We start from the raw sequence: 144,179 nt of genomic DNA, 5'->3' as shown, positions 1-144,179 counted from the left end.
ATTAAAAATTTAATGATAAATAATAGTAGAAAAATCCTTTAAGGCAGTTGATTTTGGTAATTGTGCCCTGCCTCCATTTCTTTGAAGTGCTGATATTGCTCTTGTAATCATAGGTAGTTGGTGTTAGCTACCAAAATAGGATTCCTCAAAGTGTTTAAGATTTCAGTAACTAAAATGACTTCAATACACGTCCTAATGGTCAGCTCTGTGTTACTGTTGATAAATTTATGAGTGGCTAGGTAATACTAATTATATTTCTGAATTAATCATATTCAAATGGAAGTATAAAATGTGTATCACTGCATTTTATTCGTGTTCAAGAATTTGGTGGTTAGGATCAACTTTATATGGTTTACAAACTCCACAAAGATTATTATTGATTATATTTGGGAACGACTAACTATAAATTGAAGTAAGTACGAGTATTATAAAATTACTATCAAAGGCTAGCCAACAAAGAATGAAATAATGATTTATTCCACAGATGTTCACATACATGCATTATACAAAACTAGGAATGATCCCTAACCACAGTTTCCAGTAATAGCGGTAGGTATTTCTAAAGAAACGTAATATAAATAATCTGAGAATTCAAAAAAATAAAATGTATTGAAGACATATTCAAGTTATGACTTTTGACATTTTATTACGAGCACCAGAGTAAACCAAAGCAATCAAATCAACTCCTGGAAACACTGTACGTGCCTTATCGTCTCCATGGTTACAAGTATAACATGCAATTTTATGTTTCATGTCACGTGTTGTGTTGCACAGTTAGTAACATTTAACTAAATAAGATGGAAATGTTTTCTAAAAATTAATGTAAAGTATTATCAGTTGGCTATGATAGTTCCTGGTGAATTGTTAGCTGATGGTATGTAACCGATCGGAAAGACCCAGTTAAATGTAACAGCTGAACACGAAACGTAGTAAAGTTGTATTTCAAACACTGGTGGACTGCTCAATGAGGACCTGACATGGATTTGTACTCAGAGTTTATAGCTGAGACCGCATTTATTTACGTTATAAGAGAATGCCGTGTGTGTTGCCGCATATTTTGTATGTTACAGACAAATATGTTGTTGTTATGGATGTCAGTTGAGCGCATTCCAAAGTTGAAAAGTTTCAGAAAAATTATTTTCGTTCTATTACGTTATAAAAATATTTGAAAACATACCAAAAGAGGCTATTTATAAAACAATATAACTTTTTAATCTTGTTTTTTGCTTAGTAAGCTCCATAAAACAAGTTTAAATAAGGAAAAATATGAGAGTTTGCCGAATAATGTAAGTGCCCAATATTGCTGACCGTGTGGCTGTGGTGGCTGCACCCTCAGCCTCCTGAATACTACGAAAGTTGATACTGATTCATAATATCACTAATTTAATGGTTCCGGAAAGATCCTGCGTTATTTCAAGCACTACTCGCCTCCCCCGTTATTCTGAGAATTGAAAACTAGACTTAATTATCACATGGTGACTCAACGCGGCCACCCCCATTCCCCACTCCCTTGCCGCTCACACACTCTGTACTTGATTACACCCCCGTTTGCGATTTTGACGTTGATTGAACTTATACTCCGGAAAATTAAATATATCAAACTACTAATTGCTGTGATATTTCAATGACGCGTATCCAAGAGCCTCACGCCTGAAACTGTTTGAAAAGTATATAAGCCGACATAGAACACAACCAAAGAGTTGTGGTATAGCCTGACAGACGGACTGACTACTTTTTTACCTTCTGAACCCAAAAATAATACAGCTCTTCCTTGGACTAATAGAAATCTATGTACCAAGTTTCGAATCTCTAGGAAATTTCTGTAAAGAGTTGTTGCATATACAGGAGGACCTTTCGGTCCCAGAATCAAGAGTGCTTTTGTTTGGATCAAAATGAACCTTTGTGCCAAGTTTCGAATATTTGAGACCTTTCATTAAAGAGTCAAATGACAGACTAGCTTATAACGAAAATTTTTAAGAAGGTCTTATGAAATCCTTAATAATACAATCCTATGACAAGAGAAGTTATTTCTACTTATAACTTTGGCAAAAAAAATAAAAAAGAAAACTTTAAGAATTTTTAGTTTTGAGAGCTAAAATCTCTGTATATGCCGATTTTGAAAAAAATACGTTTCCAGTAACTACTTTCTTCGAACGACTATAAGACCCAATCAAACTCAGCTCTCGTCAGCGGCGCCCTGACACAACATGCCGTCCGAGAGCGCTCATCCCGGACAGTGATAATTGGGAATCTCACATTGACTTATTGAAATAGTCACAATAAGGGGGTATAGAACCCTCTCTCTTTTCGTTACAAATATGTTAGTTAATGTTATAGAAATCTCTAGAGATAAGAATAGACTTCAATTTCAATCTGGAATTATTCACTACCTGACTGATTGATATAACTTGATTATATTAACCTTGGGAATTCCATTGTTGTTCCGTTTTAGGAGAGAAAACCGCCATTATTAGCTGTGTGTCAGCAAAGCTTTTTTTCGACAAAATTTCTCTTCTATCTGTTTGTCTATCTGTCGGGGAATGGGCTGTCTAAATGTATTTCTACATGTTTCTGTGCCTTTCTGTCTGCCTGTGCAGTGGATATCTAGTTAACCAACTGAGCCATAGATTTTAAATATGGCATAGAACTTCAGCGAAGCTTTTTACGTGACAAATAGAGTGGCATATCCCTACCTTGTATAAGGTAAGAAACAGGCAATATTTTTGTTAGTTCTCAATGTCCACCAATGTTTTTATTAATTTAATTTTTTGAAATTTGGATTTTTTTATTTGAAAGCTTCAATTTTTATTATACAAAATCAGGCAATCTTTGTCCATAAATAATTACACACTAAAACCGAAACAATAAAACTGTGTTCTGAATTCTGCCTTTAGATCGGTCTCTGTAACTGCTAGTTTGTTACACTCTACAAGGTTTGTGAGAAATTTATTTTGAAATGGCACAAAAATCTTAGACAAGGAGATTAAAGTCCCATGTGGTAATACCATTTCTACAAGTGGGTTTAGAACTAAACCGCAAGCGAATTTATTTGTTCCTTTAATAGTCATTTAAACAAAACAACTCTAATCTTTAAGTCGTTAAGTACCTCTCCAAAATTAAAGACTCAAGAAATTAATACAAAGCATGTAAAGCAACGTCAAAGTAAGTTTTGTATTCAATACCTACCTTAAGATTGGTTTATGTTAACATATTTCAGTGCGCGTCGTCTTGGAATATTGTAGATTTAAAGTATGAAGTTCTCAGCTGTTGTGTTTAAGAAATCCAATTTTGAAACCTTTCAAACTTTCATCTTCAATTAACTTGTCGGAGCTGATAAAACTGAGCGTAAAGAATAGATGTCTCGTCACTTTTCATTACAATATTTTTATATAACATACTGCATATTTTTTATATTTTTGAAAAATTATGTATTTCCATGTACTAAATTGAATAAAGATCAGTTGGGATAAAACGTTTTGATTTTATAATGTTATGTTTTCACTACATTTGGTGTTCCATTGCTTCATCAGCTGTATTGGTGCACGGATTATAAACTGTACAAGATATATGTTTCTGCTCAATAAACGTATAAAACTCTTAGTCAATGCAATATGTATCTGATTCTTTAACACGTTCACTACTGGTCTATACGGAGTGGTCCCGACCAGCCTCACATTACCACTACGCTTTAAGGCGTTCGTTGCATTCAAATGTTAGGAAATGTCCAAGTGACAGTTGTATGTGTATACAAATTATTATACAAAGGCTTGAGATTAAACATAATCATTATTATCAAACAGCTTATTGCTAAATCAAACAAACTAAGAGCTCTGTCTTTTCGTTGACTGCTACCTTACGCATGGGTACATTTTATGTTGTATTGATTGAATCTGTTCCTTAAGTACCATTTTATTCTATGAGGGGGTAACTGGGTAAGTGGATAAGTTCAGTTTAGAGCATGGTTATAAAAACACACACTTACTTCCACTGAGGGGTTATCCCAATTTGGATGATTAGTTTACCAGATCATTAATTGACAAGTTCATTAGATAATATAGCTGAATAGGATGTTTTGTCGCTAAGATAGTTAACTTAATCGGGGAGTTGAAGGAAACTGGTGTTTAAATTTCTCTAGGCGACAACTCACTAGTAAAGTTAAGGTTGTTAAAATATTAGATGCTATATTGTGAAAGACAATAGTCGAAACATTACAGTGAATATTTTACATTGTTAAACTATTCCGGAGACACCAGGTGTTAGAATATAGCGTGAACGTAGCGACAAAGCTAGCTGCTACTGATGTAACATACTACATACAATGTTAATCACCTACAGAAACATAAACCAGATATTATTCCACTAGTAATTCACCGATATAATAAGTCACCAAAAATTAAGTGATGTAGTTCACCAAGAGTCAAGAATGGCTAAGTGATTTAGTTCACCAGGGATTTAGTTCAATACAAAAAGGTGGGGTAGGTGTATGTTTATCACGAAATGCATTTTTCTTAGTAGGCGATGAAACAAAAAAGGCAAATTAGAGGAATAGCAAGTGCATTTTTTAGATAAAAATAAGTAAGAAATGTTATATATAGTCCTATCTAGCTTAGTTTACCGTAAATATTTCTGTGTTTTTAAGGAAAAAAGTTTATACGAATATCAGATTCGCATAGTTGTAATTATTTCAATTTAACTCTACTTTCAAAATTCTCTATATTAATTACAGAAACGGGAGTCTAACTAACCATTATAAAACTAATTTATCATAAGAAGTTGTTATGTTAATCAGTATCAAACTGATTTACTTTTTTTTAGTTTTCAAATAAAAAACGTCGCAATGGGAATTTCTTCTAAAATAAAATTATGCGCTTTATTGAGTCAGGTGATAAAAGAGGAACCCGTCTGAAGAAAAGAACACTTTGACCCGAACTGAAGCTGGAGAGTAAGTAGCTTCTTTGTACACAAAAGATGGCTTAGACCGCTAAGTGATGTCACAGCGTCGAGTCAATGGTACTGGAATTGCGGCCCGAGTACGTAATGCGGTCTCGGAGTTCTTCCACTGCACTTAACAACTTTTCAAAAGTACTATGCAAAATAATTAATTTCTTTTGATCTTCGGTCTCATGAAAATAGTGTTTCATTCCAATTAAACAATATTAAAGTAAAGGGTCCAAGTAATTACACTACTTAAAATCTGTTGATTCTATACGAATATCTAAATTTAAACTAGCCTACTGATAGATTAGATTTTTGGTACAGATGAGTAAAATGTTGCAATTGCTGATTTTTTCAAATTACACTTTTTCCACTAATGGATCTATTCGCTTATAAATTTGTGTAGTATTCTTATATTTTACTTCTTTTTTATTAAAAAGGGTATAATTCAACTCTAAACCAAAATATACAGAGTGTTCACAAATTACTCTATCAAACTTCACCATTTTATTTTTCAGGGATGATGATTAATGATCAGCTGATCGTTATAACTAAGAACTGAAATTATCTACTCAATATTGAAAACTTTTGTAAACTTGCTATAGAATTTATTTTGATGCAGTAAATGTTTTTTGTGAATAAATCTTAATATGTTGTTTGATTTCTTTATATGTTTTAACAAAATACCAATTATACCTGTATAATATTTAATTAGTTAATTTACGTAACTTATTATTGTATATGTTCCTATTATTATTAAGACTAATCACTAATTCAATAAACTACAATCAACTAGTAATAAATGAATTACTAAAACCAATAATCAACAAAAGATTTAAGTCAAGTTAATTGCATTTCCTTAGTAAATTAACTCATTTAAAGCAAACTATATAACAATACAATTGTGTAAACCAATGATTCTATGCTTAATAACCGATATTTGGTTACCATACATAAACAAATAAAACAAAACATAAATTTAATATTGATTCAGCAAAATAACATCTAATGCTCCCAAACAAATGTTATAACAAGTGTACAAAATTGCCAACAGTGAGTAGGTAATTTCAGCTGTTAATTACAATAATCATCTGACAATCAATCAGCAGTTAAACACACATTAATAAGTCTATTAGTGCATGTTACATGAGGAATGGAGCTTAGAAAACCCTTTAATATTCCGTTATTACTTATCGCACCGAAACAAGTTCTGTATCAAAATGTTTATACAAAAATAATCCATATTTCTTTATTCTTGTAAATTTTTAAATGATTTTACAGTTATTACGGTTTGAAAACTGTGCATAGCCACCACTTTTAAATCTACGATATTTTTCTGAAACCTTTTTCAAAACAGGTCTTAATTAGAGGCTAAACATTGTGTAAAGTTTGAACTTAATGCCTTTATTCAGCTTTAAAACAAACTGTTTTCCAAAAAAAACACAGACAGATTTACGGTAAACTAAGCAAGATAGGACTATATATAACATTTCTTGTTTATTTTTATTTGAAAAAAAGCACTTGCTATGCCTCCAATATGCCTTTTTCATAAGAAAATACAATTTTTTACCTAGACTACACAATAAGTTACCTAATAGTATTAAGAACATTTATGCAGTCAACCATTCTTGTAAAGGATATCATAAGACCGTCAATATGCCATAATTAATGTGTCTTACATGGCCTACATTTTCTCATTTTGATTTAATTTGGTATAATTTTTTGTTTTATTTCACGTAGTTATATTTTTATCCTAAAGCATTTATGTATAGCGTATGGTTATCTATATATGTACATTTCCATATTCATTTTCAATATGGTATTGTTTTATGTGTGATTAAAGTCAATTTTATTTTATCTTTTTAAACTACTGAAACCATCACATTGATAAGTCATCATAATTTTATTTTTTTATCAAAGATTTAGATTGTTTGTAATGTTGTTTGTACTTTTGTGTGTAGTATTATATAGGCCAGAATATATTCTGGCTGGTATTTTATTAATCGGTATCATTTTGATGTATAATGAAATAAAAACAATTGACCGGACCTTATGATTGTATTTAAAAGTGTAACAAAAACACACTTGATAATAAACCAAATTATTGATTTATTATAAACTTTTAAGTGTGAAAAATATTATAAATGCTGTATTGTAGAAAAGAGACACAATACACACATTTTAAACACACATATATCAGGTTGCACCAATACTGTTTAACAATTAATAGAAACATGACAGACTGTGATGACTAACTATATTAGCCTACATGTTGTTACAGTAACAATGAGTTATGTTGTAATATGCAGTTCTAATTCCTTGCTTAGGTACTGAATGTTAATGTTAATTTGTCATGTTAATTTTGTCATAGGGTAAGAATGAGTTCATGTTATAGCAGATTATTTAGCATGATACTAAACATGTGAGGCCTACAGGTCCATTGATGTTACCATAACGTGCGATTAATGCTATTGGTATCAGTAGGTGTGACTGTCGAGCTATTCTATTCACATGAACAATATCCATGCCATAATCGTGTAACAAAACTGATGGAAATATGTACACTTGCCAATAAAAAACGGCCATGACAAAAATCTTGATATTCGGTTAAATATTTGCCCCAATCGTTATCAGACTAATTAATTTATTATTTTTCATTCATTCCGATTATCGCTAGTACTCGAAGTTCTTTAGCCGAGCAATTAAATTACAGTTTGTTGTTTGTTGTGATGTAAGGACAAGGAAAATCAACAGATAGCAAGGTCAAGCTCAGATGAACCGGTTCCGCGTACTGATTGGCATGCTCAGCATATCTAGACGGTCATTACAGATGTTATGTTCAACTGTTCCTCTAGTGTTCCTTATCCCAGTAAAAGGTTCCATTCCATGTCAGTCACTGTGTGTAGGTCGGAACATTGGGGGAGAATGAAGTTTGCCATATTGTTTCTTGTCATTTTTAGTTCCAGTGGGAATTCCTCTCCTTCTTCCGGGTAAGTTGAATAATTTAGTAATAATATATAATATTTTAGTTACCAAGGTCATATAAATTATAGACTCATCATGTATTGTATTTCATGTTCCGTACTTCCAATTTAAAACATAAAATCAATTTAACACTTTTTATCTTATTTAAATTGTTTATAACAAGGTGTTTATAGCAATTCATATTTATACGAATTACCAAATGATTAGAGTATCAAAACAAGTCTGCTAGAGGTTAGTTAAATTATTTTATTTAAATATTCGCAACTCAGAATCTGCAAGAGGTCGGCTTTTATTCCACTATGAATAGTCTGTGAGGTCAAGGTTCTGAAATCAACAAATACATAATGAATTATTGTTTTTATAAATAAGGAAAATAACTTAACCTACAACGGATTTTACATGAAATATTGTACCTTATATAACAATTGTTAAGTTCACTAGTTTTATAAAATTACTATTTGAATATACCTAATTTACTATTTTTACATGCAAAAATTCCACAAAAGCAACTTCGTATTTTTTTATTACTCAGCCGTCTTTATAGTCGAGAAAATTAATGATTGTCTTACATAACTAAAACGTTTTGTTACAATATCGTTGCACTGTATTTGTGCACGCGTGTGTTTGTATTTTACATGAATAAAACTGTATCTGTCTATGTAGCGGCTTAATGTACAACATTCAAACTATACATAGTTATTAAGATTTTTAAAGTTGGTTTATGCCATTTATAAATTAGGTATAAAAAATCTACAAAGACTATGTTTAGGACAAAACGTTACAGAAGGTTTTTATTTTCTAAATTGTATCCTATTTGAAACTACTTGCCATATTTAATGGAAGCTTCTCCATAATTATTCATAACTAATAATTATAAAATATATTTATATCATTATACATTATGCAAAACTAATAAAAGATACTAATAACATATTTTGCGAAAGTACTAAATTTAAGAAACAAAAAACTTATTTTTCAAACCCCACCAATTTTTAATAACAGATATTGTATGACTTGAAAACATCTTGGTTTGTGTTAGTAAAACGTTCTTTCATCCATTATTTATTAATATTTTCAACGTTGCAATTTGTTTTTAAATCTGCAAATTATTCCATACACGAATAAAAGAATAAAAGTTCTTTAACAAAATAATAACTCAAAAACAAAATTGTTGTAAATTAATGTTTAATGATTTTGTAAAAATCACCGAAATATAAAGTTAGAGGAGTTACATATGGTATTTACTAAAAAGGAGCCAACATCGGAAAAATTCTTTTTCACAGACGTAATCCAACTTTACCTTCATTCTTGTCTTCTAATGGTAAATAAAGAATATGAAAATAACAATCTTGGAAAACAAATTTTCTTAAATACGAGGGTGGTTTGATAATTCAGTGACTTTTTGAATTTCCCGCGCAGTTACTCTAAAGGCTGCTGTCAGCTGTAATCTATCAGTAGACAATCTTATAATTTTGAGCAATCTACGTTGTGCAGTTAGTGTTTGATAGCCGTTTAAAACAGACAATCTCATGAATTTTCACGAAATGGAAGAAAGTTAATTTCATTTGCTGACTAAGCATTACTTTTTACGTAAGCCATATTCTGCTTTAACTTATCTCGGCTAATGCACAAGTATTCAAAAGGTTCAACTCTTTTAGAAACGGTGTTTCATTCATTTAGAATTCTTTAATGTTTTTGTATTGATTGAAATTTGAGAATGTTTAGCTATTAAATTGTGAGAAACATTCAATATCATTATAGAGTAATGTGCGTGAAAATGATACGAGTAAATAATACTGAAGTTTGTAACTTACTCTAAACAGACTTGGCTAAATCAAATAGACGCGCTTTGAAGACGTCTGTCAGGCCGCGTAGTTTAATATAGATATGTAAATATGACGGTAGTTCACATATATACGAACTTTTACTTTTCAATATCATATTATACAGACCACAGATGGATCAAATTCCGTTATCTATTCACAATACCTAGGCTTTTTCTACAACACTGTAAATACGGAAATAGAAATTCAAACCAAGAAATTGTTTTTTTCTTTTTTTTATTGGACAACAAAATTAAAAGTATTTCTAGTTTACGAATCGTATGACAGTGATATGGCATGAACCGGGCAGCACACTCGATGGCGACAAAAATAAAAAAATCTTTCAAAATATTACCTATTGCATGAATGATCAAAATTATGGAGAGTCTGATCGAATTCCTGGAATATTTACTATAAACTCTTTTAAATGAATATATTTCTATAGTAAAAGGGTAAATTTTTCCGGAGATAACTGAATCTGATTCTATAAATAACACTTGTATACACCATTATCACTTTAAACAAGTTTATAAAGTATACCAGCAACTCGATCAATGCCACAATTTCTACCTGATTGAAACTAAACTCATCAGGATGGTATTTATTTGGCCCTGAATTAATTTATAATCTGTCTCCATTCAATGGAAAATACTAGTATGATGGTCGTTTTTTAATTAGAGAAGAACATCTATTATTTTAACCTAATCTATTAAATCATTGTTTAGTAATGTTATTTTTCATCTATTAAACATTTTTATTTAAGTTCATATTTTGCAAACAACTTCATTAATTTTAATTTTTAATAGACAGAGTGATTCGTTCTCTTCGAGTAAACAAGCTGTGCAATTCTTCTGTTTGTTTCTGTATGCAAATAACGCCTTTTAAGTCACGTTTTAAGCTAATCCTGAAGAAACATTTTTTGTAGGCTTTTTTGCATTGGATATTGTTGTTGCATATTGTGGATGATTTTCCAATAAAAAGTAACTTTAAATATATAAAAAGGATTGACTCGAACTTTGTCTTCACGCATGTTTACACTCGGTCTCCTTATTTCACCCTCCAGCCCCCACGCGGCTTATCAACATTTACAAAAAAAAAACGTTGTTTCGTTATGGTTTCACAATATTCCAATACGTTACAATCCATACTAAATTCTCATCATGTGTTAAACTTGGGGAAATCACTCACTATTTCGAATAGTTTACTTTTACATTTACGGATTTTGTAACGAGTATTCATTGCAAAATGCAACCACATTACATTACCCAACTCAGGCATTAGAGCATCATGTGGTTCACTAAGTTATTGCACATTTGTGAAATAAAACCAAAAGTTGGGCGTAATTATTCTTATTACGGACAAGATGAACTACGCACTGTAATATCCGTGGACAATGCAGTCCGTCAATCAGTCTGGCCAACCACTCAGTTGCGTCTGCAACAGATAACCTGCAACAACCAAGACAAGTTCATGTAGACATATTGTAGATCGAGAGACCTGGCCACGGCAGGCGAGTTGGAAGAGGACGTACCATCGTGTTGTACTACCCGAAGATTAGAGTACGTAGCGGCATAAGTCATCTCGGTACCAGTTTATATTGTTAGGAAGTTTTTTGACATAATATCTAGATTATTAGTGATAACTCATCAAAGCTAGTTAGGTTTAAAAATCAACCACTTGTAAATTTTGCTCTGTACTAGACTCAATTCCAGAATGTAATGTTTTACTCCAGTACAATTAATTTACAAATATTGTATAATCTGCATTACACAGAACTCCAATATAGTCGTAAAAACTATTTGTCTGGAAATGTGCCTTCTTCCGGTTACGACGGACGCTACGATGTTGCCAAGCAATAATAATAATAATAACATACATCATTCAAATCGCATTTATTCATGATTTGTTTGCATTTTTTAAAGTGAATTGTAGCAATTGTAAATTTTACTTCAGTATCACCTAGTAATGGATTTCTTATTCAAACAAACAATAAGTATTACAAATTTTCCCACTTCCATCATTGTTGCTTTGTGCGTGAATAATGAACCGTAATTTTTCAAAATCTGTAAGCCGAAACCCTTCCGTTTGCACGACGATTTGCAATATAACGTGGTAAGCTCATTCTTCTTATGAAAATTAAAAAAAACCTCTTGTAAGTCCGAAAAGTTTGTATGTTTCCAGGAGCAACGGCTGCAACAGTTTCACTAGGTTTTCTTCTAACATGGTGATACCAGAATTTAAAGGGCACCATTAAAGGAGGAATTTAGTTTTATTATATTAGTATCTATAACAACTCATATAGACAGGCCATATAGCAACTGTTTACATTTGAGGGAAAGACAGCATAGAATCTTAACCGATACAACACATTATTAATAAACTTGATAAAAAATCTTCAGCCAAAACTTGAAGAAAACTTAATTCTAGACTAAACTGTAAGATTAAAAATAAATTATTTTAAAATGAAACAAACTGCTGTTTATAACAATTAAAGGCTAATTTTACATAAATATCATGATATAAAAACGCGATAAATAATAATTACATCTAACGTAATCTTGAATTTAAATTACGTTTTATCTACACGTACTCGCATTGTTGTTCTCAGTTAAGAAAGGCGGTTTATTTGCGCAAAAGCATTAATATGGGTAACACGTAACTGAAATGTACTTTTATCTTGTAAGCGTGTTAGGCAATAATCAATATTTTTAATTTTTCCATTCTTTATCATTTTTATTTGAGTAAAAGCATTAAATTTTAGAACATAATCAAGTACAGGCCAAAATTTAAAAGGTTGATTTTAGTAATCACCTCTATTGAAGTAATTGCTCTATTGCTTAAAATATGTTTTTAAATTATGCATAATTTTCCATCAATCATGTAATGAAAAATCTGACAGTGCAAAGCCTCCACTGTCAAATTTTTATTAAGTTATAAATTTAGAAACCTTTGATTTTAATAGACACGATATTCAATTAAATGATAGATGATTCTGACTTTTTATTTTTCAAGAGTGCTTAGCAGGTCAGGTATACAGCACTTACAATTATTTAGAGAAAGACTCCTGACATCTAGATAATATATTGCAAAATTTTGGCGGTTACATTATATCATAAACAATCACGCGCCACATTATTAATATAATATTGCTCTTGTTATATTCAGGTTATTATTATAATAATATAATAGTGTATTCGACTGTTAATGACATCAACTGTGATTTTGTTTAAATGTACTTTAAGAATTCATGTGACCAATTGTAAATGCGATCGGTGGGCAAGTTACCTGAAAGTAAATGCTGTGTTTCAACACGGATTATGTAAGTGTCCTCTAAACATAATTTTGTCCAAACCATTAATAAATCCATCTTGTAATCACACCCGGTCTATGTTGAACAGTAACGTGCATGATGTAAGAGAGGGGGTAATACTTGGATATTGTATTGTGATTCCTAAACAGACGATGTAGAACTATCCAGTATCCACGCAAACATCCTAAATAAACCTCAAATCAGGGGACTATTTAGTTAAAAATAAATATGGCTTAGGCACAACATGTCTAACTGTAATATTATATTATAGAAACATTAATTTGCTCACAGAACAACTCGTACATGGAATGAAACTTAGATGACAGTTCACCCATAAATTGTATTATTAACAATGACTTATAGACTATATATATGCTATATTCTCTAATACACAACATTAAATAGTTCTGATAACTTACTGATTTCATAGAGCTAGTGATATTTAACAGTGTTGACTTTTTATTTTGCAACACATAACAATTCCTTCCTCAAAAAAATTACAAAAGCCTTTGATATTGTTATCATGAGTATACTTACAATGATTGATCCAAAATACCCTATTTCAACATAGCTTACATTTTCACCCTCCATATTTGATCCATTAACTATTTCAAAGGCAAATATAGTGTTGTGACATACAGTTTCAAACAACGCTTGTTTATTGAACACTGTTCCTAATGCTGTAACCTATTTTTGTTCCTGTTTTTCGTCGTTTAATCAGAATTCTTAAAAAAACCCCGCTTTTAATTAAGTTTACTCAGATAATAAACTAAACTAAACAACAGCATGTTGGAGTATAAACATGTTCAGTATTACCACGAATTACACGCTCAATGTTTACCTCATGAAATAAGTAACGTAGTCAAATTATGGTGAATCCAAGATGAAGGCTGAAAATTAATAGTTAGTGTCTTGGTATCAATATTTATAAGTTTACAGCAAAGTGGAGGAGGAATGTTAAATCCTACCTGTGCAGCAGTTCATCGGATAAGTCATAATGCTTGCTTGAACTGCCAAACCTTATTGTTTTACAAAAATTACTCCAGCATTTTCTAATCTCTTGATCCGCATCAACATAAACTCTTTGAACAAATAAGAAACTTAATATTTGTCCTCACTCTACCTCCTCTTCAAAAACTCACAGTGATCACGAATCTGACCTCATTATTAAATGCGTTTTTGTTGATCAGGAAAATTAATTTAAGGTTTTAAGAAATCTTTTAGATGTTTCTTACAGAGATATATGTTCATATAGTTGAAGACAGTTAAGATATTATCATCTAGTAAACTAAATCTGATACAATTATAATTCTTTATAAGTAGTTAAGTTTTATATGTTATATCAGTAAAGTCCATTTAATTTTATTGCTTTGCGTCACGTTTTATCTAAAAGAGATATTCTGCACACCAACATACTAAATACCACTGTCCTGTATCATCCGTGACTCATCTTCATTGATTTGCTCTCGAGAAGCCGATACCGTAGGAACTTTTAATGTAAAATTCCCCTTCACTTTAAGAGTATTCAGTAACTAATTCGATGTTTTATTATTTTCAAATTCTCCTTTCTTTATAATTTTGATTCTGAAATTCTATAAAATCATAGGTTGTAAATAAAGTACACACTTGTAGACAGTTTTCACAAAGTAAGTACCATTTATATCAGTGAAATATTCATTTATAAATTTGCAGTGGAGAGATGGATTCAAAGGGTTGAAGTTGTTAAAAAATCATATTCATACTTAAATATATTTTGTTACAGTACCGTACCAACATCTTATTTAAAAACACAATACATCGGTCACTTTCCATTATCCGTTTCCAAATAAAAAGGTTAAAATTAGAACATGATAGCCAATTGTGCTCAGTGAATTTTGAACTAGAGGTAAATCTCAACATGAGAGCTGAATCTAATATATATACAACCGCATGTGTAACTGACTGACTGACTGACTCACTCACTCACTCACGTATACTAATTCTAACCTACTTCCAGATGAGTTAGAGACTTGAAATTTGGTACACAGATAGCTTTCCACGTGTAACCACCAGGAAAATCCCGAAAAGTGAGAATTTTTCATTTTCAACCCCTCAAAAAAATTCCCAAAAAATCGCGCATTCTTCACCCCTGCAGGCATTTTTTGTAAGCCCGATAGCGGGCGAACCGTTGGAGCTAGCTCGGATCTGACGGAAAATTCATGGTCAGGAATGAAGTGAACTACAAAAAAGGTCTAATGACTTTTTGCTCTATCTTCCATGGTTAAGCGACAAAACGCTCGAACATTTGAAATTCCAGAGATTTTTTCGATAAAAATAATGTTTCAAGCCCGATAGCGGCCGAACCGTTGGTCGTAGCTCAAATCTGATTGACCCACCAAATTAGCAAATTGCGCGATCTACAGAAAAGGTCCAGTAATCTTTTGCCCTATCTCGATTGGTTTGGCCGAAAAACGTGATTATGTACAATTTTGTTGTAACTTTTACGCGAAACTTTTGTTTTTGGGGTCGATAGCGGCGAAACCATTGGTCGGAGGTCAAAATAAGACTAACGTTTTATTTAGGAAATAAGATGACCTACAAAACGTGATTATGTACAATTTTGTTGTAACTTTTACGCGAAACTTTTGTTTTTGGGGTCGATAGCGGCGAAACCATTGGTCGGAGGTCAAAATAAGACTAACGTTTTATTTAGGAAATAAGATGACCTACAAAAAAGGTCCAGTGACTTTTTACTATATTTCCCTTAGTTTGACCGCAAAACGCGATTAAGTGAAAATATTGGACATTTTCGCCTAAAAATTTACATTCCGGGCTTGATAGCGGCTAAACGGTTGGTCGTAACTCAAAACAAATTTTAAACGGGATTTAGGAAATCACGTGATCTACAGAAAAGGTTCAGTGACTTCGGGAGTTGGCTGAGCGTTAGCTAAGCGTCAATAGTAGATAGGGACAGAGGAATATTTATTATGTTCACAGACACAATAGGCCTACCCTCTAAAAAAGGCCCAAGTGTGTCATTAACCCCCGGTAATATTAACCCCCCCCCCGGGGATTTCCTGGTATGACCTGATAACCTCCTGTACATTCAACCCCCTGATGTGTTAACCCCCCTGGTAACATTAAACCCCCCCAGGGAATTTCCTGCCATGACCTCATGTCCGAATTTTACCAGTCACCAAATCTCTTAACCCCCCCCCCCTGGGAAGATCCTGGTATGACCAGATAACCCCCTGGAGACTTATCCCCCGGTAACGTTAACCCCCCCTGGGAATTTGTTCATATGACCAGACAATATCCTGACGAAATTAAACCCCCTCTTGTCTTAACCTCCTTAACATTAATCACCCACCCAGGGAATTTCTCGCCTTGACTAGATAGTCTCCTGGTGATATTAAACCCCCTGTTCGACTTAAAATACTGCCTTGAGGTCGGTTTTTATTATGTTTATACTAAACAATTCAAGATAGCTGACCCGTGCAGACTTTTCTCCCGAGCTCATTTCTGGCTAAACCATAGGTCGTAGATCAGATCTGAGGGCACAATCGAAAGACAAAATTAAATTTCCAACAAGAAAGGTCTAGTCACTTTTTGTCGTATCTCTAACGGTTTAACCGCAAAATGACCTCAAAGTCAAAAGTTTTTACGAATCCGGAAAAAAATCTATGAAAAAGGTCAATTTTTAAATCCCTTGTCATTTACTTAATGTCCGGACTTAACCAGTCACCGAATTCCGCTTATCCCCGAATTTGCAAGCGTTTACTTTGGGGGCCTGGGGGCGTAGCCCCCAGCGAGCCGAAGGCGAGTTAGTGGTATGCATGCACAAACACGCACGCGGTCAAATCTCTTTTATGCATGCTAAATAGGAGTGCCGATGGTCGAGCTGTCTAGGAGTTTGGATTTGAGCTACACATAGTGCAGTTTTGAATCCTATTTGTGGATATAGCACTTCTTACCATCGACTTGTACTTTATCAACTCTCCCCCTTTCTTTTTGATACGATCCTCTCACAGGCCAGAGGTCCATAAGGATGGACAGAACAAGGACGAAAAGAGAATTGGCCTCTCCTTTAAAAAAATAAATATACTTGTTTAATGCGCGAGCTTTACTGGAAATTTCCTACTATTTCTAGAACCTATACAAAATGTCTTTGTGCTTTAAAGTCAATTTTAATACAGGGAGATTTTAACGAAATGAAAAATTATTGTAATGAATGAAATATTTACTTAATATTTAACGTAGAATTGCAGCCACAAAAATATTAATGTATTTGTATCATGCACGTTGAGTCCACAATACGGAATGTTACCGATATATAAGTGAACTATTATCAATACAAGTTCATTCTAGCACAGTATAATTTTCTACAATATAAAAGTGTCCTACTCCAATAAATCTGCATCCTGCCCTGCTTACAATCTCTTTGACGTTTATGTTGTACATTTTAGCGGTTTATTAAGTCTGCATACACGAGTGACGTGAATAATATTACCTTTCAAACATTGCTGCATAAATAAATATATTCTGCAAGTATATTTTTCTCTTTTCTTATGACGAATATGATATAAACAGCTCATATAGTCTCAACTAGCTCTATATTAATCTCATCTGAGTTCACCTTATTCATGTTATTCCTAGCGCGTCGCTTCGGTTCTTACTTAAATATTCTTACATTTTATCACCCCATTTACCTTTGCATGGAATTACGTTATTTTTCCTCACCAGACTAGTCTTTAATTTGATAGTAAGATTCTACGTGCTTCTGTCTAGCAATATGTACTAAGGCATAGATTAACGGTTGACTCACTGGTTGTCGTTCTCACTGACTCATGTTATGTTGAAAAATAAAATTTGGAACGTGAGATTCTAGACGTTTAAACAGTTTTATGTTGGTCTTAGGTACATATGGGATTAAATTTTTAAGAACCCACTTTTTACCAAAAAATTATTACTTCAAGGTCCTTGATATTACTTTTGACTTTACAAGTAACTGATATCCCTTTGGTAAAACACACACACACACATATATATATATATATATATATATATATATATATATATATATATATATACATTAATAAAAGTGACTTATAAGTTTTATTCATTGTAATAAAAACTGGTAAATTTGTACTAATGAAACCAGCTTAAAATGAAATTTTGGTTTTATTTAATTGAACATTTAAAAAAATGCTAAAAAATTAGTGTAACACATTTTGTGGCAAGAACCATGTTAAAATTACATTGTTGAACATCAGTAAATTTTCAATACTAAAAATGCTCTATTTTCTGATAGAATAATTCCCTTGAGATGCGGTTTGTGGCATTCAATTCAGTAAGCTATTACCTTTAAAATTATGTATCACAAGGTATAGGCTTCCATTAAGAATATTCACGATACCCTCGGCAGGACGTCCCCCGTTGGTGTGACATAACAAAACATTGTTCCAAAAAGTAGATGCCCAATCTCTATCACGATTGTAAGAGGTTTCAAATTTATATTTAAATTATTAAAGGATATATTTGGGTGTTTCCAGACATAATATACACCCTGTATATATATATATATATATATATTGTGGCCAACAGACTGACGGAAGTCGAAGGTTGGAAGGTGCTGATATTATCAGTACAAAAATTATCAGTAAATTGTATTAAATTTTGCTTCATTCGCTCCCCAATTTTTGAGACTACACAGTTACAATTGCAGAAGCGGAAATTTTAAGATAAATGGATGAAAAACCTTTGTTCTGTTTATAAATAGCATCCGTTTAAAGGTTTTTAGTTTAATTTATATATATATGTATATATAAAAAAATAATATATATATAACATAAAATATATAATATATAACATTCACCCGGCAAGTGAGAGATCCGGGTTCGACTCCCGGCGGAGTAAGTACTTTTTGTGATTCAATGTTTATTGAAATTAAATAAGGCTATTGCCATTTATACAATTTAATGGCATATATATATATCCAATTATTTTCCTGTATATCACTTACTTTAAATAAAAACTCGCTGCTAACCCATTTAGAATCAGACTAAAAATTTATGTATGAGAATATTTTGGTTGGAGTACAAAAATGTTTGAATGTTAAATTGTTCAAAACATTAAATTAGTTTCCAGGTAATTTCATAACAAATTTAAATATAGTTAATACATTATCTCTGTATGTGTACATAAAGATTATCACTGAAAAACTTGCATTAAAAAAGTCATGAAACCGTAATAATTACAAAACTTACCTTGGCGTTTACCATTGCGTTCTTTGTTACGTAGAGGTGTACCTCAAATCTCGTAATCATTACATATTCTTCACTATAATAAACGCTCCATATTCAAATTTAGTATTGTGTGAGTACATTAGTTCCAATAATTGTACAACAATTAGCTTCAGCCTAAATTCTTATAGTTTACTCGCATAATTAGGAGTAGAATAATTCCTTTGAAATTTAGTTTTTCGTATCATTATATTCATGGCTCCACAAAAGTAAAATTGCCTATTACACTTTATGAAAGAAACACTAGAAAGTATAAGAGAGAGAGAAAGGACAATCAGCAAGCAAAGAGTCTCCTAAATGCTTGTTACAGTGTAGTACATTGTTTATTTCCTCACTTCAATTTATCGACTAATTTCACATCGGTTTCCCGAAATCTTCATTTGTTATTTTACAACTACTATAATTGGTAATCTATTATATTTAATAGCTACGATTACTGTAATAGTAATAAAAGATAAAATTAATATATCACTAATATTATCAATTATCTCACATTTGTATCATCATTAATTTTATTATACTTCTTAAGGGAACATTCTGAATATAAATATGTCTATTATATGTTTCAATACTCATAGTGACATTTTTATTTTTCAGGGAAGAAACTCCAATATGCAAACTGAATACGCAATCCATGAATGAGGATGAGGAGTCATGTGCTTCTCGTGAAACCATTTCCTGGACACATACAAACGACCTTGTTGATCACATGATAAATGACATTCAATTATTAATCAAAAGAGCAGGCGACGACCTAGCCAATCCGAGGGATTATCCTGCTCATTACAGTGCGAAAGACGGGGAGGAATTCGATTTTATCGTGGTAGGCGCAGGATCTGCCGGATCTGTTATGGCCAACAGACTGACGGAAGTCGAAGGTTGGAAGGTGCTGCTGGTAGAGGCTGGTGGAAATCCTACGAAAACCTCTGAAGTCCCTGGATTATTTGGTGCTCTGCAAAACACCGGCATAGATTGGCAATACCGAGCCGGACAAGAAGAAAATCTATTCCATGGTTACATAAACAATAGCAGTTCTTGGCCAAGAGGAAAAGTTTTAGGAGGTTCCAGCACGATCAACTACATGAACTACGTTCGAGGAAATCCCAGGGATTACGATTCGTGGGCAGCTGCTGGAAATGAAGGCTGGAGTTATGAAAACGTCCTTCCTTATTTCAGAAAATCCGAAGATTTACGAGCTCAGGAGGTATTAGCCACCAAAGATGTAGGCAAGTATCATGGAACGGGAGGTCTCCTACAGGTGGAATCTTGGGCCGACGCTAATAATAGTCTATTTGGATTCATGGAGGCTTTCAAGAGAGCAATGGAGGATATGGGGCATCCATTCAACCCAGATTGTAATGGCAAATCTCAATCTGGATTTACAAAACTACAAGCAACTCTGAGAGACGGCAAGCGATGTAGTACAGCTAAGGCTTTTCTATCCTCCGTCAAAGACAGAAATAATCTAAAAGTGACCAAACACTCACTTGTGACCAAAATACTCATCGATAAGGAGTCTTCCACTGCTTACGGAGTAGAATTTATAAATAATGATGGCGAAGTTGTCCAAGTAAGAGCTAAAAAGGAAGTGATACTGTCTGCAGGATCCATCAACTCTCCTCAGTTATTGATGCTCTCTGGAGTAGGACCAAGGCAGCATTTGTCTGATCTAGGTCTGCCTGTTATACAGGATTTGCCCGTTGGCGAGAATCTTCAAGACCACCCTATGATGTTAGGCATTGTACTGACATTCAACTACTCAACTTCAACATTCCCAAAATCACCTGTTGTGAGTATGTTAGACTTCCTGATGAACCGTTCTAGCAATCTAGCCGAAACAGGAAGTATACCCTATGCATGTTTTATAAACACTGTAAAAGGTGTGGACTATCCAGACATAGAAATGTACCAGATACACATAGATAAAAAAGATTCCCAAAGCCTCTTCAGCTTTTTAAATACACTAAACTTAAAACAAAGTGTTGTCGATGAATTTGTTCGCATAAATGAGGAAGCTTACACGGTCATTCTTCTCACAACACTGTTAAGACCGCACAGTAGAGGGAAAATTTCGTTACTGAATTCCGATCCAAAATTATCATCTGGTTATCTTTCGGATAGAAGAGACATTGATACGTTTTTAAGGTTTTACGACTTTATACATAATCTTATTGAGACCGATGCATTAAAAAGTATGAATGTCAAGCTTCATGAAATCAGTCTTCCCACCTGCAAAATACACAAACTTCAATCTCCAGAGTACAGGGAATGTTCCATGAGACATCTTATATCCACGACATATCATCAGAGTGGTACATGCAAGATGGGGCCTTTACAGGATTCTGGGGCGGTCGTAGATCCTACCCTCAAGGTCCGTGGAATAAAGAGTTTGAGGGTTGTGGACGCTTCAATAATGCCAACCATCGTCAGTGGAAACACAAATGCCCCCACCATCATGATTGCTGAAAAAGCTTCAGACATGATCAAAGGTACTTGGCTCCAATAGGTTTTGGTGTATTTTGTATAAAGCTTAAAAAATATTCAACTGACTGTTTGAACTCTATGCATTAATCAGCGCACATTCATTAAAGACGTTCTTAGTATGCTAAAAATGATTTATTATGTATTGTTACTTTTTAAGGTGTTTCATGTTTATTATGTAATACTTAACTATTTTCATCATGCTCTTCTATTGCCTAATACTAATTTACATAGTACTTCCATTTATCAAAAACTTTACTTAATAAATGAACTTTAGCTTTATATATAGTGTACTAAACTTGAAAGAAAACTCACTATGTCGTGTTCATAATATAGTTTCATAGTAATTTTGATGAAAATTTTACAAATGTAATTAATTACAAGAAATGGATTTCAAAAGCTATATTGTTTGAATATTGTATTTCTTGTTCAGGTGTGTATAAAAAGTCTATGATAAAATTATTTTGGATAAGTTGTAATTACTATTATTTATGCCTCCCATTGCGTTCTTCATGAAACAGAATATGTTTACTCTTAATTCTTCAGTTGTAACCTTAATGTTCAATCGCGTTTATATTCCAAGTGTAATATATTATTCTGTCCTTTATATAGCTTATAGCATATGCAGAATTTAAAGCACATTAATAAAGTAAGAAATTATACAGTTATTTAATTTACTCATAAGGTTTATTTTATAAATTGCAACAATCATTACCATACTAACATGATAATAAAGGGTCGCCAGTACGTTCTTGCCGTTGGGCCATCCTTTGTTTAATATACACTTAATAATTAACTACTGTTACGGGTTTGCTTGAATAAAACACTCGGCGAATACTGAATCCCTTTAATATTAATTAATCTTACAAATAAATTTAAATATAATATCTACTTAAAACTAGGCCGGTTTTAAATAAAAGACTTGTTTACAAAATTCACTAACTGTCACTATTTTATTGTATCACAATCCACTACTAGCTAAATGAACTATCTAATTACACTCGAGACTATATTTAACACTGATACAGTCAATAGTTATTAATTAAAATTCACTAACTGTCACTATTTTATTGTATCACAATCCACTACTAGCTAAATGAACTATCTAATTACACTCGAGACTATATTTAACACTGATACAGTCAATAGTTATTAATTAAAATTCACTAACTGTCACTATTTTATTGTACCACAATCCACTACTAGCTAAATGAACTATCTAATTACACTCGAGACTATATTTAACACTGATACAGTCAATAGTTATTAATTAAAATTCACTAACTGTCACTATTTTATTGTATCACAATCCACTACTAGCTAAATGAACTATCTAATTACACTCGAGACTATATTTAACACTGATACAGTCAATAGTTATTAATTAAAATTCACTAACTGTCACTATTTTATTGTATCACAATCCACTACTAGCTAAATGAACTATCTAATTACACTCGAGACTATATTTAACACTGATACAGTCAATAGTTATTAATTAAAATTCACTAACTGTCACTATTTTATTGTATCACAATCCACTACTAGCTAAATGAACTATCTAATTACACTCGAGACTATATTTAACACTGATACAATCAATAGTTATTAATTATAGTTCTGTCACTTCACAAGTTCAGTTCTGGAGCTCAACTCAACTCGCTGCGTCGCTACAGCTGGGTCACTGGCGCGTACAGATCCTACTAGACGAGTGAAGAAGGGTCACAGTGCCTATCCCCCAGACAAGGAGAGGCGGAACGGCCGGATCAAAGGAAACCGACCCAGCTCCCCTTCCAACAAAGTCATTCATCTATTATCCATTTGTATCGGGGGTTGGCACGTTTGCCTGAAACATTCTCCCACACTCTCTAACACTATAATATTGATATGAAGAAACAAAATAGAAGACCTTTAAATACTTTATTACAAGGCAATTAAGCAATTATAATCCTTTTAGACACGATCTAAAGAAGGTTTCCAACTTATTTGCTTTCTATTACAGAAGAACTGTCTATAATAATTAGCCATTGCCATTTTTGACGTCTTATCAAGAATGAAGCCACGCTAGTCTAAAATTTTTACTCTCTTGAAAAGTGATCAGTAAAAATTACGTAGTTCATATGTCCATCTTTCGACCAAACTCCATTACTTAATCCTGAAAATTTGTATTTCACCATCCATCACTTTTCATTTATGACTTCACATACGTACAACGTACCCAGTTGGCTTCAATGTTTGAATTTCTATATTCAAATTCATACATTTTGTTTTAAAATATTTACTTTTGATATTTTGATACGAAATGTTACTCTTATCAAACATCCAGTAGGTTCTGAAATTGCAACTTAATCTTTTGCAAACATGTTACATATAACTGGCTTGTGAATATTCTATCCAGTTTATATTGCACTTTCATGTCTCTATCATAAAAATAGAGAAACACAAATACAGTTCCTTTTTACGTATTTTGACTAAAACATTTATATTTATAACTATCAGAGTTAAGCAGAATGTAGTATGTATTTTAAATCCCCTTTTCAGTAGACAGGCTTTGGATGAGTGCGAAACCTTTGTAACTATTTAGGTACTATACAATTTTCAATAATATACTTCTATATTACTTTAATACTTAAGTAATGTGCTATACATTCAGGCAACATTTATACGCACACCATTTTCCAAGTTAAGTTCATTAACTGAATGCAAAATAAAATACTCTTTAAATAGTATTTTGGTCATCAAAAATTCTTGAAATGATTACACTTCTCAACATTCTTCAATAACCTTTAGTGCGAGGAATTAATAAAAAATTAAAGTTTGATAATATAGATCAAACATAAAAAAGAGTCTACTTTATGATAACCAACTTAAATTGAAGGATTTCTTGTTTTCCAATACTTAGAAATTTAAATTAAAAAATAACACTTCTGCAATGTATATTTGAAACTGTTTAATCATATATTTTTTATAAACATGTATGGTTTTTGTATAATTTAAATCAATGGTTTCTTTTCAAAATAATATGCTTCAACTATTCACATTATTATTTTAATAAAATTATGCAGTTAGTAATACAAATATCACTCTTCAAAAACATTTTTTTCCACAACTGCTATAGATTTATTCGTTTCTTTAAACATAAAGTCTTCTCTCCAATGAAACTGTTTTAAATCCCAAAATATATTTATTTGATTTCAAAAGTTTAAATTACATCAGATTATTTTGCAAACCATAACGGACTGAATAAAGTTAAATGAATATAATTTTCTATTTAAGATAGCAATATCCCTTGCAGAATCAGTTTATACTTACTCTTTTCCCAGGTTTTCGACATAATAAAAAATCCTGTCTCAAGACGTTTTACCCTTCCACCACGTGTATCCTTTCAACAACTAATAATTATTTTTCGTGATGTCACTGACTGACCGCGGAACTTCTGCGGTCATACAATTCTCCACCCCCCCCCCCCCAAACATGGAATGCCTTGCATTCATTGCCTTCCCTGGTAGCAACGTACAGGTAATTAGACAGAACATGTTTTACCTAGGATTTCTGCTTCCCCTGCCATCAACTAACTCTCTCAGTGAAGCGTATAAACAATGGCGTTGCATACAAAAGTACTTACTACTTAATCAAAACCTTCAATATATTATGCATTCAAAAAGGTTACTTACCGAGCCTGCAAAAGGCTATATGCCTTCAATTCCTCCACAATTGACCGAGAAGGAATTTCCGGCTTAGTCTCCACCTAGGTAGTTATCTGCTGGTGTGCGTGTATCATGTAATGCTGTTGTGCGTCTGTGTTGAATAGTGATGTTTTTGTGCTGTTCCTGCCTATCATCTATGTTTAAATTTGTATGCCGTTATGTTGTCAAGCACAACTGTGACATGTACATCGCCGTTTTTGTTCAATGGCTTAGAGTTTTTGAAACCTGAAGAAGAGAACAGATTCTCATAAAGTAATGTTACAATATTTGGTAAAACTTAAGTATGATTAAAATTCTGTTGTGTTTCTGTATATCTATCCATCACCATGATGGATGAATTTGCTGCTTAATTGACGAGCTTTTAATAAAGAAATTTGGAATGCCATATGGTGTATATTACAGCCATTTACTTCTTTGGGTCTGAAATATACCAATAGATTCAATTCCAAAATCTAACAAAGAAAATTGATTCGATATGCTGAACACATTCTCTGTTAAAACTACCAATATCTTGAAATGACATCATACATAAAACCGTTTTAATGCATTCAATATTTGATTGAAATATACCTGAAAACAAGCTCATTAGAATCAATTGTTGTTACTTTTTGCAATTTCATGTGCGTGCATTGCGAACTGCTGCATCTGTGGCGTAAGTAATTGTCATTTTCATGATAGAGTACATGATAGATATTTTCAAATATAAAGTAAAAGTTTAGGAAGATGGTGTTAAAAACGAAATGGATCGAGTAACCTAATTCAAAATCGAGTGTCCAAATTCAAAAACGCTGTCATGCTAATTAAAAATTGAATAATAGAGAGTCGTGCAAAGGGGAGTTGATTGTGCTGATTGTGCCCTGCCTATATATCTCTGTTGTGCTGGTGTTGGTCTTACAATCACAGGTTACATATCCATGGTTACAAGTACAACATGCATTTTTATGTTTCTTGCTACGTTTTTTGTTACATGGTTGTTAATGTTTACTACATAGAATAAATTGGAAATTCGATATAAAAAGTAATGTAATATATTAACAGTTGACCATGGTAGTCCTTAGTAAAGTGTCAGCTGATGGTATGTTAGCGATTGGAAAGATCCAGCTAAATGTAACAACTGGACACGGTACGCAATAAGGTTGTATTTCAAATTAGAGTGCTCAATTAGAACCTGACACGGATTTGTACTCAGAGTTTATAGCTGATACCGCATTTATTTACGTTATAAAAGGATGCCGTGTGTGTTGCCGCATATGTTGTATGTCACAAACAAGTACCTATGTCGTTTCCATGGATGTCGGTTTAGCGCACTCCAACATTGACACAGTAACTGTACTGAATGTGTCTTGCATACTAACTGGTAACCAACAAGAGTTGACATGGCAAACCAGCTATTGGTATGCCCAGGATTTCCTAATGGGCTTCGGTCAGACAAATCAAAACCTAATAAATGCTATGTTAATCTTGGTTGTTGATGTTTCTTAATTCTTGTTATAACGTGTTTTGTGATTGTCTGTCCTAAGTTCTTAAAATAACTAGTGAGGGAATGTTTGACCTGCCTTAAAATAACTTTAAATGCAACTTAAACTGTGGGGGTTTTATAAAAAATTCAAACTTTATTAACTTTATTTGGCCACCAAATTTGATTAACATTAGAGACTTCCAGTTTGCGCCATTCTTATTGTTTTTACTATAGCTTTATAATGAAGTATCACTTGCTTGGAGTTCTTATTTAAAAATTTGGACTAACCCCCAATATATCCCATTTTGGGAGGAGGGAGTCAAACATTTTCATACGTCAAAAAACTCCTCCATTGATCATGTAAACATCCACCATAGTAAACCACTCCATCGCTATTCATATGAAATTTATTAGGGGAGGAGGGTGGGGGGGACTTTTAAGACACTCTATAATATAATAACTTCCTGCTGCACTATGGCGATAGAATTCTGTTTGAAAAGAAACCTAAGGTAAAGATGAAAGCACTTGAATATTTGAAAAGTATGCCAGTTGAATAAACCTAAAGTATTGTTAATTGTTATCTTGATAAAAATTGTTTTTGTGATATGTACTTGTCTATTTATTTTTTCTTGTTATGCTTGTGTTTGTTATATTTTGTATATTTTATATTTGTTATGCTTTTTATATTTGTTATGCTTTGTATATTTGTTATATTTTGTATATTTGTTATATTTTGTATATTTTATATTTATATATTTTATATATTTGTTATAGTTGTATGAAACAAGTAATTATATAAAGGATATAAACTGCTTAGCCTGTACCGCTTGTGCCTCATAGTGGTAAACAATCATAGTATATGGTATTGTAGTATTGAGCTTGATGTTAGCTTTTAAAATGTAAAAAAAACTAAAAAACCAACTGCACTCCCGCAAGCGCATGTTGCGCATTGGGAGAATATTGTTTATTCGTATTATATGAAAAAGTTTTTGAATAAAATGTTTTTGAACTTGAACTTGAACTTGTACTTGAACTCTGTCTGAGCCGACAACGGAGTACCGAAGGACCCCACAGAACGTAACGAATGAGTTGTCACAACAGACGGACTCACTGTTTTTTTACCTTCTAAACCCAAAAGTAATATAGTTCTTTCTTACCAGACTGACCTTTTGACCCCAGAATCAAAATTGTATTTCTTTGAATCAATATTAACTTGTGTACCAAGTTTCAAATGTCTGGGACCTTTCTGTCAAGGTTTACGACACAGACGACAGACTAACTAAACAATTTTAAGAAGGTCCTGTGGAATCCTTAATTACACAATCTCATGACATGGATAGAATTCTACTTGTAACTTTGGCATGAAATTAAATCGGATAATTTCTTAATTTTTAGTTTTAAGAACTAAAATCTCTGTATGCATGGTGTAACAAAAACGTTGGGCTATGCATTTTCAGGTTCTGTATGTGGTTGTAAGCTAAAAATGAAGAGGTTTTTTCATCTCCACTTTGTTTAGTACCTATATGCTATCTTAAAAGATTTGTATTTCGGCTATTTAGCAATATGATTTAAATATATTAGTCATGTACACAATTTATAAAAATCACTCTGGAATCACTTTGCAGTGTGTTTTAAAAGATTATGTAGTGAAATTTCATAAACTGCCTATATGGTGAACATAGCGTGTTTCACAGATGTACGCCACGTCAGAGATGTGCACTAATATAAAATTAAAGTCGTCTCTAAAGCCCCTGAAAAGGGATTCGATCCACTGACGTTTCATCTTTCAAAAACAACAACATAACATTTAGGGTGTGTTAAAACACACTCTATGCAATTTTACATAATTATATGTGTTCACTAAGAAACTTGTTCACTTTCCACTGACCTCCAATGTTCAGCACTGCTACGAGGGATGCTCGCGGTGTCATATAAAAATTATTTTCCAATGAAACCCGCCCATGTTATATCACGGGGGAAAATGTACGAAGCCGCGGGTACAAGCTGCGTTGCCAAATAGTGATCTTACACATAACCATAACAAGTGTTTGTAAGCAATATAGGCTAGACCAATTTAAACATATTCCATTTGAAGTAAACTCTCTACAGGCTACCTGTGATTGAAAACCGCTGACTTAGAATGTGTTCATTTGAGAGAAACACTTCAAAGGGAGGTATGTTGTTTGCAGAAAGCCAATTTAACGTACATCTAAAGCCAGCAGGAGAGTATTACTCTCTGTAAACAATTCGGGAATGCATAAATAGACATCAGGCTCGTATTCTGTTCCTGCAACTAGAGTAGTGTGTGTCGATCTCTTACAGTGACGTAATAGCTTTTCATCTCTGGGGACTTAACCGTGCGAATCGGGCAGCAGGAATCATCACCCACAGTGCAGAAAGATCAAGGTTCTCTTCCGAAAGATTTTCAAAATATAAAGTAGTAATATAGTGTACTGATAGATTAATAATTCCCACCTATGCTAAAATAACAATTCCACTTTAGAGACATTTAACACGTATTTTTATTAATTTTATTCTCTATAACAATGCATTACAGTATAATAAATTAGAATTGCCCATATGTGTAGGCCAAAACATCCAAACATAAGAGAGAGTTAAAATAAACCTAGGCGGAGTCACGATATGATCATAATATTAAATTTATAATGATTCAATAAAAGAGGGCATCCCTAATTCCTGATTTGCCACTATTTTGTTTTCGCTTTCGCTATGACAACCGCCATTTACCATTAAAACCCTCTGACCAGTTTAAGTGGTTATTTAGAGCCGCCTCATTGTTGTGACGTGTTTTCTTTAGTCCAGTATGTAACAATTTGTGTTAGTTTTAATGAATAATTTAGATATAGTAATTATTTAGTCGTCACGCAACACTTGTATCATTTGTAATTTGTATATTACGTTACGTGTCCACCTGAAGAAAACATTAGATCTCGAAACATAACGCTAATGGTTTTTTTCACTTTTCTGCAAATGGCAAATTTCATTTATTTTGCCTTTACGAACCCTTCATCGTCAAAAACGAAATTCAAACGAAAAGACTTCTAAAATTTAAGATTTTAAAATACTTTACTGTGAATGGATTCATAACTTTGATCAAAATGTTTGTAACGTACATTTGATTGTTTAAAACCATTTAATTTAATTATGAATATTGTAAAATATTAAAACAACTCATCAAACAATATTTTTTTATAATAATTAATTTTAATAGAAGCATTTTAAAAATGTATTGCATATTCCATTTAACCTTTATATCGTTCACCATTACTGGAAAATCGGATTGATAGACAGATAGACCAAACGGAGACAAAAGACCCGTGGAGATACAATATAATCCACTGTTCTTTGTTTACTATTATTCTTTCATTCGACGTGGCGCTCGGTCCCGACAGCTACGTCCACTAGTTCGATTGACAGATTGTTGTTTGTTGTGGTCTATTTCTCTGAACAACGAAAGTAAACAGGTTCAAGGCTCAGCTCAGAAGAACCAGTTCTGTCTACTGATCAACATCATTAGGAGTCCTCGACATTCAAGTTCAACTATTATAGTATCTTTATCACCAATAAAGACGATTCCTGACGGGGTTGAGTCAAGTGATTCAAGACATCGGTGGAGGATGAAGTTTACAAATGTTCTTCTTGTAATTGTTTGTTGCAATGGGAAACTCTCCACTTCGTTCGGGTAAGTTCAATAATAATATAAATGTTTACTATATTAAATACTAAGTTTATATTTAAATGTAGGCCTATTAAGTTCTCTTTCGATTACGTTTGACTTGCCATTGAAAAAAATAAATCAACTTAAATTTAACAATGTAGGCTTCATATTTTATGAAGTATTATTTCCTGGATCAAAACTTATTGGTATTACAGCACAAATAAGCTTTCTAAACTAATACTGGTCGTTTATCTGAGTTTTAAATTAAGTTTAAGAAGTAAATAGGTACCTAAACTCTCATAACGGAATAAGGAGAGGCTTTTTGGATTTTCTACCTGTAAAAATTTTTTAGTAGTTTGCAATATGCAGAAATAAGGGTGAACTCGACAATTCCCGTATTTTAGAAGATACAGATCCAGGCTAAACTTGGCACAGCGGCAGTACTTGCGCATAGTTTGGATGAGTTCCTTAGCCAACCTTTCTTCTGTCTAAGCCAGAAAGAAAATTTTAATTTTGTATCAGTCTGACAAATAACTTAACTCAAAATGTTCCCATATCAAACATAGTAATTGTTACAACGCCAACATATACTTTAGTACAATAAAGTTAAGAAGTTGCATAAATTGGCGTTTTGAATATACCTACATAACAATTTTTCATTCTAAAATCCAATGTCAAAAAGAGATAGAATTTTTGTGCTTCCAAACTTGTTAAAATTCTCAAATAATGTAAGAGTAATTTTTAAGTTTTATCTAATCGTGTTTAATGAAATCTTGTGAAACTATTCATTAATTTGGAATTTAATTTGTAACATATTTTAAATAAATGTTACTTTTATAAATTATGTTTATACTAGCAGTTACCCGCGGCTTCGCACGCAATTTTCAGTTGAAAAATTGGACAATATATCTATGTATTCTTTTTATATTACATAATAAACAGTCTAGAGATAATCGATAGTCACTCAAAGCTATTCCAATCTCTTGATCCAATTAAGATTTAAGTTTAAAGAACAGAGGTTTGGGATCCTGAAGTCGTAAAGTGAAACAGTTTTTATAAGATTAGCATTTCCCTCCCACATTCCATGATAATTTATTGAAGTTCTTCGATGGCTTCAGTAACAATAAGAATTAGCCTTTTTATCCCAATGACGAAAGTGTATCGTACAACTAAAAAGTTGCTGCGGTCAATATGGGTCTGTTCTGGCCGTTTAAATTCACCCCCGGTGTTTTGGCATAATAAGTCGCCCTCCATTATCTTTTTTATTTTCATTAGCAATGTAAACAGATGTTTCAGAAAGTTTGTCGAATTATAGCTGTCAACAGCTGTTTAGTGCCAGTTTAATTTGAATTAAGAAACGTTATTATATATCGCTCTTATCATAACATGTAAACAAACTAATTTTTCAATTTGAATTCGACTTTATTTGGTGAAATGAATGCGTTATGGTTGGTAAAAATCACTCTAAATGTTAATTCAGACCAAAAGCTATACCTGTTCCAAATTTCAGCACAATCCGTATAGCAGTTTCAGCGTGATTCGAGGACAAACCTCCAAACATCCAAATATCCAAACATTCAAACTTTCGCATTTATAATATTAGTGGGAAGTGGGATTCTGTATACATTTTTATAATATAAATAATATCTTATCAAAGACAAAGTTAGATCTCAAAAGGGTGACCGAGCTCTACGAGCTTTCGGATCCGAGAAAAGTCAAAGACAAAGTCGGATTTGCAAAATTCGGTACTTTGGCAAGGTAATGTTATTGTTTACTTTTTACCATTCACATAAATATCTCTGTAAATCTATAGCAGTTCAAGATTGTTCATATGTTACCATGGATTACGTTACAGTTGTCGATCGTTCTTACTAGTATTCTGCATCGGGTGTGTTATAAAACAGGGACCACGGCCATGGATGCCTGCGGTTTAGGAGCACGACCTGTATTGCAGCTGGTTTCTACGCAAAACGAACCAGAAGACACCAAAGAGAATTAGGCACTCTGAACTCCTCATTTTTATGTTATAAAAATAGAATGGTAAAATTTAAATTTTTGCCTCGAAGTTAGAATCCACGAGTAATCCATGTATTTTTGTATTTTTGTTGTTTTCTGTTTTACTGTACATGATAAATGAAAACAAAAAGTGAATCTATTGTTAAATGCACTAAACATGTCATCCAGACAATTTTGTAATCATCCAGGAAATCCCAGGATTCGAGCGTTAATGCATGTTCAATTCATCAATATTTTTGGTCGCACAACTGGTTTCTATTGGGAATCCGGTGCCCTATCTCCACCCTGTGGGCAATCCCTGACGAGAACCTTCTGCGTGAAATGGTCCGAGATGGCCGCATTTAAAACCGAGACAGAGACATCCGAGGTATTGATGATCACGTTATCGATAGGTGTTTTTTAAAGCAGTTGCCCTAGTAGGCGAGTTCACTGACCAGTTAAGTCTAAAAGAATTTAGAATGTCCCGTAGCCACTGGGTTAGGGGTTGGTGTGGTCCAGTACATTTATATTAAAGTCGCCTTTTAAATTCAGTTTATAATTGGTTAAAAATGAAAATTTAAAATTAAATCTAAACGCTGAACAAAGGAGTTACGCAACCAGTGTGTGAGCGATACAGTCCAATAATGTTTATTATTTCAACAGGTTTGTTATTTATTTTTACGTTAAGGAATCATCCACTGTATTCAACTATTGCCTTAACTATTACTTAAATATTACTTGTCCGTATAGAATAGTGAAAGAGCGATCTCATAGAAAGAGTAAGACCTCGATTACTCCGGATATTCTCTACTTATGAGAAAGGCTCAAATCTTCTCATTCAGTTTATTTAAAATCTAATAGCGATGAGTTCAATTTATATAGATCATTTAAACAAAATTATCCCAATAAAATAAGTCGTTAAACACGGGTTATTGAAAATAAGTAGAGAAAGCAGAAAACTCTTCAAAAGTGCGTGGGAAGTAATGAAATCGTTACACCACAAACTACTAAAAAAAATTAAATTCAAAATTAAAAATTTACTTTAAATTTACAGACGGTCCCTTTCAATTAGCTAGCGAATTCAATTACTTTCTCTTGACAGTGGCTGTACCAAGTTCATCTTTCAGAAGTGACAATCGTGTCGGAAAATGACTAGTGAGACAGGTCTCTTCCATGCTTTTGTCTCCTTTGAGGGAGGTGGTGGTAGCAGTTGTCTTCCCGTCGTCTTCGTCAAGCCGAAGAACTCCAGGGACATCAACGGAATGTCAGTCTAGCTGATAAAGCGTTGCTTCAAACACATCATGACACCACTTACTAAACTGATAACTATTTCCTTCGCCTAAGGCGTTTTCTCTTCAGCTTTGAAGACAACAAGAGTAGTCCCGATCTTAAAAAAGGACAATCCTTGCATCGCAAGTAATTATTGTCCTGTTTCCATTCTTCCGGATATGAAGAAAATTTCGAAAAGGTTTTCATTAGAAGGCTTGAAGATTTTCTTGAACGGTTTGAAGTTCTTAACCCCGAACAGTTTGGATTCAGGAAAAACAAATCGACTATTGATGATGTCATAAACCTCATTGATTGTCGATGGTGGCTTGGAGAGGCGAGAACAAGTGTTCAGCAAGGCCTTTCAAAGGATTTGACTTTGTGTATCATGTGATACTGTTGCATCAGTTATGTGGTGTCCGAGGTCAGCCGCATAAATGGATTGCGTCATACTTCAGTGGCAGAGATCCGTGTATACAGATAGCGAACGCCCTGTCTGCAAAGTAAAGATGCCCTATTGTGTCACCCAGGGTTCAATTTTGGGGCTCTACATTATTAACCTCAAAAGATTGAATTTAACAGTAAAAAATGAAGAGGTGGTTCAATATGCGGACAATATGACTCTCGGCAACAGATCAAAAACGAAACAAGATCTTAAGATCAAAGCCTTTATTGAACTAAACGAATACATCGAGCACTTTTCAAAGATAAACCTGAAACCTACTGTGGCAAAACTAACGCAATCAAATTTAGTCTCCGTCAACAAGAAGACGAATACCGACCAAATGTGGTGGAAGATGATCCTAGATGAAGCCGAATCCACCATGTTTGTGGGGATGTATATGGACCGGGGACTGACCTGGAGCGATCACATCAACAGAGTTTACTCAAAGGTTGCCTCAACCATTTATGTCTTACGCAATTTATCAAAGTTCTGCTCGTTATTAAAAACAGCCTAGTACATAGTAGATCTACATCTGGCCTACAGTTTGAGACTATTGTGCAGGTGATCTAAATGCAAATTTGATAGAGTATTTAGAGCAAAAAAGAAATCTATTAGAATAATTTAGAAATTAAAACCCTGAGAGCCGTGTAAAATTTCCTTCGGGGAGCTTCAATTGTTGACCTTACCCCGCCTCTATATTCTCGATGTCACCCTACTGCCGATTCAAATGTGAACTGGTTCAGGGTGCGGACGTCCACCAGTACGAGACCAGAGACAAAGGACAATTTCAGAACTGAACAGCATTGAACGAGTATGTTCGAACAACTACCGTCTCAAACTGGTGTCAAGATAATCAATAAACTCACTGGAGTTTCAAACGAATCAATGAACCCAACAATTCAAATCTCGATTAAGATACTTTCTGTTGTCAAAGGCATTTTACTTTGTTGATGAGTTTACAATGGGGCGATGGGATGAAAATTAGTATTTTATTATTATTTTATTTCTCCTTTTATGGTATCCTAAACATGCAAAATACGAATAACTTGGTTCACACTTTAATGTGTGGAATTTTGCCTATGATAACTTAAGATTTTTATTTAAGTTTAGTTTTATTTATTGACCGTGCTCAACAGCATAGGGCAGTGGATTTCGAACGCTTGCCGTCACAGGCTGGAGTCAGATTTCTCAATGAACTCCCTGAAGGTTTCATACAGTCGGATAGTTCAAGCCAGTTTACAGCTCTTCTGAATCACCTACTGGTATCAAATGCATTTTATTATGTCGAAGAGTTCATGGCTGGTGGCTGGGAGAATCAAAATTTAAATAAAAATTATTAAGTCTCATGTTGCATAAATGTAGGGGTGAATGAACAAGAAATGTATGTTTGTATGTATATTCTAAGTATGAATGTATATAGTTAGGGATGTTATATAAAACTGACTTTTGCAATGCAATGTTTTATTGTCATAATGCAATAAAATAACTGTTATTATTACGTGTTCTAAAGTATCCACAAATGATCACGATTCTCTTTGGAGGAATCTGATGAAAATGTGTATGTTTCAGTTTTTGAAATCTCTTTTAAATTGTTCTGAAGAGGGCTTGAATTTAGGATCGAACTGTTTGATTAGTCTCCTGTACGAAATGGTTAGAGATGGCCGATTTGAGAACAGAAACCGAGACGCCCGGAAAGTTTGTGATAGCGTTCTCGAAACCGCTGGATTTATGACATCAATGTTGATTTATCCCCCCAAGTGTGACGCCAAAATGACGTCACAGACATCGGGGGTTTAGTTTCAGAGGAGATGCAATGACGCTACCCTGGGTGATACACCACGCATTGCTATTGTGGCCTATTCTATCGAAAGTGTTAAAAATCACAAAAAACACAAATATTTTTTGCTGACTGACACATGTTCAGCATACAAGTTATGACATGTAAGCAACAACATATTATCCTTTGAGAAATCATTTATTTCAAAAATATTTGATCAAATATTGCAGATCACTAACTATAATCACTTATCTGCTGAACGATATTAGTAAACGGAGGTATAAGATTGATATAGGCTATTGTATGAAGCTTCATTTCTAAACAGGCAACACTAAGTTTGATAATGTTGCGTGTCATGCTATGGGAGTTGGCGTTATTTTTACGTTAGTCTTTAGATGTCTACGAGGAAATCGCAGAATAAATAAATCTGTAAACTAACTGAGTACAATCGCTTGATATTTTAACATGTGACATAGTAAAGCACGTTGTCGAACACTCATGAGTTCTATCAATACTAGACATGACTCAGTGCAGACTTATATTATTCACTGCTACAAAACCCAACTTAATGAAGAAATATGTGAATGCTTTACGTGGTTAGATATCTCAAATTATATTTCATCTGTAGGATTTCAATTTATATCAAACTCATTTCTATATAGGAAAGAATGAGTTCTAACTTGGTTCATATTCAACCATGGAGTTTAGCTGTCCGTCATTGAAGACAATTAGAATGACAGTCAATTTTTTTCTTTTTTTTAATACGTAACCTAACACATAATTAAGACTAGGTTAAAATAAACAAATCATACCATAGCGTTGTTTCTGTTTCTGTACCAAGTCATTGTAGATCTCGAAAGGTAGTGTTACTGATTTTTTTTGTTTCACTGAATGATAGCAAATGTCCGGAAATAATCCTTTTTATGGCTTATCTTCCTTTTAGATCTGGAAATTTTCTAACCAAATTTTACTTCGCACACACCCAATTGGTGAAGGCAATTTACTCCACTTAACATTAGTTATTTTGTCTATCATCGTTTCTTTTTCTCCGACTAAGAAATACATTTTCAGGTGCACGAGTGTCTTTTACTGGTTGCCGCAGATGAAGTTTATACTCTAGAAAAGGGAGGTCAGAAAAAGAAAGGGGCATCAGAAACATCATACATAATATATATATATATATATATATATATATATATATATATATATATATATATATATATCTGAAAGACCTTCAAATAATTGTCTCTCTAGTACACTCTTAATTTACCTTCTTCCATTCTGTGATCTAAGAAAACAATTATTTCGGTTTTTCCTTAAAAATCCAACCGGAAACCAATGAATAAGTATAAACAAAAAGGTAACGTGGGGGGGAGGCAAAAAAATTCCGCAACAGCTTCTAGTTAAGAAACTCAAAGACATCGATGTGAGCAAAGCAACCTCCAATGTAATCTAAAAAGATAAGAGTATACACAAACTCACAGTTTTCTAGCTCATAATATTGTGAGGTATTTAAGTGAAGAAGACCCCACCATGGTAATTAAGGGTTAAGTGGATGATAGGGCCATATTATTCTAATGTTGCTTACAATAAAGTCATTTTTCATTAAATTAGTCTTATTTGAAACGTTTGTTAAGGCATTATCCTTAGTACAATAAGATTTCATATAATTAATGTGATGATATGAGTATTGATATTTTTATTTTTTATTTTAGGGGGGAGCCTTCAATTTCCAGCCTGACCAAGTACTCCAAGGATGAGGATTCATACCATAAGGATCTTCCACCTACAAGGTCTAAAACTGACCACCACTCAGAATGTGCTCCCCGTCATGAAACAACTACTTACCCGCTACATTCAAATGACCTTGTTGATCACATGATACATGACATTCGATCATTAATCAAACGGGCAGGAGACGACCTAGCCAACCCGAGGGAATATCCTGCTCATTACAGCGCGAAAGACGGAGAGGAATTCGATTTTATCGTAGTAGGCGCGGGATCTGCCGGGTCTGTCGTGGCCAACAGACTGGCGGAAGTTGAAGGTTGGAAGGTGCTGCTGGTAGAGGCTGGTGGAAATCCTACAAAAACCTCTGAAGTTCCTGGATTATTTGGTGCTCTGCAAAACACCGGCATAGATTGGCAATACCGAGCCGGACAAGAAGAAAATCTTTTCTATGGTTACATAAACAACAGTTGTTCTTGGACAAGTGGAAAAGTTTTAGGTGGTTCCAGCACGATCAACTACATGAACTATGTTCGAGGAAATCCCAGGGATTACGATTCGTGGGCATCTGCTGGAAACGAAGGCTGGAGTTATGAAAACGTCCTGCCTTACTTCAGAAAATCCGAAGATTTACGAGCTCCGGAAGTATTAGTCACCGAAGATGTAGACAAGTATCATGGAACGGGAGGTTTCCTACAGGTAGAATCATGGATCGACGCTGATAATAGTCTACATGGATTCATGGAGGTTTTCAAGAAAGCAATGGAGGATATGGAGCATCCATTCAACCCAGATTGTAACGGCAAATCTCAATCAGGATTTACAAAACTACAAGCAACTCTGAGAGACGGCAAGCGATGTAGTACAGCTAAGGCTTTTCTATCCTCCACCAAAGACAGAAATAATCTAAAAGTGACCAAATACTCACTTGTGACCAAAATACTCATCGATAAGGAGTCTTCCACTGCTTACGGAGTAGAATTTATAAATAATGAAGGCGAAGTTATCCAAGTAAGAGCTAAAAAGGAAGTGATACTGTCCGCAGGATCCATCCACTCTCCTCAGTTATTGATGCTCTCTGGAGTAGGACCAAGGCAGCATTTGTCTGATCTAGGTCTGCCTGTTATACAGGATTTGCCCGTCGGTAAGAATCTTCAAGATCATCCTTTGATGTTAGGTCTTGTACTGACATTCAACTACTCAACTTCAACATTTCTAAAATCGCCTGTTGTGAGTATGCTAGACTTCCTTATGAACCGTTCAAGCACTTTAGCAGGAGTTGGGAGTATACCTTATGCAAGTTTTATAAACACTGTAAAAAGCGTGGACTATCCTGACATAGAAATGTACCAGATACACGTAGAGAAAAACGACTCTGAAAGTCTTTTAAACTTTCTAAATACACTGAGCTTGAAAGAAAATATTATTGAGGAGTTTGTTCAAATAAATGAGCAAGACTACACGGTCATTCTTCTAGCATCGCTGTTAAGACCATACAGTAGAGGGAAAATGTTGTTAAAGAATTCTGATCCCAAACAATATCCAAAATTATTATCTGGTTATCTCTCTGATAGACGGGATATCAATACGTTTTTGAGGTTTTACGATTTTATAAATAATCTAATTGAAACCGATGCATTAAAAAGTATGGATGTCAAGCTTCATGAACTCAGTCTTCCAAGCTGCAAAATTCACCAACTTCAATCTCCAGAATACAGGGAATGCTCCATGAGACATCTTGTATCTACGGCTTATCATCAGAGCGGTACATGCAAGATGGGGCCTGTACAGGATTCTGGGACAGTTGTGGATCCTACTCTCAAGGTCCGTGCGATAAAGAGGTTGAGGGTCGTTGACGCTTCAGTAATGCCAACCATCGTCAGTGGAAACACAAATGCCCCCACCATCATGATTGCCGAAAAAGCTTCAGATTTTATCAAACAAACTTGGCTTCACTGAAGTGTGAGAGTAATAAATATGAAAAAAATTGTCAATATAATTAGACGATATACTTTATCAAAACCACAATGTGCTAGTTATAACGCACATATATAGCTTATCCATTTTATGCAATTGTTTGGAATGTTGATTTATTATGTCAAAACAATTCATTAAAAGTCTATGTAGCAGCTGAGAAATATTATCTTATAAAGCAATAAATAGATATAGAACTATACTTCTAGATGTGATTACCTATCCTTCAATTTAAACCCATTCTTCAACGCATCGACATTTGGCTATATTCACCTTGTCTGTCTTAAAATGGATGGGTCAACACTACGGATTGATACAAATAGTACTATCCACTATTGCTGTAACACGTAAAGAAGGCAAATGTTCCTAATTCTGTTGTATATTCAATTTTTAAAATACTATCGTGATTTACGTATACAAAAACATATCTAATTGTCATATCTTACATATATCAGTAGTAGGGCATAGATCTCCTCTTTGCACTGTGGTTGGTCAATCGTTGCTCCTACCCCGTGACACGGGGAGTTAAACCCCAGAAACGTAAGGCTATACACAGGACTGTAATATGTTGACACAGACTACTCTAGTTGCGGGAACTGAACAGAAGTCTGATATGCAATACTGGATTCACGAATTGTTCACAAAGAGTAATAACTCTCCAGTTCCGTGACACGGGGGTTAAACTCCAGAAACGTAAGGCTATACACAGGACTGTAATATGTTGACACAGACTACTCTAGTTGCGGGAACTGAACAGAAGTCTGATATGCAATACTGGATTCACGAATTGTTCACAAAGAGTAATAACTCTCCAGTTCCGTGACACGGGGGTTAAACCCCAGAAACGTAAGGCTATACACAGGACTGTAATATGTTGACACAGACTACTCTAGTTGCGGGAACTGAACAGAAGTCTGATATGCAATACTGGATTCACGAATTGTTCACAAAGAGTAATAACTCTCCAGTTCCGTGACACGGGGGTTAAACCCCAGAAACGTAAGGCTATACACAGGACTGTAATATGTTGACACAGACTACTCTAGTTGCGGGAACTGAACAGAAGTCTGATATGCAATACTGGATTCACGAATTGTTCACAAAGAGTAATAACTCTCCAGTTCCGTGACACGGGGAGTTAAACCCCAGAAACGTAAGGCTATACACAGGACTGTAATATGTTGACACAGACTACTCTAGTTGCGGGAACTGAACAGAAGTCTGATATGCAATACTGGATTCACGAATTGTTCACAAAGAGTAATAACTCTCCAGTTCCGTGACACGGGGGTTAAACCCCAGAAACGTAAGGCTATACACAGGACTGTAATATGTTGACACAGACTACTCTAGTTGCGGGAACTGAACAAGAGTATATACTCAACAGATTTAATATTAGTAGTAAAAATCTACCATCATCACCGACCTGTCAACAGTAGCACCAGTGTATGGATCATTATCATAGTATATTAATAGCATAAGAAAAGAGTTCGATATTTATGAAAATGTTGCTCTGCAGATGAAATACAAAAAAGAGCGACGACAGCTCCAACCTGTGATACTGAATAAGGTGAAATAAAACTTCTATGCATAGAAAACTTTGAAATAAACACCTTTTTATGTAATATTAGGCACCCCATCTAATGAAATGGAAAAGAGAAAAGCTGTATATGATAAGCTGAGCTCGATTTTTAAATTTCTCATCTTTAGCGAAAACAATCGGACAAAGGGACACTAACTGACCACTGTAAAAGATTGTGCAGTTTTTATAACAAAGATCTCCCTTCACCAAACGTTTTAAGTATACAATATATATTTTGTTTCTCAAAAGAATTGAATAAGCAAAAAGTATTTTCAAGTATCTTACATATCTACGGAGTTCAAGACGCATGCCCCTACGTTGACATAACGTTGAAACTTTTTTTTACGATCCCTGCATCAAACTGTTCAGCAGAGAGATCATTTTCGGATAAAAACATACACGAGATCGACGATGACTGAAGCACGTTAAAGAGATGTATTTGATTTAATCATCGAGTCTGAGATAACCAAGAAATTGGTCCGATGATTTTATCAATTCATTCTCAGTCTCTAAATCAAGAAGAAATTTCATTTAATCACTGTAGTAAATGATACTTAGTTCTGTTTTAGTTTTCCTGGATAAACATGTACAATTTACTTTACAGCTTGTATAGTTACTACTTAAATATGTTACTTGGTTTATTATTGTAAACTGTTTTTATTTCTTTCAAACGAATCATATTACAATGTTGGAAAATTAAATACATTACTATCATTTATAAATGATAACAAAGATAACAAGATTAAATTTGTTTCAACTCCTAATGTTGTTTATACCTACTGTGTGTTTAATACAACTTTGGCTATGAAACAAACGGGAGGCGGCAGATAGCCGCTAGCCTCTGGGTGCCAAAACTTAAAATACGCCACTGTTCACGACCCGGAAGCTTGAACCGTCGAAATGTAAAGCTGTACACATGACTGTAATGTATTAATACAAATTACTCTAGTTGCGGGAACTGAACAGAAGCCTGGTATCCAATACTGGATTCACGAATTGTTCAGAGAGAGTAATAACTCTCCTGCTCGCTCTAGATGTACGTTAAATTGGCTCTCTGCAAATAAGCCATCTCCCTTTGAGGTGTTTCTCTCAAATGAACACATTTTAAGGTTCTAAGACTGTGGTTTCCAATTCCCAGTAGTCTGTATAGAATTCTTCATAATATGGCATGTTATTGAGTAAATTGTGCCACAGACCATTTTTACACAGGTAAATATTAATATTATTATCACGTTGGCTTTCTGAAAATAATTCGTCTAACAGTTCAGAACCAATAAATTACGCATTTTCTCGCTATATAACTCGAGCGTCTCATGTCATTCATTTTTAAATGTCATTCTGAGTATTCCTCGTATACGTACTTATCACGTACCTGCTTGTCAAATATCCCAACTACCGGAACAATTTCCGGATTATTTCATGATCATAAGATCACAGTGGTCTATCCATGATTGCATGGAATTTGGTTGACTAGATCCTAAAATTGTATTCGTTGCTTTTGAAACATTTCAGAACAGTGACTTCCAGCCATATCTTAGTACACATCTCTTAAATATCAAGTTATTTGTTTTAGTATTTTATTAAATTCTATTATTTTAAGCATTTGAAAGGCTACAATCTGAAATCAGAAAGTGCAATCATTAGAAAGTATCCAGTATTATTTATGGATTAATATAATTTGTTTTTACATTCTTTATCCCTCTCTACAGAACACAATGATCAAATCAATGTAATATCAACTCAGTATACTTTGTAATATTATACCAGTAAAGTTACTACTACACAATATTCAGCACTAAATATTTGTTTGAAAAAATAATAATTTTTCTAAACCCCACAATTATTATTTTTATACATTCTGAGAACATTACCAATTAATGTCGTAATTTGCATAATTGAACTGCGTTTAAAAGTTAAAGTTGTTTATGAATGTTTTATGAAAACTGAAGCATCCCACTTACTTGAACAAAAATTTCCTCTTGGTTTTTCAATACTCTTTAAATGGTATACTACTACTCTTGGGTACAAGACTATGCCATATATACATGTATGTGTATATATATATGTATGTTTGTTTATATATAATATATATATAAAACAATATCGGACTTCTTCTTGGTATAAATTTCCTTTAATATATATTATACACCCGAAGTGACTATATATATATATATATATATATATATATATATATATATATATATATATATATATATCGGAACTCCCCTGTCGCTTGTAAGCGCCGTACCGTACTCTTTGGTGAGACCCTTATTCACTATGTCATTAGGAACTCGCGGTAGGTTTTACCCGACAGAACGGCGTCAGCATATCGAACTCACCTTCACTGTCTTCCAACATACCGCACTCTGGCGTCATTACAACAGTCATAACGACCTCTGACGGAATTATATGCGGAACACCGTACTCTTTGAAGAGATCCGCTCAACCCGACAGAACAGCCTCCACGGATTATACTCATATTTACCATTTACCGACAACCTGTACTTTTTTTAATTTACAACGTATATATAAAATCTGTATTTTGTTTACAGAGAATCGGTTTTTTGTGTGCGACCTGGTGTTACGTATATTGTCTTTGTGAGTGTGAATTGAGTTTAATGTTGTAACTGAGGACTGTTTTTAGTTGCTTTCCTTTAGTTTCAGCGTTTAAATCTTACAGTAATTATCAGTTCTGTGAAAAATGAGTAACTACGATACAAGACGAAATGCTGATTCCAGAGAACTACCACTATGTCTAAAGACGACCAAAACACAGGTAAGCTTGACCATATGTACTCGTACATTTCCTATGATATATATTCCATCATTATGAAGATGGCTAAATATTAGGTAATAGCTGTTAGTTCGTGCAGTCATCGCTCCATCGTAATATATACGATAAGAAAATGTTTATATAATCAAACTGAAACACGAAAATCCAACAGTTCGAGGTCTTTACAGATCGGGATACCGATCCGGACGGTTGATAGCCTCGTAGTCACGCCGGAAACAAACAACATACCATTGACAGAAGTGGGAACGAGGTGTGGAGGGGTTGTCACGAACACGACGACAACTCAAATTTGTCAGTAAACGTCGGTGACTCGATAGGTAATATTGTTTCAACTCGGGTTACCGACGTGCCGCGATTAAGTTTTTTTATCGGGGTCTTTTATATATAACAGGGAACCGTATCACTACTGCCAAGTTAATCTCCAGTCCCCTCAACCGGAAGATATCGTCCACTCTTCACGGAATTGGCCTACAGTTGTGCGAGTTGGGCGCGAAAATATACTCAATCGAGTGTTCACCCTTAACAACGGAGTTGTCAAGATACACAGTGGTCTCTCATCGAGCAGTCTTTCAAGTAGAACCAACACGTGGTCGATCGAGATGTCGCGTCAAGTTGTGTCTTCTACTCGGGAGAATAAACGGATAAGGATAGATGGAAATCCGAAAATGGAGGAGAACGGCTTAAGGTCTTCCGCATCACATTCGAGTCGGGCAGCCTTTTTACAGTGTCGGGTGTGAAAAAACTCATCAGTGTGGGATTTGACCTAAACCGTATAATCGATCAGGAAACAGGATTGAGCATCTTACACTACGCGGTGAAATCAAGCGATTTCCAATTTATTAAATTTCTACTGAGTGTTAACGCGGATCCAAACAATCCAGACAAAAACGGACGGACGCCTTTGCATTATACCGTCTTCAATAACCTACCCACCTATGTGAAACTTCTGGCTAAGAACGGTGCCGACCCGAACCGCGAGTGCAACGAACATCTTACACCAACAGCACTCGCCATCATCGAAGACAATTCAGAGATGCTGACACTCCTAATATCTCTCGGAGCCGACCCTGACCGTATCGTAGAGTTGGATGGCGAGCAGGTGACGCTTCTGCAGCTCGCAGTGAGTTTGTACAATTTTAAAATCGTACGGCTGTTGTTGGAGAATGGTGCGGATCCAGACAAAAGTGCCCCCGCGACGGGAGAAACAGCGTTACACGTCGCCGCACGCGCCCGTCCACTCGAGAGAAGAAAGCTGATAGCTCTGCAATCCACGTTGTACACATTGATTGCGCGCGGCGCCTCACTTGAGACGACACGAAACGATGGTTTTACCCCATTACAGGTGGCCATATTGTATAGGAGATATGACGCGGCAAGGATTTTAATCATCGGCGGATCAAGACTGAACAGTACAATCGAACGAGGTGAATTTCGGGGGCGTACGTCATTTCATTTAGCTGCAAGTTCGCTGGACGTCGATTTAATCGATCTCTGTTTGAAGTATGGAGCCGACGTGAACGTGTGTGACAGCCACGGGATAGACCCTCCGGCCAGTACTTTGATGGCCGCGATATACGATTTTAAAGATAAAGGAGTGGACAATTCCAAAGTCGTGGTAGAAATTTTAAAAATGTTCACGAGGTGCAACTTTCCAGTCAATGTTATACAGGATTTTTGGGAGTGTGTTAAAATATTTACATTAAAAAAAATCTAGAGTTGTCTTTAAAATGTTGGATTCTGCACTAAAGACACAAAATGACTTTTTAATCAAATTGATGCACCGGGATGTAAGGGGTATTGAGAAGATCGTCGCAGCGGGTGCCGAAGTAAGGTGTTGCAGCCTAGGAACGCCGTTTCCTCTCCATTATATCGCCTCGAAAGGGGACGCGAGGATAGTGAGAATACTTCTGAGCGGAGGCGTACAGACAAACCGCTTGGATAAAAGCGGAGAGACCGCCCTGCACAAAGTGGCGAGTATGGGTTACGTCGACTGCTGTCGTCTGTTGCTGGAGTATGGGGCGATATACAACTACAAAAGTCGTCACAAGTGTCGTAGGACGCCCGCACAGTTGGCGAAGTTCGTTGGGCACACGGGGGTGACATCGTTGTTGTCCACCATTGACAGATATTTCAAGCGACTGCAGATTGGTAAATTTAAACAGCCAAACCCCGACGACGAACTGTTTACTGCCGTTATGAACTGTCGTTCCAGTGGAGGGACCACCCTGCTAGGAAGCGCCGTCCACCTCGCATTGAAAAGAGAAGCCGAAATTTTGATGGGTCTAAGGTTAGGACTGAGTGATGGTGATTCATAATCTTTTGTGAAATAAAGCTAATTTTTCAACATTGTTGTACATATCTTCAGACATCCTCCTATCCCTGTCCTTTGACAACGTGTTGACAAACCTCCCTCGTATTGTTCCTAATGGTAGGAAAATAAGGTTCTATCGTCATGTTTGATGTATAGAGGAGAAAACGTGATACCCGAGAAGGTATTATCCATTTGCTTTTGCCCGAAAAATGAACGGTCGTATCTACAGCCTTGATGTTTATATCTAATAGCAACAGATAACTTGTGACCTTGTTATAAATAGACAGTAGGGAAAAGAACTTGTTGATATTGACTCTATCATGACATTGTAACCCTAGACATGATCTAAACACCAACAGTCTTCTGGTGAAATAAATTACAAATCAATACAATGTAAATCGTTTATTATTCATATATATTTATGAAAACAGGTACTGGTTTTGTGAACAGCCGCTGCAGATACGATATACGTGGTTCCATTTCTCACAGTACAGTCGCCAGAAATATGCACCGAAATTTTCGTCTCCTCTGACAACGCGACGAACGGTGTTGTAAGGTAGCCAAGCGATGATCTCGTACTGAACTCCCAGTGGCAGGTGTGCGACGGCTTCCAGAACAGATACGCGAATGGGATTCGGAGGAAACGCAAAAGGATCGTCCGTGTCCATCTACTGACTGTTGTGATCTTCTCTGCAGTGTATCAGTTACGGATTTAAATCATCCCGTCTCACGCGACGGTCTACGAGATCACTCGTACCGAGTGTCGCGATCCCGGTGTTCGTGTCACTCCTTACACTGTCACCGGCCGGAGAGGTCGAGACGGAGTCGGGCGGCGAATTGAATCGTAAATGACACTCGACGTTGGATTTGGCCTCGTGTTTAGCTACCGTCTCGAACGTGTACCCCTCCAGGCTGGTGGACACCTTACCAACAGTGTCGATGATGCCCGTGTAAATAGTCGCAGTGCCTATTTCCTTTGCACTGTTGACGGCGTAGCCACGCCTGGCGTTGAGGTTCTCAAAACCTCTGTCGATGAGCGTCGTGACACATTTGTCGAACAGCATCAGTAGGACATGACAGAGCAGGTCGTTGTTGCGTTCTATCGTCTGTACGGCGCGTCGTTCCAAAGCAGCATCGCACGCGGTGCTCCGCTCACCCATCGAATCGATTTTGTCTCTACGCTTTTTTTCAATTACCGTGGATATCGCTACCTTGGTGTTGTCCCGTTTACGTTTTTTCGGTTCCCTGGCGAGACAACAGTTGAGACCGGCAGAGGACGTGGGACGTCGCAGACAGTCGAAATTAACATTGTAACGACGATGCAATTGTGCTGGCGTCAAGTACAAAACGTACGCGACATAGTTGTGTAGAGCGTCCAAATCGGTCACTAGAATTAACATCGCGTTCGCGCCATCTCCGGCCCTTTCCTTCAGTGGTTGTTGAAACAGCGTGTTGTCGTGTAGCGAGGTGAAAGTGGGTGAGGCGCCCGAGTCGTGTCGGGACGTGAACGAGGGTCTCGTCCCACCGAGCACCCGGCGTTAGGCGAGTCGAGCCACAAAGTCGAAGAGCTGTTGGTCAGTGTACTGAGCGCGGTTTACGTGAGTTTCCGGTGTATTTAGATCGGCATAATCACCACAAACGTCGAAATTGTTTTCCGCGTAGACTTTTTCGGCGAGTGATATGACCGCCTCGTCTTTGGGTGAAGCGTTTGTGAAAAAAAACGCCTGCAAAAAGTCAAAGTGCATACAAAAAAGGTCGGGACTCTCCAGATTCAAAACTTTGGCGATGAAAGGTCGGTTCGTGCGTAACATGGATTGTGTCGAAAAATATCGCGTAAGACACGCGGACACAGCTCGTACCAACGCCTTGGCGATGTCCAGTGGTGAGCCGTTCACGAGACCAGCCACGTACGCGTCATACGCCGAATACGCGATTTGCATCCGTTCCAGAAAGAGGTCTTCCGAAGATACGTCTTTGACGCTCACGAGTACACCGTCGAACACGCGGAACCCGCGTTGGGCATCCTGTTCTTTCACCACGTTCCAACGTATGAGTTCCCGGTCGGTCGCCGTTCGCTGGTTGTAACCGCCGAAAACGTTGCTGAACAACGACGGAACCGGGGTGGCCGGCCCCAAATCTCCAACCACACCTAGCGTCGGGGACGTCATAATAGGTCCTGGGTGTATGCGCTGTCCCGATCCGTCGTTCTCGCGACGAGCGAACCCACCTCGAAACCGACAGTTGCCCGCAATACCGTGACTAGGAACAGTCCCACCATTCTCGACTCGGTGGCGGTTTCTGTATGAGCCGAACAGCGTATTAGAAAGTATGGATGCCATCAAAAGGTAAATTGTTGGTCAAGACTTAGTGTAACGTAGCGTAATTTTTGCCGCGTTACATCCAACAGACACGATAGTTATTAATCTCGAGTTTACTACACGACCGTCAACATTTACTCTCTCCCTCTCTCTGTGTGTGTGTGTGTGTGTGTGTGTGTGTGTGTGTGTGTGTGTGTGTGTGTGTGTGTGTGTGTGTGTGTTGAGTGGGTGAGTGTGAAATTTTATCAGTCGGCGGATACCACGCCGTGAGAAATAAACACTAAGTACGAGATGAGAAACTACAGGTAAAGGGTCTCGCGTACCACGGAGTCACGAAGTAATGCTGGAATAGCGGGGGGCAACACGGGATATCGATCTCAACTACACGGACAAACCGTTCGTGTACGACGTTCATACCGGTATACGGTCACCACGAAACGGGTTCAAAGGATGTGGTGACCGCTACACGGTCGACGACTCGTGGAGTGACGAAAGGGATATTGAAAAGTACGCGCTCACACCGGAAGAAGTTTTACGTCTCAGATTGTGTTTCGACCGCATCAACAGAAAATCTAAAAGAGAGAATGTTCTTACCAACCGGTCACCGGCGATGAGGTACTGGCAACGGAAGAGGGAGAGACTGCGTTCGCTGTTCAACGCCAAATATTTTCGTCTGAAACAGTTGGCGATACGCACGAACTACCGTTACAACATGCGCAACTATATCATAACGCCGCCGATCACACAGTGTACCCACCAATACGACACCATGTTGAGACGTCTGTGCCGTTTGGACGGGCTATCGCCACAAGAGTTGCAAGAAAAACGCATGTTCATACACCACCACGACCGGCGATCGCGGCGCGGAGAGACGGCGGATAGATCGCGTCAGAAACCGTCCCATGTTAACAACGACTCACTCCAGAAGCTGTGGAAATCGCTGATGGAAACCGAACTGGTGAATAAAAGCATCAAAGACCAGACCCAGGGCGGAAAGAGCTTTCTCAAACAACTCGTGATTCCCGGATAGGTTCTACCGGATCCCACGTTACGACCCGACGAGATAGGGATTCCCAATCACGTGATGGAGAGCCTCTTCGAGTCGGCGGACATGAACAAAGTGGCGGCCGTCGTGAAACGAGACCCGGTGTTCTCCTCGGACGCCATCACCACGTTCACACGCGTCGTTCGTAACCAGTATTCGTGCATAACTCTACCGTCTGAAATAATCACTAACAAAGCGTTGGATTTCGACGGTGACAATGTATCGATAATGTTAGTGCACAGTGGTCGCTGTTTCGTGGAAACACTGATGCGACTGTCGGCTTAGATCGCCATGTACTGTTATTTCTACGCGATTGACGTTCAGCCAGACCAACGGATTTCGAATCGCGGGATTTCTTCATCACTTGCGAGAAAGGTCCACGGCGTGGGGAGAGACCGACGCGGTAGAGGAGTACTTGGGTCGAACTTTCACCCGCTACAACTGAACGAGACACTGTTGTCTTTGGCACAACAGAACGGTCCGTTCGTAGCCTACGGCTTCTTGATGAACGTGAGGTCACTGTCGTTCACCGGTTACAACGCGGGTCGTATCTATCCGATTGGTCCCGACCCGCGTCCTATGGCGTTGCACATCGCAGAGTCCGGCAGTAAGGGTACGAAAGAGGCGGTGGAACGCGTGTTCGCTATGACGGCGACGAAGGAGTCGGACGACGACCTGATCATGCGGGTGAACAACACCGTGTACGATCTCGGCCACCTGATAAATTACATGCAACGGGAGTGGATAATGTCCGACCTCACGGCCCGAACCATACTGGAAGGTGTACACGAGAACAAAGCCGCGTTAAGGCTGTCCGCTGTGCAACGCGAATACGGATCGCACTCAAACGGAGATCGTAAAACAATCGACGGCTACTACAACCGTTGGGACGATGCCATCGAAAAAGTGTTGTATGGCTGAAAGAATTGTTTCAGATCACATAACTGTTTATTTCAATTTATACAATAAAACTTACAAACAGGTAGTGACAATTATTATTATTTTACACAGTTTAACGACTATCCCTCGATGCAACACCGTACTTTTCTAGATCCTTCAGAAGGATTTGTTTTATAGGTAGGAATATAGGTTTTCGGTTTGCATCCATCAGTTGATGGCAAGTAGTCGCCAAAGCGTACTCGATGTGACTCAACTCTTCGACCTTCTGGAAGGATACGACGACCGCTTTCGTCATGTCGTTAGAATCCACGAACGCGCTCAGGTGGTACCAAAAGAGGTACAATAGATCACTGTATACTTTCACGTAGATCTTGTTAGCCACTCCCGGCGGTACCAAACCACGCTTGTTCACGCCCGGGTCGATGAGCGGTATGAAGACGATTTTGTCCTTCTGCAAGTGCATCAACGCGTTCTCATCACTGAGCCTGAAGCGTCCGTCACAGAAGAGGAAGACGCGCGTTACGTTCACGTCCCTGTAGACCGTTCTGTATTTCTGCAGATACCCGTATTGGTGTGTTTCTCCGTTGTTCGCCATGTCCGCGGTGTTTCCGACGGTTCTGTCGAAATATCTTCGCGTGCACAGGTCGTAGCAGCCTACCAGTTGACCAATTTTAAGAGCGGACTGTGTCTGCATAGTAGAATAGAGTGTAAAGGACTCAAACGATGATCGTCGGATGTAGCACGGATGGACCTTGTGGTAACACCGCTGTTTCCAAGGCTGAAGTGGCGGAGGCGAAAAGGCTCTTCGCACTACAACTACCCGCGGCTACTTCGGGCCTTTCTATAGTGCAGGAGCTGGCGGTGGCGGCGGCATCTAAAACGGTGGCGGCGTCCACGTCAGCCGGTCGTGATCCGATATCGACGGTACACTGCGATCGACCCTCGACGATGTCGAGACGAGTCGTGAACTCTCACCTGGATTATTTTCGAAAATTCGCGCCGTTCAGCGAAGGTAATTTTTCCAAAGAGACAATGTACGGATTCCTGTTTTTTGCCGTCGTGGAGAACCGTGTGAGACTGTCATACGCCAAACGAGTGTTACGCAGTCTGTTGTCGTACGCACGGCGCCACTTAGCGGAGAACGGTGGATCCGATCGACTGAAGGTGGTGATAGAAAAGCCGGAGGGGCGATCCACGGTAATAGACATTAAACTGACCCCGGAGAGTGTGGCGTTTTTCAAAGAAAACCCCCGTGGAACCGTCGTGAGATCGAAAGTCTTCTACCACCTGATGAATTCCGTCGGTGAGCAGACAAAGAACGAGCGTTTGAAAAACGCGGTCTGCGAAGCGCGAATGCCCAGGGAACTTGTGTTCAGCGAACAACAAAACGCGACTCTACTCTCGTTCGTTTTCAACACGTTGTGTGTGATCTATGAAAAATATTCGGTACGAGGCAATTGTTTTCGAAACACCGTTTACAGTGACGGGCTGAGCGACGCGATCGATACGCTCGTCTCGCGTGACACGGCTTTTAACATCCCGCGTCGACCTGTGTTCGAGTTCTGTGTCGCGTTTCTGCTCGGATTTCTGACGGGTGCGCGCGTTAAATCCACCATCGCGCGACTGACCGTCGCAGAGATCGACCGCTTGATTCGCGGAGGTACGTTAGAAAAGTTCACTAAAGCCTCCTTCGCACGCGTATTCGTGCCCGAGTCTCTGGTTTACTCCAGCAAAGGCGGTGTTGACGCGCGTCGTGAAATCGGTGTGGATCCTCGTGAGCCGAGTTCGGTGGCACGACTACTGTATCATGTAACCGTACTGAGACGCAATCCGCTATTCTACCCAACCGGTCACGCACGTCGACTAGCAAGGGAATGTGCGATCTGTCGGAGACTTCATGCGTGTCGAGGACCAACCGTTCTTCCTCAGCAACGGGCGTCAGCTCGACTACGCGTTCGAGAGGATATTCACGAAACTCTTTTCACAATGCCGACCGAAAGGCGTTTTCTGGCACTCGCAGCGGCGGCGGTGTTTAGGGTCCCTGAACGAGAAGTATGGGACGGTGACCGCCAGTAAATCGGTCGGGCACGCTGACGTGGCGACTACGATGTATATATAAACAAGAGTATGCATCGTGACGACACGAACCGACGTGCCGGTGAGGCGGTTCACGTGGAGATAGTGCGACTGATGACGCAAAAGTAAAGTAGGACAAGGTCGTTGGTCCGATAGGGTTCGTGGGAATAAAAACAACAAGTAGAAACACAAGTTTATTCGAGACATAAATTTACAAAACAGTGTAGTAGCTGTAACTAACAACCGTAAAACAACGTTTCGATTATGAACTTGCAAGTAAGGACACTCATGACGACCGCAGACGTAGCGGATACGGCCAACAGCGGCATGTAAAACAGGTGAAGTACCCAACGGTTGTCAAAGCTGGAACGTGCGTTTGAGTTTTTAAAACTCGGTGGTTGGGTGGGCTGTTCGGTCCGTACGATCCTCAGGGATTCTTCCTGGAAGTTCTTCAAGGCTTCGTCGATTCCGCTCATTCAAGTTGTAATGTTGAATTTAATGAAACGGAATTGTCCATTTTCGTTATGTCGCTCCAACGAGTACGAGAAGTCGGTCAAATTCTCGTGTAGCATCTTCAGTGTCTTGTGACGAACAAGTACCAGATTCTGGCGTACGTCCGGCATCATCGGCACGGTGTCCACCGTGACGTTGCATCGCACCGGTTCACAACCGTTGCAAATATTCAGCGCTATTACCGTGGACACTATCCATAACAACAACGCGTCACAAACTATCCACTACATCAACAACCGTTACCGTAAAAAGGCGCATCCTGGCGATCGGCGTCGTGCGACCACACATCCACGTCTGGTGACAACATTACCTGGATATCAACCAGTTTCTTTATAAAAACATTCTCACAGATCGGTAAACCGATCGAAAATATTAAATAATATTCCTCTTTGTGTAACCGAAGTCAAGCTCACGAGTGTTCGGGTTACCGAATCGTGGTTGGAGGGGTGGGGGTGAATCAACAGTTTCGATTTCCTATATAATGAGAGTTTCGGTTGGTGGTCGTACAGTTCTGTTCCGTTATTCTCAGCGTCCGTACATATTTTGATTTTTTTTTCAACTAAGTGGCAAGAAGATGCAATACTCGGAACTTGGGGAGGGATGTCTTGCGTGCAAATTGTGTGGTGTCGTCGTGTATAAAGTGAATTGGAAACGTCACACTAAGTCCAGACGCCACTGCCAGATATCATACTTGTGTAATAGACGAGTGCCGCCACAACCAATCGGCGGTGGTTTAGTAACAGCCATCAAGGATAAAAACACGGAATCCCAGGACCGGATACCCGAGAAAATAATAGTAGAGTTTCAATTTTTTTAAGTTCTACCTCCTAATATGAACACATTTACAGATTTTTGTACTTATAGTAAAGATAACGATCGTTTAAAAAAATGGCGTCTGTTGCTGAACAGAGCGGAAATTATCAAAATGTTATTCTTCGTTTTTAGCTTATAATCACACATAGAATCTGAAAATGCACAACCGGCCCAACTTTATTGTAACACTCTGTATGTCAAATTTGATAGTTTTATTTCTGTTCTTTAGACAATACCATAGTTCGCCGAGTCATCATATCCGAAGCGAGGATTGGAGAAGGATGTGGCCCATCGATTACGTTGCAGTCCGCCATTCTTGAAGTGTCGGCGATTAGTGACTATTTTTCAAACTTTCGCCTGTTATATAATATATAATATTTTAACGTATCTAGCGTTTCATTCCTTCCCCACACATATTGAGTTACAATCATTGGTGGTTGAATATATCGTCTGTTGCGTGTACGATCGATAACATTCGTAAATATACAACCTTAGAGGAGGGTTTTTATGTTCTGTTAATTAGTTTACACGATATCACGAACCGGCCCAGACCGGCGTTCCGACTTTAGGTTTCATAACTGGTAACAAAACAGACATTTTTAATCTTGCCTCACGAACAACTATACACCCTTCATTAACGTAGGTAGCAAGAAGTAAACAATAAACTATACACCTCTTCATTAACGTAGGTAGCAAGAAGTAAACAATAATCAGCCATTTTGCTAAAAAAGTCTTAACACGAGTGTAGCAGTGATGGCACGACGGACCGAATAAATTCGAGTAAAAAAAAACTAATTACCGTGCGTAGCAGACTTGTCAATTTTACGTTTGTATGTAGAGTTTCTTTTTTTCGCTAATATTACAATATTAGAATTGTAAGGAGTACAATTCTCTGGTCTGTGAAATATAATTTATATGAACACTTACAACACAATTAATTAGACAAAACTACTTAAATACTTATTGAGAGAATTTACGATTTAATAACTATAATAATTTATGATAACAATAAATATATTCTGAATTGTAAGCAACCATAGTCTTAATCTTTTGAGAAAAACATTTATATTACTCAAATCTTTTATGTTGTTTGGCAATTTGTTGAATAATGTAGGTGCTATAAAATTAAATAATGATTTTGTAAAATACGTGTTTGTTGGCTTCGGTACGAACACATTTTTATTACTACGCAGTCTGTTAATATACTCATAATATTTTCCCTACAGTTTCTACTTCTTAAGAAAAAAATGTTGATTACCTTATATATATATATATACATCTTAAAGGAAGTCCTTTTAAGGAACAAAAAACTGGGAATGAATGTTCAAATCGATGATTTAATAACTATAACACTTATCATAACTATAATAATTATAATACAAGGCAATATACAGTAAGTAAAGCAAAGTACAGTGGAGTAAAGTAGGAGGGAAAACTAAAACTACTAATTACAAATATAAAAAAATAAATATATTCTGAATTGTAAGCAACCCGATGATTTAATAACTATAACACAATAATTATAATACAAGGCAATATAACAAAGTACAGTGGAGTTATAAAACAATAAATATATTCTGAATTGTAAACAACCATAGTCTTAATCTTTTGAGATAAACATTTATATTACTCAAATCTTTTATGTTGTTTGGTAATTTGTTAAATAATGTAGGTGCTATAAACACCAAATGATTTTGTAAAATACGTGTTTGTTGGCTTCGGTACGAACACATTTTTATTACTACGCAATATGTTAATATACTCATAATATTTCCATACGGTTTCTACTTCAAAAGAAAAAATGTTGATTACCTTATATACATAAATATATCTTAAAGGAAGAACCTTTAAGGAACAAAAAATTGGGAAGGAATGTTCAAATCGATTACTTTTAGTTATTATTCCCATAAACTTTTTCTGTGCTGTAATTATAGGTTTTAAGTTTCAGACATACGTGCCCCCCCCCCCCACAATACCATTCCGTATTCTAACCTACTATGAAGTCTTCTGCCAAATCCGCGGAGAAACTTTCGTCATAAGCCAGCAGGAGGCGGTTCGGCTACGTTCTCCGGACGCGATCGAATCATCGTTGCCAGTGGGTAGTTCCAACAGATGTTGGGGTTTTTCGACTCGGTGCTGGCCAACGCGTACGACGCGGCCATTATTCCGTTAACCTGAAACACTTCATCCGTGGTTATGCCGAAGCACATCCAAGCGAAGAGCTCGCTCGCCTTCAGGGCCCGCGCGAAAAACTCCTGGTGCTCCCTCATAAAACGCGCCATCTCCTTTCTGTACGCGTGGCCGAATTTCATTGCTAGTCCAAAGTTCACCTCGGCCCCTCTCTTAGCTTCTTTAAACAGGGTTTCCGTAACGAGGTGGACTCCTCTACGTCCGTCCACACTCAAGTTTTAAAATTCCATCCAACTATTGTCTGTTTTACTGAGTATTGGTTGAGTAAATCTTGTAAATATTATCTGGATACTTTTGCAGGATATGAGGTTGCAGCGTTTTATGGCCGAGAACACGCATCTAGGGGTGGTTCTTGCATACTGGTGAAGCAAGGTGTGCAGTATAGCTTTGAATCTCGACTTTGTGACCTTAGTGTACCTTTCAGTTTTGAATGTTGTGCTGTCACAATTAAGCTTGCTTTTTCTGATAGGATTGTGGTGGCTGCAGTGTACCGATCTCCTAGTTCCAGCATTGATTCTTTCATTGATGCGTTTGAATCGCTTGTTGATGGTCATGCTCGGGGTTTTAACAATCTCATAGTGTGTGGCGACTTCAATGTTGATTTTCTGAGGGACTCAAGGGATCTGGTAGTCGTAACCGAAGGATTTAACTCTTGACCGGAGAACAGGTAACAGTAGTGGTCGAAACACGGGTAATTGGGCGGGAGAGGTGGTTGTTGTTGTTGTTGGTTTTGTCCGCCGAGAGGCTAGGGTGCCACGTGGACTATGAGTCCCACCGCCTCGATGCGGTCCCTCCTTTTTACGTTCCGCAAGGTTTGAATCGCACATATGGTTTTTGTGCATACCTCCTTGCCTTGCAAATGTTTAGGAACGAAATCCCCCAGGACGAACGGCGCCGGTGAGCGCCTCTTCGATGTGGAGACCGATGATATTTCGGAGACGAGTGAGGCGGCTCTGGAGGCGGACTCCGGCATCTTGTGGCGCATGGACTCGAAGAGTTCGTTGTTGAGACCCTTGGTTACCGCGTGTCTTTTCGGCGGGTGCTGTGGGCGGGTCGGCGGGTGCTGTGGGTGGGTCGGCGGGTGCTGTGGGCGGGTCGGCGGGTGCTGTAGGGCAGGTCGGCGGGTGCTGTGGGCGGGTCGGCGTAGGGTTGCCACGCTTCTCGGGAGACTCTCGGGGACGCGTCGCTGTAGGAGACCGACAGGGGGGCTGTGACCGGCTCTTACTTCTTGAACGCCGCTCCTTAGTCTTCTTCCATCCGTCGCTACCACTCCTCTTGGGCGACGACGATCGTACGGAAGACGACGAGGAAGACCTCGAAGATGCCCGCTTTCTCCTCTTCCCGTCGGACCCCTTACGATTGTTGTCACGGGTGTCGGTAGGGGCGACCGGCGACTGGACCTCTTCTCCTCCGTCAGAGTGCTCGTTTCCCGTGACGGCCGTGGGTGGTGTCTGTCGTTTTTCGAGATTTTTTCACCGCAACCGGCATACGCTTTCCACCATGCACCCGTGGCGGTCCATGGGATTGGCGAACACGTGGGTGGAAGACGACGGTTGTTGTTGGTAGTGGTCTTCCATATTACTCAGTTGCGGGACGTACTCTTCCTGCAAGAGACAACAAGTCATTTTACATGGTAAACAGTCTACATGTTGTTTGGATTATTTTGTCTACAACGAAATCGACTTTACCATTTCGCAGTTTAATAAATCTATTTCCTACTGAAATACGACCCATTTGTATCGTATAACCATGTTCCTTCGGATTGATAGAACTTAATTAAGGGGGGGGGGTTCATGAAGAAATTAAAAATCTTTTGTTAACCCCGTGGGTAGTAGGATGGGTTTCATTGTATAATGTAAAAGCTTGATTTTCCTTCTTTAAATCCATCCTACAGATCACAGAGGGGAACCAAATAAACAAAACAAACAAAAAGAATCATAACTCTATGTGTTGTAGAAGCTGAGCTGTGTAATTTCCAAGGTAAAAAAATACAACTTTCGGGAATCGAGAAAAAAAAACCAAAACAGTGTACTTTATCAGTGTACCCGTTGTTTCTCACCAGCTAACTTAGCCTTTGATTTAGCTTTAGTTTTTAATGATTTACAAACATAGATCGTAAAGAAATGCTGACAAAGTGTTGTCTACTGCTACTTTCACATATAAAACAGAAAAATCAATCCTAAACTATGAACTTCAAATATATTATTTTAAAGTTTTAAAAATCGTAGGACCTTATATCTGATATTTTTATGTTCAAAACTGAATATAGAACCAAAATATACAAAAAGGCAAATAAAAAATAATCTTTTACCGATTTGGCGTGAACTCCCGCTTTAATAAAGTGATGAGCGAATTTTGTTCAGCGTTTAAAAATCTAAATAAGAATTTACTTGGAATCAGCTACTAAAAATTCGATTAGCGTTTCCGTATTGTAAATGTTGAAAATAAAGTATTACCAAGTTTCTGGGAGTGTAAAATACACTCGAACGAATTTCTCACATTAAAATTGAAGATTGAAACAGCTTTTCAATACTTTAAATGTAGAAAATCAATATTATTGACAATCAACTGGGAGTGACCACTCGGATTATTCATTCAATGTAAAAGTCTTGTTTTCCAAAAATAACGAAACCTAAACATATGAATAATCAAATATCTTCATTTAAAGATTGAACTTAAGTTTTTGTTTACTGAATATGGTATATGTATTTTAACAAAGCGGATTGAATGATATTATGATTAGAAAACAGAAAAATGTATATGATGGCCCCCTTACCGGTCGTTCCAAGTGACTGACGGGGTCCTGTTGTAGAAATCCTCCGGTGAAGTATTCTTGTGGAAGATCGATCGTGTTGGCAACGTACAGGTGCGGATATATCGAAGAATCTTGTTCGTTCATTATTTAAACACGCTGAAAATCTATTCCACAAATCCTCTTTTTTCCTAATAAATTGAATTCACCTTCCTCGTCAGTTTTATTCTTGTCGGAAGTCTGAAAAATAAAAGAGTTGTAACTGGGCATAAATCTAATTTTCAAGGTCTGGTGAATATTTTGGACCAGCCAATAGATATATAGAAACATACAGACATAAAACATTCTCGTAAACATTTTCTTTTAAGAAATTCCGCAAGACGAAAGGCCCGGTGTATAGTAAAAATTGTCTAAGTTCAGTTGCTTTCCACCGCTTCCAGTAATTTAATTCTCTAGGTTTTCTTGCGAATTCTATGGGTACAGAGTTTTTTTAAAGATTTTAAGGGGGGGATTCACCACTGAAAATAAGGAAAAAATATGAAATTTTCAAAAAAAGTTTTTTTGTCATATTTTGTCATTTGGAACCTACTGAACAAAAAAATAGTATCCTAAGACCTATATAAGACCTATATTTTAACCCTAAGTATGAAAAAATAACGTTTTTTGCAAGCGCGTCAATGTCCAAAATGTCACATTTTTACTAGATACCTTATTTTTTACTAAAACATCATAATTTCTTTTATATATTTTCATTATAAATATGTAAACCAGATATTTAAATCTAGTTTAATACGCATATCAATCATTGTACTGTTTTATTTTCATTACTCTATGCTAAAGAAGAAGAAGAAGTAGTAATAGAATAAAAACAAAACAATTTGTGTTCTGTCATCTGTCATTCTACTGTTGAGTTTCAGGCTGTTTGTTTTGAGTGAATTTTAGTTCATTTTTATGCCATGAAATATGGGAAGAGTCAAGAATACAAAACAAAATGTTGCTAGAAGAAATAAGGACAATATTGCAAAGCGGTATGAGGTGCAACCTGCAACCTACGTCACCGACCGAACTCTGTTTTATTTTACAATTTATATATATATATTTGTATTTTATTGAACACTGACATAATAATATGACCTAATATTGATGTATAATACAACCTTTTGACCTAATATATTGTGTAAATTTATTTCAGAACAATAAACTAAAAAATATACGTGATATATTAGTGTTGAACCTACGTTTACTTTCATTGCAGTTTTCCAAAAGTTTGAATTTCCATAAATTTTCAGACAAAAATCGATATATCTTGGGAACTAATTGAGATAGAAAGTTCATATTTTTACCACATATTAAGTAGATCTTTTTCTAAATATTTAGGTAGAATTAGATTTGTAGGTATATATGATGAATAGAAACATAATTTTATATACATGCATGTTTTTTTTAAGTCTAAAGTTTACTAAATTATTTTATTAAAACGAATAATGCTACCATGATAAATCTACCTGAATATTTAGATTAGATCCATATCTTCAAAATTAGACCATGAGTAGCGCAATATGTTGGATAGTTTCTTAGATATATCAATTTTAAATATGGTCTGAAAAACGCGAAAAAACCCCCGTTTTTATTCGCCGTAGGCTGTATGTGACAACTATTTGGCCGTTTTATATTTTTGTATTTTTTGTTAGCCTACTACACACTAGAAAAAAATGGTTAAGCTATTTTTATTGTGTATTTTAAAAAAAGTATGTTTTCAGTGGTGAATCCCCTTAATATGGTAGAAATTACTCGAACATGAAATCCCGGCACCCTGACAGATAATGGCTCAGACAGCCATAATCCTAATAATTTTTTGATTACACCTAGACATACTAGGTGCATTTTGTACTGGGTTAAAATTTGGAATTTCTGTCAAAATTGAAGTACCAACACGGAAGTCTTCATCCTTTTGAGACATAAAATCCTCATCACTCCTGAGAATAATTTCTTTTGAAAAGGAAAACAAGTTCTTCGTTCCACATAGTCACCTTCGATTGTACATTTAGTACAACTACTGTTACCCGTATGCCCTTTTATATGCAGAACAAATCAAATCAAAATATGTTAATTCCAAAAGATATATGATTAAATTTACAAATTACAGAAGGTTTAACTGGGGAATATTCCCCCCAAAGACTATAGGTCTGTACTGAAATAATCGAAAAAAAATCATTTTTACCATTTAAAATAACTTTAATTTAGACTTTCCGTCAGAATACATAATGCAGCCAATGTTCCTAGGCACTTATCAAATTATTTAAATATAAGGAGAACGCAACAGCCTCTCAGCAGTCTCCCAGCCAATGCGGTATAACCGCCGACTCACCCTTCGTTTGGAAACAGCCACACTGCCACTCTCTCTCTTTCTTTAATTCCTCGGGGAAGTTTCTAGAGATAATTTGAGCAAGATAAAATGAGTTAACAAGTTCCGAACTATGACTTAGCCTAGGGGTGTCTCGTTGTGTAGTTATGTCGTATATCAGACAAAATTTCGGTCTTGTTAATTTTGATTATAATAATACAGTTTTTTAATATATAACTGCCTAACATTTAACACTGGACATTCGGCATACAGAGCTTCGGTATGATTACGGTACAAACTATAGGCATAGATTTTGTTTTACTAATATTGACAGTTAAAGAATTGTGATCAAACCAATCTTTTACGCCTGCTGACCTCGGATGCGTTCGAATAAGCTTCATCCCAAGTGCAGCCATAACAAACCACGGCCGTGTCATCAGCAAACAAAATTATTTTACCTTTTGGTTCAAGTTTAGAGATATTATTAATATAATATATTAAAAATAAGAGTGGCTCTAGTGTACTCCCCTGTACAACTCCATAAGGTACCTCGATAAAATCACTAATACATATTCCCTTAATGGAAACCATTTGTCGTCTATTTTGAAAATAACTCTTAAACCACTCTAATGATTTATTTTTTACGCCAACCATGTCTAACTTGAAAATTAGCTTAGATCTCTCAACTGAGTCAAAAGCTTTAGCTAAGTCTAAAAAGGTGACCAGAATACGTCTCTTTTCAGTGATTTGGCTTGAGATAGATTTTGTTATATCAAATAGCGCATTTGAAGTGTTTTCATCTAATCAATAATAATAATAATACTTTATTTTCCACCATTTACAAACAAATACAAAACAATATATATTCTTTGGAATTACACTGACCAAAAACCAGTAGCTGGTCAGCGTAACAAAAACAAAACAATTTACAAAAATAGAATAAAATAGCCCTTTCCTAATAAAAACAATATTTCAACCAACAAACTGCTCTCCACGACGTCTACATGTGATTCAAACGTCCAGAGGCATATAATGAGAAACAGTACACATTTATACACACATACACATAGTATACATAAATATACAATACAATTATACAAACTTGCCATTCACTAACCTATATTCACAATAAATCTGATATATTAATTAAAAGTTTGGCTAATACCAATTACAAGGAAAATGACAAAAAGTTGTAATAATGGTAAAATAAAATAAATTCAGAATTTAGTATACTATTTCAAAACATTTGTTAAATCACCAAGTAAGATTAAGATGTATCAAAAGCCAAGCTTTCAGCATTTTAGAAAAACAGTTCAAGATATTGCATGATTTTATTTCGCTTTGAATCTGATTAAAAAGCTTCGGACCTATATAATGAATGGATTTCCTAAAAGATTCTTTGTTTACTTTCGGTATTCTGAAATTTCTGTTATCTATACTCCTAGTCCTGTGCAACAAATCATTTGTTCCAACATTTCCACCGCGCAAATAAAAAATTCGTAATACTTTATACACATACAAATGTTCTACCGGCAAGATTTTTAAACTGATCATACGGTGGGAAAGCACTTTCTCTTCTATTTTTGTTCAATATTATACGAATCAAGTAGTTTTGTGTTGTTTTTAATTTATTGATTAAATACTTGTATGTAACTCCCCAGCGATGTACAGCATACTGCAATCTTGATTGTATTGGGGCAAAGTATAATGTTCGCATCAAGTTCGTATCACAAAAATTTCTGAGAAAATAAAAAATTATAATCGTAGATCTTAATTTGCTATGCAAATCCGTGATATGATTCTCTCAAATTAATTTATTATCCATGGTAACGCCGAGATATTTAAAAATGTTTACTTTCTCTACACATTGACAGTTACACAGATCTGGGGTACAATTTGTTCTGTGGTATTTTAATTGTAATGGGAAATAAAAATCTCTAAATCCAAAATTCATATATTTGGTTTTTGTAACGTTAACCCGCATATCATTTTTAAAGCACCAATTTTTTAAGAGATTTAGGTCACAACTTATCTGATCGTATAATACTGCAACCTCCGCTTAAGAATATGACAAAGCAACACCATCCGCAAAAGCATTTACTTTACCGAAAAATTTACTTTCTAATAAATCATTTATAAAGACCAAAAATAGCGTTGCTGACAAAACCGATCCTTGGGGTACTCCCGACTTCACTGTTAGAGGGGAGCTTAGACAGTCTTTAATACGTAGCCTACTAGCTGTATTCTGTTTACCAGAAAACTTTCAAACCAGTTTAACGCCACACCTCTAACTCCCACCTTTTCTGGTTTTTTTAATAATATAGTATGGTTAACTAAGTCAAAAGCTTTTCTAAAATCAATAAATAATACTGTTGTTTTCTGATTTTCATTAACACTACTGTAAATACGATCTGTTATATTAGTAATGGCTTCTTCGGTGGATTTACTTGTCCTAAAACCGTACCGGCTCTCGTTAAAAAGTTCATATTTCCAAGATAATTAGTAAGCCTTTTTTATCATTAGTTTTTCAAAAATTTTTAGAAAACACGGATAATCAACTTGTAGGTCTGAGACTGTCTAGATTTATAGAACCTTTGTTTTTATATATTGGAACAACTTAATCTCAATTTTCTGGAAAAAACGCCGGAATTAAAACTAAAATTAATTATATGAGTCAGAATTGGAGCAATATTAACAGAAATCTTCTTAATCAGTGTAACAGTAAAAGAGTCAAACCCGGACGATCTTTTGTTTTTTAGGTGTAAGATGGTATCAATTACTTCACTTTCTGTGACCGGCAATATAAAAAATGAATGAACACTAGCTAATGCCGAAGAGGTGGGTCGACAGTTGTTACCGTCATGCGGGCGCACCTGGCATTGACCTCGGTCCACCACCTAGACACCACACTGCACAGCGATAAGATATATCTCTTGAGCAACAATACTCGGTTCCTCAATTATCTCACCGTCGTCCAGCTCAATCTTACCCACACCTTTCTTAGTACTGGTACCCGTAATGCTATTAATAACTTTCTATTGCTGTGTAGGATCATCGTTACAGTTCCCGATTTTGTTAGCGTAATATTGGTGTTTGGCTTGGTCAATCTCATTCCTCAAATTGTCACCAAATTGTTAATAATAGTCTTTAAAATTGTTATCATATGGTTTTCTCTTATACTTCCTATAGAGCATTTTTCTTTTGTCAATTTTCCTTAAAATTATATTTGTTATCCAAGGGCTAATTAACCTGGCTTTCTCGTATTTTGATGTAATATCGACTTTTTTCTTACAGCTACTTACAATGCATAACAAAATATTATGGAATTTTTCATACCATTCATTGACGTTAGTACATGTAAAACAATCCATCCAAAGTTAATTTTTAACATATTTTTCACCATTTTGGTGTCTACAAAGTACTTGTCTTCTATCTCACTAGCTCTCTTACTAAGTACATCTGACCTAATGTCAGCTTCAAAACTTAGATCTAATACACAATGATCCGTCAGATAAATATCAAAAATAGAGCTTTTGAAATACATAGTTTTAAGATTCCTAATAAAAATATGATCAATACAGCTATCGGATACCAATCTTGTAGGCGCGTTTATAAGTGAGACAAAACCATTACTAACCATTGTATTCTTATATGCAAGGGACTTCACCGAGTCTTTTAAAATATCTAGATTGATGTCACCAATATATATAGTATTACATTTTATTTCTAAACCCATACTGAGTTCCTGGATTAATATTCTGCTGGTCGAAATAGTTAGTCGGTTTTAAACACTTCTCCATGACTTTGGAAAGAGAGATTAGAAAGGGAGATATGTCTATAATCAGTAAATGTGTGTTTTTTTACCCGGATTTAAATATAGGTACCACCTTTGCAATTTTGAAAGCGTTTGGAAATATTCCAGTTCGAATGCTAAGGTTTATAATGTGTAAAAGAGGTTGAGATAAGCAATAAATGTAACCTTTAATCATTTTAGTTCGAATTAAGTCCCACCCAGGTGCGGATCCACCTTTCATTGCAGTTATTACACTAATAAGTTCTTGCTGAGTGACAGGCCGCGGCTCAAATACAGCACCCACGGCGTGGGCCACTGACGGCCGAAAACCCTTTAGAAAAGGAGGGCAATTTTCAAGCGTTGCTCGGGTACAGATCAAACTAACGGTCGGGAAATGCACCAGAAAAACTCTACTGATTAGAAGTTCGGCTACTTTGGATTTCACTGATTGAGGTATTTATGAATGAGTTATAATGACGATTTTTGTATCATTACACTATAGACGAGTATATTATCGGCCTATTTATCGGAAAAATAAAAAAATCACTTTCGGTCGGAAATAAAATACACCTGAAAAACTCTAATGATTAGAACTTCAACTACTTCGGACTTCGGTTAACTGCGTTTACACCGGAAATTGCCAACCAAAAATTGCCAACTCCGATTGCCAACGCTAGTTGCCGATGGAAGTTTGCAATTTGTATCTGCAACCATGAACACAGTTTGCTCAATAACTGTAACTTGCAACCAAAAAGTTACTTTTATAAAGTAATAGAATGACAGTATATAGAATGTCGAGTGCGGAAGAGGTTGTACTTGCTGCGGCAGCGTGTGTTGTTCTATGTAAATTGAGAAGACGGATAAGACTTGGGTTCGACTTTCATTGCAGGCAAGAGCAAGAGCGATCTATTGAGTGACTTAAATAGGGATGATACAGATCCTTTGACGGGAGAATTAAGATGCAGTATAAAAAAACTGTTTAAGAATGTCGAGCAACGATTTTGAATGTTTAATTGTTGGTATTGGACACATAATTAGAAAAAAGGATACTAACTACAGGAAAACAATTCCAGTGCGTGAAAGGTAAGCTATAACTTTGCGATTTTTGGCAACTGGCGACTCTTATACAAGCATCGGTTATTTGTTTAAAGTTTCAAAAAGTGCGATATCTCTCTTTGTGCCAGATGTTTGTGAGGCTTTGATATGTTTCCTGAAGTATAACATACAGGTGAGTAAATGTTAAATACCTATCGACCACGTGGAGCCGATAGGTGGCAGGGGTAGCGGGGTTTGTTGCAGACTCAAGTCGCCGCTCAATTTGGCACTGCAACTCGTATTGCCGACCGAGGTTGGCAACCGCTTTTGATCTTTACCGATTTCAGTCGGAAAAACCAAATTTTGGTTGCCAACTCGTAAAATCGGTCTGCAACTACAGTTGGCAATGCGAGTTGCAGTTGTTTTAAGGCGTTCGACTAAAAATTGCCGATAAAAGTCTGTAATCATTGGTTGCCAACTCCGGTGTAAACGCGGCTTTATTGAGGTATACGTGATATTTTTTATTGAGTTAGGACGACGATTTTTGTTATCATTAAACTGTACTCGGCTACCTATATACTTATGAAAAAAATCACTTCCGGTCGGTAAATACCGAAGAAAAGCTATCTATAGATTCAAGTTTTGACGATTTTGGATTTCACAGGTTGAGTGGTTGAGATAAAAGTGGTACTTAGAATTATGTTAGGACGTTGACTTTATATATTAATTCAACGCCGACTAATACATATATAATTATCGAGAAAAGAACAATAAAACACTTCCGGTCGGAAAATACCGAGGAAAAGCTCTACTGATTGAGATTTTGACGATTTTGGATTTCACTGGTTGATATAAAAGTGGTAGCCTACTTATAATTATGTTAGGACATTGATTTTAGGTATTAATTCAACGCCGACTAATACTTATATAATTATCGAGAGAAAAAAAACAAAAATAATCACTTCCTATCGGAATATACTAAGGAAAATGAAATAATACCTAAGTCAGTGAAATCCAAAGTAGTCGGAACTTCTTATCTGTAGAGTTTTTCCAATGTATTATCCGACCGGAAGTGATTTTTTTTCAAATTTTTCTTTGATAATGATATAGGTATTAGTCGGCGTTCAATTGATACCTAAAATCAACGTCCTAAAATATTTCTAAGTACCACTTTTACCCCAACCACTCAACCAGTGAAATCCAAAATCGTCAAAATCTCAATCAGTAGAGCTTTTTTCTTTGTATTATCCGAACGGAAGTGATTTGTTTCAATTTTTTCTTTGATAATTATATAGGTATTAGTCGGCGTTCAATTGATACCTAAAATCAACGTCCTAACATATTTCTAAGTACCACTTTTACCCCAACCACTCAACCAGTGAAATCCAACATCGTCAAAATCTCAATCAGTAGAGCTTTTCCTCGGTATTTGCCGACCGAAAGCGTTTTATTGTTTTTTTTTCTCGATAATTATATATGTATTAGTTGGCGTTGAATTAATATCTAAAATCAACGTCCTAACATAATTCTAAGTACAGTACCACTTTTACCCAACCACTCAACCATTGAAATCCAAAATCGACCGGAAGTGATTTTTTCTCGATAATTATATAAGTACAGTGTACAGTTTCATGATAACAAAAATCGTCGTCCTAACTCAATCGAAAACACCACGTTTACCTCAATCACTGAAGTCCAAATTAGTTGAAGTTCTAATCGGTAGAGTTTTTCAAGTGTATTTTCCGACTGAAAGTAATTGTTTATATTTTTTTCGATAATTATATACACGTCTACAGTTTGATGAAACCTAAAATCAACGTCGTAACTTAATTCTAAGCAGTCATTATACGTCCCCAAGACGAATTTGAACAAACCGCGCCCTATATAAATGCCGTGATTATACTACACTATCCAAAAGGCCGAGCCCAAAAGTATCATTTGATACTTTATGGTTTAAACGAAAGGACAATTATATTTTTAACATCGGTCACTTTAATCAATTAAATCAATCAATTTAATGTTTGTAGACAAGAGTAATGATAACCTTTCCCCTTTTCTCCTGCTCCATGCTTTATTTTTTTATATATCTTAAACTTTCGGGGGGTCCGGGCCCCCTGGACCCCCCCCCCTTCACTACGCCACTAACCAGAGCCTTGTGAAATGGTTGGTGGCAGTGACGGCGAGTCAGACAATGTCCTTCACCAAGTAACTGTGCAACAAACAATACCGCGCCGCCGGTGGCCAGGTGTCTCTTCCCTGGTCTCGTACATTCAACTTCATTGAACCAATATATAGTAAAATAATTAATATATATATATATAATAATATATATTAATATAATTATATATATATATATAATTACAGTTAATTACAATGACAGAACGTGTGTAAGTTGAGGTACTGCGTATTTTTACCGAGCGCGACCGGCAGAGCGAATTAATTGGTTAGAAGATAATTAGCTATTTAATAATTTTTAAGGTATACTAATAACTTTTAACATAGACATGCAAAAATATCGATTGATTTATACCGTTTGGGATATGAAAAATCTCATATAACTGTTTTTCAACGAAAATATATACTTTCAAATGCAAGTGAAAATATAATACTGGTATGTAGTTTGTAGCAAAAAACCTTAAATTCATTAACTTGTAAAACTTATACAAGCATTAGAAATTAAATGGACAATAAACATACTAATAGTATCAAAATATGGCAGTCACGATTACCGTATATTAAATTAAGTAACGTCTCTAATTTTGTTAATAATGTAACGTAAATAAAAAATAAATATTGTGGCGAATTAGGTACAAGTTATTGTATTTTTCCTTTTAGTTTATATTAGCATGATTAAGAGTAGAAGATTACAGATTTTGTATTTACATGAATCAACCTATGCATAATATGATTAAAAGTAATGTATGAAAAACCTACGATAATTAATTGCACTCGAATAAACGTAAATATTTAACTTAGTTTATTCAGAAGCTGAAATTATATATATATATATAACAATAATACAGTAATATTTCAACCAAATATCCTAACCATTGTTGTCCAGAATATTAGGAGTACACTATGAAACAAATAAACCGAATTACTATGTTATCAAGATATGTGTTACACGAAAATATATCAAGAAACACGTCTACACAAAAAAGGAAAACACTGGCAAAATAATCCGTTAAACGAGGTGGTCTCCTGCGTTTCTACGTCCGTCCACACTCAAGTTTTAAAATTCCATCCAACTATTGTCTGTTTTACTGAGTATTGGTTGAGTAAATCTTGTAAAAATTATCTGGATACTTTTGCAGGATATGAGGTTGCAGCGTTTTATGGCCGAGAACACGCATCTAGGGGTGGTTCTTGCATACTGGTGAATCAAGGTAATAATAATAATAATAATAATAATGTTTTATTGCTTGAACATATTACATGTTATGCAATCGTCAAATAACTGAATTAAGCTAAAAATTTTTCACTCATACTTGCATCAAAATCCCTTTCTAACATTACAGTTTTGACGTTCACTCTCTCCCAGTTCATTCGAATTGTTCCACCCTTTCCCCAGTCAGTAAGCCAATTGTTATGTCTCCCAGTTGTGTGCCATGAACTCGTCCGTACTGTAAAATGCGTAAGTGGTCAGTGTTGTTTTTAGACGAGTCTTAAATGCCTTCACATTGGGGGCACGTTTAATCGAGCTTGGCAATTTGTTGACCAATCGAACTCCTGCCTGAGAAGGCAGTCGTTCATGAGCTACCGTTCTATGTCTCACAGATCGGTAGTCGTCCCTGCCTCTCGTTGCATAAGGGTGTATGTCACTACCTCTTATTGGTCCTCCGCATTTGGACTTGAAAAAAATGCAGGTTTCCAATATGTAGAGGCAAGGAAATGTCAGCAGTTTTCAGGTTTTTATGAAAGCTGGTCTGCACGACTCTCCTCCGTTTCAGTTTTGCAATTGTTGGACTGCTTTTTTTTGAAGGATGAAAATTCTGGAAAAGTTTGCGTTTGTGCAACCTCCCCACAAAGCCACTCCCGTAGGAGAGGTGCGGGTAGATTAGTCCGTAATATGCCGTCATCAGTACCTGGGTTGGGCAGTATTCGGACAGTTTCCGCAAGACATAAATGCCTGAGGATAGCTTTGAACAAACATGATCTACATGAGGAATCCCAAGTTCAAACCTCGATCTAGGTGTATTCCTAGGAATTTCATAGCGTAGACTTCAGTGATTTCAGTTTCATCCAACATGACTGTTGGGACTATAATCTGAATCTGTTTGTCCGCAAACTGAATTTGATGAAAGATGATTTCGATGGGTTTGTTTTCAGATTGAGCTCGTTGAAGTGTTGAACTAAATTGTTTAGCTCAATGAAAGACATTTTTTCGAGCGCCTCTTGTGATTCTGAGTTGAGATAGAGAGTCGTGTCATCTGCGTATTGGACGAGCCGCCCTTGTTGCACAGATGAGCCAAACCTCATTGACCGTAGATCAAAAAGAGAAAAGGGCTGAGTATTGAGCCTTGAGGAACTCCATAGTTCAGCCCCAGCTCCTCCGATCTAACGCCTGGAAATGCCTACGAATTGTGTTCGATTACTAAGATACGATTCCAAGCCACTTGAGTGACCTTCCTCGTATCCCGTAATACTCCAGTTTATGAGTGAGGATTTGGTGGTCGACACAGTCAAAAGCTTTTGATAAGTCAAGGAGAATATACTCAAAGTTATTCCCTCGACCTTCAATTCCCTCTACCCACAGCATCGACTAAAACGGGCGACTGCGTCTACTGTCGATTTACCGCTTTCGGAATCCAAAATTGGTTTGCAGATAGCAGGTGGTGCTTATCCAGAAAATTTAGACATCGGGAAAGAAAAAAGCTTCTCTCAAAGATTTTGCTGAAAAAAAACCGGCAGCATTGAGATTGGGCGGTAATTTTGAATAGAGAAAGGGTCGCCCTTCTTGAAGATTGGCCTGCCTTTGGCCTTTTTGAGAGAGGAGGGAAAGGTTCCAGCGTGAAAAGAGAGGTTAATGAGGATGTTCAAGTGGCCCCAATAAATGCTTTTAGAACACTGTTGTAGGAGCCACGTTGACACGTGATTCGAGTCATTTGACCGTTTTGTTGGAAGATCTCTTATCACTCTGGCAATCTCCTCCTCTGATAATACCGGGACCAGTGCCCATTGAAGCCACCGGGCTCGGTACTAAGGGGGGAGCAGGATGACTATGTGGTGGACGAAGTCCTTGGTCAGCTCCAACCCGAGGAAAAGAATTTGTTAAACTCATCAGCTATCCTTGAAGGGTCGTTGATGAGTTTATTTTTTATGTGCAGTTCAATTGGTTTGTCAGTCAGTGGTTTTTTATTGTTAATGATGGCCCATGCGGTTTTTTTGAAACGTTTTTTGACGTGAGCAATGCTTTGTTTACATCGTAAGCTTTTGCAGCCTTGATGACTTTTTTATAAATCCGTTTGTAATTTTGAAAAAATGTTTTGAATTTCCTCGTTGGTTGTGTGCTTGTTAGTTTCTGAGAAAAAGAGGAGTCTTTCTCTAGAAACCAGGATACCTTTGTAATCCATGTGCACTTCCTTTTTTTGCGTTTTTGTTGGGTATTCCTTAGGGGACAGCTCACGTCTAAATTGAAATTGAAGGTGTTTTCAAATGTTTGGTATTGCAGCTCAAGGGAGTCTTCAAAATTAGAAAGCTCCAACTCTCTTTTTTCAAAAGAAAGTTGAGTAAAGCTATGTTTGCGGGCCTTATGTCTCTAGTTGTTTTCTTTTCGACTGGATTCCTTGTAGCTTCATGACCATTGACGATGACCTGTTGGGCCATAGTGGTCTGAAATGGCTGTGTCAACCACCAATACATCAATGTCTGTCATGTTTGTGACGACATTGTCGATCGCAGTCTCCGAATCGGCCGTCACTCTTGTTGGAGAGGTGACTGACCACTTTACGCCAAACGACCTCAGTATATCGGCGAATCTCCTCGTCATTGGGGCTATCAACATCCAAAACATCAATATTGAAGTCCCCCACGACGATGAAGCCGCGATTTTTCTCTGTCAAGTCAGAGAGAGTTTCTTCGAAATTCAGAAAAAAAGATGCTTCGTTTCCGCTGGGAGACCTATATAAGCCAATCAGATCAAAATTTGAGTTTTTTTTGTTTGTACTTTCACCCCCCGTGAGTTCAAAGTCTTTGTCTGTAGGTTTGGCAAGGGTGAGGGGGGGTAAAGGAGATTTCGTTTTTTAGAAAAAACTGCTACACCCTCCTCCTTTGGAGGAGTTGCGGCAATAAAAATTTGCCAATTCATAATTTTGAATTTTGAAATTTTCAATGTTGCTGTTGTTTAAAACCGTGCTCGGTTACAACTAGCAAATCAGGATTGAGCTCCTCACACATGAGGAGGAGCTCATCTCCTTTATTTGTAGCAATTTGTGCGTTTTGGTGAAAAATTTTTGAAATGGTTTGAGATTTGTGTTTTTATTGTTTTTTGCTTGTCAGTCAAATTTTGTATGGGTACTTGGAGTGGAGTCCCTACTAAAAAAGATTGAGAAATATGTACTACTGGTGCCGGTGGAGACGCTGGCAGGGCCGTTGTAGAAGGAAGTGGCTGCGGAGGTGGAGTAGGCGGCGTCGCAGGTGCCGGTGGAGACGCTGGCAGGGCCGTTGTAGAAGGAAGTGGCTGCGGAGGTGGGAGTAGGCGGCGTCGCAGGTGCTGCTGACGCCGACAGCTGGGCCCTTACTGCTTCTGAATAGCTGTCGTGTTGCAGCATGACCGGCACCCTCGCAGGCGATCCACAGGACCCATCAGCAGCCGCCATGGAACGAGTGATGGCAAGCGCCAGGCGTAGGCGGTGAGGTCACCCCGCCGTCAGCAAATTGGTGCAGGCATTGAAGGAGGTGTCTAGCCAGCAGCCGCCTGCCAGGCATTCGCAAGTGCATCCCGTGGCGTGTGAACATGCGTCTGGGTATTTTGTTAAAATCTAATACTTTAACCCCGGCATGACGAGCAGCTATTTCTTCAATATGCCTGTTTCACATTATCTGTATCGCGATGCACTGGATGCCAAGCAGGAAGGTCGTGCCGATGAGGGACAGTCGACACCACTACCCGAGAACGCCCCCATTCTGTCTTGTAAAACCCCGCTCCAGATGGCGGAAGATGTTTTGATCGTTGACCGTTGGCAATGTCGTTTGTACCGGCGATGAGGACGGTGAAGTCATCTGAAGAAGGCCTGGAAGACGCGACGTCAAGGAGTCCGGCCCCTGGCTTGCACACGCCGGTCACTTTAGGGCCCCCGCCGATGAGGTCCCGAACCATGCCCCGCCAGGTGTCTGCCATGGCTGTCGCCCACAATCAGCATTGACGAGAATGTAATTTCACTTGGCACCTGCTCGATAGACTTTGGTTCTACATTGAGTGGGGCGTGGTCCTTCTTTTTCTTTGTTTGCCAGTGTCCAGTTCCAGTGTTTACTTTTTTCTTTTTTCTTCTTTTTGTTTTTATTTTGTGTAGATTGTCTCTTCTCCAGTTTTGTTTGTTTTCCGTTCATTATTGTCCGAGTCAAGAGGTAGGAATTTATTTTGCAAGTCCATTGGCAGGCTCCTCTTTTTAACATAAGTCGACCACGGGACCACTGTTCTTGCACATGCATAGTTTGCATTCCGATCTGAGGCATTCCAACTCCGCTTCCAAAACCTGGATGGTCGTTTTTGAGGCTGTCAATTAGCTCTCTATCTTCTGCGCTTCGTTCGTAGTTGGTTGATACAGGATCACAATGTACAGAGCAATCTTTTAGTGTTGCTGGTGTTTCCTGAGATGTCTCCGTGTTTCCAATGACTGTTTTGACACTCTCCGAAGTGTTGGTCGAGAAGATCTCTCACTGGTATATTGGAGAAGACGGGCATCATTTTTTGATTGTGTGGTCTGAAAAACTAAGGTCTTCTATTCGCTTCTTGAGTTGTGCAATTCTCAGCTTCCAGGTCTTCTGTTTGTCGTTGGTTGCTCGGAAGTGTGGGCATCAGATGTGAGAGGCGTAGGCGTTGAAGCCGATAGAGCAGGTGCGGGAGATACGGATGGGCGAGGCGGCGACGCACAAGCTGTTGTACAAGGGCTCACGACCTCCTTAGCAGGAGTTGTGATAGCGTCGAGTGTCTTTCTTTGCTGTTCTGGAGAAGGGAAGGACCGCATTGTTACAGGGTGTGGACCACTGTGCGTGCTTTTTACTATGGATATAGATGATTTATTGGCATCTGTTTTAATTGATGCCCCATATTACGTCCCCATTTTTAAATTGAGTAGGCTTCTCTATACTTGTGATTTTTAAAATGTAATAAACGGTTTTTTCCGTTTTTCGTCAATTCAATATTAAAGTCCATTTGGATCTTGTCCGTGTAATAAAATTATATTATATATATTTAAGGTTAAGTTTTCGATTACAGCTAAAGTCAGCTGAAATCAGTAATATTATTAGCGCCCTCACTAGCAGCAATGCAGTGTGCAGTGCAGTAGCGATTGGTAAGTGCATCCACGGATTGAAGGCGTAGATGAAAACGTTGTTATCAACTGGCCACCGGCTAGCTCTTAGTGGGAATGATCAGGTGAGTTGGGAATATTAGATTCGCAATGTTGGCAAAAATGGTCGCTTGTGCGCATGCGCGAATCTGGTTGTCGTTGAACGTGACCTTGTTGTTTGCCGTTATCAAGAGGCCTATTTTTAGAAAGTGAATCACAAGAGTCTTCAATATTCAAACAACTCACTCACGTGCTGCAGCGGTTATGTTATCACGGAAACCGGAAGCACTCAGCCTGTTGCCCGCACTATATAAAGATTCGCTTAGACTGTTGTTTACATTTTAAAATAAAGAATTTTACGGAGAACATTAATTGTACTATCAATCTTAACTAGGCCAGGCCTACCAATCTCGTATAGCTGCAGTATAGCTTTGAATCTCGACTTTGTGACCTTAGTGTACCTTTCAGTTTTGAATGTTGTGCTGTCACAATTAAGCTTGCTTTTTCTGATAGGATTGTGGTGGCTGCAGTGTACCGATCTCCTAGTTCCAGCATTGATTCTTTCATTGATGCGTTTGAATCGCTTGTTGATGGTCATGCTCGGGGTTTTAACAGTCTCATAGTGTGTGGCGACTTCAATGTTGATTTTCTGAGGGACTCAAGGGATCTGGTAGTTGTAACCGAAGGATTTTTCTTCACCGGAGAACAGGTAACAGTAGTGGTCGAAACACGGGTAATTGGGCGGGAGAGGTGGTTGTTGTTGTTCTTGGTTTTGTCCGCCGAGAGGCTAGGGTGCCACGTGGACTATGAGTCTCACCGCCTCGATGCGGTCCCTCCTTTTTACGTTCCGCAAGGTTTGAATCGCACATATGGTTTTTGTGCATACCTCCTTGCCTTGCAAATGTTTAGGAACGAAATCCCCCAGGACGAACGGCGCCGGTGAGCGCCTCTTCGATGTGGAGACCGATGATATTTCGGAGACGAGTGAGGCGGCTCTGGAGGCGGACTCCGGCATCTTGTGGCGCATGGACTCGAAGAGATCGTTGTTGAGACCCTTGGTTACCGCGTGTCTTTTCTGCGGGTGCTGTGGGCGGGTCGGCGGGTGCTGTGGGCGGGTCGGCGTAGGGTTGCCACGCTTCTCGGGAGACTCTCGGGGACGCGTCGCTGTAGGAGACCGACTGGGGGGGCTGTGACCGGCGCTTACTTCTTGAACGCCGCTCCTTAGTCTTCTTCCGTCCGTCGCTACCACTCCTCAGGGGCGACGACGATCGTTCGGAAGACGACGAGGAAGACCTCGAAGATGCCCGCTTTCTCCTCTTCCCGACGGACCCCTTACGATTGTTGTCACGGGTGTCGGTAGGGGCGACCGGCGACTGGACCTCTTCTCCTCCGTCAGAGTGCTCGTTTCCCGTGACGGCCGTGGGTGGTCTGTCGTTTTTCGAGATTTTTTTCCACCGCAACCGGCATACGCTTTCCACCATGCACCCGTGGCGGTCCATGGGATTGGCGAACACGTGGGTGGAAGACGACGGTTGTTGTTGGTAGTGGTCTTCCATATTACTCAGTTGCGGGACGTACTCTTCCTGCAAGAGACAACAAGTCATTTTACACGGTAAACAGTCTACATGTTGTTTGGATTATTTTGTCTACAACGAAATCGACTTTACCATTTCGCAGTTTAATAAATCTATTTCCTACTGAAATACGACCCATTTGTATCGTATAACCATGTTCCTTCGGATTGATAGAACTTAATTAAGGGGGGGGTTTCATGAAGAAATTAAAAATCTTTTGTTAACCCCGTGGGTAGTAGGATGGGTTTCATTGTATAATGTAAAAGCTTGATTTTCCTTCTTTAAATCCATCCTACAGATCACAGAGGGGAACCAAATAAACAAAACAAACAAAAAGAATCATAACTCTATGTGTTGTAGAAGCTGAGCTGTGTAATTTCCAAGGTAAAAAAATACAACTTTCGGGAATCGAAAAAAAAAAACCAAAACAGTGTACTTTATCAGTGTACCCGTTGTTTCTCACCAGCTAACTTAGCCTTTGATTTAGCTTTAGTTTTTAATGATTTACAAACATAGATCGTAAAGAAATGCTGACAAAGTGTTGTCTACTGCTACTTTCACATATAAAACAGAAAAATCAATCCTAAACTATGAACTTCAAATATATTATTTTAAAGTTTTAAAAATCGTAGGACCTTATATCTGATATTTTTATGTTCAAAACTGAATATAGAACCAAAATATACAAAAAGGCAAATAAAAAATAATCTTTTACCGATTTGGCGTGAACTCCCGCTTTAATAAAGTGATGAGCGAATTTTGTTCAGCGTTTAAAAATCTAAATAAGAATTTACTTGGAATCAGCTACTAAAAATTCGATTAGCGTTTCCGTATTGTAAATGTTGAAAATAAAGTATTACCAAGTTTCTGGGAGTGTAAAATACACTCGAACGAATTTCTCACATTAAAATTGAAGATTGAAACAGCTTTTCAATACTTTAAATGTAGAAAATCAATATTATTGACAATCAACTGGGAGTGACCACTCGGATTATTCATTCAATGTAAAAGTCTTGTTTTCCAAAAATAACGAAACCTAAACATATGAATAATCAAATATCTTCCTTTAAAGATTGAACTTCAGTTTTTGTTTACTGAATATGGTATATGTATTTTAACAAAGCGGATTGAATGATATTATGATTAGAAAACAGAAAAATGGATATGATGGCCCCCTTACCGGTCGTTCCAAGTGACTGACGGGGTCCTGTTGTAGAAATCCTCCGGTGAAGTATTCTTGTGGAAGATCGATCGTGTTGGCAACGTACAGGTGCGGATATATCGAAGAATCTTGTTCGTTCATTATTTAAACACGCTGAAAATCTATTCCACAAATCCTCTTTTTTCCTAATAAATTGAATTCACCTTCCTCGTCAGTTTTATTCTTGTCGGAAGTCTGAAAAATAAAAGAGTTGTAACTGGGCATAAATCTAATTTTCAAGGTCTGGTGAATATTTTGGACCAGCCAATAGATATATATAGAAACATACAGACATAAAACATTCTCGTAAACATTTTCTTTTAAGAAATTCCGCAAGACGAAAGGCCCGGTGTATAGTAAAAATTGTCTAAGTTCAGTTGCTTTCCACCGCTTCCAGTAATTTAATTCTCTAGGTTTTCTTGCGAATTCTATGGGTACAGAGTTTTTTTTAAAGATTTTAATATGGTAGAAATTACTCGTACATGAAATCCCGGCACCCTGACAGATAATGGCTCAGACAGCCATAATCCTAATAATTTTTTGATTACACCTAGACATACTAGGTGCATTTTGTACTGGGTTAAAATTTGGAATTTCTGTCAAAATTGAAGTACCAACACGGAAGTCTTCATCCTTTTGAGACATAAAATCCTCATCACTCCTGAGAATAATTTCTTTTGAAAAGGAAAACAAGTTCTTCGTTCCACATAGTCACCTTCGATTGTACATTTAGTACAACTACTGTTACCCGTATGCCCTTTTATATGCAGAACAAATCAAATCAAAATATGTTAATTCCAAAAGATATATGATTAAATTTACAAATTACAGAAGGTTTAACTGGGGAATATTCCCCCCAAAGACTATAGGTCTGTACTGAAATAATCGAATAAAAATCATTTTTACCATTTAAAATAACTTTAATTTAGACTTTCCGTCAGAATACATAATGCAGCCAATGTTCCTAGGCACTTATCAAATTATTTAAATATAAGGAGAACGCAACAGCCTCTCAGCAGTCTCCCAGCCAATGCGGTATAACCGCCGACTCACCCTTCGTTTGGAAACAGCCACACTGCCACTCTCTCTCTTTCTTTAATTCCTCGGGGAAGTTTCTAGAGATAATTTGAGCAAGATAAAATGAGTTAACAAGTTCCGAACTATGACTTAGCCTAGGGGTGTCTCGTTGTGTAGCTATGTCGTATATCAGACAAAATTTCGGTCTTGTTAATTTTGATTATAATAATACAGTTTTTTAATATATAACTGCCTAACATTTAACACTGGACATTCGGCATACAGAGCTTCGGTATGATTACGGTACAAACTATAGGCATAGATTTTGTTTTACTAATATTGACAGTTAAAGAATTGTGATCAAACCAATCTTTTACGCCTGCTGACCTCGGATTCGTTCGAATAAGCTTCATCCCAAGTGCAGCCATAACAAACCACGGCCGTGTCATCAGCAAACAAAATTATTTTACCTTTTGGTTCAAGTTTAGAGATATTATTAATATAATATATTAAAAATAAGAGTGGCTCTAGTGTACTCCCCTGTACAACTCCATAAGGTACCTCGATAAAATCACTAATACATATTCCCTTAATGGAAACCATTTGTCGTCTATTTTGAAAATAACTCTTAAACCACTCTAATGATTTATTTTTTACGCCAACCATGTCTAACTTGAAAATTAGCTTAGATCTCTCAACTGAGTCAAAAGCTTTAGCTAAGTCTAAAAAGGTGACCAGAATACGTCTCTTTTCAGTGATTTGGCTTGAGATAGATTTTTTTATATCAAATAGCGCATTTGAAGTGTTTTTATCTAATCAATAATAATAATAATAATACTTTATTTTCCACTATTTACAAACAAATACAAAACAATATATATTCTTTGGAATTACACTGACCAAAATCCAGTAGCTGGTCAGCGTAACAAAAACAAAACAATTTACAAAAATAGAATAAAATAGCCCTTTCCTAATAAAAACAATATTCCAACCAACAAGCTGCTCTCCACGACGTCTACATCTGATTCAAACGTCCAGAGGCATATAATGAGAAACAGTACACATTTATACACACATACACATAGTATACATAAATATACAATACAATAATTATACAAACTTGCCATTCACTAACCTATATTCACAATAAATCTGATATATTAATTAAAAGTTTGGCTAATACCAATTACAAGGAAAATGACAAAAAGTTGTAATAATGGTAAAATAAAATAAATTCAGAATTTAGTATACTATTTCAAAACATTTGTTAAATCACCAAGTAAGATTAAGATGTATCAAAAGCCAAGCTTTCAGCATTTTAGAAAAACAGTTCAAGATATTGCATGATTTTATTTCGCTTTGAATCTGATTAAAAAGCTTCGGACCTATATACTGAATGGATTTCCTAAAAGATTCTTTGTTTACTTTCGGTATTCTGAAATTTCTGTTATCTATACTCCTAGTCCTGTGCAACAAATCATTTGTTCCAACATTTCCACCGCGCAAATAAAAAAATCGTAATACTTTATATACATACAAATGTTCTACCGGCAAGATTTTTAACTGATCATACGGTGGGAAAGCACTTTCTCTTCTATTTTTGTTCAATATTATACGAATCAAGTAGTTTTGTGTTGTTTTTAATTTATTGATTAAATACTTGTATGTAACTCCCCAGCGATGTACAGCATACTGCAATCTTGATTGTATTGGGGCAAAGTATAATGTTCGCATCAAGTTCGTATCACAAAAATTTCTGAGAAAATAAAAAATTATAATCGTAGATCTTAATTTGCTATGCAAATCCGTGATATGATTCTCTCAAATTAATTTATTATCCATGGTAACGCCGAGATATTTAAAAATGTTTACTTTCTCTACACATTGACAGTTACACAGATCTGGGGTACAATTTGTTCTGTGGTATTTTAATTGTAATGGGAAATAAAAATCTCTAAATCCAAAATTCATATATTTGGTTTTTGTAACGTTAACCCGCATATCATTTTTAAAGCACCAATTTTTTAAGAGATTTAGGTCACAACTTATCTGATCGTATAATACTGCAACCTCCGCTTAAGAATATGACAAAGCAACACCATCCGCAAAAGCATTTACTTTACCGAAAAATTTACTTTCTAATAAATCATTTATAAAGACCAAAAATAGCGTTGCTGACAAAACCGATCCTTGGGGTACTCCCGACTTCACTGTTAGAGGGGAGCTTAGACAGTCTTTAATACGTAGCCTACTAGCTGTATTCTGTTTACCAGAAAACTTTCAAACCAGTTTAACGCCACACCTCTAACTCCCACCTTTTCTGGTTTTTTTAATAATATAGTATGGTTAACTAAGTCAAAAGCTTTTCTAAAATCAATAAATAATACTGTTGTTTTCTGATTTTCATTAACACTACTGTAAATACGATCTGTTATATTAGTAATGGCTTCTTCGGTGGATTTACTTGTCCTAAAACCGTACCGGCTCTCGTTAAAAAGTTCATATTTCCAAGATAATTAGTAAGCCTTTTTTATCATTAGTTTTTCAAAAATTTTTAGAAAACACGGATAATCAACTTGTAGGTCTGAGACTGTCTAGTTTTATAGAACCTTTGTTTTTATATATTGGAACAACTTAATCTCAATTTTCTGGAAAAAACGCCGGAATTAAAACTAAAATTAATTATATGAGTCAGAATTGGAGCAATATTAACAGAAATCTTCTTAATCAGTGTAACAGTAAAAGAGTCATACCCGGACGATCTTTTGTTTTTTAGGTGTAAGATGGTATCAATTACTTCACTTTCTGTGACCGGCAATATAAAAAATGAATGAACACTAGCTAATGCCGAAGAGGCGGTTCGACAGTTGTTACCGTCATGCGGGCGCACCTGGCATTGACCTCGGTCCACCACCTGGACACCACACTGCACAGCGATAAGATATATCTCTTGAGCAACAATACTCGGTTCCTCAATTATCTCACCGTCGTCCAGCTCAATCTTACCCACACCTTTCTTAGTACTGGTACCCGTAATGCTATTAATAACTTTCTATTGCTGTGTAGGATCACCGTTACAGTTCCCGATTTTGTTAGCGTAATATTGGTGTTTGGCTTGGTCAATCTCATTCCTCAAATTGTCACAAAATTGTTAATAATAGTCTTTAAAATTGTTATCATATGGTTTTCTCTTATACTTCCTATAGAGCATTTTTCTTTTGTCAATTTTCCTTACAATTATATTTGTTATCCAAGGGCTAATTAACCTGGCTTTCTCGTATTTTGATGTAGTATCGACTTTTTTCTTACAGCTACTTACAATGCATAACAAAATATTATGGAATTTTTCATAGCATTCATTGACGTTAGTACATGTAAAACAATCCATCCAAAGTTAATTTTTAACATATTTTTCACCATTTCGGTGTCTACAAAGTACTTGTCTTCTATCTCACTAGCTCTCTTACTAAGTACATCTGACCTAATGTCAGCTTCAAAACTTAGATCTAATACACAATGATCCGTCAGATAAATATCAAAAATAGAGCTTTTGAAATACATAGTTTTACGATTCCTAATAAAAATATGATCAATACAGCTATCGGATACCAATCTTGTAGGCGCGTTTATAAGTGAGACAAAACCATTACTAACCATTGTATTCTTATATGCAAGGGACTTCACCAGAGTCTTTTAAAATATCTAGATTGATGTCACCAATATATATAGTATTACATTTTATTTCTAAACCCATACTGAGTTCCTGGATTAATATTCTGCTGGTCGAAATAGTTAGTCGGTTTTAAACACTTCTCTATGACTTTGGAAAGTGAGATTAGAAGGGAGATATGTCTATAATCAGTAAATGTGTGTTTTTTTTACCCGGATTTAAATATAGGTACCACCTTTGCAATTTTGAAAGAGTTTGGAAATATTCCAATTCGAATGCTAAGGTTTATAATGTGTAAAAGAGGTTGAGATAAGCAATAAATGTAACCTTTAATCATTTTAGTTCGAATTAAGTCCCACCCAGGTGCGGATCCACCTTTCATTGCAGTTATTACACTAATAAGTTCTTGCTGAGTGACAGGCCGCGGCTCAAATACAGCACCCACGGCGTGGGCCACTGACGGCCGAAAACCCTTTAGAAAAGGAGGGCAATTTTCGAGCGTTGCTCGGGTACAGATCAAACTAACGGTCGGGAAATGCACCAGAAAAACTCTACTGATTAGAAGTTCGGCTACTTTGGATTTCACTGATTGAGGTATTTATGAATGAGTTATAATGACGATTTTTGTATCATTACACTATAGACGAGTATATTATCGGCCTATTTATCGGAAAAATAAAAAATCACTTTCGGTCGGAAATAAAATACACCTGAAAAACTCTAATGATTAGAACTTCAACTACTTCGGACTTCGGTTAACCGCGTTTACACCGGAATTGCCAACCAAAAATTGCCAACTCCGATTGCCAACGCTAGTTGCCGATGGAAGTTTGCAATTTGTATCTGCAACCATGAACACAGTTTGCTCAATAACTGTAACTTGCAACCAAAAAGTTACTTTTAATATCAGTTTTTGACAGTATATAGAATTGTCGAGTGCGGAAGAGGTATGATACTTGCTGCGGCAGCGTGTGTTTGTGCCTAATGTAAATTGAGAAGACGGATAAGACTTGGGTTCGACTTTCATTGCAGGCAAGAGCAAGAGCGGATCTATTGAGTGACTTAAATAGGGGATGAATTACAGATCCTTTGACGGGAGAATTAAGAGGATAATTAAATACAGTTTTTGACAGTATATAGAATGTCGAGTGCGGAAGAGGTTGTACTTGCTGCGGCAGCGTGTGTTGTGCTATGTAAATTGAGAAGACGGATAAGACTTGGGTTCGACTTTCATTGCAGGCAAGAGCAAGAGCGATCTATTGAGTGACTTAAATAGGGATGATACAGATCCTTTGACGGGAGAATTAAGATGCGATGGCAGTATAAAAAACTGTTTAAGAATGTCGAGCAACGATTTTGAATTTTTAATTGTTGGTATTGGACACATAATTAGAAAAAAGGATACTAACTACAGGAAAACAATTCCAGTGCGTGAAAGGTAAGCTATAACTTTGCGATTTTTGGCAACTGGCGACTCTTATACAAGCATCGGTTATTTGTTTAAAGTTTCAAAAAGTGCGATATCTCTCTTTGTACCAGATGTTTGTGAGGCTTTGATATGTTTCCTGAAGTATAGCATACAGGTGAGTAAATGTTAAATACCTATCGACCACGTGGAGCCGATAGGTGGCAGGGGTAGCGGGGTTTGTTGCAGACTCAAGTCGCCGCTCAATTTGGCATTGCAACTCGTATTGCCGACCGAGGTTGGCAACCGCTTTTGATCTTTACCGATTTCAGTCGGAAAACCAAATTTTGGTTGCCAACTCGTAAAATCGGTCTGCAACTACAGTTGGCAATGCGAGTTGCAGTTGTTTTAAGGCGTTCGACTAAAAATTGCCGATAAAAGTCTGTAATCATTGGTTGCCAACTCCGGTGTAAACGCGGCTTTATTGAGGTATACGTGATATTTTTATTGAGTTAGGACGACGATTTTTGTTATCATTAAAGTGTACTCGGCTACCTATATAGTTATGAAAAAAAAATCACTTCCGGTCGGTAAATACCAAAGAAAAGCTATCTATAGATTCAAGTTTTGACGATTTTGGATTTCACAGGTTGAGTGGTTGAGATAAAAGTGGTACTTAGAATTATGTTAGGACGTTGACTTTATATATTAATTCAACGCCGACTAATACATATATAATTATCGAGAAAAGAACAATAAAACACTTCCGGTCGGAAAATACCGAGGAAAAGCTCTACTGATTGAGATTTTGACGATTTTGGATTGCACTGGTTGATATAAAAGTGGTAGCCTACTTATAATTATGTTAGGACATTGATTTTAGGTATTAATTCAACGCCGACTAATACTTATATAATTATCGAGAGAAAAAAACAAAAATAATCACTTCCTATCGGAATATACTAAGGAAAATGAAATAATACCTCAGTCAGTGACATCCAAAGTAGTCGGAACTTCTTATCTGTAGAGTTTTTTCCAGTGTATTATCCGACCGGAAGTGATTTTTTTCAATTTTTTCTTTGATAATGATATAGGTATTAGTCGGCGTTCAATTGATACCTAAAATCAACGTCCTAAAATAATTCTAAGTACCACTTTTACCCCAACCATTCAACCAGTGAAATCCAAAATCGTCAAAATCTCAATCAGTAGAGCTTTTCCTCTGTATTATCCGACCGGAAGTGATTTTTTTCAATTTTTTCTTTGATAATGATATAGGTATTAGTCGGCGTTCAATTGATACCTAAAATCAACGTCCTAACATAATTCTAAGTACCACTTTTACCCCAACCACTCAACCACTGAAATCCAACATCGTCAAAATCTCACTCAGTAGAGCTTTTCCTCGGTATTTGCCGACCGGAAGCGTTTTATTGTTTTTTTTTTTTTTTTCGATAATTATACATGTATTAGTCGGCGTTGAATTAGTATATAAAATCAACGTCCTAACATAATTCTAAGTACCACTTTTACCTCAACCACTCAACCACTGAAATCCAACATCGTCAAAATCTCACTCAGTAGAGCTTTTCCTCGGTATTTGCCGACCGAAAGCGTTTTATTTTTTTTTTCGATAATTATACATGTATTAGTCGGCGTTGAATTAGTATATAAAATCAACGTCCTAACATAATTCTAAGTACCACTTTTACCTCAACCACTCAACCACTGAAATCCAACATCGTCAAAATCTCAATCAGTAGAGCTTTTCCTCGGTATTTGCCGACCGAAAGCGTTTTATTGTTTTTTTTTCGATAATTATATATGTATTAGTCGGCGTTGAATTAATATCTAAAATCAACGTCCTAACATAATTCTAAGTACAGTACCACTTTTACCCAACCACTCAACCATTGAAATCCAAAATCGACAGGAAGTGATTTTTTCTCGATAATTATATAAGTACAGTGTACAGTTTCATGATAACAAAAAATCGTCGTCCTAACTCAATCGAAAACACCACGTTTACCTCAATCACTGAAGTCCAAATTAGTTGAAGTTCTAATCGGTAGAGTTTTTCAAGTGTATTTTCCGACTGAAAGTAATTGTTTATATTTTTTTCGATAATTATATACACGTCTACAGTTTGATGAAACCTAAAATCAACGTCGTAACTTAATTCTAAGCAGTCATTATACGTCCCCAAGACGAATTTGAACAAACCGCGCCCTATATAAATGCCGTGATTATACTACACTATCCGAAAGGCCGAGCCCAAAAGTATCATTTGATACTTTATGATTTAAACGAAAGGACAATTATATTTTTAACAACGGTCACTTTAATCAATTAAATCAATCAATTTAATGTTTGTAGACAAGAGTAATGATAACCTTTCCCCTTTTCTCCTGCTCCATGCTTTATTTTTTTATATATCTTAAAATTTCGGGGGGTCCGGGCCCCCTGGACCCCCCCCCTTCGCTACGCCACTAACCAGAGCCTTGTGAAATGGTTGGTGGCAGTGACGGCGAGTCAGACAATGACCTTCACCAAGTAACTGTGCAACAAACAATCCCGCGCCGCCGGTGCCCAGGTGTCTCTTCGGGGACGCTGCTTTAGCACCCCCTGGAATAAGCATCCCCTCGGGCTCTGACGTCACGGCAGGGGGGTGCTAATTCAGCGCACGGACACGGACCAGGCACTGAATTAGCACCCCCCGACTACAAGGGGGTGCTAAATCAGCGCATGAACATGGTCGAGGCCCTGAATTAACACCCCCCTGTTCCAAGGGGGTGCTTATTCAGCGCATGGACATGGCTCAGTCACTGAATTAGCACCCCCTAGCATTTAACCAGCAAAAAGGATATTTATCTTTTACATATTCAATTTAATCATAAATATAATAGTTGTTATCTGGATTTTTGTGACGCTGCCACTTATAAGCTACTATCTTCGATTGTTTTGCAATTTTCGATAAACGATTAAATAATATAATAATCAAATATGGCTACTTTCTCTTCAAAATTACCATAGACTTAATATTACATAATAATGCTCCGACTAACAAGGCTAATAGACCTTAGTACTCCTCCCTCTCACACTCATTGCCATATTTGTGTAATAACTAGCAGTTGCCCGCGGCTTCGCACGCAATTTCCTGTTGAAAAACAGTACACTATATTCACGTATTCTTATTCTATCACATTTTGAACACTCCTGATATAATTGATAGTCGTTCCTTCGTGAGCCTCTTGGGCGCATTATGAAGGTATGTACCATATTATTTCCTTCATCTCTCTTTCGTGGTTTTGCTAGGTGTTGATCAGTTATTCAGTACAATTAATTTATATGGATGAATCTCGATGAACTAATTAGGTTATAAAGAATCAAATTCGGTCTGTTAAAATTAATTTTCTGTCTAAGATATATCCCGTATTATTGTGAAGTTTGCCTTGTGCCCCGATCAAGAAAATGTATCAACGAAAACCAATTTCGATCATAAAGCGTGCTGTTTCAGCTCTTTTCATTTACCTTCGATCTAACCGAATTCGATTACCCTACGTGCAAAAATTCACGGCTTTGTGCGTAGAGGTGGTTTTTAAAACAGCGTTTAATAGTATTTTCATTGCATTAGATAGTTTATTGATCATTGGTGCAATTTAAATTTAAAATTAGGCAAAAACTTCTTCTATGCGATCTATACTATACTATACTTATACTACTGATTAAGCATTTTACAATAATAATTTTCAAAAAATGTTAATGTAAACAAATATTTCTGTGTCTTTGATGAACTTCAGCTGAAAGTGTTAACAGGTGAAAGTATCAGTTCACTTTGTATTACGTGTCGTAGTGCAATCTGCCGGATCCAATATAAAACACTCTAACAACAAAACAACAATTCATAAATAAAAAATTAATTAAATAAACTATTTAAATCGGACCAAATCATAATTCTAAACCATTAAAAGTATGCCTATGTTACTTCCAGGAACGTGTAGAATCACTGTACAAAATTTCACGATGTTTCGTGCATTGGTTCCAGAGTTATAACGGAACATACAAACAAACATTCGCATTTCTTTATATAGATTTTCACTCGTGACTTTGCTTCCTTATTTTTTTCTAAAATCACCTATTAAAATAATTAATTAAATCATATCCTTCATTTATTCTATTTCAGTTTATTATTTCAGTTAATACGTTTGTAAATTAAATTAACGCACTGCTAAATATATATTTAATAAAACACAAAATTCTCTACGCACAGATCATTAAAGCCCATGTAGGCTCTTTTCCCTTTACGTTTTTTAATTACGAGTAGACAGTAATTAGAGACAAATTTAAACTAATGATAAATGCTGCTCTTGTTTTAATTTTAATTAACTGTCCTAATTTAGATGTATAGATTCATTCTTTTGAGATATAAGATTTGTATTATTGTATGCTAAATTCTTTCATATCAACTATAAGAATACTATAAAAATTACCATAATTTGTTTTCCTCTCGAATATAAGATATTTACAGCTGTATATACAGTTATACATTTTTGTGAAAGTAAAAGCTATTTTTGAGTCGATTTTTAGAATATTACGGAAGGTAAAATATAATTATGGTTTTTATACACAATTACTCTAGTATCTATGCTGTGTCATTTTTATTGTACAGGTATTGAGTACTGGGCGTCCATACCAATGGAAGATCTACTCATAGTCTAGTTAAGGGTATTCACTGAGCATTAACAGTTCAAGCTTAATCCAATCGTGAAAACTCAATGAAACATGTTTATAGATATAATTAAAACTATGTAATTTGTATATGAATCCATAATTAAACTATATATTTCATTTAATAGCTTCATGGAAATGGAGTCTTATTTTTTTAGTTTAATTAACTCAAATTAAAAAAACTAATACAATTTTGTAAACAATTTAGGCTCGTATTTTAGGCAAAATAGTTCACTGTCACACAGTATAAAACTTTTCTTTGTGGCATTTTTGTTTCATATGTAATTTTAATTAAATTTCATTACATTAATTACATTTTACTGGAATGAAACAGATGAAGCATGATAATTACAGTTTTTGACTTGTCATTTATTACAGAAATAATTTTTCAGTACCTGCCCTTAAATAATTACTCGTAACCATCTGCAGTAAGAAACTAGATTGTAACTTTTTATCTTATGCACTATTAGGCGTACCGTGAATCATCTGCACAATGGATCAGCTCCATAGACTTAACACTACAAAAAAATCCGTAGAATGGTATTCACAAAAATATCTCAAGGTTACGCCCATAAGTATTACTATTGCTTACGTGTAAAATATCCCCTATAGAATCATGCCTAACTATTGTTCATAATTAAGGGAATATATAGGAACATCAAATACACAATATCCCTTCTGGATGAGTCGGAAGAAGGGTATATTTCACATGAGGCTACAAATTGAATATACATTATTAGTTTATGAACTTAACACTGTGATAAAAAACTTATGGATGAGGCATTGGTAGCTAAGGATGAAGTATATTAATCCGCAAAGGTTTCTTCCTAACTAGTTAATGTAAAAAGAATGTTTGGTCGACTTTTTCACTGGTACTTTTTCTAACGGTATCGATGATAATTAGTGTCATATTACGAGAATGAATAATCGAATTCATATTGGGACTTTCATATTAAGTGATATAAACTGTTACATGTAAAATATTCTCACATATATGTTTTGTACCTCCTTTTATGAGTAATCCTATTTTCAAATGTGGATCATAAGTCTGTTATTACCTACAGTACTATAGGAAAGGAGGGATCGTGATTTGTAATTACTTTAGAACATCAGTTCAAAAAATCATGGAATGTCGCATTGAAATTAAAATTGGAATATTTTCCAATGACCATAATTTATTTCATCAGCAGTATGCCATTTTTTTAAAGACATGAAGGAGATGTATGGCGTACCAGTTATTCTACAAAAATTCCGTACGAAGGGGCGGGTATCAGTTAGTAAACATATAAAAACTTGAAACTCCTTATTCGTGCCTTAACATCGTTGCTCGTTATATATCGGCCGTCTACCAAATATGAAATATACAGAGTAAAATCAACCTGCAAATATCGATTGTATGACTGTATGTCCATAATTTTGACGAAGCTGACGAAACCTGTCCGTCCACTACCGACCCCACTGATCAGAACGGATGTGGCCGTATCGAGTGGTCGAGTAATAATATCGATGTTATTCTCAGTTGTTATTCCTATATAATTACATAACTTATTATGTATAGTGAATTTGTTTGATGAAATTTCGTAAAACATATAAGAAGAAATCAAACAATGTTTGAGTGTACAGGCCCAAGGTGTGGCATGTTATACTCTCTAGGTAACGAATACTTTTACACGAGTAAAGAGAAAAGATAAACTAGAACACGGTAATGATGTATGGACAAAAACTTAAAATAATCGCGTTTTTGTATGCAGTTAAAGAATCTTTAACTATTGTGTGTTACATTAGTCACACGTGCACTTCTAACCCCATGTATCTGGAACTGTCAAACTTAAGGATGAACATTCTTACAATATTGTAAAATGAAGAGTGAAATCTCAGTGAACTCTTTAATAAAGCGTCTATAAAAAGGTAAAATTTAAAATTACACTGCACATTATCTGTACTTTTATTTTAAGGGTATTTATATCGGAAAGCCTAATGAATGTTGTTACACTCTAATTTTCAATTCGTTGTAATTTTTATAACTGATTAATTGTAAACTAGGTAGTTAACAGATGTATAGAAGCATAAATATTACTTCATTAATAATAAAAGAATAGTATACATATTTACATAATATTTCATTTTGTATACAGTAAACTTTTATGTTTTTTAATGTTTTATTTTCCGGGTAGAACAAAATCTTCAAACCTCGGTTAAAGCAAACTTAACAATTGCAACAAATAGCAATCTTTACTGGTGCATTTAAGCATATACGTTTACCACCGTAATCAATAGCATATCTACAAACTCCGTATAAATTTACAAGCCAGAAGTAGGTCTGAGGTCTTCCATTTAAAAAACAAAATATTAAATAGAAATATAAAGACATTTTTAATTTTTGGTCTAGGTAACCAACATGTATAGAGTGTTTATTTTTATGTCGTAATCAAAATAAACTTATATTAAGAAATAATTAAGGATATTATGACCACAGTTCAGCAATATAAATCACCTGATTAGAGCAGCTAAAATCAAAACAGCTGATTGTTGCAGCCCACATTCAGTGCTGTCAGATAATAAAAGCGGATATTGTTTGGTAATTGGTTTTAAAAAACAGTAATAATTGGAAACAAACTATCTCCCTTATTTCACAACCAATTTTTAAAACTTTGTATCGTTGGATTTTTAATTAAATTGTGTAACCTTTTTTACCATATATCGCTTTTAAGATATTTACGCTTAAAGATTTTTTAGAAATCACTATTTTGAAAACAAAGCTTCTAAGAAATTAAAATTTTTTATGTAATTATTACTTAAGGTTATAAAGGTATATACAAAATTTTAACCTAAACAATCCATCAAATATAAATAGTAAAGTAAAAAAGACAAAACAAAACAAAATTGTGGTTATTTTAGTAATTATTGAGTTTTAGAAAGGTGAATATAATTGTTTTTGCCTTTGGTCCATGAGTAATGTCTGAAAATATTGGTAGAGGTTGTGGAACACTCTGTTTAATACTTTTATATACAGAGTGTCCTGTAATTCTTAGGACATGTCTATATAACGCAACTGCTCAGGTCATGGCAAACGCATTTCAGAATATGGAAATAGATCTTTGGTACTTAGTTTCCTATCCGTCAGTCTGTGTGTTTTTTATAGACAAATTCGCTCTAATATCTTAAAACGAAGAAACAAATCCTACCTAATTTGGATAAAATATTTGTGGTAATAAGGCCAGGTATAAAAAATATTCATTAATAGTTTCGAAATAGAGGCCATTATATCTGATTAACTTTGAATGTCTTAAAATCTAGCAGGTATACAAAAATAAATCTGATCGTGGATTGTATCACAAATCTAATTACTCAAATACTATTTCAAACTAAAAGTAAATCTAATTCAAACTGAAAATAAACTCATTAAGCGCATCTTTACTGTAAAAAAAGCATGGTCCGTGAAAATAAATTAACATCAGCTTTAGAGTATCTTATCCCTATTTTTTATTTTTGTCATTTATTATGCAAAACAATTTAAATACATGTTTCAGGCCTATCTAAGGATAGAATAGAATCATATATTTGATGTTTAATGAATTTATTTAAATATATGTTGTTTTAGGACATATTTATTGACGAAAATTTAGTCAAGCGACAATCAGATGTATTTCCAATAAAACCGCATACCTTTGATTTTGTCATCTATAAAAGCATTATTGTCTGAATATTACTGTATGAATTTTCTTGTTGTTTATTATTCTTTATATATAACAGATAACCTAGTCACTTTATTTAGATTTTTAACCCTTAAAAGCGCCAAACAGTTTCAGCTAAACTCTGGATTAGCGCTCATTTATTATAAAAAATTAAAATTAGATTTTCTCAACGCTAATTTTAATTTCTTTTTTTAGGTAACAAAATAAAACAGAAACTGCAAAAAAAATATCTTTTATCATATTTATTGCCCAAAATACACATGATTTACTATGTAGCGTTCCAGCTCCATTATAAATTTTACCCAATGCTTACTGTTTCCTTTTATTATTATGTATATCTATGATGACATTGCGTGCTTATATGTACTAGAATAGAACTAGAAAATAAGTATATTACATATTTAATACAAAGTTATAATAAAAAATTAAATTTACATGCCAAAAATTTGAAAACCAAATATTTTCCAAATTCTTAGTCCTCTAACGGGTGTTATTTTTATAATAATTACAAAATGGTTTTCAGATGTTTATAGAAGTAAATAAAATATTGTAACACTTATTGGAGTAAAAACAAGCCTAAATAAAAAAAATAAACATAAATGTAGAATTTCGGAACAAGAGCTAAAATACGTAATTATAAATATAAGGAGTAAAAATATTTCTACGAGGAAAAAAGATTTTTATCGCCATTCAAGTAACTGTTTATTTCAAAAGTTTATAAATATATAACTTTCATAAAAAGATGATCATATAACACATAAAACTACACAGTAGTTTACCGATCAACTATTCGCACTGCTTCAACAGGATATGAAGAAGAACACAAGAGCTGCCCGGCGCGCGGCGAGGCAGTGACGTACGCATAAATGCGCTTGCGGCGTTGAGCAATACTACCAAACTGCCAGCTGTTCAACAAAAACCGGTTCAGTATCGATCGTTAAACACAAAGATTGTCACGTGATGTGGCACAGCCCCGCTACACTACTGTAACATACACCCCTCACAGTCTAGCGGACAAACTCTGAACTAACAGTGCAAAATAGTAAAAACAAGTATATTGCGCGTCTACGCGCTTACGGCGTTCAGAGCAAAGTCGATCCTCGCGCGCATATGCGCTTACGGCGCTTTAAGGGTTAACATATATTGTGAATAAATTTAAGCTTTATGATAAATACAACAGTTTATTATTGTTAATTAGACGTTTGTTTTTGTCCTTCATTGTTCATAAAGGCGTTCATTGTTGATAAATTTGCAATATCTCTAGTAGTTTTTTAATTTATTAGAAAAAAAGTTGCTTGGCAACAGATATTAATGTATTTCCTGTACTTTAAATGAAGGGACTAAGATATGAGCACAATTGGCATATAAGATATTCTAGAGCTGCCGTTTATTCGATTTTCGTATTGTGACCTACTCGTTGAGAACCTCAATATCGACAGTGTTTTGTTACAGTAAATCTGTGCATATGATATTTTATATATTTGGTCATTATATTTGTGATAGAACCCTCTAAAATTCATTTTCTTGCAATATTTTAGAATAATTGCATATTTTAAGAAGGTGAAAGGTAAAAGGTAAAATATTTTTATAGCCACTATTTAGAAAGTATAAAAGATAACATCATAATATATTTTTAGCCGCCATAAAATTTTGACCAAGACTTGTAGGATTAAATTTATTAGGTTTTCCTTTTAGATTTTCCAAGATATTCCATTTTTAACTACAACAAAAAAGCGTACACTAACCGACAGAGGGGAAATTAAGCAATGTAGATCCATAATACTCAGTATATAAATGTATGTTTTGACATAAGCAATAACGCTTTTGAAAATACGGTAGTATATTTATTGCTACGTGTTTTAACATTGTTCTCAACGCTTTAAAAAAAATTATAGTTGAACTAACTGATATGGATATAACTAAATGATATTAATTCCTGTAGATATAAAATAATATTTGAATTGTTTGTCAAGTGTGTTTGAATTATACTATTCAGTTTAAATAGTATAATTTAGTTTATGATGCGTCCTTAAAAATAATTGGCTCTTAGCCGTCGCAAAATTACAAATTCACGGTTCTAAATTTTCCCGCTTTTGATTGGTATTCGAAAAATTAAAATAAATAAATAATTGTTTTTAAAGTAGTTAATAGGTTGATATAATCTCTGACCATGTATATTTATTACACATGCCGGATTTACGCAATATCAGTTCCTCTGCGTTGTTCGTGCCATGATTTCAAATTAATTTTACTTTAAAATAAACCTGTATTTGAATGCCTAGAACCTAGTTTTTTACGTAAGTATATTTGATGCATAGTATTTTTACAATTGGTAATGAACTGTTTGTTTTTGACATATTAAGTAAACCACAGCAATGCAGTAAATATACTCATTGCAATATATTTAAATTATTATTATATATATATATATATATATAATTATATATATAATTATATATATATAATTTTATTTTATTGAAAAATAAATCGCAATATGGTTAAACGTTTATTATTCTATTCCGTTGGGGTAATTATTCATCTCATCAATACGGCGCTGATTTAGCAGCCCCCAGATTCAAGGGGGTGCTAAATCAGCACATGAGCACGGTCAAGGCGCTGAATTAGTACCCCCCTATTCGAAGGGGGTGCTAAATCAGCACATGAACACGGTCAAGGCGCTGAATTAGGACCCTCGTATTCGAAGGGGGTGCTTATTCAGGGCCTGGACGCGGTCACTGCGCTGATTTAGCACCCCCTTTCGTGACGTCAAAATGACGTCAGTAGCGAGGGGGTGCTATGTCCAGGGGGTGCTAATTCAGGCGCACCGTCTCTTCCCTGGTCTCGTACATTCAACTTCATTGAACCAATATATAGTAAAATAATTTATATATATATATATATATATATATATATATATATATATATATAATTATAATTAATTACAATGACAGAACGTGTGTAAGTTGAGGCACTGCGTATTTTTACCGAGCGCGACCGGCAGAGCGAATTAATTGGTTAGAAGATAATTAGCTATTTAATAATTTATAAGGTATACTAATAACTTTTAACATAGACATGCAAAAATATCGATTGATTTATACCGTTTGGGATATGAAAAATCTCATATAACTGTTTTTCAACGAAAATATATACATTCAAATGCAAGTGAAAATATAATACTGTATGTAGTTTGTAGCAAAAAACCTTAAATTCATTAACTTGTAAAACTTATACAAGCATTAGAAATTAAATGGACAATAAACATACTAATAGTATCAAAATATGGCAGTCACGATTACCGTATATTAAATTAAGTAACGTCTCTAATTTTGTTAATAATGTAACGTAAATCAAAAATAAATATTGTGGCGAATTAGGTACAAGTTATTGTATTTTTCCTTTTAGTTTATATTAGCATGATTAAGAGTAGAAGATTACAGATTTTGTACTTACATGAATCAACCTATGCATAATATGATTAAAAGTAATGTATGAAAAACCTACGATAATTAATTGCACTCGAATAAACGTAAATATTTAACTTAGTTTATTCAGAAGCTGAAATTATATATATATATAACAATAATACAGTAATATTTCAACCAAATATCCTAACCATTGTTGTCCAGAATATTAGGAGTACACTATGAAACAAATAAACCGAATTACTATGTTATCAAGATATGTGTTACACGAAAATATATCAAGAAACACGTACACAAAAAAGGAAAACAATGGCAAAATAGCATTTTACAAATAAAATAAAGCTATACTTCAGATCTAACTTAAGAAGTGTAACAGTTGATTTGTATTATTGTATGTTTTATCAAACATTTACAACTTAACCAAAGGTGTTTGTGTTTACCCTGTAGTTTTTTGACAAAATAAATGTATTAAATATTTTACCTAACATTTTAAACTTTGTAACAAACTTAAAACAAGTAATAGTGTTTAATAATTTTAACAACTTTAATTTTAATGCATTACAATCATTCAACCAAGGTTTTCATTTTTTATATGATCTGGATTTAATTATTTTGTTCTACTAGAAACAATGAAATTATAAGCTTATAGTTATTACATAGTAGCTAGACTATAAGAGTGAATTACAATAAAAGAACTAGTGTAAGTTGCGTGTGCAGCGTAGTTAGGTAGAACGCGAGAAAAATACTTGGCACTTTTCAATATACCCACCCGATAAATACCTGGCACTCAAATGGTTAAATAAAAAACATTATTATAAAAATACAACTTGGTGTAACTAACACTTAAATAATTGGGTGTATATGTCCTTAAATGTATAAATAAATAACATCCTGTTCGTGTTGAATCCAGTTTCTGTGTATATTTAGTTATTGTGGGTAAATAAGGCCCTGTTGATGAGCTTTGTTCTCACCCGGGCCTTAAAATTGTATGACAAGGTAATAAACTCTATAAACTATTAACTAAACAAAGAATGGTTTTAAATGTAGTAAGTACCACAGTTTAAGCATACTGTTCATATTTCATAACGTTTTAACAAGAATTAACTGTGAAAAACCAAACTTATATGATAATTTATCTATAAAGTGAACCAAAATTAAACCTAATACACTCACGTTTGTAATCAGCGGAACAGATCCAACGTGCAACGCAGGCTCTGGTTTCTGGGAGATCGTGTGTTAGTGGTTGGTGGTCGACAAAGCGTCTGCCGTCCCCACCACTGAAAATCCGGTTCTAACTGCTTTCTCTGCTCAAGGTCAGGGACCGCCTCGTTCCTCACGGCCTCTATACAAGGAACCACCAGAGAGTGCAGTTGGCGGCGACCAATAGAATGGACAGGCCTGCGCGACGTTGCCACACAACTGCCACTGCCGCCCGGCACGGCTGGCGCATTGTGGCTGATAAACCGCTGCGCTGTCACAACTAACACTAATACTGAACATTTAAAACTTATCAATATAATTGAAAAACAATATTTAAAATGCGTTGACAGTTTGCTATATTATATTTAAATTACTTGTATAGTTTATTAGTGTTATTACTAACTAACTATCGATTAAAACAAACAAATCGTCCCGTCAGTTAGTCAGAGTAAAGTACTTGCTTATTTCCATACGATACAACAATCTTTTCAGTGATTTTAAACGATTACTAAACACACACAAAATTAATATACATGTTGCTTATATCGGACACTGCTTGACGTGTTGCTTGATAAAAGTAATTAAAAAATTATAACAATATAATCAATTTTAAAATTATCGAAGAATTATATTTTTAAATTATGAAATAATCAAATTTTCTACTAAATAACTTTTAGGGCCTACTATTTTAAAATGAAATACGTTAAAAAGCATGATTGACTTAATAATATTCTTACCTTTGCACTTGTATATTATTTATTCGCTCTCAGGCGGCAATATCGTAGCCAAAACCTCGGAGTCTTCTTCATTTTCACTTTCTACCTCACTGCTACTTGTGTCAGAATTGTCTGCTAAGTTTATAATTATTTGCTCTACAACACTTGTGCGGATACATTCCTTTTCAAAATCAGCTTGCTGCAAGGCTTCTGCGTGCTGAACTCTTGATTGCCAGTCTTCTTTAGTCACTTTGTCCAGAGCATCATGAACAAGTTTCTCAACGTCGGTTATTTTAAATGTCTTATTATTACGTGCTACCTCTCCCTTCACTTGAGCCCATACCATTTCAATGGGATTGTATTGGCAGTGATAAGGAGGGAGCCTGACAACTGTATATCCCATTTCATTGGCTAATACGTCGAGTTCATAAGTTCTTTTGTTGGGTTTTATATGGGAGAACCCTCATTATAAGTTCTGGTTTCGTTTCTTTCATACAGTATTGTATGTTTTTTCGAGACAGCCAATTTTGAATCTCTTCCTTTCTCCACGAAGAGAAGGGAACATTATAACATTATTGTGAACGAACACCATTTTATAGTGCCGTGGAAATCAAGTAATGTGTTATGAGTTGTTGTCCCGTCCTTGAGTAACGAGTATTGCGATGCAGTTAATTCACTGCACCACGGTGAACTTTCGAGTCGAGCAGAAATGTCAAGAACACTGACTGCACCGCGGTGCACTTTCGAGTCGAGCAGAAATGTCAAGAACACTGACTGCACCGCGATGCACAGAAATGACTGCACCGCGATGCACTTTCGAGTCGAGCAGAAATGTCAAGAACACTGACTGCGAGTCGAGCAGAAATGTCAAGAACACTGACTGCACGAGCAGAAATGTCAAGAACACTGACTGCACCGCGGTGCACTTCGAGTCGAGCAGAAATGTCAAGAACACTGACTGCATCGAGTCGAGCAGAAATGTCAAGAACACTGACTGCACCGCGGTGCACTTTCGAGTCGAGCAGAAATGTCAAGAACACTGACTGCACCGCGGTGCACTTTCGAGTCGAGCAGAAATGTCAAGAACACTGACTGCACCGCGGTGCACTTTCGAGTCGAGCAGAAATGTCAAGAACACTGACTGCACCGCGGTGCACTTTCGAGTCGAGCAGAAATGTCAAGAACACTGACTGCACCGCGATGCACTTTCGAGTCGAGCAGAAATGTCAAGAACACTGACTGCACCGCGATGCACTTTCGAGTCGAGCAGAAATGTCAAGAACACTGACTGCACCGCGGTGCACTTTCGAGTCGAGCAGAAATGTCAAGAACACTGACTGCACCGCGGTGCACTTTCGAGTCGAGCAGAAATGTCAAGAACACTGACTGCACCGCGGTGCACTTTCGAGTCGAGCAGAAATGTCAAGAACACTGACTGCACCGCGATGCACTTTCGAGTCGAGCAGAAATGTCAAGAACACTGACTGCACCGCGATGCACTTTCGCGAGCTGTCATCGTGCACTTTCGAGTCGAGCAGAAATGTCAAGAACACTGACTGCAATGCACTTTCGAGTCAGCTGTCACTGACTGCACCGCGATGCACTTTCGAGTCGAGCAGAAATGTCAAGAACACTGACTGCACCGCGGTGCACTTTCGAGTCGAGCAGAAATGTCAAGAACACTGACTGCACCGCGGTGCACTTTCGAGTCGAGCAGAAATGTCAAGAACACTGACTGCACCGCGGTGCACTTTCGAGTCGAGCAGAAATGTCAAGAACACTGACTGCACCGCGGTGCACTTTCGAGTCGAGCAGAAATGTCAAGAACACTGACTGCACCGCGATGCACTTTCGAGTCGAGCAGAAATGTCAAGAACACTGACTGCACCGCGATGCACTTTCGAGTCGAGCAGAAATGTCAAGAACACTGACTGCACCGCGATGCAATCTTTTACGACAATGTAGGTTGGATTAGCCTTTCTCAACCAGTTGGTATATAAGGGGCGAGACCGTGGGATGATTTCAGTTATACTTAACCATTTCAGTTGTACCACAATACTTAACCGCTGCTCAAATGTTGTACTCTGTTCAATAACTTACATTCCACTCCTATCCGAGGCCAGGAAACTTACACTTAATTATCGAAATGACATTATTCATGTCAAAATTATTCATACTTATCGAAAGCGATTGAAACATCGTAAACTAATTTTGAAATTAAAAAATTCATTTATTCAATAATGTTTCACTTGATGAAAACTGTTAAATCAACTTATTCCTGTACTATTCTAGCTATAGTGTACAATATTAGGAATATCATAAATCACATAACTATTTTTAAATTTAAGTAGAGTACATTTAAAATTGTATTAAAAATATCTTTTCATGCATGTTTGATCACATGATTTTGTACGTGTACATGTATTTCTAGCTATAGTGTACAATATTAGGAATATCATAAATCACATAACTATTTTTAAATTTAAGTAGAGTACATTTAAAATTGTATTAAAAATATCTTTTCATGCATGTTTGATCACATGATTTTGTACGTGTACATGTATTTCTAGCTATAGTGTACAATATTAGGAATATCATAAATCACATAACTATTTTTAAATTTAAGTAGAGTACATTTAAAATTGTATTAAAAATATCTTTTCATGCATGTTTGATCACATGATTTTGTACGTGTACATGTATTTTGTCTATATCTATATAATGAAACTGTAGTATTTTAGGGTGAATGTAAAGTGATCTATAATAATATGTGAATATATAATATCATACACATTCGTTCAGCAGTAATCTCGAGTATTACGAAGTCGGTTGAAAAAAGACTGGTTGTGATAATCGTTTATTTGACTATAATCTGATATCATAGAGAATCTAACATTAGATCTTCTGTCCGTGCTAAAACCTGCCGTGGTATGACGATTAAAGAGCCAGCCACTATCACAACTTTCTATACCACAGCAACAATAAAAATTATACATAAAGTTAGTGTAATTAATACATTTATTAGTTGGGAAGGTAATGGGAGTATTTTTTCTATCCATGTATAATGCACATTACAAGACACTGTTAATTAGTTTACAAGATCATACATACTAAATGACTAACTGAAATTAAAATATTAGTAATATGGCAACATGAAGTTATCTCAGTATCTTATCCGGCGAGGCTGTGTTTAGTTGGATAGGGGGTGGGGGGGTTTGTTTTGGTATTTATTTATACGAAACAATATCAAAGACTGACGGTTTGTTATTGGTATCTTTACAGGTTGTTGCGGTTCGGCACTGTCCTCCTCTTCGGTGTTGGCGACTGATTGTTATTATTATATATCTCACTGTCGTTGTTTTACACTTGTGTGAGTTCATTTACAAACCCCATGTTTTCGAAATGTAGTTAGAAATCCGTTGCGGTTGAACTGGAACTTCCGAAGAACAGTTTTTCTAGCCTGTTCGAGAGCACGGAGTGTGTTTTGAGTGTGTAATTTTGAACCTGTTGTATTTATTGAAATGTTAGTTCAAATGATAAAGTTTATTCGAAGTGCACATATGAATAAAGTTGTAAAAGGGCAACAACTGGACTTAAAACTAATAATTTCTAGGGAACCATTTGATTTCTAAGTTTTTTTTTTTAATTGACGGTGAAATAAAAATCTATAAGGAAACAAATTTTGTAAGCATGTGTTTTTCACGTAGATGTCATTTTTGTGTGTTTACATATCTTCAAAGATTCCTGAGGAAACTTTTACGCCTGTTAATAAATTGGACTTGGGTTTCGGAGAGAACGAAATGAAGGAAATTATGAACCATTCCTTAAATACGTTTACAAAAATATGGTATAAACAATACTTACATATCATACATAGTCTAGGAGGCTGAGTACACTTCCTGCGGCTCCAGTCTCGGATATCCAACGCCATGGTGCGTCGTACAACAGTGAAACTATCGATCATTACGTCATAAATAGACTGGTACGTTTGCAACTGCTAGATCTCTTACATAGGCAGTCAGAGGTCATGATAAAATATGCATGTGCGTTTTTTGGGACGAACTCATAAGCGAAAGTATACTGAGTGATCAATCCTATATCCGATTCTGTAAACAAAAGAGTCCGTTGTATCGGTCGTTGGGACAAGGAAAGAGTTCGGTATGCTATGAATTGTTTTTCCCGAGATCGTTTTAATCGGATTCCGTAAACAGGAGAGTCTGTTGTTCCGAGTTCGATGTGCTATGAGTTGTTTATGCTGGAGGTCGATTTGTCGGGTCTATATAAATATATATATATATATATATATATATATATATATATATATATATATATATATATATATATATATATTGTATATGTATATATAAAGTGTATAAAGCTCTATACAGGCAGGACAGCTAGGCTTCATTGTTGCTTAAAGGCTTATTTCATACTGTAATAAAGACCATTCCATTACTTGGTTGGTAAATCTTATGACCAACACTGTGAAAAACACATTATGTACTTTATATATTAATTGAATTATAAGTTTTATAAATAATTGTTTCAGTGCCTGTTCTTAATATTCCAAGGTATGCTTTTTTATTTTTGTGATCTCAGTAACAAGTCCATTTATATGGTACACGCTTCACGCACTGTTTATTAATAAACCCTTTTGAAGGACAAACGTGTTCTATTAAGAGACAGCTTCGAACTCTGAACGCTTGATTCGGCAAAGGAACCAACGGAATCGACAGAAGATGTCAATTTGCACTCACCTTGTTATTTCGTTGTTTACTTTGCCGTTTCATCTGGCCTCCTCCAGTATTTTCCTTTTACATATTCATTGGCTGTCTCTCGCAATCACGTTTCCATTCCGGTGCGTCGCGTCGCACAACCAAAGTCAAATCATAATTAAATTGTGAACTCCAACTGTGAGCATTTTACAGCAATGTTGCATTTCACTCACAGATCTCTGTTAGGTTTTTTTCTCCCAATGTAGTATACAAAAGTTAAAATATATTCTATTATAGTCATGTTTAATTGTATCTGATTACTTATTTATTAAATTCATATTACATTTGTTAGAGCTTTTTTAATACTCTTTGAATTCATGCGACTGTCAAATTGCTATGTGTTTCATTTCTAGTCCTTTTTACTGGACAATTAAATTATATTATACTAATCAATGTGCTTTTAATAACAATAGGTAATGTATAACCAGGCATCTTTGCAAACAAATCATTTCTACAAACAATATTGTCATCACTTGAATGTGTTTTCTGTTTACTTTTTGGCAGGCTTCACTCTAACGTATGCAGCGAAGTCGTTACAAAAAGGTAGTACTCAATTTGTGCATGTCACTTTTCATCGCTCTTCAACTGATCATCGTACAGTGTTCTTACTAGCGTCATAAACACCACACTCAGCATGCTCTGCTACATAACGCTAATAATATAAAGGCATTGAGTGTAACGTTTGCAACCGTTGATTTCAAGTGCCGGTTGTATCGGAATATCGACTGCTGAGTAAAAGCGGTGTTTTGTGGATCAGTCCAAGAAATGGTAATGTAACTGGGTTGGCTCAAAAAAGCTAATATAAAATCTAGAAAAAGAATCTGTTATTGAGAAGACACTCTAGAAATTTATACTTTGGCCAAACTGTATGGCCTTAAAAGCTTGTCTGATAACATTACTACTCTAGGAAATGATCAGATGTATTTAAGTTCTTCGCACCCTCAGCATAAACCTTACACAAATTCTAATACTTTGCTACAAATTGGGTACAAATTATTGTGAAAACATCTCCTCGAAATTTCACAGGTATCAAGCTAACGACATGCACCAGCAGAATTGAATATTCTATATGATTCCTATTTCTGAAGGGTTAAATTACCGGTAAAAGTAGTGCGAAAATTTCAGCCCGAAATTCCACTGGTTGCAGGCCAGTGACATGCATCTGGAAACGGATTGCTTATTTCTATGTCAAATTTCACCATTAAACTCCTATTTAGACTCCGAGAACATTTTTCTATATCTTACCTTAAAGTATGGCTTAAATTGCTGAATGCTGATGCTTACAGACCTCTTGACCAGCCAGTTGTAGTGTTCTCAGAAACTGTGTCAAGTTTTAAAGAGCACATGTTCCACCAAGTCCCATTGTTGGGCGACTTCGACCTGGCTGGGATCGAGTGGAACTGTGCTCCGACACCTGCAACCTGCACTCCAGATACATTCCTTATAAGTATACCCGAGATGATTCAGCTCCAATCCAACTAAAATTCTAATCAGAGTAAGGAAATACTAGATCTTCTCTTTTATATCACAATAAACTGATTTAAGATGTGTCGACCCAAAGCTTTTGGAAAAGTATCCATCACCCATCTTGTTTATTTGTAATAGCTTTACTTCTACAGTCTAGTTCACAACAATTATTGCACTTACACAAGTGCAATTGTATATATATATACGAGATGAGCTGTCCAGAGTTGACTTTGAGGATCTAACTTTTAATGAAGGTGGTAGGTAATGCCGCTTTTAGCTTACTTAACAATAAGTAAAATTGCTGAGGAAAGTTCCCCATACTAAGGTCACGCTCCTCCATGTTTGGTATTTGATTTTCTTCCTCAACTCAGAATAGAAAAGAAAATCCTACATTGCCTTTCTAAGTAGTCCTTGGTATACTATATTTTAGATTTTCTGCGAATCGTTCTAAATGCAAGTAGCTCTCCGACTATTTTTCAGGCAGTATACTCGTATAAGATACACAGAGACGTATCTGTACCAGGAGGACTAATAATTACAGCTTCAGTAGCGGCGAGTTAAACTTATTTACACACTGTCATAACAAATTATAGCTTCCCTCATGTACGAGATAAACGGAGACATAGTTTTATGTGCCAGAGGGATCTATACATTGTCATAACAAGTGATAGCTTCTCTCATGCATGGTAGACATAAACGGAGACGTAGTTTTATGTGCCAGAGGGACCGGTAAGTGAGTCAAGTCACAGGTTCGGTAGTGGCGAGCTAAACTGATTTACCCATTGCCATGACAACCACTAGCTTCTCTCTGGCGCCTCGTCCACATTACAATTGAGTTGACATAGATTTTATTTCCTTGATTTCTTTTGATGTTTTGCCTTTAACATAACGTACATTTCATCATTTATTTATTGTAACTTAACCTTCATGAAGATGGCATAATATTATTTCCTTGGTACTTTATTAGTTTTAAAATTAAATATTTATTTACAACCTGTGTAAAACAATGCTGATAACATGTGGCGTAAAGTGTGTAGGTAGATTACGTAAGAGTATAGTATTTAGAAGAGTTTCGTTTGCCACATTTCATGACCTTACGAATGTATTAATACTCGGTCCAGCTTCACTGTGTTTATTATTTGCGGCTTTTTATTAAAGACATATAATTAAGGGAACAATTGCACTTTCAAATTGAAAGGTGTTTACTGAACAAATAGTCACTGTATATTTCAATATAAACTTGATTGGATAATTTTCAATTGTTTTAATATTCTTAAGGTGGTCATTATGATGGGTATATCAATTTGGTTATGGTTAGTCACTAACAAAAGAAAGACAACTCACTCCCTTTAGTCCGTACAGTTATTACGTCTCTGTCCATCTGTAAAATGTCTGAGAGAAGCTAGCGTTTATCATGATGTGTGTAAATCAGTTTAGCTCAGCACTACCGAACCTAGAACTTGGCTCTCTTGCTTGCCGGTCTATCTGGTATATACAACGACGTCTTTGCCCATCCCTACTTAATTGAGAAAAGCTAGCGGTTGTCATGGTAGTGGTAAATCAGTTTAGCTCACTACTACTGAACTTGGAACTTGGCTCTCTTACTTACCGGTCTATCTGGTACATACGTCTTTACCCATCCCTACTTAATTGAGAAAAGCTAGCGGTTGTCATGGTAGTGGTAAATCAGTTTAGCTCACTACTACTGAACTTGGAACTTGGCTCTCTTACTTACCGGTCTATCTGGTACATACGTCTTTGTCCATCCCATCCCTACTTAATTGAGAGAAGCTAGCGGTTGTCGCGGTAGTTTATCTCGCTATTGCCAAACCTAATAAGTATAAAATTTATTTATACTTAAATTAATTAATTTAATTATTTAAATTAATTAATTTAATTATTTAAATTAATTAATTTAATTGTTTAAATTAATTTTTATTGTATTTTCATAACAATAGCCTATTTTACAAAAGGGAGAGAAGGAGTGTGTGAGGGAGAAACGGAGGAACGTTGGTGAGGGGAGTGGCAATGTATTATAGTTATTAAAAATATAGAGTTAGTTATCGTATTGCCATGTAAATATTGTCTAAATTACTTTATTTCGAAAATGTATTCTTTGTACTACAAAATATTAATATGTCGATTGTATTTATTTTTACAATATAATACTAGACGTCAGGAGTATGCAAGACCACATAAGTATTCGCTGAAGTTGCATTCAAAGTATGCATTTGAATGCAATCATTTCATTCTCGTGGTATCCTTCAGACTGACAAACAGGCAGTGAATCATATAGAAAATAATAAATCTTCATAGCCCCCAACAGGCATACGAAGAGAAATTGGGCTAGCCTACTGAGTAATGGATGTCAATGACGCTCAGACAAACCCTATGGATATGCACCACCATCAAACCCCATGGTGTAGGAAAAAGGCATGCTCTTGCACACATAGGCTGAGTTGCTAATGGCAAGGTGCCATCAACCAATTAGCATAGCTGAATATTACACTACACAAAAATATCCAGGTCCATGCAGCACAGTTTAATATAATTTTTAACGATTCAGTTCTTCCGTTTTAGTTATAATGTGTTATTTTTCACCGACTTCAAATAGGAGGAGGTTATAAAATTCAACCTGTTTCTATGTTCTTTTTTTATGTATCCATACATTTTTCTGAAACTACTGAACGATTTTTATGAATGCTATTTACACGAAAGAGGGCTGGCCCATAGTGATCCAACATAACTTTTTAAGGATTGTACAAGTATCTGACCAACAAATTACTTCGGGAGAGTATTACATATAAAACCATATGGAGAAGCCAGAGAAAACAAATCGTGAAGATGCTGTTTTCTTACAATTATTACAAACTACTTCAGAAATGCCAGGAAACATCACTTTTGGCATATTTGGCTTCAGAATGACATTCCTATTAAGGAAAACATAAAATATCCGTTTTAGAGCAATGAGACAGTGTTGAACGTGAAGGATCGAATTTTCCAAATCACTAGAAGTTACCTCAGAGTTACTGTGGGAAGTATTATAACCTACATCAGGTTCCCAGAAATCACTCCTGTAGGAGTCTTTTGAAACACGGCGTAGAGCAACAAGATGGAATGAGATGCAGAGTGTGGTTTTCTTCTAATGACCATGAATTACCTCAAAAAGGTACATGACTTCATATGTACCATCTATATTTTCCCATGGACCAACGGGACCTATAAACTAGAGGCAGCCAGTGGTCTATCTCTTTTCGTTTACCATCTGTCTGTTTATATGTATTTATTAGTTTATATTTTCAAAAACCATTAGAGATAACGGAAAGAGATAGACTATTGGTTGAATTTAGTTTTTAGCTCACATCGGTTTATGGACAGTATCCATAAGTTTGTGTACAGAGTTTTGTTAAATCCTGTATTTATATAATACTTAATTCAACCCAAACTATTTGGAAAATTTTGATGAAGCATATTTTTATAATATTGTATGATAGTTTCCTTCCTTTCCAGGTACTTCAAATATAGGTAGAATAGGTGTTTTCATATCAAAGCTTCATAAAGAACTTATACTTGAAATAAAACAAATTTGTATTTTTGTCTTCAAAAATCAATGCTGTTAACTAAATTATACTGACTATAATTACTGACTTATTGGCTGAGTGTGAGCAAAGCTTATCACACATGAAGGCGGGAAAAGTTTATGTTCTGCCTGTCTATCAATATGACTATCTATCCGTCCGTACTATATATTGAGAATGACCTGATCTGTTGATTTGAAACTAACTGCATGATCTGGAAATTTTGCATGGAGCATCATTTCAATATAGGCAATCTGGAATTTGATGATGGAGTATGTCACTCATGTGATTTGACTGAGCATTAGTGAACACTTTTACATTGGTCTTTTAGGTTTACCCTTGTCTCCTTATATCATAATCATAATTTACAGAAAAATCTTTTTTGGGGATAAGTACTCATGTAAAACAAGTAGAAATATAGAGTAGTCAGGACTCACACCAAAAAATTGTTCAGAAAAAGTTAACCATATTTCGTAATAATATACAACACCTACAATCACGAATAGATAGCTTACAGATCATTCTGGACAAGTTAACACCACATGTAATTGTCCTGTGTGATCACAAAATGAAAAGCTCTGAAATTTCAAGATTATCAAAATATCAGCTCAAATGTAAAATTGTTAAAATATACTCACTCAGTAGAAACATGTTTAAGGGATAAAGAATTGGAAGGCCGTGTTATTAATTTAAAATCTGAAGGAAATAATTATTTACTAGATGGTATTTATCGTTCACCAAATACAAATGTGAACACATTTTTTAAAAAAATTGCTAAAATATTAGAAATATTAGGGAAAAACTTTAAAAACTTTGGTTACAATAGGTGACATACATATTAATGCATAAGAAAACTCTAAGGAAACAAAATGCTTAATTGATACTTTAAAAGCCAGCCTATTGTTTGAGATACTTAGTCATGTTTCCTACCCATATAACCCAGACAACTTTATAACCTAGACAACTAGTTCCGCTCTGGACAATGTCATTACTAATTTAAATCCCAAAAATATCAAGTCAGCAGGTATAAATGCACAAATATCCAATCATGAAGGATTATTAACTGACGTTGAACTTAACAATTTAAGTAATGTTACTAAACAGCTAAAGGCTAAAGAATGTAGAAAATTTACTACAACTATTTTAAATATGTTTAAAAATACATTAAGAAAGGGAACATGGCTGGATATCTACAATGCAGAAGTTGGAAGGAAGTATGAAGTTTTTCACAGTAAATTTGTGTATTACTTTCAACTTTGTTTCCCTAAAGTTAAAATAAAAGAGAGAAATGGTAATACTAAATGGATTTCAGACAATCTGAAACACCAGAAACACTCAATTATACAGTTAGTGAACTGTGAAGAGAAAAGAAAGATAAAAGTTGTATCAAAATCTTAGAAATATAAAGAAAGCCTTTAATAAAAATGTAGAATATGGAAAAAATTATAATTTGAAACTGTAATTAATGGTTCTAATAGTGTGTGTAAATCAATATGGAATATAATTAATTCAGAAATATCTAATATATCTAAACACAGACATCAAATTGAGTTGAACATCAATGGTGAAATGGTGACAGATCCAAATTCCATAACTGAACTATTTAACAACTTTTTTATAGACACAGTTGAAAATCAAATTGTTCCTTTATTGAACGAGCCTTGCAATTTTTCCGATGCTACTGAACTGTATAAACCGCACAATATCACAGCACAAATTTCAATTCTAGACTACTCAGTGACAAAGAACTAAAAAGAATTATTATGTCTTTTTTTAAACAAGTTGTCATCTGGAATATGACAATGTTCCTATAACAATCATAAAATATGCTTGGGATGAATAAGTTAAACCAATAAAATATTTTATAGACTAATTTTTTATATTAAGTATATTTCCAGACAAATTAAAATTTACAAAATCTATTCCCATACACATAAAAGGAAAGTGTTAGGTTAGCACGATCTAAACAATAATCGACCATTGGCTTATTATTGAATATATCGAAAATGAAAAAGCCATGTACAACCAATTAATACAGCGTTTAGAAAATAACTATATAATAGACAAAAATCAACATGGTTTCCGCCCAAACAGATCAGTTATAAGTGCCGTGTCTCAGTTTACTGAATCCATTATTAATGCTATTGACAATAAAGAAAATGCAGATTTAACACGTGCTTTTGATAGTGTTAACCATAACAAACTCTTAGAAACAGCCTAATTTAGGACCCAATTGAGACCAGTAAATGTTTTTAAATCCTTCCTATCAAACAGATGTATACTGTATACTGAATGTAATGAACTTGTTTTGTAACAGACATGTTGTAAACATCTCCACATTTTCTTCGTCATGCAGGATTTCCAGCTTTTAAATGATGTGGTAGCCTCTTGAGCATCTTTACTTTGTAGTTGTCGCTAAAAACTGGTCACAGTTCTCTAAAGCTCCTTCTTAACACTGTTAAAGATAGGTACTCAGTATTTAGTTTCATCTCACACAGAATTGCCTGTACTCTTAATATTCAAATAATATCCTCTTGGTTGTACACAGATTATTTTATGGTAATTCTATACAAACTTTCATCCAAGTGAATATGTAATAGGTATATTCTGCTATAATTGTAGAACTGAAAATAATTGTGTTTTCTATTTACCACCAATATCTTAAAAAAAGCTCTTGTTGAGGTTATCATTTGTGTGTAGATTTTCTGGAAAGACATTAGTACCATTTGCAGACAGGACATTTACTATGCTCAAAAGCTGGGAAACTCATTAATATAAATTGCAGAGTGAGAAGGACAAACAACAGAACTTTTTATAGCACTCCACTGGAGGAGGTTAGAACTCTGATTGTCGTCCTTGTGTATTTTTAGTTTATCAGCTAGTTGTGAAATGATAGAGAGTAACTCTTTACCCTTAAAACAACCGTGCTCCAAGATCTGACTGATACAATACCAAAAGCTTTAATTAAATCTAGTAACCTTGTAAACTGAATCTACAAACCTGAACTGTAATCTCTCCTTGTATTGTAATCTAGTAAACTTTTATGTTTGTAAATTAAGTAACCTCTTTAAAATAACTTCACGGTTGAACTGATCAAATCCAAATTTAACATCAGACAACAAATAATATATGTATAATACAAACCATTTTAATCACCATTTTGAAATACACTGTGTGAACTTAAGACATAAGACATAGACATAATTTATGTACTTTTCCCCTGCCAATCAAAGTGGATTTCTTTTTTCTCTAATCTCTAAAATTTAAGTGCTAGTCTTCCTCTTAGTCTCTTATTACTGTATTCCAGTTTTTTTAACCATGTTTATAAGACAAAACACTTGTGCTTGTGTTCATGCGTGTTCAAAACCAAACGTATCAAAACTGTATTTTTGAAAACAATACTACAGTTCAAAATATTAGTTATGTAATTCACCACCAACTTATTCTTTTTAATTTTTCCAAATTTAAACAAAATATGATTCTTTAGATCTTAATTTATTGATCGAATAAGACTTACAATTTGAGTGCTAACCCCGAATCACATTCCTCCTTACAGGATGTTGGCCGTGTTTAGTGATTTTATAAACCATAAATAAAAAACTATTAAAGTTATACAAATAATTTGTCATACCATTTACCTTCTATTCTTCTTTCTTTTGATTTAAAAGTTGTTGAATTATACATATAATCTTTTATTCTTAGTACGTTTTACAAAAAAAATTGTTTACACATTTTATTCAAAACAGACTAAATTACACATTTACATTCATTTTACAAAGTTTAGTCTGAATATAGCAAATATCCATCGATGATTATGTACAAATATGGAACACTATCTAGGTTTTTTAGTATAGAACACTTTAAAACGGGTTTATGCGTAGTCAAATGCTTTCTCAATAAACTTAGTCAATACATTGTGCGTATCCTAACAGTGAATTAGGACCAGTAAAACTACAGGATCCAAGTACTTTCTGAGGTTTGTTTTTTTGTAAACCCATAAGATCCACATTAACTGGTAAAATATAAGATATTTTACAATTTATATAATTTGGATTTTCAGATTGAACAGGACAAATTTATTACACTTTTGTGTTTCCACATTTGCAGCTGAACTACTTGGGTGTAGTAATACCTCTCTTTCAATGCGTGGCAAGAGACTACTGGCGAGGATGATCGTGGGCGGCCTCGTACTCTCGGGTTTCTGCCGGTACAAGACTTGAGACGCGCTCACCACCACCACTCCTAGTGACTGCCCCAGCAGTAACCGTCTCACCCCCCATCTTGCCGACGTCTGCTGCTACCCACGGTGAATTAAGTTTTACCCCTCGGCGATCATCTGGTCTCCAGCTACTCACGTACGCGGAGGTGGTCAGAGTACCTTCTACACCGGGACGTCCGGGCCAGCCTGCGCCTCCACAAACACAACTGCATGATGCAAACATTAATAGCATTTCACATCAAACTGTTTTTTTAGGGACTCCACTTGCCAACAACAGACTAAATTGACAGACACCTCTCCATCACAACAAACAACCACTTCAAAATTTCTCAATCAAAACAATTCAGTCCGACTGCTTCACCAAAACGCCCAATCAGCGAGAAACAAACTGGAGGAACTGCAACTCATTTGTGAGGACGAAAAAACAGATATCCTAGTTGTGACCGAAAACGGTTTCAACGACAGGAACATTGCCCTCTGCAAAATTCCAAATTTCACTTTGGCCAACGCATTCTGTAGACAACTCTCCAAAGGAGGGGGTGTCGCCATTTTTATGAAGGAAAATTTTAAGTTCAACCTTTTTCCAGTCAAGGAAACAATTGAAAAAGATTTTGAGGCAGTTGGAGTCAAAATTTACACCAAAAAGTCAAAATTAATCGTCGTTGGCGTTTATAGGTCTCCCAACGGGAACGAAGATGTTTTCATGTCAAAATTTGAAGCTTTGCTGACGGAAATGACTACCCAGCAACTGAACTTCGTTCTGATGGGTGATTTTAACATCGATGCGATGAACCAAACTCATCCGTCGACTAAACGCTTTGTCGATATGCTACAATGCTTTGGCTTGGAGTTGCTGGTCAAAACTCCAACGAGAGTGACGCCAGCAACACAATCTGCTATCGACAATGTCATTTCAAATCTCCCAAATGTCGAAGTGTCCGTGATCAACACAGCAATCGCGGATCATTATGGCCAAGAGGCTATAATTACAGGACAACAAATCGAGAGGGAGCCCAAAATTAATAAAACAATAAGAGACATAAGGCCTAGCAACATTGCTCTCCTAAACGCCTCTCTTTTTAAAGAACAATGGCACTTTCTAAATTCAAGCCAAACAGTAGAACAGCAGTTCCAGGCATTCAATAATTGCCTAAATTTTCATCTAAATCTATGCTGTCCTACAAAAACAATTAAAATATGCCAAAAAAAGACAAGAAATACTTGGATCACGAAAGGAATATTGGTTTCAAGAGATAAACTTAAATTCCTTTCCGAAATTTATAGATCAGATTCAAATGAAAATTTCAAAATCTATTACCGAAACTACAAAAGAATTTACCGAAAAGTGATCCAAGCCGCGAAATCATATGATGTCTCAAAAAAAATTCTTTCTTCTAAAAATGTTTCTAAAACTGTTTGGGACATTATTAACAATAAAAATAAAGCTCACAAACAGATCAAAATTAAAATTGGAGATACCTTGGTGCAGGATGAAGCTGGGATCGCCCATGAGTTCAATAGATTTTTTGCGTCTGTTGCTTGTGGGCAAGGTCCTCGACCGTCAGCGCCCCAGGTTAATCACGCGCGAAGACGTAGTCCAGTAGAATCAATGATACTGGCACCTGTACGTGAGGAAGAGTTGGAAAAAATTATTCAGCAGCTCCCGGCCAAAAAAATCAACCGATCTAAATTTATTGTCCATGTGGATCTTGAAAAAATGTGCCAAGCATATTGTGAGCCCTCTGACTCAATTGGTAAATCTGTCTTTTCAAACAGGAGTTTTCCCCTCCCTCCTGAAAAATGCTAAAGTACACCCCATTTTCAAAAAAGATGACCCATGCTCCCTTAACAATTATCGGCCTGTCTCTATTTTGCCAACTGTGAGCAAGATTTTCGAAAAACTATTTTTGACAAGAATGCTTTGTTTTCTTAGCAAACACAACCAGCTCTCTGAAGACCAATTTGGCTTCAGAAAGGGAAAATCGACGGTAGACGCTGTGGTGAGTCTGGTCGAAATGGTTGTAGAGGGGTTAGAGCGTCGGAATCCCACCATAAGTGTGTTTCTCGACTTATCCAAAGCATTCGACTGTGTTGACCATAATACACTTCTTGACAAACTTGAATCTCATGGCATTCGAGGTGTGCCCCTGCTGTGGACTAAATCATTTCTAAGCCATAGAACACAGACTGTCCAAATTACAAATCACCTTTCAAGTCCATTGAATTTGAGATATGGAGTTCCCCAAGGCTCCATCCTCAGTCCAATCCTTTTTCTGGTCTATGTCAATGACATCGAGTCATCACTTCTGTACGGGAATGTCGTACAGTATGCTGATGACACGACTCTCTGTTTTAACGATAAATCAAAAGAAGTTTTGGAACAAAAAGCTTTTGTTGACCTTAACAATTGCGTCCAACACTTTCATAGCCTCAATCTCACAACAAATTCCACAAAATCTAATTTTCTGAATTTCGCCCTGCGACCAATGGACGTTGGGTGTGGGCCTTCCGTCATGCTGGGAGATTCCACATTAGAAGAAGTTTACTCCTCCAAATTCCTTGGTATATACCTTGATCGAGGTTTGACATGGAATGTTCACATTGATTCAGTTTGTTCAAAATTAGCATCTGGCGTTTATGTTTTAAGATCTTTAGCCAAATACTGCCCAAGTCAGGTTCTGATGGCGGCGTATTACGGCCTGATTTACCCACATCTTTCCTACGGAGTGATTTTGTGGGGAGCTTGTTCAAACAATCAAATTTTGAGAGTTTTCAGGCTTCAAAAGAAAGCGATTAGAGCAATCGCCAACATAAACTTCAGAGAGTCGTGTAGACCAGCTTTCAAAAAATTGCAGCTGTTGACTTTGCCATGTCTCTATATCTTGGAGGCAGTTTTATTCTGTAAGTCAAAATGTGCCCTGACTAGGGGCCGTGACGTGCATGAATATGAAACGAGAGGCAGAGACAACTACCGTACTGGGCGACACAGAACGGTGGTTTATGAACACCTGCCCTTGCAGGCAGGTGTCCGTTTCATCAACAGTTTGCCGGATTCCATGAAAAACGTACAAACGCCCAAGGCGTTAAAAACTCGTCTGAAGCGCTTTTTAGCGTCTAAAGCATTCTATAGCGTCGACGAGTTTTTGAATTATAGTTGGGAGACCTCCAATCTAGAAGACTGACACTGGCGTTGGCAGTGGAGAGAATTGGCGAGTAAGTGGTATGGATGAATGTAACGATTGTATGTCTGAATGTGGTATTGTGAACGAATGTAAAAATTATAGATTTATTCGGTATGACTTTTGCCACATAATTGTAATATTATCAACGGCAATAAAAGACTTGACTTTGACTTTGACTTTGACCTTACATGGAACAACACAGGTAATGATACTGTGAAAGTGTTAATAGTAAATCCAAGGAAAAATAAACATTGAGATAAAATTCAAAACAATAAATTTATTTCACGTTTCCAATAATGGGAGCAAACAGCTTCCTCTTAGACTCAATTTTCTGCCACGTGCGTTTCCAATGCTCTTCTCCTTTAGACCTGTAGTCCTCCAGTCGCACTTTTGTCATTACACCGCGGCCACAGGAAGTCGTGGTCAGTTCTGAGTATCCTCCTGCCAGGTCCTTCACAATCATCGTTCGGCTCTTAAAGTCTGCAACCTCCCAGATGTCGTCAAAACTTCTTGATCCGAAAATTGATTTTGCCATGTACGAATAACGCCCCTACAACATTTCAACTTTAACTTAAAACGTTATATTCCACTATAAGATAACAATTTGTTGAAAACTATTATTTGGTTACAGATATTTATTTACCAATAAGATGATATATATAATAAGCACAAAGAATCGTTGGTTACTATCATTTCTCTTTATTACAATAAATTATAGTTTTACATTCATTAAAAATCATTAGATTGGCTCATTTAGTTGTGAGATAAATTGAACATATTTTATCTTTATCACAGAGAAAAACCATCTATGCAGTCTTAAGTTGCGTGATAAAAACAACGTAATATTTATGTGTTGTACAAAATATATTGGACAGTTACACTTATAAAAACATTTAGTGTAAAAAATAAATAGAATTTTAGTCTGGAGTAACATTTCATTTTGTTTATTGGGCCAATCCTGATTATTTTTAATTGATTTTTCAATATAGTGGCAAGGCACGCTCAGTATTTTTACAACTTAGAACTTGTTAATCTGAAACTACTGAAAGACTCACCATCAATAACTTTATTTTACTACTTCTAAACTTTACTTTTCTATTAACCTCATAGGTTAGCTTTGATACATTAGTAGTATAACATGCAATTAATTATACTCAAAGATTATATCAAAAGTTATACATTGATAACAGTGTCTAGGAAAAATAAATTGCTTCCCACATCGACTCAGCAACCTAAAGTGAACAGACAACTAGAATGCTCTCTACTGGTTAAGAAAAATTGCAGTGCAATCGAAAATTTCTAATTATACGTAAAATATGTGTTCTTTCAAATCAATGGACCCTAGAAGGTAGTTTTCAAGTTAAGACTGCCGATTTTGTATCAACTAGTAACAATCCCTGGCTTCTAGCCCTATTAATTCAAATCTTTCTTTAAAGTTTGTTTCTTTACAATGAAATGTTGTGGAGATGACATGATTTTCCCAGTATCTATTTATTGTGTAATCCACTAAACAGCTTTTTTACATTACTTATCAAGATCTGCAATCTGATCTCTTCATCAAGAGGATACATAACTTAACAGAACTAGGTTACCATTGTGACTCACACAAGTAAGGTGACAATTAACTAGGTGTTGCTCTGATCATAACAAACATAGTACATTGTCAATTCATAAGCACACTATTCTTAAAGCATTAACTTTAATAAAACTAACAGTAATTATTATACACTAAAAATACAGGTATCAATAAATCTGCTCTGAATGACAACCAGTGTTGTGTGGAAATTATACCTACTATCAATAATTTTACCTACTGGAAATAATTTTACTATCAATTCAAATTACAAATTCATGTATTTTCATAGTTAAAAGCTCTAATAAAACAAAAATATTGATTTAAGTATGATAAGTCTCCAATGGTACTTCCACTCAACACTAATTGCATGACAAAAATCTATAATTCAAGATAGATATGATTAATTCTGGGACAGGTGTGACAGTCAGGCCTTCAAGCTGAATAGACACTTAAGCAGTATTACAATAGTTATAATTTATATGTGTGCACTCAATTATTTGCAACTTAATATCTTTTTTAATGTAAACATGTAAATATGAATATAATAGAAATCTTTACCTATTGGTTACATACAACCATACGTTTTTAAATTTAATAATTTACAATACAGATGGAAATCAATTCAGAGGAATTTCCAGAGGGAACTCCATCTTAGATTAGAAGATTAGATTCGTAGATTATGGAAAGTAAATTTTCAATTTTTTTCATGTAATCATCATAACATAGTAGATATAGTAAGAACATAAGAAATGGTTATATAAATTTAATTTTTTTAAACCCTATTTTTATACATTTTGTTCATAATTTATTTAGTATTGTGCAGGAGAGTATGTTCTTACTATATCTACTAAAATTTAGTTAACATTTTACATTCATCCTGTATCTTTATTCATATTTTTTTACAAATTTTATCCATCCCTATCCGGTATTCTAACTCTACAGTATATGACATGATGGGTTTGGATCCTCTCCTCCAAACATAAAACCTGGATAATCAAGTTGTATTGTTGGCATGTTGTAATAGAATGCCAAGCTAAAAGAAATTTACAGTAGTACTTGCCATCAGTTTCTGGATCAGTTTGAGCCGACTCTTTTCTCCAACATACTCCGATTTACAATATGCCTTTGTGATGAATGAACCAAATGATGTAGAGAGCAGGTCTGCCAACTGTTTAGGTTCATATGACAATAACGAGTTCACCACCTGAAATGAACATAAAAAAGTTCAATGATGACAAGTTTCAAAGCAATAATTTTTCTCAACATCTTGCCTTGGAAACTTTCTAGTAATATGTTTTTGTCTTATTCAACATTATTAATTAGAAATTATGGGTATTGATGAAATAACAGGAGACGGTGTATACTACAATAATCTTTTCATCCTGATTGTTTGAGTGCCAGTCAGTACCTGACAACAACTCAGATTCCTCACTGTAGCTGTCATCTGTTCAGAAAGATCAATTTCATTGTCATGGTGTTATTGAGGCATTTCAGGTTATGATTTTCAAGTCAGTTTATCTCAATAGGAGTGCATTGAATGTCTCAAAATCACCTTTGGTTCAGAAACACCATTCTATGCTATTGTTTTTAAGAAGTATTTGGAATTTCAATGGGCCATAATTCACTTCAAGATGACGTATGTTCAGGAAGACCGCAGTCAGTTGTCATTCAAGAAAACCTTGATCAGGTGCTCACTATGATCCAAGAGGATAGACACCGCACTTATTAATGCTTAAAGCTTCCCTGGGGATTGGATCCGCAGCAGTGCGAAAAATATAGTATGACATTTAAAATTAGAAACTTTGTTTCTCAATGGGAACGTTACAATATGACAAATGAGCAAAAAGAAAGTCACTCTATCTGAAATTTTCAAACTAAACTACTATATTGGATATTTTGGTAAAGTGTGGTGTTGCTACAAGCTAAAATGAGACGCGAGAACTGGCAACAAATGTACACACTCGTGGCGTGTTTTGGAGTTACACTGAAATCGCTCACTCTGTGTGTAAGCACCGATGCCCAACCATTATTTGCAATTCCATAATTCCAACAGGCAAGCAGTCGCGATAGAGAGCGATATGCTTTGTGACTCTTGTGAAACCTGTAGTGTATTGAATCACATTATGGAGCAGTTCACACAAGCGAGCTGGCCGATCACAGCCAACCGCAACCAACCACCAATCACTACAGGATCGCAGCCAATAGCGGCAACGTAGTAGATATGTGGGAGCAATGGAACGATTCAGAGGGGCTGCCAGTCAATCACCTGGAGTAAGCTGGAATAAAGCACGAAATTTATATATATTTCAGTAATATTTTTTTCACAACACAATAACACTTTATCATGCGAAATTTGTGCCGAAATTTAGGTGTAATTTTGACAATTTTTTTTCCTTTCTGAGGGAAAAGGTCAGTTTGACCCCGTGCTTAGTCCTAAAAGGACCTTTGCGCCTCCCTTACTTTAATTTTGTGTCCTCAAAGTCCAAGGCTTTTTCAAAAACCAATCAAATTTGAGGGCTTCTGTTCTCTGATATCCTTGGGGCTGAGGAGATATGCTCCCAGGTATCATTTCCGAGTTTATAAGATGGCAGGACAATCTAATCAAATGTGCTCTGCTGATTCATCCTCTTCTCCACAGAGTCTACACTTGTTAGTCTGGCTAAGGCCTACCTTCATAAGAAGGCTTCCTTAGAGGGCCATGTCCTGTCAACATCCCTAATATTAGTCTTATAACCTCCTTATTCTGATCTAAGAGAGCTGTCCACCCTTTAACGTAGAGATAAACAATTTGGATAGTCTTAATCCTGAAGCTCTACTCCAATTATCGTGTCTTATCCTCTTTAATTTTGACATGCGCCTCTTAGCAAAATAACCAAATCATTATAAAATGCACTTTTCTTGCCACGCAAAACTCTAGCACTGGTGAGAAAATCTACTTATTAAGTACAATAACTGTAAAATAAATAACGATAATAAATTGTCAAGTAAACAATTATTTATAAATATGGGTATATTTTTCTAAGATAGATTCTTCTAATTATAATTTAAAAATACAAAGAAATAAAAATAAATCAAAGTAAATAATCAAAATAAATATGAAATATTACTTATGGACTGCGACAACTGGTAACCAGTGTGAACCGTTCATTGCTCCCTCAAACACAATCACATCATCGGGACTACAATACGCAGCGATCGGCCAGCTCGTGCTCACTCATAAACTACTCCATTTATTCTGGTACACAAGAAAATCACACCAAGACCGATCATCACCAGTTACCGCGAGTAGGCTTGCTTAATTTTCACTCACATGTGAACTGGACCATTTGACATGTTGATTTATTTAATCGCAAGTTGTAGAGATTTTCGTGGTTTGACAATAAAATTCACGACTTATTTAAGGTTTTTTCACAGTGAACAAAATTCACAGCTTATTCACGGTTTCACGGTCGGGTGGGGACCCTGGCACCCTTTTATAGAATACAAAATACTAGCATGTAGGTAGTACAAAACATACCTTAGTGGGTTTTTGGAATCCGAGTATAGACTGGATAATAAGAGAACCATGTTTGGAGTCTCTCAGGGAAGATTGGTGAGGAAGTGGTGTCATAGCCATGATAGCAGGCACAAGCTGCTCACAATCATCTTCTACACAAAGTGCTTTCTTTAGAGCCTGCAACAATAGAAACATAGGTTTAATATATGCTACTGAAGACTTGTGAGGAAATGGTGTTATGGCCATGATAGCATGCATAAGCTGCTCACCATTATCCATTTTCAATCTCGGAAACACAAGTTTAAGGAATTAAATGGCTGAAAATAATTCTGTCAATATTATCCTGATTTCAAAGAACCATTCCTGTTCACTTCCACCATCTTCATTCAAACATTTTCAGCATCAATGTATATAACGCAGTTATTACTTGATCGCTTAATTACGTGCTTTTCAAGAATGTAATTTTTTTACTTATTCGACTGATTAAAAATGTCTATGCATATGTTGAGTGTTAAGTGGTAGCTCAGAAAATCTTACCTGAAAGAACTTTGATTGACCTTTCTTTAGTCTCTCACAAGCCTGACACAAGCTGACCAGAACCCCATGGTTACCAGACTGAAGGAGGTTTTGCATTGGAATTAGAGCATTCAGAATCTCCTCTAGCTGTAGAACAAATAAATAGCTTATATTAATCAAAATAAATGTTATAAAAATTAATATAACTAATAAAAATATTTATGATATAATGATGAAAAACTACATACACAATTTAACTAAACATATCACAATATAAACAAACAATAGTGCTTGATCACTCAAAATGATTTGTACATGCAATCTTACATAACTGGTGCTGTAAAAATAATAAAGTACATGTTGGGCTAGTCACGCATCATACAGGGTACATGTGTTAAGCATTTCCTTATAATTGGTTTCACATGTTTACTTTCTTTGTGGTTTTGCAATATGGCAGTGCCAGATTTACATTACGCCGACAAGGCCTCGGCCTAGGGCCATGCACTGGGAGGGGCACACGGGGTGTCACATACATATATGCTATTCGAATTCTTCTGCTGCAAAGCGACCGTTCGATTCTACTGCTTATTCTACCAATAGAGTGGTTCTCTCACCACTCTCTTTATGATTGACTCATGACTCACCAATTTTTAATTGCCAGTGAAAATTCTATTGTCACATAGAAGTGTAACACCATTTACCTGGGAATTGGGATATGCAGATTTGAATCCCAACAAGAACCTGATATTTTTCATTGTTAAATAACTTTCTATAATTTATTTTTGATTCAATCTAAAATCTGGGATTATCGATATGTCATTCCATACGAATTAAAATATTCTGCTAAGACTAACAGGGTTGTATGTCATGCTTTTGGTGGTATAAGGTAGTAAACAAATTTTGGCTTTTTAAAATTTCATCTGATTGATTGTATTGTACATCATCTGATCAAAAGTTACAAACGGAATTTGTTACTTCTGTGTCAAATAAAATGTGATTTTGAGCTATAAGGCTATAATTAACACACACAACGGACATGTAAAACCCTATTATTGTCATTGAATGAATTATAATGCATTGTGTTTGTAACTCAAACGGTTCTATGTAGGGCACTAGACAATAGGCTTTATATTTATTCTTATGGAATGATTAATGTTAAATCGATTTCTGATTACCAAATGACAACTGATTAATTAACAGATAGTTCATAAAACTATAGTACTGTTCATTAAATAAAAGCAGTAGGTACCTATACATAACTGGTGATATAAAATTTAAAAACTTCATATCATAAAAAATCACATACAACCATTATTATACTAAGCAAGCTATATACTCTATAAATATAAATCAATAGGAAATATATATTTCAGTTTTTAGTTATTTTAAGACGGCCAAAAAATTTTACTAGGGCCTCAAAACGTGTCAATTTGGGATTAAGCTTTTAGTTATAGAAATAACTCAGAATATTGTATACCCTGTCAGGAGCATAATCTCTAAATATTTTAAGTAAATAAATCATAAAGTTATTAATTATATCATGAAAGTTTGTATTATTTTGTTAAATACAAATTTTTAAATTAATTTGAACAGTATTTTAGATCATATTAAATGTATTAATTTTGTCTTTGTAACATAAATATTAATAGTAGTTCAATGTAATAGCTTAGTTTTTATTTTATTTATTTACACATTAAATAAATACTCACACTTACAAGAAAATAAAAATCTTTAAACATTTTTTAAACTTTCATGTTGTAACTTAAATTGATTAGTAAATCATTTTTTATAGCCACAGAGAAAAACAAACATGCACTTTAAGGATATTAAAAAAAATCTTTCGTTGTTTAGAAAGATAAAATGCATATAACATAAGTTATAGATTACTTAACATTTCAGCATTGTTGCACTTGTTTATAAACTTCTGCAGAGTAATTTGGGCCACTCTTGCTGTCGCCATGTCAACTAACCGCTTGGAGAGCAGACAATCATAAATCTTCCTTAACATTTTGTCCTTACTCTGTTCAATTACCACTTCCAATACTGGCAAGGCAACTGGTGAAAACATCTTTGATTCATGTGCATTCGGAGGAAAACATTCATCTAAGATCTTATTACAAAGGCTTGTGTACTTCTTTCTGCTTTTCAGTTTTAGAGCAATCAGCAGACATTGTAAAAATCCTGATGAAAGAGAGTCATCTACAAACTCTGAAACAAAATAAAATAGATTTCTTTGTTGTTGTTGTGTTTGTATTAGGAAATGAAGCAAACATAAATAAAGATTGTGAATAAAATACATAAGGCCTTTTAACTTAAGGTTGTTTTAACTTTTATCTATCCAGTCCCCACACAACATACAAGGGCTATCCAGAAAATAGATAATGTTTTAATATAAGTAAAAAACAAAGTACAAGAAAAACATTGTATTATATAGATTTAAAGTGTCCCCACTCCATAGACTGTAATCTTGTTTTGAAATTCACATGTTTTACCCGTCTCGTCTTCTGTAATGATTCAATCGAGCGGTAAGTCACCATCTTTTCAAGTAGTGCCCAAAAATGTTAATAAAGCAGCCATACACAGATTTTTATGGGTTTCTGTTGGTAACCTAAGATTGAGAAGGTAAATGAGAAGGTTCTTACAAAAAATGGATGCTCCACAACCTTGGAAAATTATTTTTTTTTCTTTAATTTATTTTTTAAACTATCATTATTTTGCTACCAGGAAATGGAAACCACTATACTGAGTTCATTTACCATTGTTAACATGCCCACTGTGTTCGCCATTCACAATTACTGTTTATTTTGTGTTTTTACCACTAGAATGCATTCATTTTATTAATATTTTAGTAAATGCATGCATTTTTGCCAAAATCAATCCAAACATTCAGTTCTAGAGAGGCAAGGTTAATTGTTTCCTCAATGGGTTAAATGAATAAAATGTTAATACAATTAACACAATGTAAAAACATTCTGCAAACAACAGGAGATGTGTTGTTATATTATGTTCAGCCACTGAACTTAACCAAATCATCTGTTTGGTTAATAAAACTTAATTAATACAATGTAAACAAACTCTGTAAACAAAATGAGTTGTGATGTTCTATTATGCTCAGTCACTGAACTTATCCAAGTCATCTGTTTGATTAATAAAAAACTAAGTACATAAAACAAAAAGTTCTGGTATTGGTAAAGAGACAGATGATTTTTCCTCTATCTAGTGAGGCAAAAAACTGCTTGAAATAGTCCTGACTACCGTCGATAGATTGAATTGTGAATTGAATTAGTGTTTACAAAAAGTTCATATGAAACCACCTTGGCGTACAAGGCAAACCGGTTCAAATTGCAGATGCCAGCAAAGACTCTTCTGCATGTTATCGTAATTTGGTCAGTCCATTTGACATTTGTGATCATAGTGAGGCCGATATCTTTCAGTTTGTTTTGGAAATTAGGTCACAACTGTTAAGTTTAAGTTTTGGTAACGAATTTGATGACTGACACCAACATGTCCAAAACCATGGTAAAGTTTTGTTTTTTTCATAAACATAATGTGAAAGTCATAGTGATACTTAGTTAACCCTTTTAACCCCGACGTCCGTACTATACGGACGTCGTAAAAATGGCGTCAACTCCCGACATCCGTATAGTGCGGACATGCACTTTTTATTACTTTACTGGCCACCTATTTCACCAAATGCTTTGAAATTTCACAGACTTGTGCACAAAGATATTTTGCATCGAAATATATTAGTTTGTAATGGTTTGACTTCGTATTTTGTCAGTCTGTGACTGAGCAATTGCAGTTCGTCTCGACTGACTGCTCACGCTTGTTGCAGACTGCTGTATATCACGTGGTTGTGAATATTCCGTTTTCTTCACAGTTTTAGGTTAAAGCAGTATAAAGTACGGCAGTTAAAGTTTAGTTTATTATTTGTTTTATTTCAAAATGAGTAAAAGACATCGTTCGAAGTCTCCCGTAAGTGAAAATACAATAATTAGTAACCTAGTTGCAAATGGTGTGGATGTGATTAGTGACGACGATTTGAGTGATGGATATCTTAAAAATTTACATTTTGTAGTGATGTAAATATTGTTTTAAAACTTTTTTAAAATTTAGATTATGAACAGTTTTAGTTATTTTGTCAGAAATAACTGTGGTTTTATGTTTATTTTAAGTACTGTGAATTTCAAAGGTCTTGTTACATTGCCTTGCCCAGATATGGCAAAAAGAAAAATTTACACGGCTTTACAAAAATTGATGTTACTCAATTTGTAAATAAGGTAGGCCTATAATTTTTGTTTCCTTTTATTAAGGATTAAATATATCATAAATTAAATGGGTATTTTTGTGTCAAATATTTTTTTATCTATATGGTTTCCATGATCAAACTTGAAATTTTTTCATTTTTATTTATTTTTTATATATGTATATGCATTTAAAAAAAAATTACTTTCAAAATAATAATTTTATTTGTATATTTCTGTAAGCTACATGTATAAATAAGTAAAACAAAAAAAGAATTACCTAAATATCTTAAAGAATAACTGAGTTATGAATTTTTTACAAAACCCTTACATTTTGTCTGAAAATGGCTTGGGATTTCTGGCACATCACTTGATTTAATGGCCAGGGTTAAAAGGGTTAAAACTTATATCATTTTGCTAAAACTTTTAAACACTAGAGGAAAGATATTAACTAGTTAAACAGTCGCCATAATTAATTGACTTAATTGATTTCATAGTTGAAATCAACAGCATAAAAAAAAGGTTTTTAACTCAATTATTTTATATTACAGTACTTGGAGAAAAACTTAAACTGTTTAAGTTACCTTTAAAATTAGGCCACTTCATGATCCGGTCAGGGAATTCTTCTAATAAATTCAAAAATTCTTCAGGAAATTTCAGAGGATTGATTTCCTCTTGTTTCACACTAATAACATTATGGTTTGCCTTTTTCCCCTTATCTTTTGTTACACTGTGTTTGTCCAAGTGGGGAAGTCCAGCCAAACAGAAAACAGCAGTTCGCAGGACAGGACTGGCATATCTCTCCCACATGAACTCTTCAATATTGTTCAACAAGAACCTCGACACCTTCAAGACCCAGTCTTTCCACTGAGCAGCATGAACTCCTTCAATATCTGTTGAGTTTCCTTGCTGGAACAATTCAACTGGATTTACAGTTAGATACTAACACTAGATTTATAAACAAAATTAAATTACAGAACAGCTTTGTGAACTAAATATAAAACAAACTATATCAAAGTACCCTTACATAAATTAAGGCAGTAATATGCACTAAGTTGTAACTTTTAATTTCTTGTTTAACAAATACAGCTTCATGCCATGATATACCTACTTTTATATGTTACAAAGGTCAATAAATTAAAATAAACTACACTTTTACAAATATATGGACATCTATTTATTAATGTTATGTACTTATTAATCTATTTGTGTTTCTCATGTTTTTTCCGCCTACACTTTATCATTGCAATTTATAACTCTTTACTGTTTAGTTAACAGTGTTTAATTAAGAGTGTTTACTTTAGATTTAATTCTTGATGTTAGTAAATATAATATACTAGTAAAGTTTACTTATGTAGAAAAAGGACTCTGTCCATCCACAATCTTACTTACCAATAGCCGTTGAGTAGCTTGGAGCAATAGAGCCTGCAACACATGGCTGGCAAAGTTGTCTCCACATATCGGACGAAGGTTTTCACCAAAGGCTTGAAAGTATCTCTCCAGCACATCATTGGTAGCCAGAGGTAGCAATTTCTCAATAACATGTGAAATCAGCTGGTTAAAAGCACAATCGACTTCACGATTTGCTGTTTGGGCCAAAGCATTATTGGCAAAGATAGCTGCAAAATGAAACAAAAAATATAACTTTCCATTAATACACTATTATAAACAGCTAGCTAAAGAGCTAAAGTTAATACATACACACACACACACACACACACACACATATATATATATATATATATATATATATATATATATATATATATATATATATATATATATATACCACAGAAAGAAGTCAAGACTACAGAAATAAAGGGATTGTGGTGGCCACACAACCCTGTTGAAATTATTCTTTCAAAAAAAAACCCTGTATCATCTCCTCAAAACCAGAGTGAGCTGTATGGTAAGTGCACCATCCTGTTGCAGCCAGTAGTAATGCTCATCCTCTATGCAATAAGTCTATGAACTGTTGGATATGTCTAGGTAGAAGGCAGATCCAAGGTTAAAAGTCCAATTTACAGCTTCACCAGAGAAATTAAAAATAACTTTTTTAGTTATAAGTTATTTTTCTGGATAAATGTTTACTTAAGTCAATTTATAATATGTTCCAAAAGTTTTGTTTTAATCTTGTAAAAGGAACTAGGCTAGAAGTGTAACAGCTGACAGCAATGTTTCTGGTCAACAGCACCCAAGGTGGCTTGAAGTGACCGGTGTAAAACTGCTAATGGATTTCACCAAGAAGTTTTCCCTCACTATCCCCCCACCATACTTCATAGCCAGTAATTCAGGCCCCACCACTTACTTAAACGAGAGAAGAAAATTTATAAAGTCATTAAAACCTAATGCAAGGATCACTTACAAGTGAAAGCTGTTTGCTAATGAAACAATTTACGGGTATGAACATTACATAACTAAATATAAATTTATCATTTATAATTACACTGTCAGCAGCTGGAACAAAAATATACCATAAAAGTCACATTATAGCTGGCTACTTTCAGTATCAGATTTGAAATCATAACAAAGATTTACAAATTACCACATAGGTTCGAAATTTACTATTTTCCTCAAAAATACAAAACCGCTCCAGTAAGATACATATATCACATGAAAGTACATAATATACACTACAAAATTACATAAAGTATATGAGCTACCTACTTAGTGTGTACTTTTACATGGCATATGTGGCATCACAGAGCCATATTATATTTTTGAGAAAAACAATATTCTGACTGTCTACATGCAAACTTTGATTTCTAACTCATTGGTAGCCTAATAAAAAATTTCTCAGCATATAAAACCAGATGTATTGCATGTCATAATGTAGTGTATATTGTGTACTTTCAAATGGTTTCTAAGTCATACAGGAGCCATTATGTATTTTTGAGGAAGAAGTAAAGTTCAGACCATCTATGTGCTAATCTGTAAATCTTTGTTATAATTAAATCTGCCGCCGAAAATAGCCAGCTATAATATTATGACTGTTATGGTTTATTTTTGTTCCAGCTGCTGACAGTGTATATTAAACAATGAATTTATATTTAGTTATGTAATGTTCTAACCTGTAGATTATTTCATTTGTAAGTTTATAGGTTAGGTTTCAATGATTGTTGTCTGCCCATTGTCTTCTCTTGCTTAGGTAATAGTTGGAACTGGCTATGAATATGGTGGTGGTAGTGAGGGAAACTCTTTGGTGGAATCCATTGGCAGCTTCACACAGTCTCTATACTGGTACTGATCAGTAAAATATAAAACTCCAAAAGGCTGATCACTAATGCTTGAGAACTATTACAAGCAAAATATTACAAACTCTCCCAACCATATTATTCTATGAAGCAGAGCAATGGCCGAAAATGGCTGATAACTGCTCCTATAGAATTACACAATCAATTTTAATTCTCATTGTATAAAAAGAAAACAACATCTTTTCTATTCATTCTAACACAATAACTATAAAAACGTATTTTTTATACTTTTTACGCATATAATTTTCAAAATATGTTTACTCATATACTATTAATTCAATTTCAATTTCAAATAAAAAATAAATGTATATGAGAGTAGTATATTATATATAAAGAGAGAAAAGCCTAAATAATACCTGACACTATATAAAAATCAAGATAACGCAATAGAGGACAAGAAAACTAATTTTTTTAGTATAAATATTTTTATTTATGTTAATTAAGAAAAAGATCAAAACCTCACCTAACTTAACTACCTGACTGCCACAACTTCCCACAGGACAACTATCAAACCCAAGGGCCGTCCAGCCTGCCCGAGAGCATACCACCCTACCCAAATTATATTACATCCAGGTAAAATCTAATAGTTTTAAGAAAAAAAGGACCAAAAACTCACCTAACCTAACTACCTAAAACATCAAAAGAACAGTATATCCTCAACTGAAGGACAATGGCCACCACATCTATTGTACACAGAAAAGGAATGTTTCCATGTTGAACTAAAAACACAATATCAACATGAGTCATTCTAACACAATCAAAAAACTTCATAGACCACCCACTACACATATTGTCCATAGGTAAAACATTTTCTTCACTTGTAGAACATAAATCTAGTCTTCTTGAAACTTAATAGGTTTATAAACAAAACACAACTAAAATTTTTAAAAATGGTTAAAAGTGATAACAAAAGACAAAAAACGGCTACAGTATAAGGGTAGGGTACGATAAGCGGACCCGGTTTTTTATATCGAAGAATGTAATCATCGATACCTAATATTCGCATCTCGAATCCTAGACTATCAATTGATATAAAAGTATCTATAGCCCTAAATAACAATCATACGTTTTAAATTAAAATAGGAAAACTCATAAATAAATAAGAAATTACATAAATAATAAACGAACCAGAACGAGATCAATCAAACAGGAAAATGACAAATAATTATGAGCCACAATTCATATGGTTTATGTCGTAACTATTGAATTGTTTATAATTATACGCACGTAATTATGTATTACAACGTGTATGTATAATAATTATTATTATTATATATGCACATAATCGTATATATAATAATACGATTACGTGTATTAATTGAAAGTGTTTACAGCTGTTGATATAGAGTAAGTTAATTGTTTAAAATAATTAATCAATAACGATTGGTTATATCGATGGTTATAATTAAGTGATATCATTTGTCAATTTCGATATAAAAAACCGGATCGTACCCTACCCTCCAAAATAATTTCCTCAGTCATTAATGAGCGTTTTGAGCAAATAAGTCAATTATAGGTTTAGTTTTAGAATAAATGTGTATTAAACATTCTAGGCTAACTTACTTTTCTCATCCTTGGAACCCTCAAATATGCTCTCCAATTCAAATACACGCATAAAATATTCATGTTCCACTTGTTCAAATCTTCTTCCTTTAGAAAATGATGAACTTTTCTTGAATCGTTTTTTTACTTGTTGATTAAGAGACCGTTTTTTCTTACGTTTTGTAGAATTGTCACATTGATCAGACACATTAGATTGCATCACAAAAGGAAAAATAGAGAATAATGATCCCCAATAATAAATAGGTGATAAGAATAAGTCCTCAAAATATCTTAATAATTTAAATTGAATTCAATACAAGTTGTACCTCTATAAAACACTCACATATAAACATAACCTCATTAACCACTACAAAACATGCGACCACTAGCGAGTCACGAATCACGACAGAGTCTGACTAGTCTGACACTGCGAGATGGACACATGCTTTGCTTCACACGTTTGTTTTCGATTTGCAAAAACGAGAGCATTGATAACTTCATGAAGCCCCGAGATACAATACCATGCGTGATACGAGTTGTGTGTCATTCAGTACAACATGCAACATTATGAATAGGTCTGGTCTATGGTAAACATATATATTTATTTTAACGGTCAGTGCCATTTATACATTTTACAATTTTCTTCTTAAATTACTTCATTCATAAATTACAACATGCAAGTGCAACATGCCTTAGCCTAATCCCACAACATCATACTACAAGCATCCTTCTCTGCAGCACAGCAAGAGAAAAAATGTATTTTATTTTATTATACTTTAAACAAACTATAGTAAGGAACATCATTGAGCTGCTCAATAATCAACTAAACTCAGCATATACGTACAATAATAACTTACCATCTAAATCTAAAACACAGTCTCAAAGTGGAGCATGCAAAGAAAAGGCTAGTGTAAATTTCAGAATCAACAAAACAATCAACAACGAGATCAATAACAACAAAATATAAATAAACAAATATACAGTATACATAATACGTAGAATGTTACAAACTTGTGCAAATACGGTTCCTAGCATAAACATCAATAACACTGGTAAAAACAAACAGCCAAATAGACACCAATACATCCACCAGATCACGACAAAGTAACAATACTATATCCAAATATGTGCAAAGTCACATGCAATTCTTCACCAAATGGTAAACTAGAAGTGCAAATCCAGGATCAAACCCTACGATCAGCAGATGTTTTACTCTCCAGCCTCCTCCTGGAGGAATCTGATGACGTTGACCTACGTCGACATAGTGTTGTCAGCTCTGCGGATTCTGGGAATAGTGCTATTAAAGCTATAATCTGTAGAATACTGATGTCTAGCAAAGCATTCATGTGATCTGGTTGATTTATTGGCTTTAACGTCATCCAGTTCTAGAAGTTCTGAGCAGTCAATGAAGCCATTAATCAGATTGAAGTACGTAAATGGCGTAAAGTACGTAAGTAAATTTTCAAAACGAACCTGTAACAGTTTTATAGAAAGCATGTCCTGTAAAATATAATTATCCACGTATATTATAATTACGGTTATTCTGGTTCTACATTTGATTGTCCATATGTATATTCAAAAGTTCTGCACAGTGACCGGCAGTTCTTGCAGTTTTACAACATGCAATCACGTAAGATTAGCATTTTAGGTTGCTTTCTTTATCTTTAGAACGTTAATTTGTCATTATATAGTAATGAATTAACATTTAAATACAATTGTTTAGTTAAACTCAAAATATATAAATACTTTGAATGTCCAAAATCCAGGTTAAGTGTTAAGAATTTAATTTAAGTCGTGTTAGTTACACTATTTATAACTCAAGAACGGATGAACCGATTTGGCTGAAAATTGGTAGGGAGGTAGTTAAGAACTGGGAGAAGGACATAGGATACTTTTTATCCCGTTCCCGATTCAGGATTCCGCCCCACTGGTCTCTAAAAGTTACAAAAATACCCGTAAGAAATGCATTGCAGCAAACATATGTTATTAAGTGAAAGAGCCTGTTCAAATTTAATCAGCTGTTCTTTGTAAACATATATAATGCGAGAAAAGAAATATATGTTTATATCATTTAATTACTATTTTTAAATTTCTTTACACCTATAGTTTGAAAGCATAGAGTAAAAAAACTGTATCTTGAAAAAAACAATTGCCTGAATTCCAAAATGTAAACAAACAACTGTAAATTTGATTGACACTATGATAGCTGCCTGTGTCATTTTTCTGGGTTACTCAGTCAAACAAAATGAAATCATGGCTACTGACATATAGATTGTCCTTTCAGTTTTACTTAATAATCAGTCAATCATGAAGTGATTTTTTTTACCTTTGCAATAATCTGTTGGTTTTTAAAAAAGACAAACAACTTATTACTTCGATTGCTTTCGGTTCGGATAACTTTGTTTCGCACGAAATTAAACGTTTTGCGAGTGTTTGTGAACATTGAGAGGATTATTATAAAGATGCCGCGACCCAGAAGATCAAATCTGTCTCAACAAAGCCGTAATGCAAGAAGGCTTCGTAATGTTGTGAACAATTCTACTGAAGAAGAACGTGAAATCGGACGACAAGAGCGTCGTGTTGTGAATTAGAACAATTAGTTCAAACAAATGTACCCCTGTTGAACCCCCAACAAAAGGAAGTTTATAGTACATTAATAAAGGCAATTAGTGATGGAAATGGTGGGTTATTATTCTTAGATGCCCCCGGTGGAACTGGAAAGACATTCCTAATGTCATTGATTTTGGCTACTGTTCGTGCAAGATCTGATATTGCAGTAGCAGTTGCTTCTTCTGGGATAGCAGCCACATTATTGGAAGGATGTCGTACGGCTCATTCAGCGCTGAAACTGCCTTTGAATCTTCAAACCATTGAGCAACCAACGTGCAACATATCAAAGAACTCAGCAATGACAAAAGTTTTAGTAGCGTCAAAAATCATTATCTGGGACGAATGCATAATGGCCCATAAACGTGCATTGGAAGCACTTGATAGAACATTGAAAGATCTGCGCAATGACACAAGATGTTTTGGAGGCGCATTAATTTTACTGTCTGGTGATTTTCGCCAAACACTGCCAGTTATTCCTAGAACGACTGCTGCTGATGAAATAAACGCTTGCCTAAAATCCTCAAATTTGTGGCGTTATGTAAAAAAAACTACAGTTGACTGCAAACATGAGAGTTGAATTATTAAACGATCCATCTGCTCAAAATTTTTCTAATCAGTTGTTGACTATTGGTAATGGTTGTGTTCCTGTAGACCAAGAAAGTGGATTGATTTCATTTCCATCCAATTTTTGCACCTTTATCTCAACAAAAGATGAACTAATCAGCAAAGTATTCCCCAATATCAATACTAATCACAAAAATAACAATTGGTTGAGTGAGCGAGCAATCTTGGCAGCTAAGAACAAGGATGTGGATGACTTGAACTTTTTAATTCAGAGTCAAATTGATGGTACTCTGCAAACATTCAAATCTATTGATTGCGTAACAAATGAAGATGAGGCCACTAACTATCCAACTGAATTTTTAAACTCTTTGGATGTGCCCGGCTTACCACCCCATAATTTACTTTTGAAGGTTGGTGCAGTAGTCATAATGCTTCGCAATCTAAATCAACCAAAATTATGGAATGGAACGCGTTTGGTTGTAAAAAAATTGATGATAAATGTGATTCACGCGACGATTCTTAAAGGAAAATTTAAAGGTGAGGAAGTTCTTATTCCAAGGATTCCGATGATTCCTACCGATATTCCTTTTGAATTTAAACTAACTCAGTTTCCGATTCGTCTTGCATTTGCCATGACGATCAATAAATCACAAGGCCAATCTTTGAGCGTTTGTGGACTAAATTTAGAAAATCCATGTTTTTCTCATGGACAACTATATGTGGCATGTTCACGTGTCGGCAAACCATCTGCTTTATTCATTCTTGCACCTAATAACAAGACAAAAAATGGTGTATATCACAAGATACTCGACTGAAGAAAGAGAATCAATATTAATAAATTAATGTATCTGTGGTTTTGCTGCTTATTGCGATTTAAATTATTTTAGATAACTTACGAATTGTGTTTTATATTTTTTTTTTACCTATTTAAATTTCAGATTAGTTGTGAAGGAAAAAAATCACATAGGACCTAATTTGATTTATTTTTTACTTTGTCTTTTATTCTGCACATTTCAAGCACCAATGTGGATGCTGTGGACCCTTTAAGGCGGTACGAAGTTCGCCGGGTCAGCTAGTGTAGTAAATAAATGTTAAGCATTTCCTAAATATTTGTAAACATTTATATAAAAATTAAGTTATATTTTATTAAAAGAAAACAATATTATTTATTAACTATTTTTGGTAATTTTATTCAAGAGATTTTTCTAATAACAACATATCTGCCATTTGCATTATTTATAGCACGTATACGCTTATTCTTTCTATACTGGAAACATAGAAATAATAATATACTTGGTGTGATTAATATACGAGTTTTCAACAAATACATGATGTAAAAATATAATTCTTTATTTTCTGCATGTAACTTTCTGAACTACAAAATAGTTCATATTCTGTTATTTTTTATTAAGATTTATATAGACTAAATGTTTACTTATCGTATGTTTTGTAAATGAAGAACATGTAAATTTGTTTAAATCAGGGAGTAGTGAGCACTCTCACTGTGTCGAGAAAAATATATATATTGCTATTTGAAATAGAATACAAATATTTACAGTCCTGCCAAAGATAAATCAGTGTGACGTAAATATATGTTTTGATACTGGTTAACTGGACCACCTATAAACCCCTCTGCAATGTAATTCTGTGTATAAGACTACATATATTTGACAGGGTAATTATCATTGCCAAACTGTGATATAGGCTTAGGATGTTTTATTTATTTTATTCCAACGGATATCTCAAATTTTACATAATAGCTTACTTACATAGTTGGCTAAGTTGTTTCAATAAAAGATCTTTTTTAAATCGATAAATCTTTCATGCATGATATTTAACACTAATACTAATAACACAACAAAATGAATGTACCATGCTATAGTATAACTAATGATTCAACATTAATGTCCGATAACTGTAGTATGTGACTTATAATATACCAATAAGAAGTGCCATGGTGGGCAGACTCACGCGTAAAACCAAGCTACAGAATATCCGGACAAAACCCTTTATTTTTTGTCTGTATTATTAATGTTTATGAATATCTTAAAAAAAAAAAAATACTTTGGAAATTACACAAAAGACATAAATTGATATTTGGCATTTATTTGTTGCCTCCTAATGATTTCTGGAACTTTCATTACAGCTAGAAACCGATTCGGCTTATTCCCAGAGACGACCGTCACTCGTATTAGAAAAGGTAAATGTATTTTTTTTATACATTGCAATAAATAGATAGGGGCGTATAGCTTCATGTCTTTAAGTCTGAGTTAAGAAGGGCATGCAAGGTATGTTCAATAAATATGCGAACTGATCCAGTATGGAGGTTTTGACACGATGTATTGTCACGAACTCTCTTCCATTAAATGTCATGTTGCCAGAGAGCCACCAGACACTAGTTACCTAGTACCCGTCAGTTGTATAAATTTTAGCAATACACTGAGCTAGTTCTTAATTTTTGTTGTGCAAGTTATTACTGTTTTCGAAGTGGAAGTAGGTTTCTGATGATCTTAGTTTAAAGGGGCAGGTCACCTTCAAAATCACTATTTCCACCATGTTAACTTAAGTACCCATTACTCAAAAACTATAAAATATATAGAATTGAAACTTTGCACATATTTACAATGACCCTTTATACCAGAGGATTTTGTAAAATATACCTTAGTTTTCTATTTATGATTTTTGTAAAATGTTAAAAATGCCTAAAAAAAGCATTAAACCTTTTTGTAAATGATATGTTGTACCTCCGGTATAAAGTTGTGTTATGATAGCATGATGTGTAAAAATGTCATGTCTGTACTACTAACAGTTACTGAGACAAAGGTACATATACACTAAACATTACTGTTGCAGAAAAAATATGGAAAAAGTAACACTTAAAAAGTTGTAATGCACAAGTAACTAATCTATAACTACCTGAAATTTTTGTATTAAATATTTACTCATTATTCTTATCTTTTACTGTTGTTTCTTTTCTGATATAACTCTTGTAAAGCTCCAGTAAGACTTTTCCCGTTCTTTGTATTCTGCAAGATTCAAAAAATATATAGTAAAATACATAGAAAAAATTCTATAGGCTTATGTTTTTTTTTCGATATCTCCCATATATCATGTATTTAAATTGTCTGAATATGTAGGTTATAACACTAATAATGTATTGGAAAATTATTGATGACGATTTTTAAATGAAAATAAGGTTTAATATTTAATTAGAAAAACATTCTATCTCATTAACACTGCTTACTTTCACTTACACATTCATTCTGTCTGCAACAAACCAAGACAGGTACCCTCGGACACACGGCCGCGAATATCCTCTGTAAAAAATAGGACTTAACAGCCGAAGCAAACTGATCCCGGCTCTCCAAAGACTAAAGAAGCTGGGACGGAATTTCATAAACAGCAAGCAGGAACTACAAATGATTTATTGAAAACAGCCGTTCTGTGGTAAGGAATTGGCAACGTCGATGAGCCAGTGCTGGTGTTCCTCAGGCATTATTTTATAGGAATAAACTCAAAATCGTTTTCAAATAATTTTGTAAACCCGGATTTTAGGATAGAAAAAGCAAAATGAAAATTCGAAAAGCTCTTAAATCATGCAATTTTAACGCTGATATAAAGGACGTAGTCAGCGAGATGGTACAAGGGGTGTGGACCCCCCCTACACTTAAAATTTTTCAATTTCTTTATTAGTAAACGGTTATTTTTGTTTAAATAATTCATTATTACTGACATGTACTGCTGAAGGATCATTCTCAATAAAGAAACGGGTCAAGAACTTCTTAAGGAACAAAATGGGGCTTTACTCTCTGTACACTACGGGAAAAATATCAGTTGTCTGGACCACAACAAATTTTTTCCTGGCTACGTTCTTCGCTGACATTTGTACATAGTAAGGTGAAATATTCTCATCTCGCTAGTTAAACAGAAAACGTAAACAATAATTCTGGATTTTCTGCATTCTGTTATTGAAACCAACAGTCATGTCATTAACCACAGCACAACAGTAGAGGAAGTAAGGAAAAACAAGTGATTTAATCAGTAGAAGCTTTATGTGGTGTGCCAGAAATCGTTGCATTCTCATCAGCATATGAACTGTTGCGAATACATTTTTACAGATACCTACAACGTAGTCCAGTCCAGTTTTTTGTAATAAGCAATTCCAAACTCCTCACACTACTACAGTATGCCACAGTTCCCCCGTTTACAATATTTGACGTACGTTGTTAAAGTCAACTGTATTCAGAAGTCTAAAATGCCCAACTACTATGGGTTTAGTTTTGTCAGAGTTGAGTTTCAGTCCAAAGTACAATCTGTTGAATGTCCAATTTAAGTTTTTAATAGTTTTGTTAGGTACTGTTACTAAACGTTAGAAGAGCATATATCTGTAAGTCATCAGCATAAGAGTGAAACTTTGTATGTGTCAGTACTTTGCTTATATCGTTTACATATAGTGAAAAAAGTGAAGGGCCAAGAATGGATCCTTGTGGCACACAAGTAACAGGCTTCCTGTCAGATCTGATGTCATCAACCACTGACCACAACACACTACGTACTGTCTTCCATCTGGGTAAGATGCCATCCATGTAAGAACCTCATACATATCTAAAATGGATCACTTGCAGTTCTTAAACATGTGCAATAAAAACAAAATTTAGTAGGTTTTAGTGGGCTGTGCATATACACAAGTAAGTTAAGAAGAAAATGATCAAGAATAGTACATTTTATATCTAAAACTGCAAGGTAATGTAGGATATTACATACACAAATTTAAAATAGGTTACCGAATTTTGAAATTCTAAATTCACATTTCTGTCACTAAAAAGTATTTAAAATCACCTATTTAAACTTTTCTGTAAATGTCGTTTTTGAGATAGGTGTCAATGATGGCACAGTTAAAATAGACAATCTGTATATTACAATCTGCATCTTTCCTGCTGTGACCCTCATTTTACTTGTGCCTTGGGATGAATAGGAAAATAAACCTGAATGTTTGGGACTAAAAATATTTCATCATGAACGGAAATCTCCATAAATGCTATATGTAATGAGCAGTTTTCTCGCTCTGTAGATGTGAACCCTGGCATTGGACATGTTAGTGTTGTTTTGAGCTTCAAGGGGTTTAAACTTGGCTTGTGTGTGGTAAACAGGTCAGCTTACAATGGATTGGATACACCCATACAGTTAGGTTCTTTATTTCATACCTTTTTTGTTGACCTAGCCATTACAGTCAATTCAGTCTTATACTTTGGAGACACAAGTATAAATCTGATGTCAAATACAGACCAAGATGTCAATATTTACTGAGACTCTTGGAAGAATATACTACTGTGCAGATAATAACTGAGCCAACAAAGGAGACAGTAACCTGTGAAATACAAGCATTGGTGGGAGAGGCCAGCAACAAGTGTTTTGTGTACTAATAATTCACTCTCCGCTTCTTCAGCGTCTAATAGCTAACACTTACGGGCTTGACTCCTGATATTTGGAGTCAGCTCTTTGGAGAAACCAGAATATTTTCCAACTCACAAAACTTAAGAACAAATGAAGAAATATGTCCTGGAAAACCAGAGATAACGATATATTATAAAATTAAAAGTAGTCAGAAATATGCTTAATGCAATTGTAAGAAATACTAAGAAAGCTTTTTTAACCGAAAATTTCGAAAATTTTGACTCCGGTAAATGGTTAGAAGAATTTTGGTCATGCTTAAGTATGATTACTCTTTTTTAAATATGGATATATCAGATGATTCTAAAGTTTACAAAATTAAGCATTTTTTTATTGGAATGAGGCCTGATAGTGATATTGACATGAGCACAATAAAAAATTTTCAAAATACAAAGAAAAATAAGAGTGTAGAGTTTTTTTATTTAAATTAGTGTTAAAAGAAACAATCATGTCCGCAATCTATATATATAAAAATGAAACTGTTCGTGTGTAACAGCATCACTCACAAACGGCTGGACGGATTCGCCTAATTTTTTTTTTAATTTGTTCGTCTTGATCTGTAGAAGGTTATAGGATACTTTTTATCCCTTTCCCGATTCAGGATTCCGCCCCACTGGTTACAGAAATACCCGTAAGAAATGCATTGCAGCAAACATATGTTATTAAGTGAAAGAGTCTTTTCAAATTTTTAATCAGCTGTTCTTTGTAAACATATATAATGCGACAAAAAATATATTTATATATAAATTTCTTTACACTTATAGTTTTAAAGCATAGAGTAAGCTTAAGAGAAACGACAAATTTTGTTTAAACTGTTTCTGCAATCATAATATATAAAAATGAATGTTTGTGTGTTTGTCCTTTATAGACTCAGAAACTATTGGACCGATCACTATGAAAATTTGTATTTTTCTATGTAGAAGGTTTATACGCAATGCCCATTGATGTAACTAACCACCAGGCTGTACTGCAAGATATAAAAGTTATCAAAGCGCCTGCACATTATAAACTGCAATTACAACACAGTAGTTACGTATATTAAAATATCCAAACACTATTTGAAGGCAAAGAAATATACGGGCAAAGCTTAAGAGACGCGTGCGAAGCCGCGGGAAACAGCTAGTAAATTAAATAAAATCAGCAATTGTACAAATGGATTACCTAACCAAATTATTATAGTCCATGGTTGACAAGTGGAATGGTTCCTCACAATTGGAAAAAACATTGTTCATCTCTCCCAAAGGTTAATAAACCAAGTAGGTTTGCAACTAAGATCTATCTCAATATAAAAAATTGTCAAAAAGATTGCTATTAAGGCTAGCACAAAGACTTTTTTCTGCATCAACCTTTACAAATTTAATTACAGTAGTCTTAATAGTTAAAATTTTGCATTATCGCAATTCTCTTGGATTACTAAAGCTTTTAATTTCAGTGGATAATTAACTTAGATATTAACACGTTCACGATGACGTGTACCTCTTGGGGTCCTTGTGATCTTTCACAACTGCAGTCGTGTACACAACGGTCTTTCGTAAAGTGTGCCCAATGAGGTGAATATTGCTATGCAATTTCTTATTGCGTTTTTATTGTTCACCTGTCTTGGTGGTTTGTTAAATTTGATCCCTTGATTAAATAAATACCTCGGACTACTGTGTACCCCATCGTACTTTTAAGGTACATCAATCTTTTAGAAGCCCCTGGAGTACAAGAAAAAACATCTAAAAAACATATTGAAATAATTTTTGCTGTGCAAAATTGTGAAGCCTACATACTTTTCTTGTTATGCTTAGACTAACATAAAAAAAGATTACAGGTTCTTGCCATTTTATTGAAAGAATCAACAGCAAATAAAAAAGGCCAGAAATAAGCCATCATCGTGAACGTGTTAATAAGATAGCATCAAAAGGAGAGTTGGTGATGACATCATCAATTAGCATAATAGACTTTTGAATAAAATATTTAAGTATAAATATTTTTGTCCCACGAGAAGAATAAAATCCACTTTGCTTGTCTGGATATCAAATTTTTAGAATAAGACCAATACTCTGTAAATTAATAAAATGTCATACAATTAATAAATAGGACATAAATAAAACACTCAAGCTTATAAGCAAGATATGTTTATTTTTTTTATTTAAAGTATAATATTCTCTGCTTGTTTTTTTAAGAAGGTAAATTACATATTTTGTAAAAAATAAATATAAAAACTGTCATATCTCTTTACATATCATTCGTCTATCAAAAAATGTACTTACAATCCTATAAAGCTTGGATAAAAAATTGAATTTATCATTTGGGAAGGATTTACATTGTAAGAAAGCCAAGATAACCATGTAATGTGGTATACAATTTAATATTTTAAAATACCAGTATATATTTTTACAATATACAATTTTGATTACTAATAATCACACTTTATTCCATAAGAAAATATAATGTACTACAGTAATAACTTATCAATCCATCTGAAACAAAACTGAAAATGTAATTTGGCATCCTTGAAAAATAAAGAATAGAAACGAGAGTGAATCATACATCAGTCTTTAATGTGTTTGTATCAACAAACAATAAAATATATTATTAATGAACAAAATGTTAGCTATTAATTTATAATTTAATATTAAATATATTTACTTATAAGATAATAGAACCAAGAATTTAAATTAATGTATATTTTATAAGTTTTGATAATTGCTTGAGTAAAAATGCCACTAAATACAAGCTATGTTGTTTTAATCAGATCTTGCTAACTTAAAACTAGAAGAGAAAATAAATAAAACTAACTCTAACAATCACAACAAAGACTAGTTTCTTTTCAAAAGACTGTCATGGTAAAGAATAGAAAATATTTGAAATCATACATCTATGAGAATACTTCTGGGCTTAAACTAACAGGAATAAGAAATTTGTTGATATTTTTAAGGAATCTTAAAATAGTGATGTAAAAATTTAGTGCACAGTCCCTCAAATTTGAACCTCATTCATTTGAATCCCTCAATACAATTGTTTACATTCCTCTTTCATTCGCATATCTTCGAACATAATATTGGTTCCTTTGTAATTTAAAGTATAGAAGAACTTTAGTCTTCTACCATAATATTAGTACCTTTATAATTTAGTATGGAAGAATTTTAGTCCAGTGGATCTACTAAGTTAGGAGGAGAAAACATCTATAACTTGAAGTGAATTATGTATTTCATGTAAAAACCTGCACCTCCACACTGTGTTATGTTTTTGTTTATTTCTCCAGTAAAGTTCACAGATAAATTTAATAGGTTTTCACTAATTTCACGGAATACAGGTTTTTACTATCCTCGATAGTACAATGATAAGCTTCATCAAGCAAGATTAGTATCATTATGCTTATTCAACCTTCATTTTTTTAGATTCATTTTCCTTCTGTGTAAATTCTACTATTGAATTCATTTTGATGTTTATATAACAGCTTTTACTAAAAAGTATGTACTAAAAATACTAAATTAATTTATAATACAGATAAACACAGAATATATAATTATTCTGCAAATTTTCTAGCTGTCTAAATACTCCAACCTAATCACTTATACCTCTTTGTCCATTTAGTAAAGAATTATTAGTATATTTTTATACATCATACATCTAATATTGAATTAGGATACAAAAGTTAAGTGGCCACATCTGAAATGAATTTAAACAAATTAATGAAATATAACAGGTAAATTTTGGAGAGGGGTGTAAATCTACACATGTTGGGCAATCGGCTCGGTGAAGAAATGCTAATGCAGGCAGTACATTGCAAGCGGCAGGGGCTGTGGCTGCCATAAGCAACAACCGATTGACAAGCCGTAGTTCACTGATCAGAAGCCCAGTTGTTTGGAGAGGAAACAGGAACGAAAGAGAGAGATAGAGTTGTGTTGGAGAGTTTGTTTAGTTGAAGTGTTGTTTGACCAAGTCGTCATAGCAACAAGAATATTTACATTTTGTGGAAGATAAATTTTGCTGGTTAATGCTATTAGTGTTATCAAGAAATCCACAAAGATATAGAAAGCAAGTGGAGCAAGCTGAAAGAAAGATTCTTGGAGCTGAATATTGAAAACTTGGATGTTTGTCTACTTTACAAGACCAAAGCAGGAAAGAGTGCAAAGGCATGTTCATTCTTCTGACTGCAGCTGCAACAGTCATCACTGAGTTCTGTCCTACATTGATTTTTCCAGTTTAAATCACATCAAACTTTTAATAACTAAATTCTGATTGCAAAAACTGTTTTGTTCAATATACAAAAATTAATATGCAATAAACAATATTATTTTAAACAGTTTCAAGAAACTGAGACCTGGCTTAGTGTATTGATGACTTGTTAATATTTAGGGATGAGTTGACACCAAATACATTTGTTTCCAATAATTAATTGGCAAGTTGAATAAAGTTGAGTGTCCTCTCAATTCTCGTATTTTGTGAGTGCCCACGCACAGACCTGCCTCAAGCAATGAATAGGCTTTCACGCTCTAAGTTTGGTAATTATTTGTGAGTGCCTAGTCTAGTTTCCAGGTGAATAACGTTGAGAACCTACTCGCACAACGGAGAGTACACTCACAGATTAGTAAGTATACCCTGTAGCAGATTCACCATAGCCAGGAGTGCTTTCGTAGTTGTCATATCTGAATACTAGTACATAAGCCCAAACTGTACAAAGTATTTAGAAATGCACAGGAATAATGTTATCAAGATTACCTACATTGAAAATCAATTTGCAGACCTTTAGGAAATCAACTTTTTAAAAAATAATGGAGTAATGGGTTTTTTTGTAAAGTGTGTCTACAACAGACTTTATTATATCATATTCTCTAAAAACCCCATAGTTTCATTGTTTTTGTGGCCATAAAGATACTGTTTTGTTTTGTGCCATTTTACTGTTTTTCAGTGAAAGCTATGTGTAAATATTTATGGACCTAAATAATTTAGAAATGTTACAGATAAAATTTAATAAAATAAGATGATAGTCTTGTTACTTGTACGCTTCCCTCCACCTTGGATCGCAAGAGCACACTCGATTTTTGTAATTTTACGTGAGCGGCACTCACACTCTGAATTAAAACTTTATTCCACGAAATTTGAGACTTGACTCACATTTGCGAGTGGGCTCTCAGATCAATTGGAGAGTCCTCTTACGAGTGCCTACTCGGCTTTATTCAATTCACCCACTGCCTCATCAGGTACACAATTGTATAGCTGAAGCTATGACTGTGTAATTCAAATAATAACTCAAAAACTATTAGAAATTTTAACAGCTAAGTTTCAAAAGCTTGTTTTAAAATATGAGTGATAAAATAATCTTTCCTTTTATCTTATAACAAGAGAAACATTTTTCCAACAAATGCCCGAATAGACTGAGACTGAAACCAACTGCATCATAAATAACTGATAATAGGATACCCAACTGGAATACACACTTATCTTAATGATTGTTCTTCTTTACACAGGGTAATTGATGTTTTAAATACTTCATTTATTACATAATTATAAAAAATTCAAATAAAATATAGTGAGTTTGAAAAAATATTGTTACTAATGTTAAGTTAATAATGAATATTATTTTGTATTTCAATACTTTGAAAATATTCATATTGAATCAAGTGAAAAATTTGCAGTATCACCACTAACTATATTGGTAGGTACTCAGGTATCAACCCATTCCTAAAAAATGATTTGTACACTTTAAACATCACGAATTGGTAAATATAATAAAGCTACATTTAAATAAATGTGCTGATAATAACATAACATTGTAAGTTTTTGTTAATGATTTTATTGCCCATGGGTTCCAATAGTTATTAGTACAGTTTATTTGTTCTCTGACAAATAGTTGTAAAAGTAAATCACTTTGAGTTAAATATTTGTAATATCAAACATTTTTTAATTTCATTAAGATATAAGTTTAAATATAAAATAATAAGTCCCCATATTCAATTTTATTCAATTTTTTATATCTCAATGTTGTGCTCTTTTATGAAATAAACTGATGTATAAATTATTTTCAAAAGCATTCAAGAAAGTTTCTTTGATTATCGCTGATAATATTCAGAAGTAGGCTAAGATCAATTTTTATAAATCATGGTACTCTCAGCTCTCACTCATGACTCTCTTTCCATTACACATTCTTGATAATATAAGTGTGATGTTTCTAAATCATGCATGTAACATGAAGCTGAAATATTAATGTGTTTATTGATTTAAATTTTTGCTTTTTAACTAAACCACTAGTCTTGACCTCGTT

At 35.2% G+C, this 144,179-nt stretch overlaps 6 protein-coding genes across 7 annotated transcripts; 3 read left to right on the top strand and 3 right to left on the bottom strand.

The window, feature by feature from the left end:
- Positions 1-7,731: 7,731 nt before the first annotated feature.
- LOC124370546 (glucose dehydrogenase [FAD, quinone]-like) lies at positions 7,732-22,753 on the top strand. Its single transcript, XM_046828837.1, has 2 exons — positions 7,732-7,925; positions 19,932-22,753. The coding sequence occupies exons 1-2, from the start codon at positions 7,771-7,773 to the stop codon at positions 21,838-21,840; spliced, it is 2,064 nt and encodes a 687-aa protein (XP_046684793.1). The 5' UTR covers positions 7,732-7,770; the 3' UTR covers positions 21,841-22,753.
- A 7,736-nt stretch (positions 22,754-30,489) lies between these two features.
- LOC124370568 (glucose dehydrogenase [FAD, quinone]-like) lies at positions 30,490-40,047 on the top strand. The gene is made up of 2 exons (XM_046828866.1): positions 30,490-30,684; positions 37,859-40,047. Exons 1-2 carry the CDS (start codon positions 30,620-30,622, stop codon positions 39,828-39,830), a joined length of 2,037 nt encoding a protein of 678 aa, XP_046684822.1. The 5' UTR covers positions 30,490-30,619; the 3' UTR covers positions 39,831-40,047.
- A 4,131-nt stretch (positions 40,048-44,178) lies between these two features.
- LOC124352853 (poly [ADP-ribose] polymerase tankyrase-2-like) lies at positions 44,179-46,536 on the top strand. Its single transcript, XM_046802565.1, has 3 exons — positions 44,179-44,203; positions 45,103-45,862; positions 46,014-46,536. Exons 1-3 carry the CDS (start codon positions 44,179-44,181, stop codon positions 46,534-46,536), a joined length of 1,308 nt encoding a protein of 435 aa, XP_046658521.1.
- Positions 46,537-57,250: 10,714 nt separating this feature from the next.
- LOC124352845 (cell surface glycoprotein 1-like) lies at positions 57,251-59,286 on the bottom strand. The gene is made up of 3 exons (XM_046802554.1): positions 59,164-59,286; positions 57,878-57,991; positions 57,251-57,838 (listed from the first exon to the last, which is right to left on the bottom strand). Exons 1-3 carry the CDS (start codon positions 59,284-59,286, stop codon positions 57,251-57,253), a joined length of 825 nt encoding a protein of 274 aa, XP_046658510.1.
- A 14,755-nt stretch (positions 59,287-74,041) lies between these two features.
- LOC124370579 lies at positions 74,042-96,807 on the bottom strand. Of its 2 annotated transcripts, XM_046828880.1 has the most exons (3): positions 96,710-96,807; positions 77,576-77,791; positions 74,042-76,404 (listed from the first exon to the last, which is right to left on the bottom strand). In XM_046828880.1, exons 2-3 carry the CDS (start codon positions 77,696-77,698, stop codon positions 75,727-75,729), a joined length of 801 nt encoding a protein of 266 aa, XP_046684836.1. In that variant the 5' UTR covers positions 77,699-77,791; positions 96,710-96,807; the 3' UTR covers positions 74,042-75,726. The 2 variants fall into 2 exon arrangements, with proteins under 2 accessions (XP_046684836.1, XP_046684831.1); XM_046828875.1 differs by lacking the exon at positions 96,710-96,807 and having other exon boundaries at positions 77,576-79,745.
- An 18,123-nt stretch (positions 96,808-114,930) lies between these two features.
- On the bottom strand, positions 114,931-129,712 carry LOC124370535 (pumilio homolog 23). Its single transcript, XM_046828828.1, has 8 exons — positions 129,323-129,712; positions 125,898-126,124; positions 125,090-125,414; positions 122,153-122,469; positions 120,283-120,408; positions 119,767-119,922; positions 117,310-117,453; positions 114,931-115,223 (listed from the first exon to the last, which is right to left on the bottom strand). The coding sequence occupies exons 1-8, from the start codon at positions 129,519-129,521 to the stop codon at positions 114,951-114,953; spliced, it is 1,767 nt and encodes a 588-aa protein (XP_046684784.1). The 5' UTR covers positions 129,522-129,712; the 3' UTR covers positions 114,931-114,950.
- Between the last annotated feature and the right edge of the window lie 14,467 nt (positions 129,713-144,179).

Source organism: Homalodisca vitripennis, chromosome 1, assembly GCF_021130785.1.
Source record: "Homalodisca vitripennis isolate AUS2020 chromosome 1, UT_GWSS_2.1, whole genome shotgun sequence".
Classification (NCBI taxonomy): Eukaryota; Metazoa; Arthropoda; class Insecta; order Hemiptera; family Cicadellidae; genus Homalodisca; species Homalodisca vitripennis.
The sequence above is the reverse complement of the archived record's forward strand: the minus strand, read 5'-3'. Positions and strand labels throughout refer to the sequence as shown.

Bases quoted from the DNA above. Each gene is read 5' to 3' on its own strand.
- LOC124370546 (XM_046828837.1), top strand. From the start codon at position 7,771: ATGTTCAACTGTTCCTCTAGTGTTCCTTATCCCAGTAAAAGGTTCCAT. The intron at 7,926-19,931 runs GTAAGTTGAATA...TTTATTTTTCAG, and splicing joins AATTCCTCTCCTTCTTCCGG to GGAAGAAACTCCAATATGCA.
- LOC124370568 (XM_046828866.1), top strand. From the start codon at position 30,620: ATGAAGTTTACAAATGTTCTTCTTGTAATTGTTTGTTGCAATGGGAAA. The intron at 30,685-37,858 runs GTAAGTTCAATA...TTTTTATTTTAG, and splicing joins AAACTCTCCACTTCGTTCGG to GGGGGAGCCTTCAATTTCCA.
- LOC124352853 (XM_046802565.1), top strand. From the start codon at position 44,179: ATGTCTAAAGACGACCAAAACACAG. The intron at 44,204-45,102 runs GTAAGCTTGACC...CAAACAATCCAG, and splicing joins TAAAGACGACCAAAACACAG to ACAAAAACGGACGGACGCCT. The intron at 45,863-46,013 runs GTGCAACTTTCC...CCGGGATGTAAG, and splicing joins ATTTTAAAAATGTTCACGAG to GGGTATTGAGAAGATCGTCG.
- LOC124352845 (XM_046802554.1), bottom strand. From the start codon at position 59,286: ATGAACGAACAAGATTCTTCGATATATCCGCACCTGTACGTTGCCAAC. The intron at 57,992-59,163 runs GTAAGGGGGCCA...TGTCTCTTGCAG, and splicing joins TCAGTCACTTGGAACGACCG to GAAGAGTACGTCCCGCAACT. The intron at 57,839-57,877 runs GTATGCCGGTTG...GAAAAACGACAG, and splicing joins ACGGGTGCATGGTGGAAAGC to ACACCACCCACGGCCGTCAC.
- LOC124370579 (XM_046828880.1), bottom strand. From the start codon at position 77,698: ATGAACGAACAAGATTCTTCGATATATCCGCACCTGTACGTTGCCAAC. The intron at 76,405-77,575 runs GTAAGGGGGCCA...TGTCTCTTGCAG, and splicing joins TCAGTCACTTGGAACGACCG to GAAGAGTACGTCCCGCAACT.
- LOC124370535 (XM_046828828.1), bottom strand. From the start codon at position 129,521: ATGCAATCTAATGTGTCTGATCAATGTGACAATTCTACAAAACGTAAG. The intron at 122,470-125,089 runs GTAACTTAAACA...ATTTTGTTTCAG, and splicing joins GAAGTGGCCTAATTTTAAAG to AGTTTGTAGATGACTCTCTT. The intron at 120,409-122,152 runs TTAAGTAATCTA...TTTGTTCTACAG, and splicing joins AGTGCAACAATGCTGAAATG to CTAGAGGAGATTCTGAATGC.